This window comes from Cnephaeus nilssonii (assembly GCF_951640355.1).
Source record: "Cnephaeus nilssonii genome assembly, chromosome: 12".
Lineage (NCBI taxonomy): Eukaryota > Metazoa > Chordata > Mammalia > Chiroptera > Vespertilionidae > Cnephaeus > Cnephaeus nilssonii.
The window spans coordinates 54,141,263-54,285,441 of record NC_137083.1 but is presented as its reverse complement, the minus strand read 5'-3'; the positions used below and the strand labels follow the sequence as shown (position 1 = coordinate 54,285,441).

Sequence of the window (144,179 nt, the reverse complement as noted above, 5' to 3'; positions counted from 1 at the left end):
TTAAAGAAAATCAATTCAAGGGCTCAAAAACAAAAGCTCCTAGGGACAAATTAAACACCCTCATCCTGATTTAACTTTACTAAGCTCTTATTATCCTAAAGCTGGCTTTGCGTTAGACTAGCATGATGATTCTCAGGGTGGTCCTGCTCTCAGAATCACCTGAGGATCTCTTCAAACTAGGGGTCTCCAGGCCTCTCCATAGACTCTCTAAGGGGGTGGGACCCAGAAATGCACATGTTAACTCAGTCCCAGGGCCTTAGCTCTAAGACTCTCATGACAGATCCTTCCCCTGTGGCCCGAGCTTCTCAAAAAGGTGTTACTAGCTCTGTAACACCTGACAGCTGCTGTCCGGTGCTACCTCTGCGCTGTTAGCATCTGTTGTGTTCAACTCTCAGCTGCATTTTCCAAATCAAGCCCCTCCACCTGGCAGAAGCTGACCTTGACCCCGCTAACTATTCAGAGTTCTGTGCCACTCCTGGTCCACAGAGGTGGCTATCTTGCTTTTTTATCTTGAGACGGATGAGACTTTTTGGTGTTCTATGTTTGTACTTCACCTATCAACTTTATGCATTTAAAGTACAATTCATATTTAAAGTATTAACTCACATGTGCCATCTTATCCAACAACTGTGATTTCTGACCATCCCCACTTTAAGAGTTTTTATTGATTTTTAAAGAAAAAGAAAGAGAGGGGGAGAGAGAGACATCAACGTGAGAGCAAGACATCCATCAGCTGCCTCCTGCACACCTGCAACCCGGGCAGGTGCCTTGACCATGAATCGAACCAGCAACCTTTTATTGAATGGATGATGCCCAACCAACTGAGCCACACCAGCCAGAGACCATCCCCACTTTAAAACCAGACTGGTAACATGTTCTCTTCTACCCATATTAAAATCATCCTTTAAGTCAGACCAATTTTTTTTCTTATTTTTTTTTAATCCTCCGCCGAGGACATGTCTTTTATTGCTTTTAGAGAGAAAGAAAGGAAGAGGAAAACATGGATGAGAGAGACAAACATAGATCGGCTGCCTTCTGTTTACATCCCAACCAGAGATCTAACCACCTGGGTATGTGTCCTCACTGGGAATCGAACCCGTGACCCTTTGGTGCACAGGACAACACTTCAACTAACTGCAGCACACCGGCCAGGGCAGGTCAGACCAATTTCTAAATAGGGTTATAAAGGGTTCTTTTTTAATATATGAGTAGCAATTTTTAAATATATCTGCAGTCTAGGTCACCAGCAAGCTTTGACAAAGAACATGTTTGGCTGGTTCCCCCCATCTCTGACGCCACACCTTCTCCCCCCACGGCGCTCCCCCATCTCTCCCCATCATTTCCGAGCCTCTCCCCAGTCCCTGGGCTTTTATCTGCCTCTCATCTTCTCCCTTCCCTCAACTGGTTTCACATAAGAATATGAAACCAAATAACATTATATTCATTGTTACATCTACTGAGTGAGGTTTTTCTTCTTCTCTGCTTTTAAACACTGGTTATAATGTGTTCTTTAAATAAAGTGTGTGTTTTTTCCTTGCTGTATGTAAGCCTTGGTTGATTTCTCTAGAGGAATCAGTGGCCTCTAAGAGAAAAAGACTCTTGATTACTGACACTATTCAAATAAGGAACACAGGGCATCCTCAGTGAGAATGTTAAACCACTCTCTGTCATGATACAATTACTCCTTTTAGGGGCAGGGAGGAGAGTCTCTCACAGACCAAAGATATTCTAAAACAGAACTTGAACTTAAAAATAATAATAATAATAATAAAGGCCTTACAGCACCCCTCTAGGCAGGCCATCTAGAGGTCCCCATTCTCTGGAATTCCTGACCCCACCCACTATTTATAATGCCCCCTGTGTTCTGACAATGACCCCAAGTGCACCCCCCTCCCCCGCAGGTGGCACTGCCCAGCTGAGAACCAGTGACATGCACTGGCTCACGGGGTGGCGTGGGGAGAGCAACTGATGAGGACAGGTAACCAACTCCAGCCACGCCAGCAGCTCCCCTGCCTCCTGGTGCAGGAAAACCACAGCAATTCTTCGCTTGAATTTTATTTATCAATGTGTTCACACCAAACGGGATGAAAGAAATGTAAACCTGCCCCCTTCCACACCCATCTCACTGTTTTTAAGTCCATGAATATAGAATCACTGTTCGTTCCACTGAATTCCATTGTGGTCCCTATGTCCACCAATTTCTGAAAGACTAAATAGTAAATAAAATGAGCTACCGTGAAAAACAACAAAAAATCCTATTAACATCAATGGTCACTAATATTTATTGTCTGCCACGACACCCCAAGTTCTGTACTAACACTTTTCAGGCATAATGTCACTTCATTTCCCAACACCCCATGTTGCAAATGAGTACATGGAAGCTAGAGCTTAAGGAACCTGCAAAGACCATTGGTTAGTCAGACGTGGAACCGGGATCTGCACACAGTTTACGGGCCTCGAGCCCTGTGCACCGGACCCCACTCGTCTCCAAACGGACGGGGTCATACGCTCCATTAGTAAACCTTGAACCAGGTGATAGTGTGACCTACCCGACAAAAGTTAGAGGATAAAAAACGTTTAAATAACAAAATCCAATACCATGCCTGCTGATTCTAGCTGGAAGCTCGTGGTCCATAATTTAGACAATATATTTGCTGGGAAATAGATAAGGTGCTTAACCCTGAGTCCAACTTACAAGAAGTTGCAAATTTTCTTCAAGTCCTCACTATAGCAGCCTTGGAAGACACTTAAACAGGCCTCTACAGACGCCAACGAAAGAAGAGGCCCAGGAGTGAGCCTCACAAAATACAGAGCACGCAATCGGGAAAGGGGGGCTGCAGAGACCAAAGCAGTCGATGCCCAGCCCAGGAGAGTGGGCCTTCAGGCATTCCAAGAGAAACCCGAAATCCTCACTTGGACGTGAAATCTCGAAATATTTTTAATGTGGGCAATCCTTTTAACATAAATCTATCTACCTACCTACCTACCTACCTATCTGTCTGCAGGCCAACGAAACCAATTCTTCAGGCTCACGCTTGAAAGATGAGCACCGGGAAACCTTTGCCGACAGTAAGAGTTCCTCCGGTTACCCGACGATCGTGGGTGTTCCCTGGGATGAATGCGGAGGCCCGGGAGGCACCAGGACCTGGGACAGATTCCAGAACTGCCTACGAGACCCACGGGCGTGTCACACAGAGCGAGCAAACACATCGGAGCCAGCCCCCGGCAGGAATGGGGGCAGCGTGTGCGAGTTCACGAGAGCAATGAACAGAGCTGAAGTCAACGCACCGAGCCAAGCCACAGCCCTCCTAATTAATGCCACGTTTTCAAGACAAGGGCTGAGCCCATCTTGTTGCAAGATCTGCACAAACACAAGTTACCCAGCAACATAAGCTAGCAGTTGGTGGACTCCTCTGTGTTCAGATCTGTGTGTGACATCATTACACACCCTAATTTAACATTTCAGCTGGAAATCAGGATAAGGATGACCTCGGGGGGAGGGGCTTGGGAGTGGAAGGGGACACAGCGGGCTTCCGAAGGGGCCGGTAGCCCTGTTTACTGAGCTCAGTGGTGTTACACAGCTGTATGCGGTTTCTGCACATTCATCCGGCAAGGCACTTAAGAGTGCTTTTCTGTAGGTATACTGTACTTTAAGTTACCAGTAAAAGTGTAGGTAGATAGAGATATATAAAAATTCAAAAACTAAATTTCTATCGAACTTGCAAAACCCTTAAAACACGTCTACAAGATCCACCAAATGCTCACACTAGGCCGGTCACTTAGTTAAACCACTCAACTCAGCTGTCCAAAAAGGCAAGGCTGCCTACAACCTTCCTCCCAGCCTTCCTGGTCTCCAGGAAAAGAGACGATGCTCTGGGAGCTTGAACTGGTGTGAGGAGATGAATTCTTGAAAAGCTGAATGGAAACCACCTCTGGAATCTGAATTATAATTACATTTAACTCTACTTAAAGGGGACTGGACATTTAAGGGCTGCACAGCACAAGACTAATCACTCCACCTGATCGCCCAGCGGGGCTCCTCACCAACCCCCGTTGCATGGCTGAAGGCAGAGGGGACCAGCCACCAGCTCAGCGACCCCCTTCCTCATGCAGCCGCTCTACTCCTGCTCTCCCCTGGGACTGAACCTTCACCCTCTCTCTCATCAGATCATCCATCTCTCCCACTTTGCCGAAATTATCAGCACCATCTCACATGAGGTCCCCCATCACCCTCAGCTCAGCCCATCTCTGTGACCACAGTTCCGTCATTCCTTCACCCACAAGGTCAGGTGCACCTCTCCCCACCCCAACCCACCCCCACACACATCTTCCTCTCTGGGAATCCTGAATCCTGAATCCCAAACGTGGCATCAAGGAATGCAGACTTCCTGGACCTTGCCTCCTCCCACGTCTTCATCTCTCCCCTTCAAACACCAGAGACCTTCTCTCCTGTGATATTTCCTCCTCACCCCTGGGACTGCTTCTCTTTCCCTCCCCTCCCCTTCCCTTCCCGGGCCTTTCCTGGAGTGTGCAGTTGGCACCCCTTCTCCACAGTGCCTCTGTGGCAGGTGCACCCTCCCAGGCTGGCCCTGGGGACTGCTTATGGCCATCTCTGCAGTTCTGCGAACAGCTCCCAGATGAACAACTGCACTGGCTTGAGCTATAAACCCACATGTTCGATGATAACACCTGCTTTCTCCACACACACACACACACACACACACACACACACACAACTGACTTCCAGTAACTACAAATCTTAAGAAAGCACCTAAAACGTAACAAGTCACTGGGATCATTCAGGGACCGTCTGAGGTATTAATAAAAGGCCAACTGGGCAAATACCCCTGCGCCAGTGGAAAGCCGATACATCGTGATGAGCCAACTACAGGAGGAACGAACACGACATAGATGTCTGCACAATAGCCAGGACTTTAAAAGTGTTTCCTGAATCGATGTGGAAGAGTTACCTTTATAAATATTGCAGAACTCAACTACTTTGTTTTCATCAAACCGTCTGGCTCCAAGGCATAACTAATATGCATTAAAAGAACAGTGTCTGGAATCAGACGAACTGGGCTGGCGTCTCCACTAATGTCGGGTTAATCACTCCTGTCCTCAGTGTTTCCGTCTATAAAACAAGGACAAGAATACACGCCTCGCGGGGTCATTGGCTTAAATGAGATAATGCACGGAAAGGGCTAAGCTTGGCTGCACATCAGAGCACCTGGGGCGCTGTACAGACGACCCATGCCTGGCTGCCACTCCCAGAGTCTAACTTGACTTGTCTGGGGACAGCTGGCATTTTAAAATGTCCCAGGAGAGTCTAATGTGCACAAGGTCAAGAGCCACTGAACTAACACATGGCAAGCTTTCAAAAAATGCCAACTATTAGTGTAATGATTAATAAGATGGCCTAGAAAGGTAAGAATTCAGGGTTCTAGGTCTAAACAAGATTATACATAAAAGGAATCAAGCTCAGGCAAGTGAGCATTTTAATAATCAGGAAGCTTAAGTGGAAAATAAAAACAAACATGCTTTCTTGGTCCTGCTCTTCTCAGCTAGTCAAGTCGGAGAAATGTAGCTCCCAGGAATAAATGAAGGACTCCATAGGTCAAGCAATGTTCATGAAGGTCACGCACAGCTAAGCAAGAGGAACTGTAAATTGCTGGTGTGAATTCCCTGAGCCTGAAGCTCTAACCGGCTGCTATAATAATCACCTAATGGGCCACTTTTACAAAATATTTATACTCTAGTCTAAAAATGTATTTTCACTATGGGAATTCGTACATTAACTCCTGCTCTCATCACTTCTGTCACTTTGTGATAATCTTGAGATGTTTGGATCCTAAGGAAATGTTCTAGAAGGTTCCATGAAGTGAGGCCTTTAAAATAAGGATCACCCTTCCCACATGAAACACTGCCCCCTCCCCCCAAAAAACACACTACAACAACAAATAAGCTGGAAAATCTAGTGAAAAGCAAAAATATGAAAGCAACGTGAGTGAAATAAAATGAGGAAAGCCACCTTAGGAAAGAACACAGTGCTAAATTCAAAAGCAAAAATTATGGGAGTCACAGTCCCAAGATATTCGAGAATCTACAGGAATTTAATTCGGGATTTTCATAATATGAAATTTTAAGGCCATTTCCTGTAATGTTTATAAACGTTCTTATTTACCTTCCACATAACACAAATATGCACATAATGGCACAAAATAATCTGATCAAGCACTGATTTCGTATCTACTGTGATATATTCATTCAAAGACATTTTTTTCACAGTCTAAGACAGGCGTCCTCAAACTACGGCCCGCGGGCCACATGCAGGTGCTTTTGCCGTTTTGTTTTTTTACTTCAAAATAAGATATGTGCAGTGTGCATAGGAATTTGTTCATAGTTTGTTTTTTTTAACTATAGTCCGGCCCTCCAACGGTCTGAGGGACAGTGAACTGGCCCCCCGTTTAAAAAGTTTGAGGACCCCTGTTAAGATATCTGAAATTAGCATGCCCTTACAACCAAGGGTGTGCCGTGGGTTAAGGGGCAGCGTTTATTCTTCCTGTTTTTTTTCTCAGAGGGACAGAAAATAACGGGCCCATCACACTGTCAACGGCATCTTAGCTTCAATGAAGTAGGATATTAGTCATCAGCAGTAATATTACCATGTGAGATGCTTTATGCTGCCAAGGAGCTAGTACTCTAAATAGGGAGACAGGATGTATGCATAAAAACTTAGATTAACAATAATAAAAAATCAGCTCCTAATAAGAGCCAATGAATGTCATAGAAACTGCTGAAAGACTACGAAGCAGAGAGCATTCATGCAATTTAATTCAGTCACAGCAGTCATGGGGTATTGGAGCCATGATGCCCCAGAGGCTAATGGTGCCACAAAGAGCGACAGAAAAGACCCCCACACAGTACAGCCAGGACTCATGGTCACCACACACGGCCCTCCTCTGATGTATCCTCAGGTGGTTCTGCCACCTCTTCATTCAAACACTCCCGAGCTCCTACTACTATGTGCCAGGGACAGCACCAAATTTCTGGGATCTGGACACACTGTTCCTGATCCTGAGGTGCTCATAGTCTGGTAGTAAAAGCAATTAAAAACAAGTCACTGTAAGAGTTTCCATATGAGATGATAAGAAGTTCTGGAGCTAGACGGTGGTGATGGCTACACAACAATGTGAATGTACTTAATATCACTCAGCTGTACACTTAAAAATGGTTAGCCTTGGCCGGTTTGACTCGGTGGATAGAGCGTTGGCCTATAGATCAAAGGGCCCGGGGTTTGATTCCGATCAAGGGCATATATACCTTGGTTGCAGGCTCCTCCCCGGCCTGGGCCCTGGTCAGGGCTCGTGCAGGAGGCAACTAATCAATGTGTTTCTCTCACACTGATGTTTCTCTTTGTCTTTCCCTCTCTCTCCCACTCTCTCTAAAAATCAATGGAAAAAGTGTCCTTGGGTGAGGATTAAAAAAATAAATAAATACTTTATTTAAAAAACGGTTAAAGGGCAAATCTTGTGTCATGTATATTTACCACAATAATCAATCAATCGATCGATCAATCACTGTAATACATGATAGAAACAGTCAGAATAGAGATAATGAATACAACTGTGGCACAAAGGAGAGTCAAGGAAGAGCACTTAACAAAGGAAAGACAGCTGGGACTGGGTGATAACAGATGTGATGCCCAGAAAAGAGCCCTGTGTTCCTCCATCTTATCACCCCCAGGTCATATCATCAGTCCCCCAGGAAACAGCAGTGCTGACCTGTTCAGATACCTGGTGTGGCCAAGATGCCCAATGCCGAAGCCCTCTCTGACGGCTGGGCTCGGGATCTTTCAAGGTGCCTCGAGTACTGACCCCTTCGTGGGTGAACACCTGTTCAGAATGAGATTAAACAAAACATAACCAGACAACAACAGTGCCGGCTAGAAAACAACAGTCCTGCCAGGTTCTCTCTTTCTAGAGGATTGCTGACCCATACAAACTATAAATCCGTTTCTAAAAGCCCAGCACAGAGGACATATTTTGAAAAAGTTATTCTGGTTCACACACACAGGGTTCTTTTAAAGTCTATCCTTTTTGATCCAGCTATTCTCGTTCTATAAATGGATCCTAAAGGAAATATGCAGAAACTCAAAGATCTATGTACAAAGAAAGAATACCAATAAAGATGCCCAACAATTAAAGAATGGCTTGACCAATTCTGCTCTGCAACAGAATACTATGCATCCATCAAAAATATTATAGCATGGGAATGTTTGCAAGAAAATGAAAATTGCAGGGTGCAAAATTATACAGACAGCATGACCCCATTTTATGAGAAGTCGTCTATTATGCACTGAGTGGCCAGATTATTATGTGTTCAGAGATCATAATAATCTGTCCACTCAGTGTATATATGTATATACATTTTTAAAAGATCAGAAAGATGCTTATCAAATTGTTTACAAAATAGTCATTGTTAGATGGCAGAAATAAAAATGCTTATTTTCTTCTAAATGTGTTTCCATATTTTCCAACGTCTTTACAAATGAATATTATTTCTCCTCAGAGACAAATAAACCTTTCTTATCCCAAAAGAGAAGAAATCTACATGCAAGGGCCTCGGACATTGACAATACTGAGTTTTAAATGACAGCTAAGGTAGGGAGATACACATTTGAGGTTCAACCATACATAATTATGCACAATGGAGGTGACTGATTAAGACCTTCAAAAAAGAAGAGAGGATAAAAAAAAAAAAAGGAGTTCTGAGTTACAATTCAGGTAAGGGGCCATGAAAGATAAAAGGAATCCCAGCTTTATGAATCACGAGTTCAGGGTACTGAACTCAGTGAGTCATTCATTATATAGTCTGGTGCATTCATTCACTCATATAATCATTCATTCATTTACAGAATCATTCCTTCCTTCAATCATCCATTTAACGATTTAACAAATATTTATTGAAGGCCATGCATGGTGCCAGGTGGTGAGGATACAAAGTGGAATAACACACCATCCTGCCCTCAAGAAGTTTTCGATCTAATTAGAAACAATGACGGCACAGAATAGTTACACTATCCGAGAAATACAGATTTGTTTTTGCACTATGGCCAAAGTTCTAATGCACGATGTTTTTAAACAATCTTAATAGTATTATAAAAACCTGGTGTATATTAAATCTTTCCCTCTAACCAACCATCAAAATAAAAGACTTCCACAAATCATGACCACAGACAACTAGAAAAAGTACCATTTACCCATTCATTCACTCACTCATCTATTGGTACGAAACACTGTGTTGGGCGTTATGGAATGGGTGACTCTAACAGGGTACCCACCAGGGGGAAAAGGGAGTAGGGGTTTACCGTGGGGAGGCCCAAGTGCACAGGGCAAAGGGTCTTTATAATTTCCCATGAAAAGCCTGAAATTAGAACCCAGAATTTACAAATGGAGAAAGTGTAATTTCTGTGGGATCATTTTTTTTATCCTAATGTTGGTTATCAATTATTTTAACATAAAATAGGTCTTGAAAGTTTGGTTGCAAAATAAGATTTATTTAAGATGGGGAAGCTAGAAAGGGATTGTTGAGTGGCCCAACAACCCTATCAAAAAAAGTACAACAACCCTATCAGGTACAATTATTAACTCCATTTTACAGATGAGGAAACTGATGTACAAGGAGATGAAGTAGCTTTCCTCGGGTCACACAGCGAGTGAGAGGGAGAGCTCCAACTCCAGGGCATCCCTGCATGGGAAGAAGGGCACCTCTCCCACTGAGACAGTGAGGGGTGCCGGTGTGGGTGAGTGCAGCTCAGGAGTGGGAGGATGATGCTGCTGAAGAAGTTAACGCCCGATTGCCTCTCTTTTCTTCTTGATGGTGGTATGGTCAGGAGGTGGGAGGCAGTAGGAGCTACCCCATTGATAGCCGCAACAGAGGCAACATTCTGGTTGCTTCTCAGGAAACTTTTGAGCCAAGGATCTTAGGGAACTGGCAGCTTCTGCTTCATCCCTCTTGAAAGCCTGCAGCTAAATATGAAGTACACTCCCCCGAGGCCACTGTGTTTTAAGAACAAGGGAAGGAGGGTAAGTGGAAGAGCACCAAGAGACTAGACACATGAGTGAAACCCTCTTGGACCTTCCAGCCCAGTCCCCATGCCAACCACATGCAGCCAAGTGAGTGACATCACTCAGGGCTACATTGGGCAGAAGAATCTCCCATCTGAGCCCTGTCCAAACTCCTACACCACAGAGTCACAAGAAATAATATACCATTATTGTTTTTAAGTCACTCAATTTGGGGCTGATTTGTTGTTCTGCAATAGATGACTGAAACAATGCTCCTCTTCAGCACTAGAAGAATGCTCCATCCTGCATCCCGTCTTAAAACAACATCTCCCACACAGTTTTTCACTCCTGCACCTTCCACCGGTTTCTGCCTTTTTTGTATCACCACTGCAGTCCTCCATTACAGCACTTAGCACACTGTGGGACAGTGATTTATGTATAGGACTGTCTCTCCTATTGGACCGAGCTGTCTGAGAGCCACGACTGACTGTCATATTTATCTCAGTATCCCAACAGCTAGCATGGTGCTCAGCACATGGCAGTGAATGCTCACAAAATGTTAGGTGAATAATGCATGAATGAGTGGGACCTCCATACAACTGGTCTACCTGCAGGCAGGCATGCTGGCGCTGGAAAATCCAAGACAAAGAAGGAAGGAGAAACCATAGAATCCAGTAAGCAAAAGTTCCAGAACCAGACAAGATTCAAAAGGTGCAGGAAGGAGATAAAGGGAAAGGTCAGCATGGTGGAGTCACTGTTGAAACCCACTGAGAAGTCACTGTGGAAACCCACTGAGATTTGGGGGTTGTTTCCAAAGCACAACTAGCTTATCCTGACTGATAAAATACACATTCCATAGTGCATGTTCTCTCATGGGGAGCTGGACTTGGAAGGAAGAGAACTTGAAGGGTGTCAGTGAATAAAATCAATATAAACGGTGATGAAAAAACTAGAACAGTTTCAGGTCTAAGATTTCTGGAAATTATTTAGACGATACTCAAGGCGTTAATACACTGTGTTTTATGAAGAGCGAAAAGGCGCAAGGGGCATATAAAACAATGGAAGTAGGACAGCTTGGAGCACAGGTTGGGTTTTGAACAAGGTACGTATTTTAAGGCATCAACTTCCTCCCACCAAAATTTCCAAGTTAATGAGAAATTGATTTCAAACCAGTGGAATACACCAATTTATTAACAAAAAGGAGGTATTACAACCACATACTCCGCTGCCGGAAACAAACCACAAGAAAATAATATAGTCAAAACAAAGTAGAAGTATTATCAAAACCACAGGGATATGATCCAGGACATGCCAAGAGAGGAAACGCAGTAAGAAAACTTGGTATAAAGAAAAATATTATCCTCGTGCTGGAGGATATGGAATGTGGGTCCATAAGGTGAATTTTTAACTCCCTGAAATTTTTTATTTTAAAATTTTTAATTTTTCATCTACTGAAATAAAACAAAATGGCATCGTCACGCAATACTTTAGCTTTCAGCCCGGCCAGCGTGGCTTGGTGGTTGAGTGTCGACCGATGAACCAGTAGGTCACGGCTCAAGTCCCAGTCAGGGCACATGCCTGGGTTGCGGGCTGGATCCCCAATGTGGAGCGTGCAAGAGGCAGCTGATCAATGATTCTCTCTCATTATGTTGTTTTCTATCTCTCTCTGCCTCTCCCTTCCTCTCTGAAATCAATAAAAATATTTTTTTTAATATTTTAGCTTTCAAAAGCCTGCTTCTTTCATCTCTCTTAACCAGTATTTGATGAGCACCTTCTATGTGTCGGGTCCTGCATGTGCCTTCATAGCCAAGACTTCTGACATGGGCCGGGGGCTGGCCAGGGGCCACAGAGACTGCGGCTCTTTGTCCACAGGGTTCACTCAGCAAGCAAGCAAAGACTGTGAGTGAGCACTTCAATGTAGAGATCACAGAGTTGTTCTTTTTTTTTTTAATTTATTTTTTATTGGATTTATTGGGGTGACATTGGTTAATGAAAGTATGCAGGTTTCAGGTATACAATTCTACAATACATTATCTTTTTATTTAATTTGAGAGAGGGAGAGGAAGAGAGAAAGAGAGAGAGAAACATCGATGTTGTTGTTCTACTTATTTATGCATTCACTGGTTGATTCTTGTATGTGCCCTGACTGGGGATCAAACCCACAACCTTGGACCTGCAATCTTGGCATATGGGGACGACACTCTAACCAACTGAGCTACCAGGCCAAGGCCATAGGGTCATTCTTTAATATATATATATACTAGAAGCCCGGTGCACGAAATTCGTGCACGGCAGGGGGTTGTCCCTCAGCCCAGCCTGTACCCTCTCCAATCTGGGACTGCTGGAGGGATGTCCGACTGCCCGTTTAGGCCCGATCCCAGGATCGGGCCTAAACGGGCAGTCGGACATCCCTCTCACAATCCAGGACTGCTGGCTCCCAACTGCTTGCCTGCCTGCCTTCCTGATTGCCCCTAACCGCTTCTGCCTGCCAGCCTGATCACCCCCTAACCACTCTGCTGCCAGCCTGGTTGATGCTTAACTGCTCCCCTGCCAGCCTGTTTGCCCCCAACTTCCCTCCTCTGCCAGCCTGGTCACCCCTAACTGCCCTCTCCTGCAGGGTTGATCACCTCCAACTGCTCTCCATTGCAAGCCTGGTCCCTCTCAACTGCCCTCCCTTGCAGGCCTGGTCCCTCTCAATTGCCCTCCCTTGCAGGCCGGGTGCCTCCCAACTGCCCTCTCCTGCTGGCCATCTTATGGTGGCCATCTTGTGTCCACATGGGGGCAGCTATATTGTGTGTTGCAGTGATGATCAATCTGTATATTACTCTTTTATGAGATAGGATAGAGGCCTGGTGCACAGGTGGGGGCCAGCTGGTTTGCCCTGAAGGGGGTCACAGATAAGGGTGGGGGTTCCCTTGGGGTGTGGGGTGGCCTGAGCGAGGGGCCTGTGGTGGTTTGCAGGCCAGCCACGCCCCCTGGCAACCCAAGGGGAGGCCCTGGTATTTGGAATTTATTTTCCTTCTACAATTGAAACTTTGTAGCCTGGAGCGGAGCCAAGCCTGGGGCTCTGGCAGCCATTTCTGTGGCAGTTAATTCACCTTCTACAATTGAAACTTTGTAGCCTTAAGCAGGTGAGCCCAGCCAGGGTGTGCGGAAAGCTTTGCTTCCCCTGTTGCCGCCGGCAACCCTGGCCTGCTCTCTCAAGCTCCATTCTGCCGCCATTTGTTTGAATTTGTTTACCTTCTATAATTGAAACTTTGTAGCTTGAGTGGAGGCTTAGGCCTGCAACGGCTATGGAAAGCTTGGCTTCCTCTGTTACCTGGGAAACCTTGCTCACTGTGGCTGTAGCCATCTTGGATTGGGGTTAATTTGCATACTCACCCTGATTGGCTGGTGGGCGTGGCTTGGCTGGTGGGCGTGGCTTATGTAGCGGCGTGATGGTTAATTTGCATATTACCATTTTATTAGAGAGGATATATATATATGTGTGTGTGTGTGTGTGTGTGTGTGTGTGTGTGTGTTTATTAATTTTCAAACGAGAGAAATGGAGATAGAGAGATAGAAACATTGATAAGAGAGAAACATCAATTGGCTGCCTTCTGCACACCCCCTACTAGAGATCGAGACAGCAACCCAGGCATGTGCCTGACCGGGAATCAAACCAGTAACATCTTAGTTCATGGATTCACAATCAACCACTGAGCCACACCAGCGGGGCCACAGAGTCATTCTTCTTGTTGTTAATCCTCACCCGAGGACATTTTTCCATTGATTTTTAGAGAGAGTGGAAGGGAGAGGTAGAAACAGAGAGCAAGAAACATGGATGTGAGAGAGATACATCAATTGGTTGCCTCCCACACACACCCTGAACAGGGCCAGGAATGGAGCCTGCAACCGAGGTACAAGCCCTTGATCAGCACTGAACCCAGGATCCTTCAGTCCTCAGGCCAATGCTTATCCACTGAGCCAAACTAGCCAGGGCCGTAGAGTCATTCTTATACACGGACCCACAGCAAAGGAAACCCTGGCTGGGGGATGCACATCCCCAACCCCTAGGGTTACAAGGACTCCTACTAGTTGTGTGACCTTAAGCAAGTTAGTGAACCTCTCTAACCTTTATCTTCCTCATCTGTAAAATGGGGGTAATAACAGTGCTTACTTAGTAGAGTTGTTGTATGGATTAAACAAGATACACTGTGCCTAGCACGATATTTGGCACGTGACTAGCACTCTGTAATTGTTGGATAATTATTTCCAGGTCAGCCCTGAGATTTCTGGAGAGAACAGAGAAAGGAATGCAAAGATTACCCTGATGCCAATGAACAATCAAAGAAATGCAACTTTAAAGGAGGTATTTTTTTACCCAGGAGTTTGGCAAAGATAATAAAGATCGGTAACAGCCTGTATCATGGAGGGTAGAAGCAAATGGCACTAATTCATTACTAGAGAGAATGTCAATTGCTTCAGACTTTCTAGAGAGCAATTTGGCAATAAATATCAAAGTCAAATACATGAATGCTGCCTGGTCCAGCAATTCTATTTCTGGAATGTATCATGAGGAAATAATTAGAAAGGTGTGTAAAGATATATGTACAAAGATCCTCATAGCAGTGTTTTTACCACAGCAAAAGTTGAAAGCAATATAATTCTCCATCAGCAGGCAACTGGTCCAATAAAGCAGGGAACATCCACAGCATCGAATAAAACCATGAAGTGGCTATACTTCCTGGCAATGCAAAGATTCTATGATAAAGTGTGAAGTGAAAAAAAGCAAGTCAGCAAACATGTGGAGTATGAGGCCATTACTTTGCGTGTGTGTGTGTGTGTGTGTGTGTGTGTGCGCGCGCGTAGGGGGGAAAAGGTCTGAAAGGAGAAACACCAAAATGGCATAGTGCTGATCTCTGAGTGGTGGGATTTTCACTTTCTACACCATCTGAATTCATTTCATGTGCAATATATTTTACATTTCAAGCCTCATCACATCACTCCTCTGCTCTAAACCCTGCAACTGCTTCCCACCTTACCTGGAATAATGCCCAAGTCCTTCTGGGGGCCTCTGACACTCCACCCCCAGCACCCACTTCCTCTCACACCGCACTCCTGTTGCCCCCACTCCCCCACCCCCTCCCTCTCTGTCTTGGGCACACTGGTCCTTCCCCACACCCCAACACCAGGCACACTTCCGCCTCTACGCTGGCTACTTCATCTGCCGGGAACACTGTCCCCCCAAACCCTGCATGGCTTGTCCCTTTGCCTCCTTCAATTTTTAGATTAAACGTCACTGTTATGGGTTAAACCATGTCCCCCCAAAATCCCTAAATTGAAGTCCTAACCCCCAGTACCTCAGAATGTGACCTCGTTTGGAAACAGGATCAGTGCAGATGTAAGAAGTTTAGGTGAGGTCTCACTGGAGGAGAGTGGACCCCACTCCGTCTGACCTTATAAAAAGAGGAAAGGGCATGGCCCCTTCCCTAGCACCTTCAGAGGGAACATGGCCCCTTGACCTTGACCTGGATCTCCTAGCCTCCAGAACTACGCGACAATAAACTTCTCTTGTTGAAGCCATTCAGTGTGTGGCACTTTGTTATGGCAGCCCCAGCAAACTAATACAGTCACCTGGTCAATGAGTCCTCCCGCACCACCCCGATTAAACCTTCAGCTCCTCACTCCCCGATTAAACCTTTGTCTGTTCCATTGATTCACAGCACTCATCATCTAGAAACACATTATGTAATTAACTTCGTCACTGATGCATCCTGAGAGGCCGGGCACAGAGCAGGCATTGCCACCGAGTAAGCATTCAAGACAGATCTGCTGGGCAAATGAACAAACACAGAACAAAACAGATAAACTCTACCCTGGTGGAGGGAGGCAGAGGAGAAGCAAGCATATATAAAATGGCGATCGGTGCCGTGGAGAAAAAATAAAGCAGAGTCAGGAGCAAGGAATTGCGGAGGAGGTTGTTGTTTAGAAAACACGGGGAGGAAGGCCTCTCTGATTCTGTGAGATCTGAGCAGAACCTGAAGGAAGGGGCGCAGTAAACCATGTAGATACTATCTGAGATAAGAATGTCCTGGGCTCAGGGAACAGTGAGTACACATTATTGCAATGAACACATATCACTTTTATAATCAGGGGGGAAAAACCAGTAAAGCTATTGTTATCCTGAAAATACATAAAAATATTTAAAAGCCAAATTCTAAGGGCTAGGAAGAAGAATTTGATTTTTTAAATTCCTGCAACTGTATTAAGTAAGGCCCAGGTTGAAAATTCCAACCCCTTCCAAGAATGCCTTTCCTCCACCCTGTCCTCCATCCCATCCTCCATCAAATGACTGTCCAGGGAAAAAACACCTAACAACGCAAGGATGGGAGGGGGAGGGGGGAGGGGGGAGGGGGGAGGTCAGGTGAGAGGTGAAGCAGTCCTAAGGCAGAGAGACCTGGAGATCCTCGCTGGTGCCACAGAGCCAAGCAACTCTGTCTTAGCAAGCCGCCACCACCACTCCCACCCAGATGTGCCCTGTGCCCGTCGTCCTTCCGCCCCAGCCTGTCACAGGCCTCAGCCCAGCCTGTGTGCCTTGTGCTCCTGGCCTGTCCCCAGACCACTGTGGCCCCTGGCTCTGACTGATGTTCGCTCCTGCTAACCAACCAACTGCTACCCACTCAGCCTCACTTTAGGCTGTTGTTTTTCAATAATCGTGGTTTTTAAAAAACCCACATAGCCTGAATTTACCATATTAGCCATTTCTAAGTAGTATTAAGTATTTTCACATTGTTGTGCAACCAACTCTTCTCACCTTGCAAAACTGAAGCTCTGAACCCATTAAGCACTAGCTCCCATTCCCGCCTCCCCTCAGCCCCTGCAACCACCAGCCTACGTTCTGTCTCCAGGGCTCTGACGACTCTAGGCACCTCACATAAGGGGAACCACACAGCACGTGTCTTTCGGTGACTGGCTTACCTCACTCAGCATAATGCCATGGTGTAGCATGTGTCAAAATGCCCTTCTCTAAGAAGGAATAACACCATGGAGTGTACACAGCACATTTTGTGCATCCATGCACCCGTGGACAGACGCTTGAGTTGCTTCCACGCCCACCTCAGTGTTGACACCTGCTTGCATCAGCTATCTGCAGAGGCTCCTGAAATCCTTGGCCGTCACCCACCCTGCCTCCTGCTGAGACCAGAGCAGGGAAACCACGGGCTGGACCAAGGGCATCCAAGGGCGTTTAGGCTGCACATCCAGCCAGACACCAGCTCAGCTCAGAGCCGGCTGCTGCGGCTCCGTTTCCCAATCACCTTGAAATCTGGGCGGAATTTTCCTCCCCACCAATGAGGTAACAACCCCAAGTCTTTGAAATGCACCCAACCTCAATGAGACGCTGCCTCGTTTGGCCAGAGCTCCCCAACCCTTAGTGCGCATACAAATCGCGGGAAGAGGCTCTGAAAAGGAAGATTCTGGGGCGGGACCTGAGAGTCCACCTTTGCAACAAGCTCGGTGTGGCGCTGATGCTGCTGGTCCTCAGGCCTCGCCCACAGCAGCAAAGGCCTAGCGACTTCCCACCGGGTCACACCTGTCTCCTGGGCTTCACCCAAGTCCCCTGGAAGCTGGCTTCAGAAGGTGGTTTGTTTTGTATGCTTGAGGCTTCCCCTTTGAGAGCTTCCCAGCAGTGTTTTAAAGAGGCCTGCAGGCTGCCTGGCTCCACAGGGAATCCTAGCACCCAAAACAGTGGCGATGGGGGACCTTCCACAGGCCCAACCAGGGGACCAGGGAGCAAGGAGAGAAGCAAGGAGAGTTTCCAAGCGACTCCCCAGAGGTGAACAGCCTGCCAAACACCAGGAGGAAACTGACCTCCGGACCGCCTGCCTAGACACACCCATCCCAGCGGAGCCCAGGGCCACTGTCACCGGTTCGTTTGCGGCCCAGGGCTCGGGCCACCCAGGGCTGCTGGAGAGGCAAGCAGAGTCAGGCCTCCCAACTTCAGCCGGGCCTTGCCACTTCAGTCGCCTCTTCTCAATCTCCTCTGGAAACCAGCTGCATTTTCTCACGCTCCCAATTCCACCTCACACTCGCCCTCCTCTCAAAAGATGGTCTCATCCACCACTCTCCATGAAGTCACCTGCTCCTCCAAGCCTGTCTCCAGGTCTAGTCTCCTACTTCTCCTTCGGTCTTGCTCCTCTCTAAAAGGAATCCCTACCCAGCTGCTGTGGCTCAGTGGGTGACCGTCAACCTATGAACCAGAAGGTCACGGTTTGATTCCCGGTCAGGGTACATGCCCCGTTGCGGGCTCAATCCCCAGTATGGGGCGTGCAGGAGGCAGCCGATCAATGTTTCTCTCTCATCACTGATATTTCTCTCTCTCCCTCTCCCTTCCTCTCTGAAATCAATAAAAAGACCTTAAAAAAAAAAAAAAGAATCCCTGATACCATCCCCTCCAAATCCCTCAGAGAGGTCACCCCTGCCCTCACTGCTTCCCTCTCCAACAATATCTGTCTCTTCCAATATGCATCCCACCCCATATTGGTGGCCCCACTTACCACACCCCTTTTACCACCCCCTAACTCACTGCCTTCTTTCTTTTTTTTTTTTAATTATTGGCAACACACTGAGAAATATTCCTACTGATTCCACCACTGAATTACATTTTTATATACATCTGTATACATATAAATATCTGTAGATCTACATGTCAATCTCTATATATCTATCTGGTTAATTTTTATGAGTTATTCTCAGGTTAAACATATAGTAATCCAAATAGGTTTATATTTCCCTTTACTTAAATAATTCAAAGGAAAAAACTATTTCATTTTACTTCTCACATTTGACTAGCCCACAAGCTTAACTAAAAAGTTAAAGACCAACAGAAGAGGTATGTGTGTGAGAGGAAGAGATCTTTCTAATAAATTATCAAGCCATGTCCAGTGCTGGTTTGTGAGGTTGGGGAATGTTTAAGTGGACAGATATCATTTTAATTAGTGCTGTCGTGACACTAAGATACTTACAAAAAGTCTCTCCACTGTTATAATGTGTGGCCCAGAGTAACCCTGAATATTCACTGCCTTATTTCACTGCTGGAACGAACACTGCACCTCCCAAAGCACAAGCTGGCCCTGGGACAGAGGCTGCTCGGCCCCAGGAAATTACACCCTGGGTGATGTTTGCCTCTGCGGCTGGCCCTGGATCACAGGAGGGCAAAACTCAGCCCTCAAATCACATCCCTTCCCCTCTCTGTTGGTCCCTTTCAGCAACAACGTTTTGAATAGTCTGTACCCACTGTGGGCATTTTCTCACAAGCCCCTCCCTCAGAGCCCCACAAACCTAGGACCTGAGGGCACACACGGGCTGTGCGCTCACACTGGGAGCACCGAGAAAACCATGGGCTGCCAGCACAGGCGTTTAAGCAACAAGGAAGTGACGTGAGCAGATGTGTTTCTAGAAGGATCCTCCAGCTGAAGGTGGAGGATGAAGTGGGTGGAGCAAGAGCAGAAGTGGAGGCCGCGTCAGGAACTGGAGGAAAGATGGTGGGGGCTTGAATGAGGGCGGGGCCGTGGGGATGGGAGAGGAAAGTGGACAGAACAAAGAGGTATTTCTTCCCCTACATGAGAAGTCACTGGGACACTTCCTTTCATTCACTGAGGATTTGGAGTCCCACTCACAGTCCTTTCTACCTCACTCGTGGCAAATCCAACATCCACAGATTATTCACCCAAAGGCTTTCGCCCACATTTCACTACAGTGACTGACCCCCACAGCGACCCTGCCCTGGGTCGTTAACCAAGACCAAGCCCGGAGTTGATGCATTCTGAAACCTTAAATGCCAACACCGCCTCCAGCCCTGGCGCCACCTCACTGCTCCTCCACGGCTTCCGGCCCCTCCTCATCCAGCCCGGGTCCCACACTGCGGCATCCAGACCACGTCTTGCCAGATCCCTCTGCTCCCCTTGGCTCTTCACCACACCTGCCTGGGATTCCCAACCCTGACCCAGCCAGTGGCCTGCCTTTCCCTGGCCTCACCTGGAATGTCAGATGCTGCAGGACAAGATCACCTCGCAGGTGCACTGGCATCACGACAATTTCTCCCAGCGCCTTAGACTCCACTCCCCACCTTCCACCAGCTCCCTCCAATCCCTTCTCCCAATGCTCTCTCTCCCCAGTCCTGCTTGTGGTCAGCCCGCCTGCCCACATGAACGTCCGCCCTTTGGGTGAATTATCCTTCAATTACTTCTGCTCTTTCTTAAATTGCCAACCACTATATCTTTACTGATTCTTCCTTGAAGCCTATAAGCATGATCAAATCTATAACCTGTTTCTAAAACCTCCATCAACCCCATGCCACCTTAAGTGACAGGGGTAACAAAACCTCACCAGGCATGAGAATCACTTGAGGAGCTTATTGAACATTTTGAAACTACAAAACCTCCGCATCCCCTAATTCAGTGGTTGGCAAACTGCGGCTCGTGAGCCACATGCGGCTCGCGAGCCGTGGTTTGCCGCTCTGTTGACTGAGTTTGCCGACCACTGCCCTAATTCAGTAGATCTAGCTTGACCATGAGTGCAGGATTTTAACAAGAACCCCAGGTGAGCCCTAACCAGTTTTGGCTCAGTGGATAGAGCGTCAGCCTGTAGACTCAGGGGTCCCAGGTTCGATTCCGGTCAAGGGCACATACCTTGGTTGCGGGCACATCCCCAGCAGATGTGCAGGAGGCAGCTGATCGATGTTTCTCTCTCATCGATGTTTCTAACTCTCTATCCCTCTCCCTTCCTCTCTGTAAAAAATCAATAAAATATTTTTTTTTAAAAAGAAGAACCCCAGGTGATGCTGACGAGTGGCCCTCACACCATCCTCTGAGAAACAGTTCCATGCAGCAGCGCTGGACATGAGGTGACAACCACCTACATGAAAACTCTCCCCTCCCCTGGCTTTCATGACCCTGCTTTCTCAGGCCAGTGTCCTTTGTGGGCGCCTCCTTCTCTTCCCCTACCCTGAAGGTCACTTTCCTGGGCCTGTGTCCTTAGCCTTCTTCTCTTCCAACTACATGCACTCCCTCAGTAGGGTCTTCCAGGTCTATGACTTCAACTACCATCAGATGCATCCATTTAACACACTTTTTTTAAAGTGCTGGATCTGGGATGGAAGGAGGGAGGAAAGAGAGGTGCTGGTGATACTCAATACAATATACAACAGGCATGTGCACTGACCAACTGGAAGGGTTGCTATTCTAAAGCAGAGTCCTGAGGTTCCTGCTAGCTGAGCATTAACCCTTCAGTTGCTGGATCTTGGGAAGGTGGTGGTGGGGGGTGGGGGCATCCTAGGAGAAGAATCAGGAAAAGAATCCTGAGGGAAGGCATGTAAACCCAAGGAACTTAGGCAGATGGGGATACCATATAGCAGCTATTTACCAACTGGTATGGTAGTATTTCAGTATGTTAATGAATGAATGGGTTATGAATCGGGGCAGGTCTAGAAAACCATTTTGTTCTGCAGGATCTAACTGTCCCTAGCTCGCGCACGCACACGCACATGCACACGCACACGCACGCGCGCACACACACACACACACACACACACACACCACATGCCCACACACTCCTCTATCGCTCCCTCACTCTCTCACACATTCTCCTCCCCACCCCGCCACGCCCCCACCCCGCCACGCCCCCACCCCGCTGCCTTCTTGCAGGTCGCCATCTTCTCTCCCCCAAACCATTTTGTTCTGAAGTTGCCTGGTCAATAGGGCTGTTGTACACTATTCACGTAGATTCAGTAAACCCCAAAGGCAGGTGTATCTCAAGGTCCCTGAAGATCTGGACTGGCTCCAGAGTAGTCTGGGCTGACTCAGGCCCCAGCGAGCCAACACCACTCACTCCCAGAAGGTTGGAACGGGAGGCATTACCTCTTAGCCCAGTGCTTCTCAAACTTCAACAGAGAGAGAGAGAGAGAGAGGGAGGGAGGGAGGGAGAGAGAGAGAGACAGTGTGTGTGTGTGTGTGTGTGTGTGTGTGTGAGAGAGAGAGAGAGAGAGAGAGAGAGAGAGAGAGAGAGAGAGAGAATCACCTGAGGGCCTGATGAAATGCAGAGTCTGAAGGTCTGGAGTGGGGCCCGAGATTCTGCATTTCTAACAAGCTCCCAGATGGCGATGATGCTGCAGTATCACACTTTCAGTAGCAAGGTTAGATTTTCACCAACGAGGAGAAGCAATGCCTAAAGCTGCATGCCACAGCAGTAGCATACCTAGAGCATGACCAAGCAAGACTGGGGCGGTGGGGTGGGGTTGGGGGTAGGGGTGAGAGACAAAGAGGAAGATTGAGAGCAAAGCAGGTGTCCTGGGGGTGCGGCTGCAGGAGGGGAGAGAAGAGGAGTGTTTATGAGAAAGAAGGATCGAATGCAATGGTGAGTAACCTGCTTTCTGCAGGTCCCTGGACTAGATCATCTGTAGGACAGGGAGATGGCAACACTCACAAACATTCAACGGACCATTACTCCAGGGCAATTACAACCTATAACAAGCATATTCCAAGGGGGTCAGCACGTGGGCTTGAAATGGAAGAGCTGAAAGAGAACTCGGAGATCATCAGAGCGACCCATCTTACACTGATGAAGAAACCCGGGACAAGGTAGCTTGTCCACAGACACAAAGCCAGTTATCAGCCGATTAGCAGCAGAAAAGAGCATGCACAGGTTTGCCAGCTCACAGTTCAAGGTGCTTTCCAACAAATCCTGCCGCCTGGGTGTGTGAAGGAGAAATCCTGTCACCGAGCTGCAGATGAAAGGTGGGTGTCCACAGCTTGGCAACAAGTTAGATCAGTTAGAGGAGCAACTTCCTATCTGGGAAAATCAACCTAGTGCGAATATAATTACAGTAATTAGCTAGCTGCCTCTAGCACCCCGGGCACTGGGAGAAAACCTGTGGCTCCCAGGTCCCAGGAGACTCTGAACAACAGCCTGGCTGGCTTCTGTGTTCGGGATTAAGTGAGGTATTTCCTGACAAAGACTGCAAACAGCTGTTCCCAAGGGAACGGGCGTGAGAATTTAAAATGAAGTCCTCTATGTCCTTTGACTCGCAACCCAAAGAAAACCAAGCAAACTAGATACAACCAAAAAAAACTGTCTCAATGTCACGATCTTAAATCAACTGTTCTAACAGTAGAAAGACAATTGCAACATTTTCAGTGCCCGTACCCCCAACATGCTATGAAATTTTCAGTTACTGAATTTTATAGTATCTGGATCAGTAGTTCCAAAGTTTAAAGTGCCTTAAAATCAGCTGTGAACTTGTTAAAAATGAGATTCCCAGGCACTCCCACCAAAAATTCTGTGGGTCAAGGGTGAGTCCCAGAGATCTAAATTCTTCACAAGCAACCCCCCTCCCCCATCCTCATGTTGTTGATGCAGAAGGTGGAGGGATCACACTTTTGAAACATTTATCTTAGTTTTTATTTATAGGATACTAATCCACTCAAAAAGTAGCTATATTTACTGAGTGGCCAGATTATTATAATCTCTGAACGCATAATAATCTGGCCACTCAGTGTGTGTGTGTGTGTGTGTGTGTGTGTGTGTATTAGAGGCCCGGTGCATGAATTTGTGCATGGGTGGGGTCCGGCCAGCCTGGCCAGTGGGAGGGGACATGGGCAGTTGGCCTGCCTGCCTGCTGGTCGAACTCCTGGTTGAGGGGACAATTTGCATATTACCCTTTTATTATATAGGATATACACTGAGTGGCCAGATTATTATGCGTTCAGAGATCATAATAATCAGGCCACTCAGTGTATATAAAACCCTAATATGCAAATAGACGGAATGGCAGAAAAACTGAACAACCAATCGCTATGATGTGTGCTGACCACCAGGGGGCGCACGTGGAATATGGCAGGCATTGGCAGCAGGCAGCAGAGCACGGAACATAGTGGGCATCGGCCATGGCGGGATGGTGGAGCAAGTGAGCAGGGGCACCAGACCAAGGCAGGGCACTGGTCGCTGTCATCCAGGCGAGCCTCTGGTGGTTACTGAAAATTCTTTGCTCCCGTGTGCCACAGTCCCACCTGGCGCTTGTACCTGCTGCTGGCACCAGACCACCTCTCACACCCGCTGCCAGGGGCCAGGGCTGGTCCCAATCGCTTGGCGCCATCAGCGGGTACAAGCAACGGCTGCTGGCCCTGATCACCCCTGAGGGCTTCTCTACCTCCCCCTGCTCCTAAGGGGCAATCAGGGCAGCAGCTGCGGCTCGCAGCCCCAATCTCTCCGTGCGAGCGGGATCAGCACTGTCAGCCTGTGGGAGCGGCGGCGGTGGGACCCGGGCTGCTGGCAGACAGGGGACCTGGGGCCGCGGCAGCGGGAGGGGCCGGGCGGGGGCACAAGGATGGGCCAAGACCCACCCCTGTGCCCACCTCAGCCTCGGCCCCCAGTTCCTTTCAAGATGCACGAATTCGTGCACTGGGCCCCTAGTAACAAATATTCGCATCAAAATAGCTAATAAAATAGCACATCAAGTAAGGTAAAAATTTAACCTACCATAAGTATAAATGAAATGGAAAAAATACAAAAAGAAAAGCAAAATGGCCAATTTTGCTAAACAAAAGAATCAAAAACTTCTGAATTTCAAAATTATATAAAAAAATTTGTAAAACTCCATTAGAAGGGGAAACTGTTAACACACGGGACAAAAATGGTTGCTATCCACACATAGAAAGACTTAAAAATGTAATTCCAGCCCTGATGGGTTTGGCTCAGTGGACAGAGCTTCGGCCTGCGGACCAAAGGGTCCGGGGTTCAATTCCAGCCAAGGGCACAGGCCCAGGTTGTAGGCTCAATCCCTAGTAGGGGGCATGCATTCTTTCTAATCATTAATGTTTCTATCTTTCTCTCCCTTTCCCTTCCTCTCTGAAATCAATAAAATATATTTTAAAAATAAATAAATAAATATGTAATTCCACAACAACTAAATATGTAATTACATGTTTAAATATGTAATTCTCTGAGCAAAAACACAGAGAAAATTAATGGAATACAAGTACAAAATAAACAAAATATATTCAATTCATAAGTAATAAGAAATTAAAACAATGTATTATAAATTTATTTAACATGGATTTTTAAAATAATATTCAATCCTAGTGATGATGTGAATCAGGCTACCACATAAATTGCTAGGCTTTATTTCAGCATTGCAGCTTCATATAAAATTGTTCTTCATTCAACAGCCACTTACTGAGCACCTATAAGGCACTCACCACACTGACCAAAACATGCAAAGATCCAGCCTGGTGGGCCTTAGATTTATGTTACATCCTAATTTCCCTTCTAGAAATGTAGACTTACACACACACACACACACACACACACACACACACACAGAAATATAGACAACGCCTTACCACATAGCTATTCATCACAGCATTGTTTATAACAGCCAAAAACGGCTGGAAATAGTAAATGAATAATTAAGTAATTATTAGGATGGAAAATTGTGAATAATTCTTACGTCAATTATTAAGTGAAAAAAAGTAAATACATTGTGCATATAATTCAATTTTCTTTTTTTAATGTTAACAAAGAAAAGGCAAAACTATTTACAGTGTTATCTGTGGGTTGTAGGAGTGTGGGTACCTGTTTTCTATACCTTCCAGTAATTTCTAAATTGCAAAGTAATTTGCAAAGTTATCAGTTTCACAATAACTATTATTTTTAGAAAGACTTATCCCTGAATATGATGAAAAAATGTTCACGATTCTTTCCTTTTACGTTGTGGGTGTAGGTCTCCTAAAAGCACAATATTCAAAAGCAAGTCCAAAGTATTACAAATTGTTTCCACAACAGTGAAGAGTCAAGACCAAACGTATAAATGTTTAAACAAACCAAAAGGGCACGCTCAAAATGCTGAATGAAATGGAAATAGGCCAGAAATCGATAAAACATAGAAATTTAAATGGAGACTGAAATTAGGAGACCAACTGGAAGGTGGACTCCACTTAACGAAAGTTAACAAGGAAAGAGAAACCTCCTGGAGGAGGAGGTCGTTTTCAGAGCCACGGAAGGGGCTGGTGTCTCACCTAGGAAATCCAAATGAGGATTAAGACGCACCATTTCCTGACTAATACCACTTACTCTTCAGAAAGAGAACCGCCATGTCAGAGCTCAGCAAAGCCTCCTCCCTCCCCACTCTGATGGTGAAAATACAACACTCAGGACTCACAGCCAGAGGGTCCTCGTGGCACAGAGAGGAGACCAGGACCAAACAACTGAAATGCAATCTTGCCCGTGCACCGTCCGTGCCAGGGGTCTGCGCTTGCTTGTGCACAGCTTTGTGTTTCCAAGTGGATCCTTGAGGACAGCTGCTTCCTAGTCTATTGCCCAGTCTAGAAGCAGCTGCGCCAACCAGAGGAGGCCAATGCACAAATGAGTGGAAGGATGAAGTCTCTGCTCCCGTGACGTCCGCTCTAGAGTGGACGCAGAATTCATTTCATGTCTCCAGGTTGAACACAGGCACACCAAGGGGATACTGCAGCTTTGGTCGGTTTCAGACCACCATAATAAGGCAAGTCCTAATCTTTTTGCTGATGGAGGGTCTTGCCTTCAGTTTGTAAAAAGAAATATATACGCAACACCTGTGACGTGCAATAAAACGGGGGTCTGTATTTGTATTGTGGGTTGAGGGGAAACAGGAATGGACTTCTAAAGAAGAGGAAGTTATGGAGGGACAGAACAAACAGCTCCGCTATTGACATCAGACTTATCAGAGAATTACTTATGTTCTCCACATCTACGAAATATCCATTTGGCCACATGCGCCTGGGGAAGCTGTACGGAGGTGACCTGCATAGAGTTTGGAGTCAAACTAACCTAAAGGCCGGCAGCCTTAGTTTCCTCACCTGTAAAATGGGGACAGTGATGCCTACCCCACAAGGAGATGGGGTCTTGTGTATAAAATATAGCACCAGGCACACAGGCAGCGCTCAGTAAGTGGAAATTATTAGTCTGCCTATCCCGCAGCTGATGAATCCGTTAGTATGAGATGGGCTTTCTTTGTTGACTAAAGACAAGGGCAGTCTTCATGAACATCTCTTCTCCCAGAAAGCCCAGGGTCTCCTGTCCTCTCTGGGCACATGGACACACGGGGCGGAGCCTGCAGGGAGCAGAACTGAGACCTGAGGTGCTGCGTTAGGCAAGGTTGTTCGCACCCTGGGTCTACTGCTGGGAAGAGACCCATTGTGTCCCCCGGGCTCTGGTGTGACTTTCTGCGGCAGGGTTCCACCCAGCTGTGGGAAATCTTTGTGGAGACCTCACATGTGTACAAGTCTGCGGGTCAGGGCAGCAGGGTGACTGACAGGTGATGACTCTGCACCAAGTAGCCTGTGACCTTGAGCAAGTCACTTCTCATGTCAGTTTCCTCTTTCGTGAAAGGCGTGGTTCCATCCTCTGATCCCTGAAGTCTCTTCCTGGGCTTCTACGGGACCATCGCCTACACGGTGCTGCCTATGTTCCCACAGTGAGGTCCTAGGGACACCTTCCAATGTGTTCCGTTTCCTTTCAAAGCCACTCGGCGGTCTGTCGGCCATCCTCCCAGGAGAAGGGAGGATTTGGCTTTCTGTTCCTGCTCCATGCCCACCCAGGGCTGCTCATTCCACCTTTCCTTTTCTGCCCACTAAGGGGTCAAGTGTGCGTGCCCCGGGGACAACCACGGGCTCACAGCCCGTCAGCTCAGAGACGGTTCCCAGGCCATCCTGTGTGTATGCTCAGGGTGGACACATAAACATTTCGGAGGAGCAATATGAATTAAATCATTTCCTCAACAACAAAACCCGCCCACATGCTTCTCCATAAATCGTGCCTCTTAATTCCATGCTGACGAGCCGTCAGTAAACTGCATCTATTATAAAAACAACCCTGACTCCTTTCATGCCCTGACACTCGGAAATCACAATATTTCCACACTCTATTGTACTGATGCCTCTGCAGAAGTAAAAGCAATAGCTAGTTCCCTGGAAAGACCCGTGGCCAGGGCGCTTTCCAAGAGATATTCTTTGAACGTTCTTTGTGTCCTGGTGCACGGGGGGACATCACACCGCCAGAATCCCTGTATCTGGGGGACGCAGGGCTACTCGGAGTAATGCAACACCGTTTTAAAGCACACACACCCCCAGTGTCCCCCTTCAGCCTGACAATAAAGTACTCCCTAACATTTGATAGACCACCTTGACACAGCCATGCACGCATACAATTCCACTGCCTGGATTTTGCAGAGAAAATACAGGCACCTTCGGAGATGAAGAAGCCACCAGACCCGCCTCAGACTCGAGGATAACAGGATAGCTTTGCAGATCATTAGCAAGATTGGCCACAATCCGCTGGCTCTCTCCCTTTCTTTTCTCCGTGCCTTCGGTGGCTGGGCCCAAGAAGAATGGAAGAGAATCTCCAGAAAGGAGGGCGAGGGAGCGGTGGAGAAGAAAAGAGTCTGGGCGGGGAGAGCAGGATTTTGAAAACAGCAGCAATAAAGGCAGACAGGGTCGCGGCGGCGGCCCGAGGGTCCCCGCGGTGCTTACCTGGGGCGCACGAGGCCGGCCGGGCCAGCAGCAGCAGCCAGAGGCCGGGGAGCAGCAGCCCCGGGCGGCGGCGGCGGCGGGAGGAAGGCCCGTGGCCGCTCGGCCCCGGGACCAGCGCGACCCCGGCGCGGGTCTGCCCGTCCATGGCCGCGCCTCGCGTCGGCGCCGCGCCCCCGGCAGTGCCGACCGGCGCCCGACCCGGCCTCGCGGCTCGGCGCTCTCAGACCCGGGAGGTGGCCGCTGCGGCTGCGGCTGGGACGGGGCGCCGCGCACCGGCGCGGAGGGAGGCCGGCGAGGCGGGGGCGGGCCGGGGGCCGGAACCACGGACAGGGGCCGCCAGCCGCACGCCCGCCTCGCCGCTCCGCCCCCTTCGGAGCCTCGAGCCGCTGCCCGGCAACGCGCGGGCCCGGGCGCGGGGAGGCGAGCACCACCTCCCGGCCGGCCGGGCGCCTGCCTGCGGGCAGCCGGGCGGCAGGCGCGGGGCGCGAATGCGCGGGGCTGCGCGGCGCGGGGGACGGGTCCTTCCCCCCAGGACCCGCCTCCCGGGAGGGGGCGCGGGAGGACGCGGGAGGCCTGGGCCGGGCCGGCTCCCGCACCCCACACCCCACGCCGGTCCCGCCGCCGCCTGGTGGCCCCGCGCGTTCCGCCCCCGGGGGCGCCCGGAGAGAGGGAAGGAGGCCCGCCAGGAGGGGTCGGAGCCGGAAACCTGGCAGCCCAACGCGGCGGCCTCTCCCTCCTCCTCCGGGGCCCGGCTTCGCTCTGCTCGATGGTGGATGGTGTGCGGGGCAGCAGGTGTGAGCGGGGCGCCGGCGTTGGCAGGACAGCCTTCGGGGCTGCCGAGGGGACAAAGCGGAGCAGAGGTCGGGCTCGCTTTCCAGGAGCCCGACGGGCAGTGGAGGGGCTGAGAAAAGCGCGCAGCTCGACCCATCCTTTCTCGAGTCCAGGGGTTCTGCCTCCTGTCCCGACCGGGCAGCCCGCACAGCCTGCACGTAGTAGGCCTTCAGAAAGCTCCAGCTGAACCGAATTGAAGGGGAGCCGGAGAGAACCGCACTCCTCCAGGCCCTTTTAGGGAAAGCAGCGCTCGTGGGAGGTGGAGAGAATGTCAGAGGATTAGCGTTTGGGGGTTAGGGTTCCCCCAAGGAAATGAGGAAAGCGAAGAAGGGAGTTAGCGTTTGTCAGGTACCTGCTATGTGCCCGGCATCTAACTCGGAGGATGGTGGTTTAAAGGTCTTGCAACGTGGAATTGGCAGTTTTGAACCTTTGCGTCCTGTTGCAGTGCACTAGGCGGGTGCTAAAGGTGTGAGGTGGGCACACTACCTTACTTCCTGGGAAGCTAAGGTGGGCAGTAAAAATGTGAATCATCTACATTGAGCAAAGGATCCCGGTGGTGCTCCATTCCCGGTCCCCTAGGAGACCCATCCTTGCAGCTCACCCGTCTGGGCAGCAATAGCCCCTGCTCAGAGTAAGGCTGAGGCATTCTTCTGTCAGCACCTACTGTTCCTTTCAAGGAAGAGAAGTGAGAATAAAGGTTAAGGATAGCTTTTGTTGATGTTCCTAATGTGTACTTTATTATGCCTCGGCATCATAAACAGCTCCTGTTCTTAGCAACTGATCTCCTCCGACCCCCCACCATGAACAGACAGCTTTGCAGACCTTGCCTCCAGCTCATACACTCCAGGTGAGGAACTGTGTGGAGACACTGCCTGTCTCCGTATGTCTGCTCCCGGATATGATGGCCCCAGACCTGGGACCGCTTATTCACACTTTTCTTCATTCTCTAAACTCATTGTGAAAAAAAAACAAAAAAAAAAAACTGTATTTGACCACAAACCACTGCCTTGAGGTGATAAATTGTCTTGTCCTGTTACATTATTTAATCTTTTATGAAATTATGCTGTGCCTCTCCAACCAAATTAACGTAAAGCTTGAAGCTGGTGTCACCCTGCTTGGGATTGCCCAAAGCCCCGGTAAACCCTCATTATGCACTTGTTCATTTGAAACAGAGCTTCCACCTGCCCAGGAGAGAGGTGTCACCTTTCAGAGCTGGCCCCAGCCTCCAGTAAGCGTCCACCTACACTAGAACCCAGGGTGTCAGAAAAAGGACACCCCCCCCTCTTAATTCACAGGCAGCTCAAGGAAATACAATGTTTACCCAGCCATGAAGAAGGGATTGACATCAGTCAGAAATAAAAATCTCAACTTCAAGATAATAGAAATGACTCAAGGTCACCAATTTTCTAAGGAAAGTAAGATCCCTAGGGTCCCAGAGCCCCCAAGCTCTGAAAGCATAAAACTAAATATTCCTTCCGTGAGGATCTGGAGCATTTTGCCTCAGTGTTTAGCAAAATGTCTCCCATTGCTCTAACAGTTCAGCTGGTAAGTTTTGTGGCTCAAAAGTCCAAGACGGATTGAGTGGTACAAGGTAGGGTGTATGTGTGCATGTGTGTACTGTGTGTGCACATACATGCCCCTACATGTATACACATACCTACCTATTTTGTCTGATATGAGAATGGATTAATTTCAGGCCACAGGGCATTCATACTAGCGAACACTTCTGGGCATTTACTATGACTTGTTAGTTGGGAATGTGTGTGTGTGCAGTGGAGAGAGATATAAAAGAAGCCATTTTAGAGATTATCTCATCTAGTTCTCCTTTCATAAACTAGAGGCCCCATGCACGAAATTCATGCAAGGAGCTCGGCCCCCCCGCAATCGACACAGCAGCCACCTCTGCCTCAGCCCCCGCCAGCCACAGCTTCGTCTGGAAGGTCGTCCAGAAGGACATCCGGTCTAATTAGCATATTACGCTTTTATTATTATAAACAAGCCAAAGAGGTTAGCTTATTTATCTCAGGCTCAGCCCCCACCTTCCATTTTACAGTTAAACCACACACCCTCTAGGAGAGGGGGCTTACAGTCTGGTTTGGAGAGGAGAGGATCAATCCCCCTTAGACTAACACAAAACGAGCCCCAGCGTGCAGGGGCCCCACTCCAGGCCTCCTCCAACCACACCCTCCCCACAGGGCAAGGAGTCTGAGAGGCCAAGCGGACACCCCACCAGGAGCCCATAATCCCCTGCCCACTTGGCCCCAGGCTCCCTTTCAGGACCTGTGTGGCCTCTTTCTCCCAAAGGGTAGGCCAACAGCGGGTGTGTCTGGGGTGGCCAAGGGGCAGCTGTCTGCAGGGAAGTGGTGGAACTTGGACATGCACGTAGGGTGAGATCATGAAGCCTACAGGAGTGAGGCAAAGAATGAGGTGTGGGAGGAGAAGGTGAAACAAGCCCCATCTTCCTGTGACAACTTAGCTTCCATATTCCTGCTCAGAACGCCAAGAGTCTGAGAATTAATCTGATGATGGCTTGGTTATGCCTACCTTGCCTGCTGGGGGTTGTTATGAGGTATATATAAAGAAGCTAAATGTCCATCAAGTTCATTTATTAAACCCAAGGAGTATTTTCTGAACACTTACTATTTGCCAAGTACTGGCATGTGCATGGTGGATACAACAGCAAACAAAATAAAGGCCTTTCCTCACAGAGCTTACATGCTAGTGAGAAGAGACAGGCAACCCTATCTAATAAAAGAGTAATATGCAAATTAACCACCACTCCGCTACTCCCACAAGCCATGCCCATCAACCAATCAGGAGTGAGTGTGCAAATTAACCCAAGCAAGATGGCTGCGGCGACAGAGAGAGCAGGAGGGAGGCTTGGGTTTCCCTGGCGATGGAGGAAGCCAAGCTTTCCGCACACCCTGGCCAGCCCAGGCCTCCGCTTAAGGCTACAAAGTTTCAATTATAGAAGATAAATAAATTCCAACAGAAATGGCTGCCACCATGAAGCGAGCAGAAGGCTTGGCTCTGCTCCAGGCTACAAAGTTTCAATTGTAGAAGATAAATAAATCCCAGATACCAGGGCCTCCACTTGGGTTGCCGGGGGGCGTGGCTGGCCTGAAAACCACCACAGGCCCCTCGCCCAGGCCACCCCACGCCCCAAGGGAACCCCCACCCTGATCCGGGACACCCTTCAGGGCAAACCAGCTGGCCCCCACCCATGCACCAGGCCTCTATCCTATCTAATAAAAGAGTAATATGCAGATTGACCATCACTCCAACACACAAGATGGCTGCCTCCATGTGGTCAAAGATCCTGCCCCCATGTGGACACAAGATGGCCACCACAAGATGGCCAGCAGGGGAGGGCAGGTGGGAGGGACCAGGCCTTCAAGGAAGGGCAGTTGGGGGCGATCAAGCTGGTGGGATCGGGCCTAAACGGGCAGTCGGACATCCCTCGAGGGTTCCCAGATTGGAGAGGGTGCAGGCTGGGCTGAGGGACCACCACCCGCCCGGGCACGAATTTTGTGCACCGGGCCTCTAGTAAACAAATAAGTGACTATATTTGTCACTCTAACAAGGTGACACTGAGCCATAGGGATATCTGGGAAAGGGGGTTCCAGGCAGAGACAGCAACTGTACAAAATGAAGAAAAAGCTCTAGAACAAAGTAAACATTTTTAAAATATTTACTGAGCCCCTACTGAGTAATTGTCCCACAGAACAGGGTACTGAGTGATGAACAAGGTTAATTTTGCTACAGTTTTTCAAAGAACTGACAATCTTATTGAAAAAAAATAAGTTTAAAAATAACAGTTTTGCAAAGTAGACCATAATACATGTCAGAAGGAAGTTATAGAATGTCCAAAAAAGGGAGATATCCTACTTGATGGGGGAACCAGGAAAACTTCCTGGTGGAGTTGCAGGTGAGTTGGGCCTTATGGAGTCATTAAGGGATAAGAAGGATTTGGACAGCTAAGGAGGACAGGACGAGTATTCCAGGTTGAGGGCATCCCCTATGAACAAGGACACCAAGGGAGGTAGGCATGGGACTTATTTAGCTAGTGTACTGGACCAGAGGGAACAATGGTTCACAGCTCTGACTGCATAATAAAATCACCCAGACTCAAAAACTAACAAACAAACAAACAAAAAGAACCCCAGGCCATACCTCAGCCCAATTAAATCCAATTCTCTGCAGATGAGGCTTGGGCAACCAGGTCTTTAAAAAGCTCCCCAGGATTCTGATGTGCAGCCAGGAGCAAGAACCATGGAAAACAGTATGGAGCCTCTTCAAAAAATAAAAACTAGAACTACCATGTGATCCAGCAATCCCACTTCTGGGTATACATCCAAAGGAAATAACTATCATGGAGAGATATGTGCACCATCCCCCATGCTCATCGCAACATTATGCACAGTAGCCAAGACATAGAAATAACCTAAGTGTCCATCGATGGATGAATGGATAAAGAAATTGTGATATATACAAAATGGAATATTATTCACCTATGAAAAAAGGAAATCATGTCATTTTTTTACAATATGGATGGACCTTAAAGGCATTACATATGAAACCTAAAAACATCAAACTCAACCTGGCTGGTTTGCTAAAAGGTTAGAGCACTGGCCCGCAGACTGAAGGGTTGCGGGTTCAATTCCAGTCAAGGATGTACGTACCTTGGTTTCAGGCTTGATCCCTGGCCCCAGTTGGGGCGAGTGCAGGAGGCAACCAATCAATGTGTCTCTCTCACATCGATGTTTCTCTCTCTCTCTGTCTCTCCCTCTCCCTTCCACTCTTTCTAAAAATCAATGGAAAAAATATCCTCAGGTGAGGATTAACATAAAAAACATCAAACTCAAGGACACAGAGCAGAGTGGTGGTCTTCGGGGACTAAGGAGTGGGGGACATGGGAGGATGTTGGTAAAAGGGTACAAACTTCCAGTTCTAAGATGAATAAGTTCCGGGGATCTAAAGTATAGCATGGTGACTACCGTTAACAATACTGTATTATATTGCTATGAGGGTAGAGTTTTAATGTTCTCACGGTAACAACATCAAAATGGTAATTATATGAGGTGAAGGAGGTGTCAACCAACCTTACTGTGTCAAATATATACATGTATCAAATCATAACACTGGACACCTTAAGCTTACACAACGTTGTATGTCAATTACTTCATAATAAAGCTAGAAGGGTAAGAACCGTCAAGCTAGAAGTTGAGCCAACGTTTCTACTAAAAATGATAAGACAGTAGTAGACAGAGAGATAAGGTAAGCTGGAATAGAATAAAGACTCGAATATCTAACTAAAGGTCTGGACTTCATTTTGTAGGCAATGGAGTATATTAACAATTTTTTGAGATATTATTAGAACTAAGCACAAGAAGGATTACTCTATTAACAATATATAAGGTGATTTGGAGAGAAAAAAGACTGCAAGTAGAGAGACCAATTTGGACAGGATCTTAACAGTGCGTGCCTAAAGTAACATTTTTTACCATCAAACAGACAGAACTTTTTAAAAATTGATAATACCCATTTGTGCCAGAGTGTGGGGAAACAGGCATTTTTCTATTGTACTGGTAGAGGAATACATTGGTATAGCCATTTTAGAGGACAATTTGGCCTTATATTGAAATTTAAAATCAGCACACCATCTGGTGCAGAAAATTCCACTTCAAAATATATACATGTACATGCTTTTGCTTTTGCTTCTTTCTTTCCTCTTTTTTTTTTTTGTTTAAGTCAGGCTCAATTCAGGTAGGTAGATTCGTTCCCGTAATTCAATCAGATAAAATTTACTTTTTTAAAAGTGTACAGTTCAATGAGTTTTGATAAATGTGTGAAGTCCTGTAACCACCACCATATTCAAGATATAGAACTTTGATTTTTGCCCTAAAAAGTTCCCTTGTGCCAGCTTGCAGCCTAGCCCCTGCCCCTCCCCCAATCTTCGGCCACCACTGGTCTGATTTCTGTTTCTATAGCTTTGTCTTTCCTAGTTTCATATAAATGGAATCATACAGTACGTATCCCTTTGTGTCTGGTTTCTTTTAGCACAATGTCTTTGAGATTCACCCAAGTTGTTGCATGTATCAGTAACTTGTTCCTTCCTATTGCTAACTAGTATTCCATTGAATGGATATACCACAGTTTGTTTATCCACTGGGAAAAGAAATAGTGTGTGGAGAGAATTTGGAGAGTAAATATATGAAGAGAAATGTTCACTTTTATGGAGAGGAATATTCACTTTTTGCCCTATGTCAAGCATGTCAAACTCGCGGCCCACAACGAATATTTTTGTGACCCAGCCAATATAATGTTTTGATAAAAATTTTGTAACTTGCCCTGGCCGGTTTGGCTCAGTGGATAGAGCGTCAGCCTGCAGACTCAGGGGTCCCAGGTTCGATTCCGGTCAAGGGCATGTACCTTGGTTGCGGGCACATCCCCAGTAGGGAGTGTGCAGGAGGCAGCTTATCAATGTTTCTCTTTCATCGATGTTTCTAACTCTCTATCTCTCTCCCTTCCTCTCTGTAAAAAATCAATAAAATATATATTTTTTTAAAATTTCGTAACTTAATGTTTACCATATCCTGTTATACATAATTAATAATGAACTACAACGTTCGCTGACTGATTACTATCATTGTGTTGCATTCATTTCCCTTACGCGCCTTACATGCAGGCGCACTATTTCTCTCCACTAATACTAGCAGCGAATATTTTAGCAGCCAAATGCCATGTCATTAGTCTTGGACTGACTTGTTTGGTGTGCACAACAGGAACTATTTTGCTTTTGGAGAACAAGAAAAATAGGTTTCTTTGCGTTACGCTCATTAATTTGTGTAGTTATTCAGTGTCTGGTAAGTTAATGTTCTAGAAAAAATATTAATTTTTATTAAAATGTTCCATTATTTTATGTTAACGATTACTCATTTATTTCAGCCCTTTGTATTCAGCATGTCTCTATCAAAATAAACCTACGTTTCTATGAAAATTAAAGCTTTTGTTTTTTTTGCGGCCCACATAAATTTAAACCTTGTTTATTTGGCCCGTGTTGGCCTTTGAGTTTGACATGCTTGCCCTATATATTAATACATCTGATTATAATACTATTACATCTGATTAATACAACTGATATTATTTGAATTTTTAACACAAGAACATACAAACTTTATATTTAATTTTTTAAAAAAATAAAAACTGTGAAACCCTGGCTGATTTGGCTCAGTGGATAAAGCGTCAGCCTGTGGACTGCAGTATGCCCGGTTCAATTCAGGTCAAGGGCACATACCTCGGTTGCAGGCTCAATCGCTAGCCGGTCAGGGTGTGTGCAGGAGGCAACCAATCGATGTGTCTCTCTCACATCAATGTTTCTCTCTCTGTGTGTCTCCCCCTCCCTTCTACTCTCTCTAAAAAACCAATGGACACACACCTGGGTCCGGGTGAGGCCACGTGCCCTGGGGCCTGGGTGATGCTGGGTCCCAGGTCCGGGTGAGGCCGCGCGCCCCTGAGTCCAGGTGAAGCCGCGCCCCTGGGTCCGGGCGAGACCAAACCAGAGGGAGTCGGACCTGCATTACCACCATTTGTCCACCATCCAGAGCTGAAAAGTCAGTGCCGACATGTACTCATAAGGAACTGGTGGACATTGAAATTGGGTCTCAAAAGAACTGTTGGTCCAGAAAGAAACTCACTACAGACTGATTCATTTGCCTGTCAGCATAACTATTATTGCTCGTCTCACATTCGGTTCTTATAAGTATATTTCTAGTAACACATGATCTCACTCATCTATGGGAAATGATGAACAACATAGACTGATGAACAAGAACAGACCCAGAAACAAGGAGGCATCGATCGGACTGTCGGGCCTCAGAAGGAGGGTAGGGGAGGGGGGGGGGAGGGGGGAGAGATCAACCAAAGGACTGTGTGCATGCATACAAGCCTAACCAATGGTTAAGGACAACAGGGGGGTGGGGTGGGGGATGGGAATGGGAGGATGAGGACAAATATGTGACACCTTAATCAATAAAGAAATTTTAAAAAAATAAAAATAAATAAAAAATAAAAAACCAATGGACAAAATATCCTCAGATGAGGATTAACCAAAAATAATAATAATAAATAAAAATAAAAACTGTGGGGCCCTGGCCAGGTGGCTCAGTTGGGTGGAGCATCATTCCATACACCAAAAGGTTTCAGGTTTGATTCCTGGTCAGGACACATGCCTGGGTTTCAGGTTCAATCCCAATCAGGGTGTGGGCATATGGGAGGCAACCCATCAATGTTTCTCTCCCTCCCTTCCTCTTTCTCTAAAATCAATAAAAACATATCCTTGGGTGAGGAAGGAATGAATGAATGAATGAATGAATGAATACAAACAAACTGTGGGTTTAAAAATGGAAGAGACACATTCCAGATGTTAAATCAACTGGTGAAATATTAGTAGAGACAAGAATAAAAAGTGATTCAGAGGTTTTGAGGCCACATATGCAAGGCTAAAGGGAAGTCAGCTGGAGGAAAGAAGCATTTGGGTACTGAAGGCGTTGGCTGTGAGGAGATGGGCCAGCACAGGGAGCAATGTGAACGCAGCGGTGGGCGGTGGAGGTGAGGCTCAGGCTGGGGAGATGAGACAGGTCGGGCTAAAAATCCAGATCAGGAAATCATTTGCACAGAGTTATTAGCTGAAGCTGTGGGAGTGAATGACTGTGCCTGGGAAGAGAGGAGAGAAGGAGAAGGCGGCTGAGAACAGGCCCGTGAGAAAGGCCTTCATTTTGGAAAAGCTGAAGAGGAGTCGATAAAAGAGGCAGAGAAAGCTGAGGAGCACAAGCAAAACGTGATGTCCCCAAAGGCTCGGGAGGGAAGTCTCGGAAAGGACTGGGGGGGAATCTCTTTGGACTTGATATGTAGTCATTAGAAAGAGACTTTCTGTTGAAATGGGGGAGGTAGGGAGCGGCAAATAACATGAGAAAAAGAATGAGCTGATGGGGAAATAATGGAGGCTACAGAGAATGGTATCTGGCAAGGCTGAGATATGTTTTAGGATAGAAAGACTAAAAATCCCTGCAGACAGAAGAGAAGGTGTCTGAAGACAATGCAAGACTAAAATGCAAGGGAGGGATAATAGTTAGAATAAATACTCAGAGCTAAGAGGAGCTGGGATCCAGAGTAACGTGTCATTCTTTTGAAAAGCCAGAGCCAGCAACACAATGTCCAGTGCAAGGAGAGTGGCTTAATGACATTACATTACAGTCACAAGAGAGAATGTTATGCTTCTGTTACAGTAACTGGAAAAACACAGGGCGTGTTTGGGTTATAATGTTAAGTGGGGGATAAAAACTAAATATAAAATGGTTTATGAGCTGATATAAAACAATATGTCTGACTGGAAAGGAATTGTGCAACACTTAAAAATGTTGTATTAAGATAATGGGATTGTTACCGGAAGGGGGACCTGGCCCTGAAGGGGTCTGCCTCGAGCTGGCCGGTAGTGTGTGGGTTCTTGACTTGGTACAGGAAAAATTTCACAGCACGAGTCCAGGTGAATTTTAGAGAACGTTTGTTAAAGCTGGGGAGAACGAAACAAGCAGGTCAGGGCAAGTGAGCCTAGATGGTCTGCTTTGGCTCACTGAGAAGTCAGAGAAAAAGGGGCCTTGGAGACAGGTTCAGGGGGGTTTGCCTGAAAGAAACTGCTGCTGCCCATTGCTGCCCTGGTGCAAGTGTTGGAGGGAGGCCCCTTAGAGTTTAGGAGATACATGCCTGTGAGCAAAGAAGTGGGGGAGGTGCGTGCATGCATGCATGTTCTTGGGAGAGAGAGCATGCCCTGGGACCTTCATTTTGGAGGGGTTTTAAAAGCTGGGTGTTTAGGGAAGGTCTTAGGGGAGGATCAATAGAATATTCATCAGCTTTATGCTGGTGTACTAATGAAATTTATTCTCTTAACTTCATCTGTCCTTGGGTGTGGTTGGCAAATGGTACTAATTGGGTTTCTGTTATCCGTCTCCCTGAGTAGGGTGATGTAAGCTAGTTACCCTCTGGTTGGAGAGCAGAAGTGCTAGCCATTCACTCTTAAGTGTCCCTGGTTTAGGGAAGGTAGGATGCACCAGGTGGCTGCAAACTGATGCTTAACTCTCTGTCTCAGTTTCCCCATTCTGCTTGTCCTGGCTTACTAGTGTGGGTTTGGCAGTATTTATTCCCATACTAGCCTGTTTCAGGATTGTGAGCATTCTGTCCTTGACTGTTGTTGTTATATTTGTCTTTTCAATTAGAAAATGTCTAGAAGGCAATGCCTTCTTCCAAGAGAAGAAAGTCAGATGATGATGGGTCAAGATGGAGACGTTAGGTGGTCTCTACATGATTTCTCCCTCAGCACAGTTCAACAGCAGGATTTGGTCTGTAAATATGAAAATCCAAGAAAAGGAAACAAATCAGTCTGAGCAACAGGAGGTAAGGAGGTTTCACAGACTGCGTGAGGCTTAAGCGGGGTCTTGGACAATGGGAACAAGGGGTACATTTGTTAAAGGAAGGAAAAAGCAGTGCAGATGAGAGGGTATGCAGAGAAATGAAAGGTAGAAAGGCAAGTTAGAAAATTGAAAAGGCAAGAAGGTGGAAATGAACAGAATGTGCCCCTTGCCTAATATGAGGAAAAGCTACTTATAAGGAATTGGGGGACAACAGACCAAATAGGTAGGTTACGGCCAGATTGCAACAAGCAAAGAGTGTAGACCCGCCGTGGTCTAAACGAAATCAGTTTAACTCAATCCTAGGGAAGACCTCCTGCTTATCAAAGGGGAAGCCAGTGGCGAGAGAGACAGCCTCCACGTGCCATGACCGCAGATACGATGTTTAAAATCAAGATCCTTGTCTTGGATGGAATGGGCTGGAAATGTCTGTCCCTCTTACACAGAGTCGTAACAATACTGGCAAAGAAGAATGTTCTTAAGGCAGGTTCCAGGCCTCATCTCTCGGTCTGTTGTACTCTTCCTCACTCCTTTCCCCCAAACTCCGACCCCCAACGAACAAGTTGCCACAGATCAGCTGGCTCAACCCTCTGCCCACACTCTCCACGGTCAGTTCTCACTATAGCCCAAAGCCCCGGGCAGCGCTCCTGAGGCATGCCAAAAATCCACAGCAGAATCACGGCAACAGTTGGTGAAAGCTGTTTTTAGAATCTCCCTCATTCTTTGGCACTCGACTAACTCCCAACTCACATATGACTGTGTTCTGAAACTCATCCACTCTGGCTCACACTCAGAATGGGAATAATGATAGTCATCTAGCTCACCTTGCCATCGGTTTGGGTCAATTACATGCATAAACACAGCCAAGCCCACACGAACTACACAGCTTTCCTTGCTTCTCTAGAAAACTCCATGCTCACTCAGATTCCTGGGTGGACACCCTTCCTGGGAGAGCTCGCTGCTCTGGAGGCTCCTGTTGCTGTGGGCAGGGCATCGCTTCTCCGGGAAGCCTTCCCTGACCTCCCCGAGCTGAGTGTGTGGGCCCTTCCTTTGTGCCCCCATCAGTCCCTGTGGTATTTCTGTCGCTGCACTGACCACATGGAATAAAACTCCACGTGTCTGTAAGTTCTTCAGGGGCAGAGACCTCCTTGTTTTCATCTCTATTATTCTCCGGTGCCCAGCGCAGTATTTGGCAGGTTGTAGGGCTCAATTCATGCTTGTTGAATGAATGAATGGAAGTACAAGAACTAAGCTCTAAGCCAGTCTCTTCCCTCACTTCACTTCTCCCTGGTCCCCAATTAATAATTAACCTAATTAATTAATTAGGGGAGCATGAGTGTGTCCACATATATTTGGCACCAGAGCTGGAAGGGATGCAGCATCTACTTAACCATCCTTACGCTGACAGAGTAACTTTTTGTACTTCAAAGTATGTCAAGAAACGCTGGCACAGCCCGGACGGCTCAGGGGTTGAGCATCAACGCATGAACTAAGAGTTTTATTGCCCGTCAGGGCACATGCCTGGGGATTCGGGCTTGCTCCCCAGTAGGGGACTGCAGGAGGCAGCCAATCGATATCTCTATCTCTCTATTCCTCTCCCTTCCCCTCTCTCTAAAATAACTAAAAACATATTTTTAAAAAAGAAAGATAGGCTGGACTCCTCTGCTATACACTATGAAACACCAGCTGCAGATTGTACATTAAAAACATACATGACAGTAACTTGGCCTTGGACAGCACTTGGTATGCTATTGTAATTGGCACCACCAAATGTTTACTCAGTTCGGTGGCCGAAGGCTCTCACAGAAATAGAGGAAGAACACGGTCTCTGCCCTTTAGGAAAGGTCAATCTCCAAACAATAAAATAGGCTTATAAAATTGGAATTTTATAGGCTCTGGATGAAAGTCGGGAGAAGCTGGATGATAAAATTATCTGCCCACAAACAACTCTGGGTGGAACACCTGTTCTATAAATCCGTATTGTCCAGTGAAGTAGCCACGAGCCACAAATGGCTATGAGCACCCAAAGTGTGGCTCGTGTGACTGATGAGCTGAATTTTTAATGATATTTAATTTTACTTAAAGTTAAAAATCCACATGTGGCTAGTGGCCGCCTTATTGGACAGCACAGTCCTAGACCACACACACACACACAAAATCTAATGGCCACTACGTGGTAAACTAAGTATAGACACGGCCGACTTATACCACGCTATTCAGATCCCCTCATAAATCCTGATCATGGTCCATGAGAGGCCCTGCTATTTATGGCAAAAACAACTTTCTGAACCTGAGTGTCCTTATCTGTACCTGAGTTCCCCCACCATCCTCATCACTATGTCCCTGTAACCTTCTGAGAATCCACCTGAAATTCTAGGTTTGGGTGTGAGGGGTTGTCTGCCAGAGACTCAGTCCAGAATCAAACTCAGCAACCATCACCCATGACCACAGAAGTCTGAGGAAGTCCTATGTGCAAAAAGATTAGCTATAAGATTAATTTTTTAAAAAAAAGACATCTGCAGATCAAACATGTATAGTAAAAACACTACATAAAAACAAAACTTTGAATCCCCAATATCCTTTAAATAAAACCCATTGCTCAGCACGTCCTGCGAAGGTTCTCAGACTCCTGCAGGGAAGTTCGGCCATTGGGACCACCCTTCCAGGCGCAGCCTCTTCACCGGCTTCCCATGCCCTTTGCCTCACCCACCCTTCATCGGATGGGCCCCTCCTCACTCCAGCCTTCGCTGACTGCCCGGTCCCCATCTAGGTAAGTCATCATGTTAGTCTCTTCTTCCTTAGCACTTACTGTATATTTAATTTGGGGTTTGGTTTCATGTGTATGTTTGCCATGCGGACAGAGACCATTACTTCTTGTTTGAAGATGGGTATTTACACAGTGGTTAATTGCTTAGACTCTCAGGCCAATACTAAATATATTTTTGTCACAGCTCCACCACTTATTAGCCATGAGATATTAGCACCTATCTGAGCCTGAGAGTCCTCATCCATTACATGGAACAACAGTAATCGTCACTACCTCATGGCGTTTTACAAGGATTAAGTGAGTTGGTATACATAAAGCATGTAGAGAAGAGCCAGACTCCCAGCAAGCTCCATATTCATGTTAGCTATTGCTAGCCTTTGCCACTAAATGGTCAATGCCTGGTACAGTACCAGGTACATAGTAGGTTCTCAGTAAATACTTACTAAATAAACGAATGGTTGGATTTCCATCAGGTTACTATAGAAATGTTCTGACCTTTTTCTTTCCAACCACCTTTTTGCTATCTTAAAGCAATGACAATAATCTCTAAAAATATTCTAAATAATTATGATAGTAACTAGTTAATTAATTTATAATGTGATGTTGACGTTTGCTTTTAACAACACCAAGTTAATGAAGTATCTACCCGCTTCTAGCTCCTGAGAGTCTTTTAAATATTACACAATGCCTTCGCTGTGTCTAGTCTTCTGATATTCACTATTCGTTTTGTTGACTTGATGTAATCCATTCAGAAATCTCTTTGTGATCAGCTAGTCTGATGTTTGGAAATAAGTTCTACTCAGTCGTGGTGTGGTTGAGAACACTGGGTTTAGAGGAAGACAGACCTGACTTTGAATATTGTTTCACCTTTTTTAAAAAAATATATGTTTTTATTGATTTCAGAGAGGAAGGGTGAGGGAGAGAGAAATAGGAGTATCAATGATGAAAGAGAATCATTGATCGGCTGCCTCCTGCATGTCCCCCACTGGGAATCGAGCCTGCAACCCGGGCATGTGCCCTTGACCAGAATTGAACCCAGGTCCCTTCAGTCCACAGGCACTCCATCCACAGAGCCAAACCAGCTAGGGCTGTTTCACCTTTTAATAACCATGAAATTTTGGGCATGATTTCCTCACCTAAAAACGGAAATGTCAATACTTACTTCATAATGTTATATGAAAATAATTGAAGCAGGTAAGTTACTCAGCAGTGTGACTTGCAACTAATTGTGAACAATGATCATTACTATTGCTCAATTCTTTGCCAGAATTGTATTTAAGAATTTTGTAACAAATGAAATTGGCTTCCAATATAATTTTTAAAAGAATTTTCCTTTTTAGTGTTAAGACTAGCACCTATTTATTTCATGGATAATTTGGGATCATGTCTTATTTCTTATTTTCCTAAAAAGAACTTTACTTTCTTATTATGCATTGTAAGAAAAGCAAAATATCCAGAGAAGCCAAGTTATAAATATTAAAATTATCTGTAATCTCACCACCTCAAAAAAAGCACTGTTAACATTAGACCATATGCTCTTCTAGATACTTTAAATGCATAAATGCACACACTCTCATACACACACACACACACACACACACACACACACAATAATGGTAGAAAACTGGGATCTGAATATACACAAAATTTTTTGTTTCATTCAACAATGTATATAAACATCTTTTCAACTTAATAAAATATTTTCAAAACATCATTTTTAATAATGGCATTGTATTCCAAGATATTAACCTATCCAAAGTTGTTCAGCAAATTTCCTAACGTGGGACAGTTGGGTGGTTCCCAATATTTTACTATTTTAAGCAATGCTACGTCAAACATGGTGCTATATATGTTTATTAGCCCTTGGTCCATGCTTTACCTTTACCCGCCATGCTGTTTGCTCCAGGAAACTGACCTTTGCCAGAATCTATCATTGGCCTTCTACCCTCTCCGCTTCCTGTGGGTTGGCCAGTGGGGAAGGCACCAGCAAGAAATCTGATCATGGGAAAAGAAAGGGGCAAGAGTATTTATTCCCCCGGCTCCCTTCCTGAAGCACTACTAATTGGCTAAGTCCTTGAACATAAGACCTTACATGCATCTGGTAGGAGGTTCTCTCCTATGGCTACTCTCCCTGGGTTCTTGTAATAGCCACCCCCTTGTACCTTTATGCTTAGGATGACATGGTGTCCCCATCACAGCTAATTTAACGCTCTGCCATTCTTTGGTTTCCCTTAACCCTGCTCAGGCCTTTATAAGTAGTCCTTCATTAAATTCTCCACACTTACCCAGTCGGTGTGCCATCTGTTTCTTGTCGGGACCCTAACAAATATGAACAGCTTTGTAGGTCAATTCCTCTGCCCAACTTTTATTATCACACAATAAATTTCTGAAACTGGAATTATTCGGTCAAAGTGCATGCTTATTTTTTAGACCTTTTATAATAATGCCAACTTGTCTTCTACTGTATCCTTCCTCCAGCAGTACATGGGAATCAGCCTACAGGCCGCCTGTTCAAGTGGATATTACTTTTGAACTTCAGGCTCAGCTTATTTTTTTATTTCCAGTGCTAGGAAATGCTCTTCTATTACAACCCTGATTAAGCTGCTAGTCTAGTACTTCTTCAGAAATTCCTATTCTAAAAAACAATAAAGTCTTTGCCCTAACTGGTTTGGCTCAGTGGATAGAGCATCGGCCTGCAGACTGAAAGGTCCCAGGTTCGATTCTGGTCAAGGGCATGTACCTTGGTTGCGGGCATATCCCCAGTGGGGGGGGGGGGTGCAGGAGGCAGCTGATTGATGTTTCTCTCTCATTGATGTTTCTAACTCTCTCTCCCTCTCCCTTCCTCTCTGTAAAAAATCAATAAAATATATTAATAAAGAAATAAAAAATAAAAAACAATAAAGTCTTTCTAAAAATATAGTTCTACATATTTTTGTTTAACAAAAATTTTAACTCCTATACCTGAGGATATTTTTTCCCATTGATTTCTAGAGAGAGTGGAAGGGAGAAAGAAGGAGGGGAGAAAGAGATAGAAACATCAACATGAGAGAGACACATTGATTGGTTGCCTCCCATATGTACCCGTACTGGGAATGCCCTTGACCAGGAATTGAACCCGAGACACTTTGGTCTGCAGGTAGATGCTCTACCCACTGAGAGCAAAACCAACCAGGGCAGCTGAAGTCTTTTTAAAAGGAAGTGTTTATTGGCCCATTGCTAGCAAAAAGAAGACCGTCTTGGGGCATCAAGGCCAAACCACCAGCAGCAAGGCTAATAGGAAAGACAGACATGTCCTTAGTCCTGGAGATTTGCAAATGTTTTTGTACGTCAAGTAGGGGGTAGTATAAGCCAGTCTAAGGGGATTTCTATTAGCTATAGGCAAACGGGTGGGTGGGAGGAGGTGGAGTGAGGCTAGTCCTGGGACAGGTGCAGCAGAGTCAGTGAACAAGAAGTGGAGGCTCCTGGGGTTCAGTGGGTGCCTGGCTATCCTCTCCTTTTAGTTGATCTCAGAAATAGCCTCGTGGGAGTTAATTAGATCGTCTAGAAATAGCCACCTAGAAGTTAATTTCACAATTCCAATGCACACTAAGGAGTGTAAGCAGTTTTTTGTTTGTTTTTAAATATATTTTTATTGATTTCAGAGAGGGATAGGGAGATAGAAACATCAATGATGAGAGAGAATCATTGATCGGCTGCCTCCTGCACGCCCCCTACTGGGGATCGAGCCCGCAACCCGGGCATTTGCCCTTGACCAGAATCAAACCCAGGACCCTTCAGTCCACAGGCCGAAGCTCTATCAACTGAGCCAAACCAGCTAGGGCTGAGCAGTCTTTTATTGGTTGTGCACTGCAATTGTTAACTGAATAACCCCCTTTTTCCATTTCTTCCTTCCACCCTCTGGCCTGCTGTAATTTAGGACATCTCAGAATTTTCTTCTTGTCACTTTTAACAAACAGAATATATAAGAAAAAGCATATGTAAAAAGTATCTACCCATTCAGAAAAACAAACCCACAGGAAGGCTACAAAGAGCACTTATCACCGCTCACAGATCTACAGGTCACCTGGGCAGTTCTCTGGTCTTAGATGGGTTCACTCATGCATTGATGGTCAATTGCAGGGCCAGTAGGCAGCTCTGCTAATTTTGGCTGAGCTCTCACTTGTTTGGGGAACAGCAGGCTAGAGGCTGGGGCAACTGGACGCTCCTCCAGGTCATCTCATCCAGCAGCAGGCTAGTCTGGGCTTCTTCAGAGGGGGTTCCAAGAGAATGAATGGAAGTGTCCAAGGCCTCCGGAATCCTAGATGTGTAACCATCACTTCTTCTGCATTCTGTTCATCAGAACAAGTCCCATGGCCTGCCCAGATTCAAGGGATGGAGAAAGAAACTCCCTCCTGATGGGAGGAGCTACAAAGTCACATGGTAAAGGACATGGCTATAGGGAGGGACAGAGTATTGGGCCATTTTTACAACCAATCTACCATTCTAGTTGCCATATGCAGTGTTGGCACAGTGAGTGTTAAATATCATTATGATGAATGACCAGGCAACAAATCCAGAGCCAAGCGACCACCAGTATTTCACCAAGTACTGGATTTGGGTGGATGACTAATGCCAACTCCTGCCTGTGAAGGACGGAAAGTGTTTAAAATACTGTATTAACCATGTTTTTTAGTTTCTATACCTGAGATTTTGATATCTGGGGCCTTGCAGACTAGAGAGGGCTTGCCCCTCCCAGGGTTAGAGGATTCCTAAAACTCCTAGAGATAGAAAACAACTTCCTCTCCTCCCATCCCCATGCTCTCTCCTTTGCTTAGTATGCAAGCTAACTAATCCAGAGCCCATGTCCCCCCACCTCCTGCTTTGCTTGCTCTGTCAGTATTCTTCTGCCCCATCATCTCAGAGCTAAGCATCAGACAATTAGAGGCAACCCCTGCACCGTAGAGCCCCATGTCGTTATTTAAACTAACCAATCCTAAACCTGCTTAACCTACTCATCCATTCCAGTTTCTCTCTCTTCATCTCTTTCTCCTTCTCTCTCCTTTTCTCACCCCTGCCTGTGACTGGCCTTAGTGTTCTCTCTTCTGCCTCTGTGTGGTGTGATTGCCCCTCCTCTTGGGAACTGTGAGCAATATACTGTCTTTTCTCCTGATCTGTTGGCCTCGGCATACCTGAATGAAAACAAAATCTACATTTTAAAACAGACATTGCTTGCCGTGGATGTAGGAATTGTAGCATGGCTGTATGACCCATGGGCAGCGTCAAGACTGACAGGAAAAACCACTGACAGGAGTTAACCAGTACTCACTAGTTTGAATAAAAGTCAAAAGCCAAAGGTCAGGAATGAAGCCCAGGATCCAAAATCAGTGTTGACACCAGGAGACAGTAACATGGATTTAGTTGTCAGGCAGTTGAGTTTATTCTGGCTAGTAGCTTCCTTCTCACTTGAAACTTCTTAAAATTGAGCATAGAGACATCTGGTCAACATAGAGACAAAAAATGGGAAGGAGACTGGACTTGGGGTGGTAAGCACATGATACAATATACCAACGATTTTCAACCTTTTCCATCTCATGGCACACATAAACTAATTACTAAAATTCTGTAACACTCCAAAATATATACAGGTATAATTTTGATTCACTCACACCAGATGGCTATTGTTGTATTGGCTGCTGTCATTTTTTTATTTGATAATCTAAGAGACAAGACATCAGTGTCCCTAACTAAATAGTCAGGTATGGCATGTTTTAAACAGTCTTGTGGCAATATACAGATGATGTATTATAGAATTGTACACCTGAAACCTATATGATCTTATTAAGCAATGCACCCCAATAAATCCAGTTAAATAATAATAATGAATCATATCCAACTTAAGAGGAAGGAAGCCTTCATTTATGAGTATACTATTGTATCCTTCTAATAAACATTCTTATTCTTTGTGCTGGTTAAAAATCTATAATAATAAAAGCATAATATGCTAATTAGACCAGACAGCCAAACAACCTTCCGGACGACATTCCAGATGACCTTCGAGATGAAGCCAGTGCTGCGAGGGCCGTGCCCCTTGCACAAATTTCATGCATCGGGCCTCTAGTAAATATATAAATAAATATGTAATTGGGGGGAAAAACACAGAGCCAAAAAATGGAGTTGACAGGTGAGCAAAGTTGTGAGCAGGTAGTTTTTAGCCTACTGGGAGTGAGAATCAAAGAGAATCCAGAGGGTGGGGAGGATAAAGATGAGGAAGAAAGATGCTCAACCTCTCTATATAATAATGCATTATATATAGAGAGACGTCCATATATGTTAGTTTATATATGTCATATAAAACATACTACATATATTTATATGTGATATATACTTAGACATTCCTAACTCCCAAAATAATTTACATTGTGATTATTCAAATTACAGAAAAATTTATTCATGGTTCTACCAACAATGAACACCTCTAATGCACTTACATATTTGTTTATAGATCAATAGCAGCTTGATAGGGAGGCCACGGGGCAGAAAAAATAAAACTTAATATATTCAATACACACCAATCCTCCAAGATCAGGTAAAAATATAGACATTTCCGAATAGCAGAAAATGGACTTTGGTTGTCCTCATCTCCAACTTATAGTTTTGATGTATATAGTTATGGGAGGTGGAGAGGTAAGCTCTGACCTCTAAATGAGCCAAATACCCAGATGCTTATATGACAAATCCTGTTTTGTCTTCTCATTGCAGAAGATTGGGTAGCAGATACAAGCCTTTCATATGTCAAAGACACAGATTTTATAGGGAAAATGTAAATTTCTTCTCAGAGACAAAAAAAAGGAAACAGTGCCTACAAATTCATTGATATCTTAATTTGGCCTCCTCCCAGTCATGCCTATGGGAGGCCCCTGGAGTATAACCCACGCTGGTTGGAATCCATCCCCTTGTAAGGGTTGACCTAACTTAGTACAGACCTTAGAGCTGAAATAGCAGTCCTCGTGTTAGTTGACAGGTGGTGAGTACCTTCCCAATGGGAAAAGTATAAGGTTTTGTTATTCACCAACCCCCAAGTGGAATGAGTGGCAAGAGATGGACAGACCAACTGTCTTATCTAGAGAACTTGTAAAGGCAGAAGTACACCTCTGAAATTCAGCCACCATTTTCCTTCTTCCAGGGCCAGGTGGACCAGAATGAATCCATCAGGGACAAGGTGGTTAGGAAGTCCATGGAAGGGGGCACCTTCCTCCACAAACTGAATGGCAGTGGCTGGTGCACATGGAGGTTCGGGGCAGAGGGCGGATGAGAAAATTATCACAAAGCTGGTGACTATAGCAGGGATTAGGGGAAGGTACGGTGCACAGGTCTGTGATGAAGTCCTTTTGCTGTAAACCTTTGACATTCAGTGGTTACAGGTGAGGGTGTCTCAAGATCTTGGCCTGCCATCTGCCAGCTGTTGCTGCCCTATTGTCTTAGAAGCAAAATGAGGCCCAGAGGCATGGAGTGGCATCAACCATCAACCATATTATGGCTTTTTACAGGGCATGTCTGTTTCAGTGTGGATTGCCTGTGGTGATTTACAAGCAGCATCGATTGCCTCATTGGATGAATCATAAGCAATATCCATTCCCACAGAATGAGCTTTTCCTTCCCTGATAAAGGCACAGGGGCTCACACACACACCCTCCCATACTTTGCTGATTCAATCAGGGATTATAAATGCTACACAACGAATCAAGCTACCTCCTCAACCCAGCTTCACAAGAAGCCACTGTTGAAAAAAAGGGGCAGCATGAAGAGCACCTGTGGTAGGGTGACCAGTTGTCCTGCTGTGCCTGACATTGTTCAGGGAAACCCCTCAGTCCTGGGCAAACAGGGACAGTTGGTTCACCGCAGCCTAAGCCACACCCCAGCCTGAACGATTTAGCCACTCTGCCCCACAGCCAAGCCTTTCCTGAACCAGGTGCTCTGTGCTGGTCTGGGTCCCTCCAGCTGCTGGCCAGAACGAGAACTCTGCAGTAACTTGGTTTGCCTCCATTGTCAGCATGTTGTCAGTGTTTAGCACATCTCAGTTGAAGTCGTAAATGTATGCCAACATCAGAAATTCCATAGCATTCTTAAAGGGAAGTGCCCCCCACTCCCACAGCAGCACAAGGAAGACCAGCTGTCTGAGCTGCCTCCTGTGGGTGACTGTATTATATAGTTAACGATATTTACCGCGGCCTCCTGGAGGCGCATTATCACCTTTGCCCATTGACATTAGGCTTGGCCATGTGACCTGCCATACCTCTCCATGTAGGATTATATGTTCCAGCCCTGCTGTGCACAGGGTGGCCACATGACCCACGCAATGTGAGTAGAAAGACCCGGTAAGAGCCAGCTTGAGGTTTCTTCCTGCCAAGACACCAGCACTGGTCCAGATGGGGGCGACTCTGTCAAACTGGGTCCCAAAGTGAAAAGGACATGGAACGTAACAGAAACTAACCACGATGAGCACAAGTGAAAAGTAAATCTTAATTGCTGTCATGAGATTGAATGGTTGTTTGCTAATGTGGCCTAACCTAACCTATCTTAATGATACATCTATTTTTGTTGTTGTTGTTGATTTTTTAGAGAAAGAGGAAGACAGATAGAGACAGAAACATCTACGGGAGAGAAACATTGATTGGCTGCTTCCTGCATGCCTCCTACTGGGGGTCAAGCCTGCAACCCAAGCATGTGCCCTGACCAGGAATTGAACCAGCAACCTCTTGGTGCATGAGTCAATGATAAACCAACTGAGCCACACCAACCGGGCAATGATGATATCCTACATAATAATCCTATATAATAAAAGGGTAATATGTAAATTGACTGAACGGCAGAACAACCAGTTGTTATGATGCACATTGACCACCAGGGGCAGATGCTCAACACAGGAGCTGCCCCTGGTGGTCAGTGCGCTCCCACAGGGGGAGTGCTGCTTAGCCACAAGCCGGGCTGATGGCTGGGGAGCGCAGCAGCCTGCCTCCGTGGTAGTGCTAAGGATGTCCAACTGTGGCTTAGAAGGGGGAGCTGGCCTAAGCCGTCAATTGGACATCCCCCGAGGGCTCCTGGACTGCAAAAGGGCGCAGGCCGGGCTGAGGGGCCTCCCACCCCCCAGTGCACGAATGTCGTGCACCAGGCCTCTAGTATCTTTATATTATGCGTGAGCTCTGATTGGTGATGTATCTTTGACTTGGAGCGGTTTGGACACTCCCTGGATTCTACATGGAGAGTCCTGGAGGGGAAGAAGAGGATGGTGGGCTGTAATGCCAGGGTAATTGTGTGATGGGGATTCTATGCGCCTCCATCACCCAGGTAACTAACACAGAGCACTCTGCCCATGGAGCCAGCAGCCTCTGTCACTGTGCCTTGTGCTCCAGTGCAGGAACTACTCAGCCAGCTAGGTGAGAGGAATGGGGTTAAAGTGGGTGCAGGGACTTATGGCCGGAGACGCAGTGACCCAAAGAAACCAAGCTAGACACTGTTTCAGAAAGAAGTTTCAGATGTCAGGAACCCCAACACCTGGAGAGACCAGAGGGAGCAACATGAACATATGGGGTCGAGAGACCAAACAAGGAAAATGCTTTATGTTTTCTGGTGTGCTTTGATGGGCCTGGAGGAGAGTGTGACCCAAAGGAAGGTCTGCCTGAGGCATTGCCAAGTTTTCCTTGGCCCGAGGAGCCCCTCCGAAACTTGAAAGCAGATACGGTCAACTCAGGTTAGCAGACACTTCACTGAACCGAGGGCTCGCCATGCGTATTAGAGGGAGGCAATTTCACTTTCTGCATAAAACAAAAATTTACCTGGGAGATAAACACCTGAGAGTGAACACCTCTGAGGCACCATGAGAATAAAATTTTATCCTTGTAAGAGAATTGCATGGTCAGTTCACACACACACACACACACACACACACACACACACACACACACCCTGACCATGCAGATAATCTCAGTAAAGATAAAACATCAGAAACTGCACAGAACATCATCATGTTATTGCATAATAGATTAAAATAGAGCCTTTAACATGTAATTAAGTAGCAATTAGTACCAATGTACTTTTCTCAATACCTGCTCAGAAGAACTCATTAGAAACAAAAGGCACCCTGTCTCTTCCATCAGGACGGAAGTACCTACAACACATGCTGTTGGAGTGGCAATCCCCACACTGCTGAGAGTGTGAATGGTCCGGCCACTCTGGCAGACAATTTTGAAATGCTTTTTTGACTAAAATATTCGTATCTCTGGAACAGTATAGTCACATCTAAGAAAATGATCAGAAGCGCAGACAAAGATTTATGTACCAGAATGTAGCAAACAATAAATATCCGACAACAGGACTATGATTAAATAAATGATATATAAAAAAACCTAACAAAACCATCACGTATAAATATGAGTGCTTTCAATTATATAGGAAAACGGTTAGCAGATAATGTCAATCCAAAACAGCATAATATGAAATTGTGTATATGGTATACTCTCAATATTTAAGAATATGTACATGAAAAAAAATGACTGAAAAAGATATCTTAAAATACTAACAGTGATTGTCTCTACACAGTAGTATTATGGATGATAATTACTTAATTCTTAATACATTCCTGTATTCTCCAAAATTTCCATAATGATATATTATTATATTTTCAAAAAAAAAATCTTTTGTAAAAGTATTCCTAAATAATAATAAAGAGTAACTCAGTGATACAATAATACATTATTGTTAACATAATAATGAATGTGAGGTGATAAATGTGCTAACTAACCTCATTGTAGTCATCATTTTGCAAGTATACATGCATCAAATCATAGCCTTGCACACCTTAAACTTCCACATGTTATGTGTCCATTATTTCTCAAAAGAGCTGGGAAAAAATTAATGACATTACAAATCAGTTTACAAAAACTCAAAACAGCACTCAGAAAAAAAATTATACTTTGAGTATATAGCAATAAAAACAAAAAAATTACTATATACACATATGAAATGTAAATGAATTTTATTTATAAATGTATAGATGTACACACTTAAAATAAAAGTTACCAATTAGGGAGAAAATACATCAAAAGAATACAATGCCATAATCAAGTAGAGTTTACTCAGAATTTAAGGATGTTTTAATATAGTGAAAACCATTAATATAATATTGGGTGACTTAAATGATAAAAATACATGATTATATCAAAAGATACCAATTCCTACTAAAAGCTTCTAACAAACAATAGTTGTTAATTCCTTCAAGTAGATAATATTTGTTTAAAACTAACAAGTAACTTCATATTTAATGAAGAAAAATCAAAAAATATCTTTTTATCACAATTTTATTTAACACAAAATAGATACATAAGACAAATATTTTTGCAGCTATGATTTTAGAAAAACAAAACAGGCTTCTAATGTTCTTAGAACAAAGGCAATGCACTAAAAGACAAATATTTTCTTAAAGTGTTCATTTTAGACAATTCAAATTGAAGCATTAAAAAGATGTTTACCTTATGTAACACATTCCTTAGGGAGAAAAAGATTTTTTGAAAATTAAAAATATATATGTGGGAAGAAAAAAGAACAATGAAAACCAATATGCTGCTGATTCAATGGGCTCAAATGCAGAGTTTAACTCGTTATATGGCAAAAATATCTAAATACCAGTCAGAATTGCCAAGAAAAGTAAATAATGTTTTTGTTCAAAGCTAGGGAATAAAAGCACAAGGCACTGCAATACAAGGGAGTAAGTGCTATGCTGGAGAGCGGAGAACTCTCTTGGGGTCAGGAAAGGTTAACCCGGCATTTAAAGAATCTAATTTTACCAGGTTTTAAGGCAGGTGAAGGGAAGAAGGGTGACACCAAGAGGGAGGGAACTTACAAACGCAGAGTCACAGGATCAAACGGCCCGTTCCAAAAACCGCAAGTAGGTCAGCACACACAATATTGGCCTGCATTTTAAAAAACTGAATATTTAAAGATCAGAAAATCTGGCTTTCTGGCTTCTTTTGTCAAAATGGACAATCGGACAAACTGGACCAAGTTCTCACATGAAAACAAGAGGCAGTGGCCCCTTTTCGATGGGACAATTTGCCACAGCACTTCCTCTTTACCCCCTTTCTCTTACATCCAGCTCATTTCATCCATTAACTCACCTTTCTGGTCCCTGTAGCTGTCTGAGTTTATGACTCGTACCCTACGTGACGGGGACCAATAAAGGTAATGGCAGGAAAAAGCAATATGACTAGGACTGGATTTCAAAAGATCAACCAGGCAGCAGACGGGAAGGCAGAGGGAGAGAAGGGTGGTATGGAGATCAAAGAAATCCACAAAAGTCTATTAATTACATCAACAATTAAAATGGGGCAGCCACCACTGAAGGAGAGTAACCGAGCACCTCCCACAAAACACAAGACGTGACCTGAAAACCACTGAGTTCTGTAAGAGGTGATGAGGGTTTTAAACAAGGCAGTGTGTAGGGAATGTGAAGAAAGGCACGGACAAGGATAAACATTTGAGAGATTTTTGAGGGGAAAATATCTCCAACATTAGGTAACCAATTTGACACTGGGAACAAGGAGAAAAAAAGAGTATTTAGGGCACTCTGCAGGTTTGGGGCTTAAGTCATTAGATGGTGAAAACGCCAAAATTTAAAAAAAAAAAGGGGGGGGTTGGGGGGAAACAGCTTGGAGAAAACGTAACCCTTCAATTTAGGATATGTTGAATTTGTGGAGCCTAGAGATGTATAGCTTCACCTCATAAGGCCCAATAAATTGCCAAAGAAAACTTATCTCTGAGTCTAACTCTGTAACAACTGATTGTCAGGTACGATTACATAAAGTATTTCTACAGAATGATTACCAAAGAACTAAAATTAAAATGAAATATTATAGAATTGAATAAAATATTGCAACAAAGATTACAAAGGGTCAGTAACTTCATATATAAGCACATAATTATAAGATATATGAAAGAAACACAATAATATAAAAGTCTACCAAGTCTCTTAATGTAAAGGATATGCATTTATATACTACACTGTTTCCATTAAGAACTGAAGATGGTTTACAACAAAAACATACGTAGTACAATGATATAATGTAAGTAATGATAATAATAAAATGTAAAAATATTTTTTTAAAAATTAGCACCAGGAGAAATCAGAAAGGAAGAAGAAACAAGATATGCACGCTGTGAGGGCTTTCAGAAACACCATTGTTGACAACCAAACTGAAAAGAGTAACAAAAGTTGCATGACTTTTACTGTCCATTAGGAGAAACACAGCAATTTCTCCTTTTACAAAGGACATTTTTTTTAAACACTTCTCCCAATGCAAAAGACAGAATTTCACGACAAAAAACTTTCTAAATTAAATAAAGTTAGCCTTATGAAAAACTCACTACCTTGCCCCTATTTCTCAAATGTCATGCTATTGCAGGACAGTTAAGTATTTCTAAAAACACTCCACACAGACATTTGGGGCTATTATGACAGCAAACACAGGGAAGGGTTCCATAAAGTGCTTCTCTGTGGTAGCCTTGGATGGAAACAAAGAACCAAACATCTAGGCATCACTGGATGAAGACATCTGGGTGGGGGAAGAGAGGAGAGGGAGGGGGAAGTGAACATGAAGTGGGCGAGGTATACAGATCTCTGATGGTCCATCCTGATCCATAAAAGAATGAATACAATTTTGAGGAATGGATGAACTACACATCCTTCAAAGCACAGCAATTGGGCTTTGGACAAAGTTTCATAAGAGCAGACTAGAAGTGAGGTAGGAATCTCTGGCAAGCACCCAAAAGCTATATACTCTCTGGGTTGCCCGAGGATGCAACCACAAGAGATGAATATTATATGAGCACAGTATGGCTGACAGCCTTTCATAAAAATTAAGTAGCCTAACTAAAGGCCATCCCACATTGCCACAAAGGAGGTCATTACAGGCCCCCGTAATTAACAAAATGCACAAAATAAACACCTACAGAAAGCAGACACATAAAAATATTCACTTGCACATAAAGAAATGCAAATCAAAAGACAGTATCATTTTGCAACTATAAGCTAAGGAAAAGACTAACTTTAAAAATTCAATATTGTGTGGATTATAAGAAAAGAGTTATATTCAAAATTTGTTAGAAAGAATCAAAATTTCCCAGAGTAAGGGAAACAGTCAAGAAAACTATGATATACTAATGTATCTGTGCATAAAAATGATGAAGCATGATAAATGTGAACAAATATGAGAAGATGCTTATGAAGTTGACGTACTCAAACTGTATACATGGGCATACAGACAAACATGTGGCTGGGTCACAGAGCCAGTCAGCGAAACCTGCCGCTTTAAGAGCTCTGCCAGCCAGCCCGGGAAAGCTCTCAGGAACTGCAGGCAGAAGCTGCCATCCAGGGCTTGCCCAGCACGGACCCCATCTGCACTCGAGTTTACCCTCTCTTTGCCTGCTCAAGGTCCAACCTCATCCCCACCCTTATCCTCCAAATCTGACAATGTCTCCTTTTCCATCTTCTTTCACTCTCACGACACCCTGTGAGGTAGGTATTTTAAAGAAATAATTAAACGAATGAATAGCTACAAATCAAAGCTCAAAACGCAAGCTTTGTTTTCAGACCTTCCAATTGGACAAGCTGCTTCTTACTTCAGCGACGTCCTTCACGGTTTACCTGCACATGGCTTCTTGGCCGCCTGGGCAGGGGCAGAAGCCAGGGGGCGGGCTTCTGCGGCCCCAGGAACCGGTCTTCCTGGCTTCTCAAGGGCCTGTGAGTGCTCAGCAGAAGGAGCTGAATTATCTAAAAAGGAGAAGAGATGAGGTTTCCTAAGACACTCCTTTTACCATTTCTAAATTTCATTTTTTATTGGGAGCATTCGTCCAGCGAATCAGACCTCAGAAAAAAAAGTCTAGATTTGGAGAGTTTGTGTCTTCTGGATTTAAAATATATTAGCCCTAGCCAGTTTGACTCAGTGGAAAGAGCGTTGGCCTGTAGACTGAAGGGCACATGCCTGAGTTGTGGGCTCAATCCCCTGTGTGGGGTGTGCAGGAGGCAGCCGATCAATAATTCTCTCTCATCACTGATGATTCTCTCTCTCTTTCTCCCTTCCTCTTTGAAATCAATAAAAATATTTTTTAAATATATATATATATATATTAAACACACACAGAGCAAGCAGAAATAAGCTATTTCATAGTTAGGGGAGAGCCACGACACAAGAGCAGATGAAGAAAACGACAGGCCCTATACATAATAGAGAGTAGAAGGTCCCTCACCATTCAGGGTCCTCAGATAGCCTCCGGCATCGGTATATGCAAAGCCCTCCCCACCTTCTCACCACCTGCCTAGGAAGTCGGCCACTACCATCCCAACATAAGAAAAGTCCACAGTAAAAGCTTAGAGACTCTGATTTGATGATATGGTTTTCCCATCAACAATTCTCCTGAGTCTACCACCCAGTGAAACTGATCTTCAGCTACAGGCAAATCCAACAGAATAAGTAATCTGAATGCATTCCAATGAAAAGAAACACCAAATCATACTTTGTAGACCTTAAAAAGTGACAGACTAAGCGGCGAGATGGGAAGATGGTTATGATGTTGTACAGAGTGACAGTTTAAGATGCTAAACCAAAACATACTTTGACTGCAACTGGACTGACTAGTCTTCGTATAGTAACAAAACCGAAGGACTTGTGAGTAAATGGTAACAATTACTGTGCATCTGAATGAGGTCTTTTGCAATTTTTATCTTTATTCTATGATCCAAATTTTTCAGTAATATGCTTAAAATTTCCTAACAATTAAAAAAGAAAAAACTTTAATTCAATTTAATAAAAGAAAGCCATCCCTACATTATCCTTACCTTTCTAGTCACTGGCCCATCTCCCTCCTCTCTTTTCCTAATGAAGCTGTTAAGACTGGTCTATCTACTTCCTGACCCCCAACTTACCAAGGAGCTACACTGCTCAAACACTGGGCAGGTGCCATTAGCTGGCAGCCCTGAAAATAAACTCCATCCCTTCCCTTCTTTGGTTACAATCACAGTTCTGTATCATAAAACATTGACCGTCCTAAACTTTCCCTAGGACAGAGCTCTAAACACATGAAGTGCTTTCTCCCCAGACTCACTTTCAGATCAAAACTAGGTGCGAGGCCTGGCCGGCATGGCTCAGTGGTTGAGCATCGACCTATGAACCAGGAGGTCACCGTTTCAATTCTCCGTCAGGGCACATGCCCAGGTTGCAGGCTCGATTCCCCATGCAGAGCATGCAGGAGGCAGGTGACCAATGATTCTCTCATCATTGATGTTTCTATCTCTCTCCCTCTCCCTTCCTCTCTGAAATCAATAAAAATGTGTGTGTGTGTGTGTGTGTGTGTGTAAAAACTACATCAGTGATGGAGTTTTGTCTACCTCTGACATTCTCACCTTTATTTTCAAGCATCTTGTGCAGCTTCTCGTGCCTGTAGGTAGAGATTATCTGGAAATTAACGACACTGGAAACATTCAGTCCTTGGTCCTCCAGCAGCTTCAGGGATGCCGCGTGAATGAGTTGGTGGGACCGTTTGCATTTCTGAAGCCTGCACTCTCCCCTGACAAAGGACTTGCACACATGAAACTTGTTGCATTTGTCCTTGAGGATGCAGTAGCCATACTGGGCTTCACCTTTGTTGTAGCACAAACAGACCTGGGAGAGAAATGAGGCAACACTGAAAACATTGGTTTGCACTGTATCTTTTAAGCCAATAAATGACAATTTCTCTAACTGGCAACCTCTGGTCACCAATAGCTGTTAAAATCATTGGGTGGGCCCTAGCCGGTTTGGCTCAGTGGATAGAGCATGGGCCTGCGGACCGAAGGGTCCCAGGTTCCATTTAAGTCAAGGGCACGTTCCTCGTTTGCAGGCTTCTCCCCGCCCCAGACCCTGGTCAGGGCGTGTGTAGGAGGCAACCAATCGATGTGTTTCATTCATGTCGATGTTTCTGTCTTTCCCTCTCTCTGAAAATCAATGGAAAAAATACCCTCGGGTGAGGACTAAAAAAAAAAAAAAAAAATTGCACTTTTTATAAAATCATTGGGTGGAAGGTGGATGGGTAGTTACTCCCTCCCAGATCTCCCCAGCTGTTACTAACACACAGCTGCCTCTCTCTGACTTTGACCTTCTGTGGACCTACCTTCCTTTCCCAAAGTCTGCAGCCAATGAGTGAATTCTAAGCAGGTACAGGCTGGCCCTTTGCCTCCATTCTTCAGTGTAATTGCAGCTCGAGCCCCGCCATGAGTCTAGTCAAGGCCTGACTTTGCCTTGCGTGTAGCTTGTCCTTCCCTGTAACCTGCTTCCCTCTTTTTTTTTTTTATCTTACCACGTTTTGCAAGGAGCCCTACTTCAAGAAATCACACACACCTAAATCCCTATGTGTGGGGAAACCAACCTAGACAGGTAGTGTGAACAGATAATTTGTCAGCCAGACAAGGGCATTTTTTTAGGGAGCACTATTAATAATTACATTAGGGCAACGGATGTGAACTGGGTCTGTCCCAGGCGAACCAAGACCCTCCTGGTGGGGACCTTTATAATGATGGGTCAGGCTGTCAACTCTAAATACACGAATCGATCTTAAACTCACACACAAAAAAGATGATCAGGCATTGCGTCCCTCCTGGCGACATAGTTGGAATGTATCTGACTCATGACATAGCTAACCTGGCTTCGTCCATCTGAAGAAATGAGAAAGGAGATGGGCGCCAAGAAGAAACCTCCCGGCTCCTAGGGCTGACTCCAGTGCTGCCTGTGGGTACAAGCTGCAGCCTCTGCCATCTGAACCACAGGCTCAGCTTTGGGGCCTTCTTCCCTTCTAGACCCTGCAATCTCTTAGTTAAAATGGGACCACAATCACAAACTACCCCCTCTTTCCCAACACCCTCCCTTCTTCTCACCCCTCTTCTGGCAAGTTGTGAGTGTCTGTAATAGAATCACTGTGCCAGACTAGAAAACTCAACTTTTAATTGGTGGTCTCTTATAAAATTTTATTTTAGGGGTTCCAACTATTTTTTTAATATATATATATATATTATTTTATTTTATTTTTTTAATCCTCACCCGAGCATATTTTTTTCATTGATCTTTAGATAGAGAGTGAAAGGGCAGGAGAAGGGGGAGAGGGAGAGAAAGAAACATCAATGTGAGAGACCATCCACTGGTTGCCTCCCCCACGAGCCCAACCAGGACCAGGGCTCGAACCTGCAACTGAGGCACATGCCCTTGACCGGGAATTGAACCCAAGACCCTTCAGTCCAAGGGATGATGCTCTAACCACTGAATAAACTGACCAGGGCTTTTAATTTATATATTGATTTGAGAGAGAGAAACATTGACCTGCTATTCCATCCATTTATGCATTCATTGGTTGACTCTTGTATGTGCCCTGATGGGGGGATCAAACTCATAAATTTGGTGCATTGGGACAATGCTCCAATGAACTGAGCTACCCGGCCAGAGCTAGCAATCCAACTATTTTATTTTTGAAAAGTATTTGTGTCTAGCCCTGACCGGTTTGGCTCAGGGGCTAGAGCGTCGGCCTGCGGACTGGAGGGTCCTGGGTTCGATCCCAGTCAAGGGCATGTGCCCTGGTTTCGGGCACATCCCCAGTGGGGGTGTGCAGGAGGCAGCTGGTCGATGTTTCTCTCTCATCAATGTTTCTGGCTCTCTGTCCCTCTCCCTTCCTCTCTATAAAAAGTCAATAAAATATATATTTTTTAAAGTATTTGTGTCTGCCCCTGCGTCCGGGTGAGTCCGCGCCCCTGGGTCCGGGAGAGGCCACGTGCCCCCGGGTCCAGATGAGGCTGGATCCCGGGCCCGGGTGAGGCTGCGCGCCCCTGGGTCCGGGGGAGGCCGCGCCCCTGCGTCCGGGCGAGACCAAACCAGAGGGAGTCGGACCTGCATTACCACCATTTGTCCACCATCCAGAGCTGAAAAGTCAGTGCCGACATGTACACATAAGGAACTGGTGGACATTGAAATTGGGTCTCAAAAGAACTGTTGGTCCAGAAAGAAACTCACTACAGACTGATTCATTTGCCTGTCAGCATAACTATTATTGCTCGTCTCACATTCGGTTCTTATAAGTATATCTCTAGTGACACATGATTTCGCTCATCTAGGGGAAATGATGAACAACATAGACTGATGAACAAGAACAGACCCAGAAACAAGGAGGCATCGATCGGACTGTCGGGCCTCAGAGGGAGGGTAGGGGAGGGTGGGGGTAGGGGGGAGAGATCAACCAAAGGACTTGTGTGCATGCATACGAGCCTAACCAATGGTTAAGGACAACAGGGGGGTGGGGGCATCCGTGGGGAGGGGTGTGGGATGGGAATGGGGGGATGAGGACAAATATGTGACACCTTAATCAAAGAAATTTAAAAAAAAAAGTTGTCAGAACAAAAAATAAAGTATTTGTGTCTAGCTAAACAGATACAAACATACTAACTTCACCATTATAGCAGTTATAACGGGTACTTTTTAAGTATAAAACTGAGTCATGTTGCTTTGAAGCAATTAAAATTTATATCTAAGACCCACAAAAAAGTAAATGGGGGTAAATACTTGTAACAAATATGACCAGAAAATGAATTTTTATCATTAAAGACATCGTATAAATTAACAGGAAAAGACAAATGCCTCCATAAAAAAAAAAAAAGGCAAAAGCATAAACAGGCAATTCACAAAACAATGGCTTCATAGACAGACCTAAATTCAAATCTGCCATTTATTATGTGACCTAAGGCAAGTTAATCTATGAGACTCAGTTTCCTCACCTGTAAAATGGGGGCAAGTTATTAATGAACTAAGGTATATAAATTGCTTAGCATCTAGTAAACACTCAAAAAACCAGTAGCCTTTATAACTACTTTTATATCACAAGAGTCCATCACTCCCTGAGTACCAAAGTCCAGTAAAATCAGAGACTCCGGAAAGGTCACCTCCCCACCCCGGTACACCTGAGGCTGCCATGCTCTCCCCTGACCTTTTCCACAGGGCAGACAATGAGGGTGGCTCCTTGGTGACTCACCTCTGGTAAAAGGCAGGGGTCGTTCTGTAAAAGCAGAATCCGAAGCTGGGCCTCATTGAGGCCAAAAAGCCCGTGGTTTTTCAGCACTTGGATGTTGACAGGTGTGTGGATATCATGGGAAAGGGTACAGGTAGACCTAGAACACAAGGCTCTGGATCAGAGGCCTAGGTGCAGAGGCCAGTCTGTCCAATTCTTCGCCCAGGGTCCCTTTCCACTTGCATGTGAAGTCAATAAACAGGAACACCTTATTACCTAACAAGCTCTGGTAATAAGAAAGCTGGGTTGATGCAACTCCCCTCCCAGGGTCATCTTCATTTTAAATGAGGACCTTTAAAGCCAAGGGTATCCCTCACCCCCAGTCACCTGCCCTGACAGAGGGTGCCCACCTGTTCTGCAGGTGAGTGCACTTGTCTTCTCCACCCCAAACAGCCGCCCACCCCCACAAGCCACCAACGTTAAAAAGAAAGCCTGCCCCCACCCCACTCTGGGGAGCTTGAGTTAAACCAAGGGAGACTCCGACGGCCTCTCCGAAATCACCCACCCCTCCGTTTCCTGGGGGTCGGACCAGATGGGGCTTTCTAAACCCAGAGAGGAGAGACTAGCTTCCGTAAAACTTGGGGTTTGTGTGGGAGGAGGCAATCTCTGCATAAAGGGTCCAAGGCTCTGACGGGGATTCGCAAATGCTCCCCCAAAAGGAGCGCTGGAGAAAACGCTGAAGTCCCAATCCTGGCTTACCCGGTCCGGTTCCGGAGGGAGGACCCGCGATCGGGGACAAGAAGCGGCTAAAGAAATCCAAACCGCCCTGCGCGCCCGCCTCCTGCGGCGCCGCCTCCCCCGCGAGGCTTCCCTTCCGCCCTTTCCCAGGAGGTCGCCGACCCCCGGGCACACGACCCCCTTTTTCCTATCTCTTGGGTCCCGCTTCCAGCCTGAGGGTCCAGGCCCGCGCGCGGGGGTCGCGACGCCGCCTGCGTCCGGAAGGACGCCCGACCCACCCCCGGCCCCGGCCCCGGCCCCGCGCCCCGGCCCCCGCGCGCTCACCAGCAGTCGCGGTTCGGGCACTTGCCCTGCATGTGGCGGCGGCAGAAGTGCAGCTGGTCGCAGGCCTGGCACTCGCCGCGCTGGTAGCGGGCGCAGAGGCGCGCGGAGGACACGGCCACCACCCTCCAGGCCGAGGGGCCGCCGCCGCCGCCGCCGCCGCCCGCACCCGCCGCCACCTCGGCCTCCGCGTCCCAGGGGCCCTCCCTCGGCGCCACCTCCTGCAGCAGGAAGCGGTCGGGCCCGGCCTGGCGCAGCACGTCGCCGAGCCGGGCCTCCGAGAGCTCCACGTGGGCGCGCAGGTCCTGCAGGAACATGCGGCCCCCGTGCGCGCACAGCACCTTGGTGAGGAAGGAGCACACGGTGGGCTCCGCCATGGCCGCCCCCGGCTCCCTGCGCGGCCCCGCGCGGAAACCCGAGGCGGCCAGGCTCCTCCCAGTCAAGTCCACGACTTCAAACCAACATCCCGAGACCGTCTGGGAAGGGCGGGGGGCGGAGGCCGTGGGCCCGCGGTCCCCCCTGGAGGCGGACCAGGCAGGGACAGTGCTTTACCGAGCGCCTGCTCTGTGCCAGGCTCGGGTCAAGGTGAGTCCCAGCCTGAGGCCGGGGTGGGGTGGGGGTATTATTTGAGGGACTAGTAAGGGCTGCAAAGATGAAATACGTAATGTGAGTTCAACAAAAAATTTTAACTTCCACTGCTGAAGTGTTAAAAAGAAAGCGTTTATTATTAGCAAAATAAATAGATAAATAAATAAATAAAAATAAGGCCAGTCTTTGGGCATGGCGTCTAAACCACCAGCAGCACGCTAGGTAGGAAAGGCAACAAGTCCATCCGACTGGAGTTTTGCGAATGTTTTTTGTTTTGTTTTAATTGATTTTTTTATTTTTTTCATTTTTGAGAGAGGAAGGGGGAGAGAGACATCTAGATTTGTTGTTCCACTTATTTATGCATTCATTGGTTGATTCTTTTTTTTTATGCTTTTATTGATTTCAGAGAAGAGGAAGGGAGAGGGAGAGACAGAAACATCAATGATGAGACCATCATAGGTAGGCTGCCTCCTGCACCCCCGACGGGGGATGGAACCTGCAACCCCCGCATGTGCACTGACCGGAATCCATCGGCAACCTCCTGGTTCACGACCTGCAACCTTGGCGTCTGGGGCGGATGTTCTGACCAAATGAGCAACCTGGCCAGGGCTTGCAAGCCTTTTTATACATGAAGTGGTGGTGGGGGGGGGGGGGGGGGGAGAGAAAGGTATAAACTGGTCTGAAAGGATTTACATTAGCTATAGACAGAGGGATGGGAGAAGGTGAAACCGGCTAATTAATTGCAAGGAAGAAGTGTCTACTCGTGGGGAAGGAATGGTAGGCCCCACATTCAGCTGAGAAGGTGGCCGGAAACAGCCCAAAGGAAATCTATACGAAGAAAAGGCATTCAAGCAGAAGCAAAAAGGGGAGAAGAAACTTGAACTAAAAGTCAAGGCGGGGAAGGGCCCCCTGGCCACAGGTGGAATTAAGAAATCTGGCAAAAAGTGAGCTGTTCCCTGTGCCTGGGGCAATGATGATCCTTCATTCCATTCCTGTTTTAACACGTGGATTCTCTGTCAGAACACCTCTTGCCACCTATAGCTAGAATAAAGTGTTGTCTTGGAGCCTGTTGTACATTGAATAAACTTTTGTGATTTTTTTTTTTTAAGTGTCTGTTCCTGTGGGTTAACTGTGGGCAGCAGATTGGAAGTTCATGTGCAAATAAGCAGAGTCTCCCAGGGTTCTGCGGCATCTGACTATTGTCTCTTTGGGATAATCGGAGAAATAGACAACTAGAAATTAATCCTAAATTCCAACAGGTATGCAGGAATGTGAGCAGTCTTTTGTCAGAGCTGGCCCACAGCTGTTAACTGGCTCTCTCATGTTCTGTCATGTGGTAGGTGTGGGTAGCCTTAGGCCAGGCGTCCTCAAACTACGGCCCGCGGGCCACATGTGGGTGTTTTTGCCGTTTTGTTTTTTTACTTCAAAATAAGATATGTGCAGTGTGCATAGGAATTTGTTCATAGTTTTTTTTTAAACTATAGTCCGGCCCTCCAACGGTCTGAGGGACAGTGAACTGGCCCCGTTTAAAAAGTTTGAGGACCCCTGCCTTAGGCAGTCAGTAAGTGAGGAGGTAGCCACCAGCCAGCCACAAGGGGCTGTAGAGCACTTGAAATGTGACCAGTCTAAATTGAGATGTGATGTGTGAAACATACACGCTGGAATTCAAAGGTTTAGAATGAAAAGAATGCAAAATATCTCACTGATAACTGTTAATCGTGTTATATTGATATTTAAATAAAATGTTATTACAATTTCATCTGCTTTTTTAAAAATGTTTTTGTTGATCTTTAAAGAGAGGAAGTGAGAGATAGAAACATCATGAAAGAGAAACATCATCGATAGGCTGCCTCCTGCACACCCCCGCACTGGGGATCAAGCCCATAACCCAGGCATGTGCCCTGACCAGGAGTCAAACCAATGACCTCTTGGTTCGTGGGTTGATGCTCAACCACTGAGTCACACTGGCTGGGCTCCTCTGCTTCTTTACCTCTCTGATATAGCTATGAGAAAACTGTAAATTACCTATGTAGCTCACTTGATAGTTCTGTGGACAGCACGGGTCTAGACCTGTACACTAAGCAACCATCCTTTTTGCCAACACCGTGCTCTTTTATTGAGCCAACGGCTAATGCAGTGACCTAGTACAGTGGTCGGCAAACTCATTAGTCAACAGAGCCAAATATCAACAGGACAACGATTGAAATTTCTTTTGAGAGCCGAAAACCGACTTCTGCGCATGGGCCACGAAGTTTCAATTGCACTGTACGTGCGCGCCCGCATGTGGTATTTTGTGGCAGAGCCACACTCAAGGGGCCAAAGAGCCACATGTGGCTTGCAAGCCGCAGTTTGCCCACCACTGACCTAGTACAAAGATGAGTAAGACATAACCCAGGAACTCAACTAGCCTCATTGCTATTTTACTGGGTGGTTCTGAGGATTGAATGAGTTCATGTCATGTAAAGAAACTAGAGGAAGGCAAGTGGCCAGATGCCAGACCTCTCCATGCTACGAAGTTTGGACTTATATACTGAAGACTTTGGGAAGCCACTTCAGGAATTCGTTGGTGGGGGAGAGGGAGGTGACAAGATCCCTTACCTAGAATGCTTCCCCCCTCATCTAGAGATCTCCTTTTTGCCCTTCAACTCTGAGCTTGGCAGGTCTAGTCTTCTCTTCAGCAAGACCTTTTCTGACCTCCCAGTCTAAAGTAGTTCCCCAACCCAACCAGCGTGGCTCAGTGGTTGAGTGTCAACCTATGAACCAGGTCATAGTTCGATTCCCGGGCACATGCCTGGGTTGCAGGCTCAATCCCCAGTGTGGGTCGTGCAGGAGGCAGCTGATCAATGTTTCTCTCTCATCACTGATGTTTCTATCTCTCTCTCTCACTTCCGTCACATGAAAATTACCACTGATTTTTCATCTTGCTTATTTATGCATTTGTAGAATTCAAGTGTGTAAAAGCAGGAATTTATTTTGCTGTATCCCTAAACTTAAAACAGTGCCTGGCCATGCTGTAGGATAGGTGTTTTACAAATATCCCTGGCAGCAGTTAAGACTGGATTTCTAGAAAAGCAACACAAGGAATAATGGAAGAGAAACAGGATTTAAGTGATTATAATCTCAATTTTTATATTTAGTTTGCAATGGACAATCCAAGATCGATGCTCAGTAGGCTGTTGTATATTCAGATCAAGAGTTAAAGAAAGATGGAGGGGGAATATAGGTGAGCGACATCGAAGTATTAGGTATCCGAAGCTGTGAGAGTTGGTAAGATCACTCAGCAAAAATGAAGAGTGAAAAGCACAGGAGGGAGGTTAAACCTGGGGAATTGCAACATTAAACATGTCTGAAAACTTGAGAGCCTGCTATGCCAAAGGAAATAAACAACTAGGACAAATGACTAACTGGGAAAACTCAAACATCTGCTCATGTTTGGCTTGGTGGCATTTTCGTGCTCCGACAAGCAACAGGTTGCTATTTACATTGAGGTCCAAATCAAATGGCAATTTTGCCTTCACTTTCATCAAATCTACACTGCCACATAGGGATTTTCCTCTCTCTCCATCCACGCTTCGTGATGAAAGAATGAGAAGGGCTTTCAAAGGAAAATTCTGAAGACCATTTACATTTTTAACTTCTGTTCCTCAGCCTGGCCCTGGCCCTACCCTGACCACGGGAAGTCTTAGCAGCTTCCAGCCTCTCTCCCCCTCTGCTCCTCAACAAAAGATGTGCCCACAGGCTGCGGACTTCTCTACCACCACCACCACCCTGCCTTTCCCTGGCCATGTGCTGAAGGCTCCTTGGTCACTGAGTCCTGGAACGATAAAGCTGGAAGGGACACATCCTCTGTCCCTCATTGAATCAGTTGGTGTCTGCAGTCGGCCGTCTTGTGGAGATACCTAGAAATAAAGCAAATGAAGGCAGCAGAGCAAAATTCGCATTTACTTTTTATTAGTCTCAAATTGGGCTTACAGAAGAAAATACAATTCAACGATTGAAATACAAATACTTGAGCCAACGTCCACACAGTTTTACCGAGGTCTGAAGCAGCCAGCTAGTCACGGGGTGTAGCACAGTGAAAGGCAAGTTGGCTTGGCCCTCAAGGAGCTTACATGCTAATGCAGAAAGCAGACAACCTGGAGTTGGATAAATGCTAAAAAATGAACAAAGCAAGGCGCAAAGTATTTTAAAAACTGGGGATTTGGGAGGCAAGCATCCAATCTAATCTATAGGACTCCTTATGGAGGTAAACACACTAATCTCAAGATGCTAGATATTAACCGAGTCAGTGGTTCTCACCAGTGAAATTTTAGAAATTGATGGGTTTTGGTTTCATAATAACTGGGAATTATTATTGGCACTCAGTGGATGCAGCCAGGGATAACAGATGTCCTGTGGTATGTGGGTTAGCCCCACAAAACGAAGAATTATTCGGTATCTATACGACTTTCTAATGTCCGCTGGACATTTATATAGGACCTACAGGTCGCCTGAGAGAATATAAATGTTTTCCTCTTAGACAATCTGTAATTTGCCTTGTCCTATTATCCTTAAAGTAAGGTAATTTCGCTCTTTCCCTTACCATACAAAGATAAGGTATATGGTTTGTTATCACTTACCCTAATATTGGTCTTCACTCTAGTGTCACCCATACCTCTTATCTTTCATTTTCCTGTACTTCTTTATAGGAAGTAGCCTCTGATAGACTCCTAAATCCAAAGCTATTCACTTTAAGTAGGAATAAATATCTATTTCATGATGTCGTATAGCGTAGTCATGCCGGAGCATTTACATAGTGAAATTCAGAAAGGAAAGAAGAGGGAGAGATAGAAACATCAATGATGAGAATCATTGATCGGCTGCCTCCTACACGCCCCCTACTGGGGAATCGAGCCCACAACCCAGGCATGTGCCCTTGACCAGCATTGAACCCGGGACCCTTCAGTCTGCAGGCTGACGCACTATCCGCTGAGCAAAATTGGCTGGGCCCAGTTTATTTTTATTATAAATTTCTTTCCTCCTGTTTCTCCATTATAACAAAGTTAGGGCAGTAAACTGATTTTTCAAGAAATGCATATGTATAGGTTGATTGCATTATCTATGAATCATCTAAGGACAGCAAAGGGGATGTTACAAAACATCTGCTCTGAAAAAGGTGACTAGATCTGATAGGGTTTGTGGTTGTAACCATAATGGGATGGGGAGCGGGGGCGCTACTGGCATTTAGTATGTGAGAGCCAAGTATGCTAACATTTTGCAATACATTTGACAGTTCCTCACAGTAAGAAGTTATTCTGCACCCTATAGGAATTTCGAATGTCTTACTAGACATCCATGTATGACCTACAGCTCATCTGCAAAAATATATGTCCTCATTTTCTCCACTTTGAAAATCTGTAGATTTTCTTGCATAGCATCTTTATTTCAATTAAGGTGTTCTTATAGAAGTAAGTATCAGCATATGCAAGTAAGTTATTGTATCACTAGTTTTTATTCTAATGTCCACTTGTATCCCTGCTGTCTCATTTCCCCATACTTCTTCGTACAAAATAGCTCCTAATCTCCTACCTTCTTTTAAATTCAAATTATTCTAAGTAGATGTAAACATCTGAGTACTTAATTAGGTCTTCTAGTATAGTCCTATCCAAGTTATGTACTTTTAATTTCCCTTTTATATTAATACTACTTAATTTTAAATTTATTTCTAAAAATTGTATCTAGGTATAGAGTGTGTTACCACTAAATTGCATTTTGAGGACAATAATGTGGACGTTACAAAGTATTTGTCATTTAAAAAGAAGGCAGGGGTGCTAGTTGAGGACCAGTGAGCTATGTGAAAAATCCCAAAGGCCTGGAGGAGAGCCAGAGCGGCTTGTGTGGGAGAAAATAAATGATGGAGGGTAGGGAAGGGAGAGATCATGTGGGGCCATGATAATGATTTGGAACTTTATTCTAAAGGCATGATCAGATTTGTGTTTTGAAAGATGATTAAGTAAAAAAATTTAAAAATATGGCCATTCTTGCTGCCAAGTAAAGAACAACGTAGAAGGAGACCAAGGTATTTAAGAGGGAAAACAGAACTTGAGAACAGCGTAGATGCTCAGGGGAAGGTAGGGGAAGGGGGTCAAGGATAACTTGTGGATTGCTGTTTGAGCAGATGTGTGGATGGTGATACCACGTATTTTCATACAGAACCCCGGGGAGGAACTGGTTCATTTGAGGGAGGCAGAGCCAGAATTCCGTTTTGGACATGCTAAAGTAGAGACGCCTGTGAGATATCCCACTGGAGATGTCTAATGGGCAGCGGGACCGAGTCGTATAAGTTGGATCTCTGCAACATGAAGGCCAAGATCAGGAAGTGAAAACTCCAAAACGGAAACCACCATGAAAAAGGAGTAAGTAAACAAGAGCAACTATTTGTGGCAAGAAAATAACCCTACGCTAACAAAATCCTTTAAACGTTTGTTACTGGTGGACCCTGAAAGCCAAAGAATTGTAGCACGCTGGGCACTGATTAAAAATCTGACATATAAAATCTCAAATGCTAATTAATTTTTGTAACATGTCGGCAGGAAGGAACTAGAAGGGATATTCGGAGATTGGGATGGAATGTTTGAAAAGGAAAATTGAAAGGAAAAACCTGGCTCATAATAAGGAACTTGGTTCAGGCAGCTTAACTGCTCTAAAAACTGACTGCACTACAATTCCATACATTTCGTTACATTAAAAAAAAAAAAAAAAAAAAAAGCCTCTTGCAGGCGCAAAGCCTGTCTGAGGCATTATTCTATTAGTCCTGATTCTGTGCTCACCAGGAAACAAATTTTGTCTCCTTAGGGGGCCCATCCTTCAACAGGAGGGCCCTGCTCCTAACTCCTAGGTGAGCCTCATCTGCCATAGCGAACGACTATAGGAGCCCTCCAGTTTATCAGTCATGCTTGTGTGACTCTGGTTACTGCACCTCAGTACTCCCAACATACACACACCTCATGGAAGTCCGACCTGAGAAAAGCCTTCTCTGGAATCATACTGATTAGAACATAAGTGTCTACTTTGACATAATGATATCAAGAGCTCAAACGGGCCCTTAACTCGAGTTGGAACTTCTCTCTGAGCCACATTTGGCAACTCTTTTTTATGAATTCCAGCGTCAACCTGGATGGGGTCCCCTAAATAAACGCAGAGATAACGAAATGTATGCCCCAAATTAGTTTCACTGCAATGGTACAGAACTGCAGCTGTGTCTGTAATGGCATTTAGATTACCTTTACTCCCCCCCTCCTCCCCCCGCCCCCCACACATCCCTAAGCATTCCCTTCCCCCAACTTTTCACAATCTTTATGCAAGGCTGTATAATGTCTTATGGGCTTATTTCAATAGGCCTTTTTAGATTTCTCTCAAAGTTCCCAAATTAAGTTTTTTTTCAATTTAACCAAAACAAAACCATGCCATACAGTCAACTGTAAGAGTAGTTGGGAGAGAAAGTAGTTGCTGCAATCACAGAAGTATTCGAAATCGTTCTTTACGTCTAAGGCAGTGGTTCCCAAAGTTTACGACACACACCGCCGCCGGGCTCTCACCCGCAGAAACAGTGATTTTGTTGGAATGGGATGCCTTCTGGACATTGGGATTTTTGTTTGTTTGTTTGTTTCCAGATGATTCACATGTGCAGCAAAGTTTGGGAACCACTGACCTAAGGCATTTGATAAGTATGCGAGAAAATGTAAAAAAGTTTAACTGTTACGTGGGTCAATCCGGTTTTCTAATTGGATGGAATGGCTAGGGCATCCTCTATGATGGTGTACTCATCATTTCTAACTAACCACACAGGCTTTATCTGCTTCGGCATATTCAATCACATATTCTGGGTAAATCTGATTTTTCTGAAAGATGACAAAAATGGAAGGATTCAACCTTGAATCCACACAGCTGTCATACAGTAGAGGAGGGCTGGTGTAGCTCCTCTTTCCTTCAATAACATTTCCAATCAGGACTCGGGCAAAAAACATAACGATGTTTTTGTTTTTGGGATCAGACTGGCAGCTTTTATGGGCAGTAATGGCATCTTTTGTAAAGTAATTTCCTAGAAATAATAAGAAAAAAAAAGATTAAGAATTATTATAAAAGCAAGTAGGCCGTTTATAAGATTATTTACACATAATTAGATGACATGCATTGGCTAAGCTAGCCATTTTCAACCGGTATGCCGCGAGAATTTTTAAAACATTCAATACCCGACTATTTAGTCAGGGGCGCTGACCTTTCCCCCCTTAGATTGTTAAATAAAAAAACAACAGTAGCCAACACAGCCATAGCTGTCTGGTGTGGATGAATCAAAATTATACTTTTTTTTTTTTTTTTTTTTTGGTGTGCCAAAGATTTCTAGCAATTAGTTTATGTGCGCCATGACATGAAAAAGGTTGAAAAAAGTCACTGGACTAAGTATATGTCCACAATCAATACCTTACTGATACTTATAAGCTTTCCTTTGCATTTAAAAAATGTTTATTATACAAGTAAACTTGAATACACTGCATAATCCTACTGAAACAACAGAAACAGTTGCTAGTGTGCAGGGCTCACTGTGATGGTGAGAGCCACTGGGTGCAATGACCAAGTGGCGATATCACACGATGCAATTCATGCAGGGTGAGCTGATTTATAACTGATGAACCAAAGATCTTCCAGCAAAGGCCATTTAATATTGTAAGGGACAAAGGTCATTTACTACTGATAGTAAGGTTGTGAAAAATGTGACAGGAAGAGGTATAGAATGAGCAAGCCATTAACCCTGGCAGAGCTTTTCAAAGACAGTTGATTCCTCATCCTCAACTCTAAAACACACTCTGATAATCACTGAGGTTTCCATACTCAGCAGATCAACAAGTTCCTGACAAATAAAATTTTCCTATTTTTATTTTTATCATTGCCACATGCTTTTCTGCCCTTTTATATTATTATTTTTTTAAAATATTTTTATTGATTTCAAAGAGGAAGGGAGAAGGAGAGAGAGAGAGAGAGAAACATCAATGATGAGAGACAATCATCGATCAGCTGCCTCCTGCACTCTCCCCCACTGGGGATTGAGCCCGCAACCCACGCATGTGCCCTCGACGGGCATTGAACCCAGGACCCTTCAGTCCACAGGCCGACACTCTATCCACTGAGCCTAACCGGCTAGTGCCTTTTCTGCCCTTTTAAATGAAATGAGTATATATTGAAAAGTCTGATTTCTATGCAAAAAATAATAAGTAAAATGAATTTGTTGTATATATAGTAACAAATGTTTAATAGTTTTTTGCAAATGTTTATTATTTTTTGCTGTGTTTTTTTTTTGTAATTCAGATGTTTGAATGCATGAAATATTGCTTATCGTGAATAGGTAAGCTACTGGATATTCTGGGTAAATGATGTTCAACAATATTTAGAGTTAAAAATGACAGTCCGGCCCGGCCAGTGTGGTTCAGTGGTTGAGCATCAACCTATGAACCAGAAGGTCATGATTCGATTCCCAGTCAGGGCACATACCTGGGTTGCAGGCTCAATCCCCAGTGTGCAGGAGGCAGCCAATCAATGATTCGCATCATTGATGTTTCTATCTCTCTCCCTCTCCATCTCCCTTCTTCTCTGAAGTCAATAAAAAAGTATTGCCCTGGCCCGATTCCAGCCAGAGGCACATGCCCGGGTTGCAGGCTCGGTCCCCAGTGTGGGGCGTGCAGGAGGCAGCCAATCGGTGATTCTCTCTCATCACTGATGTTTCTATGTCCCTCTCCCTCTCCCTTTCCCTCTCTGAAATCAATAAAAATATATTTTAAAAAAAAGAAAGTATATATATATATGTGTGTGTGTGTGTGTGTGTGTGTGTGTGTGTATTTTTTCTTTTTAAATGATAGTCTGACTATACTGACCTACCATTTCCACTCCCACTCTCCTTCACAAACAGTTAACAGCTTGGTGGGAATTTTCTTACACCTGTTCCTAGGCATTTACATACAGATATGCACATTTAAGCTAATATGGTTTTGTTTTGTTTTTTCATAAATACAACCATACAATATGAACTGTTCTACAACCTTTTTTCTGCTTTAGTCCTAGAAATCTTGCTATGGCAGTACACCTAACTCCACCTCGTTCTTTTTCATGGCTGTATAGGATTCCACTATATGGACGTATAATTTAACATAACTATTCCTGTATTGATGAAATACATAGGCTGCTTTCACTTTTTTGCTATTATCAAAAGCACTTCTAAATAAGTGCTTCTAAAACATCCTGTAACAAATACCCACTGCATATTCTGGATCACACTATGCATCTCGCTACATCATAGTGGTCATACCTCATTTCTTAAGTGTCTGCAAAGAATTATTCCTCTTATGTCAATATTCTAAAACTTCTATTCAATTGAAGCTATTTTGGAAAGAAATCTTTCTACAGCATATACATTTCTGTGATTTAAAAAATAGAACAGACTCATTTTATCCCTTCTTTTACTGATACATCAGAAGTAGATGTAATTCTGACATATGGTGTTACAACATAGGGCAGTCCTCTGGAGTTACTAAGGTGGACAGAGCCATTTACTCCCGTACAAATGGCCACAGCATGAGAAAAAAATGTTGTGTTTGCATCTTGCAAATCATTTTTCCTCATTCCCCCACTTAAAAGCTGTTCACTTTCTTCTTGTCACCTGCCTCTAGCATCTCTTCACTGCCACACTCCAAACTTCCTGGGCTGAAAAAACACCACTGTTTCTGAAATAAGACTAAGTGGCTTCTGAGGAGCTCCCAAGGGTCCAGGCTGGGCTGGGCTGGGCTGGGCTGAGGGGACCCTCCCCCCCACCCCACCCCCCCACCCCCGCCGCCAGTGCACGAATTTCATGCACCAGGCCTCTAGTTCAAAATAAATACAAACAAAGCAAAAACACCTCCTAATTCTGTGTAACAAGAGACAAATTGAGCAGAAGACTCACTCGCTGATCTCACAAGAGAGGGAGGCGTGAGAAAAGACAAAGTTCCTTGAGAAACACCTTGCCTCTCTGTGAGAACTGCAGACCGCGTGCTAGCTGTACAGGGTGTTTTCTTGGCTGTCAACAAGTCTCCTCTTTCACCAAGTTAAAGGAAAAATGACAGCAAGGGAGTAACTCTATCAAGCCATTAACATCTGTTTCAGAGGGTCTCAGCACCCTTCTATTTATAAAAGAGGAGATACAGACTGAGCACCCACGTATGTCACAATCAGAGCCATAATGGGAAGGCATATATACTGTATTTCCATTTTCTTTTTATATATATATATATATATATATATATATATATATATATATATATATATTTATTAATTTCAGAGAGGGAAAGGGAAAGATAGAAACATCAATAATGAGAGAGAATCACTGATTGGCTTCGTCCTTCACGCCCCCCAGTGGGGATCGAGCCCACAACCTGGGCAAGTGCCCTGACCGGGAATCGAACCGTGACCTTCTGGTTCATAGGTTGATTTTAGAAGGAAATACAGAGCCATGCTGCCAGGGCTCTGTATTTCCTTCTAAAATCAATATCGGAGTTCTGACATAGACTTTGAGAAACTGATGGCCTTAAACTTCACATATGTTATATCTCACTCAAGATGGTTACCCACTTTCTGCATTTAAATTTAATAAACATATGAAATTCTCATCAAGTCATTCTCAAAGTTAAACCATTCATTAGCTTCCGATGCTCTTAGGGTCAAGTCTAAAATCTGCCGTGTGGCCATACTTTCCATCACGTGTCCCTTACTCTACATGCTGACTTGCTCTAGGGGGCAGATGAACCCCTATCTGCCTTTCCTTGGGAACGCTCTCCAGCTGGGTTAGGTGTCCACAGGACCTCTTCTTTTCTTCCACAGCAGCTGCACATGCCATCGTTTTATTAATTATGTGAAATAATTGGGGAGGGGAGGGCATGTCTAACTTGTTTACCACTGTGTCCCCAACATCTAGCATATAGCAGGTACTCAAAAATATTTGTTGACTGCCCAGGAGGGTGTGGTTCAGTTGCTTGAGCATCACCCCATGCACCGAAAGGTTGCTGGTTTGATTCCTAGTCAGGGCATATGCCCAGCTTGCAGGCTCAAATCCCAGTCGGGGGCGTGCGGGAGGCAGCCGACCGATGTTTCTCTCTCACATAGATGTTTCTCTCTCTCTCCCTCTCCCTTCATGTCTCTCTAAATCAAAAAAGACATTAAAAAATCAATTTAAAATATTTGTTGACGGACTAATTGGCTTCTTGCTTTTTTGAGGTGTGCGTGTATGATTTTAATCTTAGCTGTATGAACTGAGCCCACTTTGAACCTTGATAAACTATTACATGTTCCTTGAAGACGAGAGACTTTGCTTTTTTGTTGGTTTTGTTTCTAAGAACTGCATGAAGGAGGTTAGGAGCAAACAGAAAGAGCTGAAACGACTTCATGTGAGGACAGGCCTGTGTGACTTCAGTCCCCAGGTGACCCAGCATGGCCTGAGACGGAGAGGCCTCCGCTCCCATCTTTTATTAGCACCTCTTCGTGGCAATGGAGGCTACTTCATGTGGCTTCTATGGGATGAACAAGGTCAGAAAGAGCCACAGCCAGAACTGAGTAATAATGGTGGACAATGTAGCCAACAGGTGGTGTAGCTTGCAATTGTGTATGAGATCAAAGAGTCTCAGAGAATTAAGGTGTTTCAGGAAAAAGGGAAGTTTTCTCTTCCGAAAACGGAAGACAGGAGCAGGACTAAGGTGCGGCAATCAGTTCCCAAGTCAACTTACCCCTCTAATTTGGGCACTTAAGGCAGGTGAGCTTATTTTCTCTCCAGGACTACGAAACTTTCGACTTTCTGGTTAATACAAAATAATCGCACAACCTCGTAACAGAAGCAATGCACAGCCCGCGTTGTGACCTACGAGCCAGGCTTCTCTATTCCAGCACAAACCTTTTCCATAGGTGGCTTCAGGAGTCCCGTGCAAGATCCAGTCAAAATTATTCGCACAGATAGAATTTACGTGAGCGCGGTCTGTGGCACAAAACAGGTTTGTTTCGTGGACCTTCATCTCCATTTTTTTCCTAAAACAGGAAATGTGAAACTTAATTCTGAGAACATTCCTCTCCCACACCGGTTAACAACCTTAATGCCAACTAGAGTCTAATTGCCTTAACATTTCATTAGCGTTCGGAATGGAGCTACTTACATTAAGAAAACAGCTTTAGAAAACAAAGTGGGTGAAAACTTTTAAATGACAGACACGTGAAATCATTGGATTACAAAACTAACGCTGAAAGAGAGAAGCACCAGTGTACACAATGAAAACTAGAGATCGAAGGAACTGCTGACTGCTAAAAGAAACCAGTGACTACACATCTTCAAGGACAGGCCTCAACTCAGCCCTTTAAACTCTTTGTGAAGAAACTTGGTCACATGGCCACCAACCTTTGAAAGGAATCCCAGAGCCGTGGATTCTTGAGCTTCTTGATCTTTTCAATCTTGACGTGTTTCATCGTCGATCTAAAATACCCACTTACTCTGGCATATTCCGAGCAATAGCTATTGATCTCTGACAACTGAAAAAAAATTTTACATGTAAAAATGTGAAACAGGACACATTTAAAGCATGCTGTGGCCACATATGTGGCCCCCTGTGCCATTGAGTATCCTTGCCAGGCCTCTGACAGCAGGTGGGATAAGCTGGTTTAGGTTGCCCTGTCTGGCAGTTTATTCCAGCGATGAACTAACTAGTTGGCACTGTTCAGGCTGACATGGCTAACGAAGCATTATGCCTAGAGGCAAAGGGAGACCCCCAAGGTGCCTGCGTTAGTCCAGTGACCTGGCGAGTTCAGGGCCATCGAGGGTGTCCTTGCAGCCCGAGCAAAGCAGCCCGGACCCCGAGCTTGAGCATGATGCGCAGGCTCAACGACCGACCGAGGAAGTCGTGCCCCAGCCGCACCCGGTGACGTGCTGAGGCACAGTTTGTGTGTCTCCCCTTGAAACCAGCTTTTGAACGCCAACTAATGGACAAGTCACTTTCACTCTCTGAGTTCCAGTTTTCTCGCCCATAAAGTAAGGTACTGGCATCTATCTCACAGGGTGGTCAGAGGGTCTGCCCCAGGGAGATCCTGTGTGGCAGGACTCTGGAGACAAGGCTCCCGGTACAGGGCAGTCGTCCCTGGGAAAGTGACATGATCACCATGGAGCCACCCACCTTTCAATCTTGACCCCAGAGTTTTACAGAAGCGATTCGTTCTTTCATTCAAACAAATACACACATTTGTAGCCAAGTGCTTTCCCCCACCTTCGCACAGCCACCCACTGAGAAGTAAAAACCAAGTACCTCATATCCATTCAGTGGTGAGGAGGGAGGCTCCTGCTGAGGAAGAAATATCGAGATACCAGGCTCTGGCAGGGTCTGTGCCGGCTGATGGCTACGAAGAAGAGAGAGGAAGAATTCACTTGCCCCCTGTCCCATGGGCCCAAGTACTTTCTGTCCTTAACTTCCAGCCACTAAGCAAAGATTTCTCAGATAATCTTCTCCTTGTATTTTTATTTGGACTACATCCCTGCATATTTCTGATACAGATGTACCAGCAATCATGCTTTTTGAAAAATGCAGAAATTATTCCAACTTTGGTAAATTAATTAAATGCTATTTTCCCATTCACTTAAAGTGTAAAAAAGCATTGATTCTCTTGGTTTTATATTTTTTGCCAAAAGCCAGCATTGTATTCCAAAAGAGGCAAGTCATTTCATAAAGTAAGAAACTAAAACTTAATTCCACCATTATTAAGAAACTAAAACACTCATGCTAATTTTTAACCACTTAAAAGTCTAGACTATTAAAAAACAAGCAAACCATTTTCCAGTTCATATATGATTCAAGGCCAAAATACTGAATTTTAAAAGGAAGCAAAACAGAAATTGAAAAATTACTCATAAATATCCAACCAAGTGACATTTTGTCTTTTACTGAAGGGGGAGGCCGGGGGAGAAGCAGCTTCTTAAAGGGCTAAAACGAACATAAGAGACGGCACTCCTGGAAGGATTTCAAATCAGGACACAATGGTAGGAGGCACCACCTCAACTTTAGTCGGCACTTAGGTCGTCTTAAATGCAAAGCACGTGGGACGGGGAAGGAAGAACACACACACACACACACACACACTCAACTTTTCACGTCCTCCTCGCTGGTTTGACAGTTAACTGCTTTTCTCTTTCAAATTCCTCCTCTCATTGCTGTTCCCTTTCCAACTCTTCTTTCTGCCTCTTCTGCTGCAGTTTAAGTGCTCTTTTTCTCTTTTTTTAAACTTTGATGTCTTTTTGTGAAGCACCAGCATTTCCTTCCTTATATTTACCAACTTGGCATGATAGTGTTTGGCTTCAGTGAACAAAGCATTAATATCCCAACAAAGAGTAACATTCTTTAAATTTTGAAATCTCTCTTGTTCTCGTGTGTCAAATAATACACCTTGGTTCTGTGTGAGTCCCTGGAGGGCTTGCTCTGATCTCTGCAGATCCAGCAGGAAGCGAGAAAGCAATCCTTCTGCCAGTTGCTCCACAGCGTTGTCTTCTACAGTCAGGTCCTCTATTAACCCTTCATCTGGAGAAGGGTCACTTAAACCCGGCTCCGCTCCCGGGCCCCCAGACTGTTGGGTGGCCCCACCAGGACCCTGTCCAACCTCCGCAGCCCAGGGACACTCATGAATCAGCACTGATTCTTTTATATATATATATATTTTATTGATTTCAGAGAGGAAGAGAGAGAGGGAGAGGGAGATAGAAACATCAATGATGAGAGAGAATCATAGACCGGCTGCCTCCTACACGCCCCCAACTGGGACTCAAGCCCGCAACCCGGGCATGTGCCCTTGACCAGAATTGAACCCGGGTCCCTTCAGTCATCAGACCGACGCTCTATCCACTGAGCCAAACCAGCTAGGGCTCTTTTTTATAGTTCTGCTCAACTTTCTAAAGTCCTAATTTGTTAGCATTAAGTAAATGTGTCCTCCAGCTTCTTTGTCAAATGATAAACATGTAAGGATATTAAAGGTACAGGGCAAAGAATCCGGCTGCCTATGAACTGTATTTTAGGGTAACCATGCATGAGAAAAAGTCTTCTTTATAGACAAATCACAGCTATTAATTACAGAAGAACTGAGAGAATTAGAAAAACACCATTTTGTAGCCCCTCAGGAAATAACAGATCTAAACAAAGACCTTCAATAGCTACTAAAACCATAAAGTAGGAGATCAGATAAAGAATGTTATAATGGAGGGACCAGATTGAAATGACGAACCCACACTCCCATCTTCATCACTTAAGAGAGGGCAATCAGACATTATGGACCTCTTCATAATACGTGACAATAAGTAGAAAGCACCACTTATAAAATACTAGAGGCCTGGTGCATTAATTCGTACACGGTTGGGGTCCAGCTGGCTGGGGGGAGGGGCTGCGGGTGGTTGGCCAGCCAGCCCCGCCCCCTGGTTGAACTCCCGATTGAACTCAGTCAAGGGGACAATTTGCGTATTAGCCTTTTATTATATAAGATTCTTGACCAAAAAGGGAACCTGGCCTAGCCAGTGTGGCTCAGTGATTAAGAGTTGACCCATGCACCAGAGGTTGCTGGGTCGATTCCCGGTCAGGACACATGCCCAGTTTGCCGGCTTGAACCCCATTAGGGGATGTGCAGGAGGCAGCCAATCAATGATTCTCTCTTATCATTGATGTTTCTATCTCTCTTTCCCTCTCTCATCCTCTGAAATCAATAAAGATATATTTAAAAAAAAAACACTAAAAAAAAATGTTTTTAAGGGGACCTGAATCTAATCAGTCCTCTAAATCTAACCATTAATTCACAGAATTACACACAACCCCATGAGGATACAATTCACTATATTTTGAATTTGGAAGATTCTCTACAACAAATCACCTGGTTTCTTAAAAAAAAAAAAAAAAAAAAAAAAAAAGTGGCCTTGGACAGGTGGCTCAGTTGGTTGGAGCATCGTCCTGTAGACCAAAAAGGTTGCAGATTCGATCCCCGGGTAAGGTTTAACAGAAAGGTCGAGGAGGAGACACTGTAGTAGATTAATATAGGCTTAAGAGACAAATCTAGAAAAGGATATTTTCATATGATGTTTGTTTTGTTGTTGTTTTTTTGTTTGTTTGTTTGGTTTTTATTAATCCTCACCCAAGGGTATTTTTTCCATTGATTTTTAGAGAGAGTGGAAAGGAGGGGGAGAGGCAGAGAGGAAAACATTGATATAAGAGAGAGACATCAATTGGTTGCCTCCCATACTTGCCCTGACCAGGGCCAGGGATTAAGCTTGCAATCTAGGTATGTCACTAATCATTGGAATCCAACCTGGAACCCTTCAGTCCTTGGGCTGATGCTCTATCCTCTGAGCCAAATCAGCTAGGGCATTCATACCATGTTTTGATACAAATTGGAATATATCAACTCATTTTTTAGACAATGGGGAAAAATAGAACATGAACTAGATCAGGCGTCCTCAAACTACGGCCCGCGGGCCACATGCGGGTGTTTTTGCCGTTTTGTTTTTTTACTTCAAAATAAGATATGTGCAGTGTGCATAGGAATTTGTTCATAGTTTTTTTTAAACTATAGTCCGGCCCTCCAACGGTCTGAGGGACAGTGAACTGGCCCCCTGTTTAAAAAGTTTGAGGACCCCTGAACTAGATAGATATTAGATAATATTAAGGACTCATTGTCAATTTTGCTAGGTGGGTTAATGGCATTATGTAATGTTTTTAAAACAGACACACCTGAAGTATTTACAGTGAAATGATAGGATGTGTGAAATTTACATGATATTTCAACAAAAGAAAAACTGAGATGATGGTGGAGATAGATGAAACAAGAATGATAAAATATTGACACTCATTGAAGTTGGGTTTCTCCATATACCCCCCAATAACACATTGGAATATATTGTACAATTTTCTCTACTTTAACTTTGAAATTTTTCATAATGAAAAAAATTGAAATCTTCCCATTTGTAACAGCACGGACCTAGAGGGTATTATGAAACTGAAATAAGTCAGTCAGTGAAAGACAAATACCATATGATTTCACTTATATGTGGAATCTAAAGAACAAAATAAATAGACAAACAAAATTGAAACAGACTCATAGTAGACACAGAGAGCAGACGGATGGTTGCCAGAAGGGAGGAGGGTTGGGGGGCTGGATGATAAAGGTGAAGGGATAGATACGTACAGATTGGGCCAAGCCAGTGTGGCTCAGTGGTTGAGCATTGATCTATGAACCATGAGGTCACAGTTTGATTCTCGGTCAGGGCACATGCCCGGGTTGCAGGCTCGATCCCCAGTGTGGGGTGTGCAGGAGGCAGCTGATCAAAGATTCTCTCTCATCATTGATGTTTCTATCTTTCTCTCCCTCTCCCTTCCTCTCTGAAATCAATAATAAGTACAGATTGGTAGTTATGAAATAGTCACTAGGGATGTAAAGTACAGCATAGAGAACATAGTCAATATTGTAATAACTGTGTATGGTGCCAGGTGGGGACTGGAAATATCAAGGGGAAGACTTTGTAAAGTATAGGATTATCTAACCACTATGCTGTACACCTGAAACTAACACAAAATAATATTAAGTGTAAACTGTAATTGAAAAATAAAATTTTAAGTCATTTCAGAAAAAAAAAAAAAGAAATTCAGAGAAAATTAGGCAGTAGTGGCAGAAAGTAAAGCTAAAGGAATATGAAGACTGAAATTCTGAGGTTAAAATGGTCTGGCACTAGCCAGAGAAAAGTATTTGGAAATCCGATGTGGTTCCGTTTACTGGGCTTCATCCCATACACCAAAAGGCTACAGGTTCAATTCCCGGTCAGGGCACGTGCCCGGGTTGCAGGCTCAGTCCCTGGTAGGGGAAGTGCAGGAGGCAGCTGATTAATGTTCTGCTCTCACATCGATGTTTCTTTCTCTGTCCCTCTCTCTTCCTCTCTCTCTAAAAATCAATAAGAAAACTTAAAAAAAAAGAGTCAGGACTGTTAACCTGGTCACAAGTACAGGTATAGGCAAGGACCTGTGAGCCAGGCTGCTCAGGTTCTACAGCAGAATTGGAACCGACTCCCACTCCGGAGGCCCTGACAGAGCTCAGTTCTCCCCATCCTTGAACTCTTGTAAAATGTTTTCCTTATGACACCATGTTTATTCTTTAACTAATTCCCTCTCTCACGAAATATCTTAATTCCTACCACCAAAAGAACCTAATTAGAACACTCTGATTTTGCACCCACCTTGAAATCTGTTATTTTGTTTGTTTGTTTTGTCTTGTTTTAAATATATTTTTATTGATTTCAGAGAGGAAGGGAGAGGGAGAGAAGAGATAGAAATATCAATGATGAGAGAGAATCGCCAATTGGCTGCCTCCCACACACCCCCTACTGGAGACTGAGCCAGCAACCCAGGTATGTGCCCTGACCGGGAATTTAACTGAGACCTCATGGTTCATGGGTTGACGCTCAACCACTGAGGACACCAGCCAGGCTTGAAATCTGTTTTACATAATCACACATCACTCTGAAAAAAAAAAAATCCAACTCCAAAAATGTTCATGGATAATGTAGATTTTACTGAGTTTCATGAGCACACAGAGAAGGGTTACATTGAATCCCCCACAGCAAAATTTCCTTTAAAAATCCCCTTTGTCAGACAACTTTTTCTTTCTCCAAATCCCCTTGCTCAGCTCCCTCAACCCTTTTTTCTTTCCATTTCTTCCACGGCCTCCCACCTTTATAAATTCTCTCAGCAAAACTAAGGAGACACACAAGAACCCACAGCAAACAACACTCAGCACTTTCGATCCTTTTCTAGGCACACCCCAGTAACCCAGCCATTCCCAACTACAGAAGCAGAGCCCCAGGGTAGTGAAGAGATTTGCCCAAAGTCCCCTATAAGTTAGAGATAGATTTCCTACACTAGTCTTCTTCCCATCACACGGCGCAGCTTCAAAACACCTCACTCACAGGCAACGCAAAAGGGAGCTGCAATGGAATGCAAGCAGGAACGTCAAGACCACAGGCTCCAGCCCCAGACGGTGTGGCTCAGTGGTTGAGCATCGATCCATGAACCAAGAGGTCACCAGTTCGATTCCCAGTCGTGTCTATCTCTCTATCCCTCTCCCTTCCTCTCTCTCCCTCTAAAACCAATAAAAACATATCTTAAAAAAAGAAGAAAACAGGCTCCAAATGCGAGTGGGTCGATGGGATCAGTGCGTGACCGCCTCAAACATCTGCCAGCAAGCACTGCCTCACAACACTTACTCTGGCCCACTTTTCATCTGCGCCACTTCCCGGGCAGACACAAATGTTGGTCTTCTGACGACATCCTTTTGGGTCTTGGAAATTATGTTTGTCTGCATCATCCCTTTATACAGAAAAAAAGAAAACCAATAAGAATTAAGGGTTAATCCTAGAAAATGATTTATTGTTACTTTTCAGAGGCTAGTAAAACAGCAAATATTCATGTCTGACCAGTATATGTATAAAAAAGAGAAAAGCCTTTTGGATGGAAATTGCTCATAATAAAAACTTGTAAACTTCACTGCCCTTTTTATAAGACCCAGAAAACAAAGAGGTGAATAGCTTTTAGCAATGAATCTAATCTTAGCAATAAATCAAAGTCAGGTGGTAAAGAAGAGAGCTAGGGTAGCCAGATAACAAGACATCATCCATGTAAGCTGCCCTAAACCTGGCATTAATGATGCTATATCATTACACAACATAATTATATATTTTGAAGGTTTTTTTCTACATCAAGTGTGAAATGTCATTTTCAATTCATGCATGTTGTAGACCTAGATCCAAGCTTTAACCAGAGTGATTGCGTTGAAGAGGAAATCCTTGTATATTGCTACGATGATTTTCTTTTCTTATAAACATGCACTGCCCATGTGATACAGCAATCCCACTCCTTGGAATTTACCCAAGAGAAATGACATCCTGTATCTACACAAAGACTTGCAGTTGAATGTTCCCAGTAGCCACCCAAATACCCATCAAGAGGTGAATGGATAAACACACCATGATAGATCTTGACAATGGAATACTACTCAGCAATGAAAAGGGAAGAACTACTATACCTGCAACAATATAGCTAAATCTGAAAGACATTATTGTGAGTGAAAGAAGCCAGCTGTAGACAGAGCACACACTAAAAGATTCTCTTGATAGGAAGTTTCAGAATAGATCAAACAAATCGATAGTGTCAGAAAGCAAAGCAGTTGGAGGCAGGGGAAGACTCATGGCAAAAAGGCATGAGGTAACTTTTTGGATTGTTGAGACAGTTCTCTATCTTTTTTTAAAAATATATATATTTTATTGATTTTCACAGAGAGAAAGGGAGAGGGGAAGAGAGCTAGAAACATCGATGAGAGAGAAACACCGATCAGCTGCCTCCCACACACCTCCCACTGGGAATGTGCCGCCGCAACCAAGGTACATGCCCTTGACCAGAATCGAACCTGGGACCCCTCAGTCCACAGGCCGACGCTCTATGCACTGAGCCAAACCGGTCAGGGCGACAGTTCTCTATCTTGATGAGGATAGAAGTTGCATGCATTTGTCAACATTCATCCAATGGCAGACTCAAAATGCATGCATTTCATTGTGGCAATTATGACTCAGTATAGTTGATGTAAAATGAAACAAACATACAGAACAACAAAAAGAGCAAACAGGGCAAATCAGATCATGTCACAACCTTCTCCTGATTTCCAGCTCATAAAACATCCAAGTTTCTATGCCCGCTCTCGTCTCTTACAGACCTTCTTGCTGTTCTTTGAAACCTCAGGCTTGTCTACGGCGTACAGCTTAAGTGCTAGTCTTCCCTCTCCTGGTGGGCTGCACCCTCCCTTTCAAAGTTTCCTCCTCCCATAAAAGCAGGCGCATCCCAACACTCCCCCATTCTCTCGCTGCTTCACCACACTGCTTCTTTTCCCCGTGGCCGTGAGCACTTTCTGAAAATGCACAGTTTGCCCACATCTACAACAGTGCCTGGCACGCAGCTGACGCTCCAATATCCGATTAATGAATGAGAGAATGTAAGAATAAGAAATAAGAGAAAAGGAGTCCGGACCCAGTAAATTGCTCTGAACTGCTTTCTCTGAAGCAAGTGAACAAAATTACTGATCATATTGCTCCAGACAACTTTTACAAACTCTAAATGATAGACTACCAACCAAGGGGGGGAAATGTTTAAGCCATTTTTCATTTCATCATCCAACAGAAGAGATTTTTATTTATCTCTATTGCCTTCTAGTCTTGGTCCCATTACATACATTGCTGCACTAGCATGCACATTACATTTTAAAAAATCTTTTCCATTTTTTGCACTACTATTTTTAATACTTTAAACAATAAAAATAAATAAAAATCTTTTCCATTTTAGATTCTTTAACATACAAATAGAAAAGTGCAGAAACAGAAATTGGGGGTCCTGCCTTTTTCATTTAACAATACCAGATTTTGCTTTTACTACAGTTTTCATAATCAGAATTTTAACAAGTACCCATTACTCCACTAATATGTAATGCCCCAATTTGTTCAGCCACTTCTTGTTTTAGTTCTTTAGATAAGGCTGCAATAAAGATCTTCTTGCCTATAGCTTTATCTTTTTCTTCCAATGACTTATTTCCTTAGAAAAATTCCTGAGTGCTCACTTCAGTAGCACACATACAAAAATTGGAACAATACAGAAAAGATTAGCATGGCCCTGTGCAAGGATGACACAGAAATTCGTGAAGTGCTTCATATTAAAAAAAAAAGAGCCCAGCCGGTGTGGTTCAGTGGTGGTTGAGCATCGACCCATGAATCAGAAGGTCACGGTTTGATTCCCAGTCAGGGCACATGCCAGGATGTGGGCTCAATCCCCATGGGGGGGGGGGGGGGCGTGCAGGAGGCAGCCAATGATTCTCTCTCCTCATTGATGTTTCTATCTCTCTCTCCCTCTCTCTCTAAAAATCAATAGAAATATTTAAAAATAAAGAAAGAAATATTCCTGCCCTAACCGGTTTGGCTCAATGGATAGAGCGTCAGCCTGTGGACTGAAGGGTCCCAGGTTCGATTCTGGTCAAGGGCATGTACCTTGGTTGCGGGCACATCCCCTTGTAGGAGGCAGCTGAATCGATGTTTCTCTCTCATTTATATTTCTAACTCTCTATCCCTCTCCCTCTCCATTCCTCTCTGTAAAAAATCAATAAAATATATTTTTAAAAAGAAAGAAAAGAAAGAAATATTCCTGAGAAGATGAAAAACCAAGCACATTTTACTATTACTTAATATGTATTGCCAGGTTGTTTTTCAAAAATGTTGGTATAATAGGTCCTTCAAAGCTACACTATTAATTAGTACAGAGTCCAAATCTCAGGTACCACCGGGGCATTTTGAGGACTTGAGCAAGTCTCCTCTACCTCTTTCAGAGCACCTGCAGGGCAGGCCCTGAAGGACCGAGCATGTGACCATCCGCAGGGAGTGTCCCGAGGGTGCAGCTGATGGGCCCGCACGTTCACAGGGAGGGCAGCGCGGCCCTGATTTCTTACTAAAAACACAGACAGAGGGGTAGAAGCCGACCAGAAGACCTTGCCACGGTGGCTCAGATAAGCACAGCAGAAGGCAGCTCTTTAGAAAACGTGATGGATGAAACCAAACAGTGACCTAGAGGATGAGGCCTGAGAGGATCAGCAAGGTTCTACGACCCTAAAGACACCCACAGGCCCAGGTCTCCACTGTCGTCATCAGCCCCTGAAAATTATGCCTCAGCTGGGAAGCAGCATGCCCAGAATCTGAAACTTAGAATGGTGAAGCTGGAAGTAACCCCCAGAAACCACTTAGCCCAATGCCCCCCATTGGACAGATGAGAGAACTGAGGCCTAGAGAGGCCAGGGGCTGTTCCCGGGGTTACATAGCTACTGTATGTCAGAGCCAAGACTAGAGCATGGGTCTTCTGACGGCCCCTGGCTTCCACGCCCCCCCCCACACTGCTGGTCTTGTGAAAAGAACCCTGAACCCACATCCTCTCGGCTCCCACCCTGCAGGTCCACTCGTGCCCATTCCAGCGACGGGCACCACTGCCAAACGCAGACTCTTACCTTGGAAACTCAGCTCGAAGTTCTCAGAACCCGCTTGAAACGGCACAATGCCCCTCGGAGTGCAGAGGAAGACAGACTCCAGGTATGAGGAATCGATGCTCGAAATTTGCTGATTGTCTCCCTAATTAAAAAAAAAAAAATTAAAGACTTCATGGTAGGCTTTTAAGTAATCTCTACCACTGTATCTTCCGTAATTTTATTTTAGCCCTGGGATTTAAAGAGGGGTTGTCTTGCCTCCCAGACCAGATCATAAAGGCTCCCCTTTTATGGTTTTCTCCATCCCAGGACCGGGAGAGAACAGTCTACCCTGTAGGAACTACACTTGGTGGAGGCCGTAAAAATATAGCTCTTTGCAATAATCTTTTTTTAAGTATATTTTTATATTTAAAAATATAAAAGAGGAAGGAAGAGGGAGAGAGAGAGTGAAACATCAACGATGAGAGAGAATCATTGATCGGCTGCCTCCTGCACGCCCCACACAGGGGAATGAGCCTGCAAACCCAGGCATGTGCCCTTGACCGGAATTGAACCTGGGACCCTTCAGTCCGCAGGCCAAAACTCTATCTACTGGGCCAAACCCACTAGGGCTGCAATCATCTTTTTACACCTTCCAAGTGTACCAAGCAACTCAGACCCAACGTACGGACATCGTGTCTGCCTGCTAACAGACCCCAGCACGCTAGCATGAAGGAGACCCTGGTGGCTCCGTTAGCCCATCACACGAGAAAGCAGGTAAAGCTCCGGTGGGTGCACTGCTGTCCAAACGTAAGTGACCCACCGCTCCTGCTCTGTATTTGCTCACCTGAACCCGAGGAAGCAAATACAATGGACTAAGTCTCTAGTTAGTCCACAACACTGGAATTTACCACTGACAGAGACTATAATGAAAGGGACTAGAAATACCCCTGAAATATAAAGACATACTCTCAGGCCTCAAGACATTTATGAAGGGCCTGAAATCAGAATGGTGGGTAAAGGGAAGCATGTCGGCTCTAGCAAGGAGGCAGGCCAGGCCACCGTTCCACTGTCCCCATCTATGGCAGGGGTGGCAGCCTGTTGGGAGCCGCCCATTGCCTTCACTGGCAGAGAGGTGTGGACAAGGAACCCGGAAGGCTGGTCAACCTTGAGGCTCTGGCAAGGGTCAGAGCCAAGCACCCACTGTCCGGTGGAGACCCACGGAGCTGAAGCAACTTCCACCTTTTAGTCTAATGTAAATCCTTGCTGCTGGGCTATCATCCAGCTATTTCTGGAATTGCCTGCCTAAGGGCTATGGGTGTACCCCAGACCTGAATAAAAAGGATGGCAAGGCCAGAGCAAAGCTGAGTCCTCTCTTGGGCTTCCGACTGGCCCCCGATTCCCAAATTAATATTTTCTTGTCTAGTCTCTTTCATTTGCGTGTGGCCTCCTCCAGAGCCCGAACCCTGAACCTGAACCCTGAACCACGCGGGACGTGGGAGGGCACGCTCACAGCAGCCCACCGGCAGACTCCGCCTGTAAGCCCCTATTAGCAGATATTGTACTCTTCACTTCTGACTGGTTCTTTCTTATGGTTTTTATGTCCTGTTTAATGCTTACTATCTCTTTCAGGTTCTCACTGAGATCACCCATTCTTCCCACCTTTAATCTCTGGAAACCTGATGTCATTAAAAGGCAAATATTCCCCAACGCTTTTCCCTTAGCTTACTGAAAACTTCACTTATTTGACATAAGAACCATTGAGACCTATAGTTCATTTTAACCAAAGCTAATTAACTTGACTTTGTAATTTCCATTTCCACAGGCACCTCACAGAGTCACTTTTAAGAAACTGCACTTTGCCCTACCGGTCGTGGCTCAGTGGATCGTGTCGGCCTGCGGACTGAAGGGTCCCAGGTTCGATTCTGGTCAAGGGCATATGCCCAGATTGTGGGTTAGATTCCCCAGTAGGGGTCGTGCAGGAGGCAGCCGATCAATGATTCTCTCTCATCACTGATGTTTCTCTCTCTCCCTTCCTCTCTGAAATCAATAAAAATATATATTTTTTAAAAAGAAACTGCACGTTGACATCATCCTTGGCTTGATCATCAGAACCTGTACAAAGCTCAATGTCAAAGGAGATTTCACCCCAAGGTGCTCAAGGCCAGCGCAGCAGAGAGGGGACAAAGGAAGGGGTCAAGACACCAAGCTCTGAGCCCCTACCCTACTCCCCAGGGCCGCTCTGTTACTCCTGTGCTCCCTGGGGTTCCGGGAAAGGTTGTTGATAACCTGTGCCAGAGGCTAGGACAGCTGGGAAGCCCTGGGCTGTGGAGAACCTCTGGCCACGGCACTCCCGGTCCCTTCTACCCGGCCCCAGGCAGATGCTTTCCTCAGGCCCCTTTAACAGCGAAAGCGGTGCTTCCCCTGAGGAACCGGTGTGCTCTCCCCAAACAGACACAGGATCCTGTGGCAGCTTGTCTCTCGGTTTGCTTTGGCAGCCAGACAGCTCCGGGCCAGATTCACGCTCATCCACTTCTCACTGTGTCGAACCTTACGCGGGTGTTCCTGTGCCCGTTTCGTCTTTGGCTTTAACTTAATCTCATGCTTTTTTTTTTTTTAATCTCTTTCTCATCACTCTGTTTTCATTGGCTGCTTCAGTATGCTCCCTCTCTCTCTTTCTCTAAAAATATATTTATTGATTTCCGAGAGGAAAGGAGAGGGAGAGAGAGAGATAGAAACATCGATGATGAGAGAGAATCATTGATCGGCTGCCTTCTGCACACCCCACCCTGGGGATCGAACCCATAACCCCGGCATGTGCCCTGACTGGGATTCGAACCATGACCTCCTGGTTCATAGGTCGATGCTCAACCACTGAGCTACGTCAGCCGGGCTGGGCTCTCTTTCTCTCTTTTTAATCCTATGAATCAAAAAGAGGAAGGGACACTAGTGTGGAGAGCGGCTACAGTGTTTGGACAGGTTCAAGCCTCGGACTAATGAGAGGGCACAGTCCTCTCGTGGCCACGTGCAAGTCCCAGCTTGGAGGGCAGAGCCCTCCCAGCACAATTATAGCCAACAGCTGTAGTTGTGAGCTTCAACCCATGGTCCGGACACGTGGCCCCACGTGCCTAAGTGATATAGGCTGCGAGTAAACAAAGCTTGATCAGGTGCATGTAATTGCGTAGGATCGAAACCCACGAGAAAGTTATAAACATCTTGACCACGCCCTTACTTTGCCTCGTGGCATCGGCTATAAAATACAGACACGGCTTGTAGTCCATGTAGCTATCTCTCCATCAGAGAGGCAGTGTCCCACCGAGACCCAGGTTGCATTCTCTCGTCTGTCTTTTCTCAATCCTTCACCGCCCCCTCTCAGGGTCGCTGAACCTGGCTGAGCTGGCGTGGCACATAAGGCGCCCTGGGGCTGAGTATGCCATGGCCGTGCCGGCTCGCCACACACTAGAGAGAAGCTCTGCTTATCTAAATGTGTACCCCAATTAGCATGTCCCTGTGTGGGTGCGCCCCAAATGCTCCAGGTCCAGCTTTTCAAGTTCGTCTGAATTCAGACTGGGAGCCCTAGAGACCCTGTGTGTCAGCCTGCTGATTCTCCACTGTCCCTGTTTTCTGGCTGGTAGCCGTGATCTGTACAGCTATGACTAATACATAGAAAGCTATCTCAAGGTCCCACCCCAGTCCCTGATAGTGGGGATAGAGGGGCATGCAGCGGACTCACGTCTCAAGCGATTTCTTAAAAATAATATATGTCTTTGTTTATAATTGCAATCACAGTCCATGCCTGCGAAAACAATGCCAATACAGTTGGGTATACTGTAAAAAGCACCACTTCCTCCACATCCACTCTCCATGGGTGACCATGAAGGCGTCAAACATGTTAGTAATGGTTTCCCCCTGGAGTTGGCAAGTTTAAAACCACGCGCCTCCAGGGGAGGAACGGAACTCACCTTCTCCCCATACGGAACCCATCTGTGAGATCCACTCTTCCAATACCAAACCCATTTTGTGGTGAAGACAGAATTATCCGGCAGCGTGACAGACGAAGGTGTGGAGAGACGTCGGATGGGATTAAAACCACAAGTCATTTTCTGGAAATTGATTTTTAAATTTCCGAAAGGAATGCTGATAGGGGGGGAAAGTTTAAAGTTAATCAAAATGCTTCACTGACCTCTGTTTTCTACAATCCGGTCTTCCCTAACAAAAGCACAGAATTGTTATTTTAGAGCTGAAAGGGATCTTCAGCTAAAACACAGAGAGGTAATGTCACTTGCCTACCCCACATATTCAATAGTATCACAAAATCCATTCTTTCCTCAAAAACTATCCCAAATAAGACTGTGCCCACACACAAAAAAAACTGGTTCAGGGTTAGAAAGTGAGTTAGAAACTCAGGTCAGTTTTTTCAATTGTTTATCAAAACACCTTTTCGAGAAGCCAGCAAGGTCAACGTTATTTTCATAAAATATTAAGACATTACGTGCCTTTTTCACTTACGTATTCTCACAGGTGTACAGTAGAGTTTTCAAGAGGCCACATCATGTGTGATTTCAAAATAGATTTCCAAAAATATAAAACAATGTCATTCTTCTCAATGAATTTTTGTTTTGGAAAACGCTTATTTTTAGTTATACATATCTACAGGTATAGTTATGTGCATATAACTGTATAATTATATAAATATAGTTATATAAAATGTTATTTATATTAAAATGTAATGATTTTAACTTTTAAATGAATCAATAATTTGTCTGTTTTAATTTTTACTATGATAAAATGGATAGCTATAATACATATAATCAGAAGCTCTTTGGGATCCTCAAAACATTGTAAGTCTGTAGAGGGTTGGGTCCTGAGACCAAAATGCTTGAGAATTATTGCTCCAAGAAGCACCTCCTTGATCAGTGGTTGTCAACCAGGAATGATTTTGTCCCCAGGGGGACATTTGGCAATGTCTATAGACATTTTGGTTATCACAATTGACATCTAGTGGTTAAAGGCCAGCAATGCAGCTATACCAACCCCCTTCAAAAAAAATAATAATAATAATTACTATTATTATTATTATTATTATTATTATTATTATTTTCTGGCCAAAAAGTAAATAGTGCTAAGGTTAAGAAACCCTACTTCAAATTTATCTGGGGAGGGGGGCAAAATTCACCTACAAACAAGAAAATAGCTGATTCCACCCCCTAGTGGCCAAATGCAGCAACAGAATCTCCACCAAAAATTCACTAAACTTGCAGATGATGAAATGAGATTTTTTTCCCCCCAAAGAATTTTCTTATTAAACTAGGATGCATCTTATAAATATGTTCATATGTGGTATCACCTAATTCAGCCCTGACAGAATCAGAGATATCAGGGTATAAGAGAAAGAAAACAGCAAACAAAAAGGAAGTTATAAAATGCTAACATTTACAACAAAATTCTGCACTGGAACTATATGAAATTGCTCAAATCATATTCTAAAACTGTGAAATTAAACCAAAGGCTCTTTTGAGGTAATCATTTAGTACTTTTTGTAGTTCTTTCATAAGCTGACAGAAATATAAACCGGCCTTTGCATGGTGTTTATTTGCATGACACAATGACAAATATTAACTAAACTAATAACCGTGTCACTGTTTACTTTGCGTGAGTCAGCAAATATTCTCAGAATCCCTGGGATTATCCAGGCTCTGCGTGACTTCAAATCCACCCTTTTTTTTCCCCATTAACTCAGTAGGCGTTGGCTGTTTGTATCTAAAACTTGAACGGGATTCTGAAGGAAAATTGTGTCTTCTTCTCATAAGCCTAACACTATGCTTTCCTTTGATGATATTGTGAATCTCACAAGCCAGAGTCCAGCCACCAACTTACCTGCAGATTTGGGGGTCACAATAGGCCTTCTCAATATTCTCCATGGGCTGGAGGTCCACCCAGGTGTTTTCATTCATCACCTGCCACCGGTAGGGCAGGTGGAAGTGAACCTTGTTGCACCCTTCTACAAAGACAGAGAGGAGGGCTGAGTGGGACTGTAACCAATTCAACTAAGGCCTCTGCCGACGTTCCCATCAAGGCCTGCCTTTCCCACGCAGCCAGGACCGCAGGCAGGCACATGCTGTCTGTCGTCACCTCTGCGCATGCTGGCTGCTGCCTGCACTGCCCCATCACCGTATTTCCAGGTTCCTTTATCACCCACGGAGACTCATCAGAAAACAACTATTCTCCACTCCCCAAAAAGTCCCTTTACCCACATGAAGATCCGAGGTCATTCTAAATGTACAGTTTACCCTTTGTATATCTCTCTCTCCCTCTACCTTCCTTTCTGAAATCAATAAAAATATCTTTAAAATCTGTTATATGTATTTTTATGACAAAAAGAAAAATTTAAGGTAAAGACTTTAGATTTAGAGAGCACAGGGCAGAATCCTCAAGCAAACAAAATCAGACATGATGTCCAAGCCTGGGACAGAGGTAGGAAGGGGAGGAAGAGATATAAAAGTGAGAGGACAGGAATTTGTCCCAAGCACAGTCCCATGGGAATAATTTCTATAGGATGCCTGGTGGGAGGGGACAGTGCCCAGGTGTGGCTCTTCAGCTGGAATGACCAACAGATGACTGGGCCTGTGGAGCACAGGTGGCTTAATATGCATGGCCACAAGAGGGACAATCAATATATATAAAAGGCTAATATGCAAAGTGTCCCCTCAGGAGTTCGACTGGGAGACCAGGAGTTTGATTGTTCACTATGATGTGCATTGACCACCAGGGGGCGGCGCGGAATGAAGGAAGGCCCCAGCCACCAGCCGGCAGCTGGGGAAGGAAGGCCCGGGCTGGCAGCCAGAAGGCCCTGATCAGCACTGATCGCCGGCCAGGCGTAGGGACCCTACCCATGTACAAATTTTGTGCACCAGGCCTCTAGTGCTAAATAATGACAGGAAATGAACTTTGAAAAGGGTGTCTGTTAGAATTCCTTTGTTTTTTGAACTTGTTGTTTGTTTGCTTGTTTTTAGTACATGAAAAGATGGGTTCCTGATTGAGCATAATATTTCACCTAGAACTGAATTGTGAAAGAAGAAAGTGTAATAGCATGCATTGGTGACGAACACAGGCAGGCTGGGCAGTTTAGGGTCAAAACCCAACCTGGCTACTTGTATATATAAAGTCATAACATCTGCATGTCTCCAGGTTCCCCATCTATAAAATGGGTTAGCAACAGAACCTATTTCTAGGGTTGGTGTAAAGTTTAAAGAAGATGTATGTAATGTTCTTAGCCTTGTGCCTCACACGTAGTAAATGCTTAGCAAATGTTAGCCATACCACTATTAATAGTTTCCACTTCTAGAAAGACCTTAAGTTACTCACTATATTGACAACCCTTATACAGATGGCCAAGACAAATTTCCTTTGAACCAGGATCATCCACGGTATTTGCGACGTCAGATGCAGAATCTGTAAAACAAAAGAGGATGCATATATGCTGATCTTAATTTTAAACCAAAAATCAAAGCACCTGATCTCACAAGGGGAGAGAATATCCTTGTTATGTGTTGCTCATAATAAGCCCTCCATGAAAACAAGTGTGAATATTAGGGTAACATGACAGTGATGTCGACTTCTTAAACCATGGTCAAACTATTCCTGTTCTCAATATATGTAGCAGTTTATTCCGTACTCTTCTACTGGTAGGTCCTTCCATCTTCTAAGTCAGTCTCCTTACCAGTACCACCCCTTAACTCAAACCCCTCTAAAACTCGATGCCTTTTAACCTTTTGCACTCGGATGTCGAGTGTGACTCGACACGGTTAGCATTAGAATAAAGGAATCGAGAAAAAAGCAAGCGAGTGCAAAGGGTTAATAACTGCTGGGGAACATCCTAAGCGAAACTGCCAGCCACAGCGCTCTGCTGCAGACATGACGTGGGGCCCCTTTTTGTCCTTCAGTGACTTACTCAGCGCATAGCCGGGTGTCCTCCTGGCAAGCTCACTGGCAGAGGTGACAGGCATTTGAGCAGAGTTCCGACCCTGGGCCTCAGAGGCTGTAGCTCTATTGTTTGAGGAAGGTGTCGAAGGTGATACCTTGGGCACATTGCTCACTAATGTGTGGGCAGTGGTCTCCCCCAGTGTGCGCAGGGCCTGGGGTCTCAGATTCTGACTTGTAGAACGTAACATATCTTTATCTGCTCTGGCTCTGACCGCAGATGTTAAGTCGAAATCAGGGACATCTGTAGCTTCAAATGTAACTTTAGTAGAGCCATTTGGTGTCAAAGGTGGTACCTTGGGCAGAGTGCTCACTGATGTGAAGGCAGTGGTCTCCCCCAGTGTGCGCAGGGCCTGGGGTCTCAGATTCTGACTTGTAGAGCGTAACATATCTTTATCTGCTCTGGCTCTGACTGCTGATGTTAAGTCGAAATCAGGGACATCAGAAGATTCAAATGTAACTTTAGTAGAGCCGTTTGTTGTGTTGTGGACAGATTTACTAGCACAAAATACCTGCTCTCTGTGTTTACTGTCATCTACAACGATAGGGTGAGTGGCTCTGATTTCCTGATTCCTAGGTAATGAATTTTCCCTCTGTCGACTGGTTGTGGTTTTGTAATTTAAAGATCTCGTGGACGGGGTATCTGTGGCCATTCCATCCGAATTATTATTAGAAAGTGGGAAACGCTGGACTTCTGGATTCCCACTTCTGCCCTCGATATTCATATGGCCCGGGGACAGCATGCCCACACCTTTTCTGGTGGTCACGGTTTCAGATGTTTGCAGAGAACCAAGAGGAGAGTAGGAGGCAGCCTGACTCGGAAAAAACGAACTCTCTCTACTGGTGTCTTGGTCATTCGGCCAGGATGTGGGCACCTTCCGGTTGAAAGCTGGTGGTAAATCAGAAGTGAGGTGATGGCTGGTGGTACTGCCATAGAAGAGGCCCTCTGGACTGCCATTCTCTGAAAACCTTCGGGTTCCTCCCACTGGCCCGCTTCCTCCCAGATTGGTGGCCTTGGGTGAGGCTGAGGAAGGCTGAGGGCCATCTTGACTTCCCAAATGCTTGAACTTGCAGGTGAGATCCTCTACAGGCACATCATCCTGGGGAGACCTGCGGCCGATCTGGTCTGCACCGGGTGTGCCGGGTGTCTCGGTTGAAGCTGGGGCAGATGGAAGGAATTCCTGACTGCCGTGAAAGAATCGGTCTCTACTCTTGCTTCTGCCTCTAGATGCTGGGTCCCGGTTATGTGAAGGACCTAGGAAAAGACAAAAACAATGAAAAGTAGCGTTAAAATGATTTGAGTTCTTTTTAAAAATATATATATATGTTTTTATTGATTTTAGAGAGAGAGGAAGAGAGGGAGAGAGGGATAGAGAGATAGAAATACCAATGAGAGAGACATTGATCAGCTGCCTCCTATGTGCCCCCACTGGGGATTGAGCCCGAAATCTGGGCATGTGCCCTGACCAGGAATGGAACCAATCACCTCATGGTTCATGTTCAACATTCAACCATTGAGCCTTAGCAACCGGGCAACATGATTGAGTTCTGACCACTATTCCTCTCAGCCTTTCCAGGTTTGCTATCCATGTTCTATCAAATTACTTATCCTGATGTGGTGTGTAAAAAGCCTGAGAAGGGCATTTATGGTGATGAAGGCATCCTGCCATTCCATTACACAGCAGAAAACACCAGGCCACCAATGAGAAGGGTCAGGCTGACCCTGGCTCTGTTCAGCTTCTCTCCTGGGACTCAGATGTAGCTCCCAAGCCCCCAAACGCTTAGGTGGGGCTATCCACTATGGATATGGTGAATGGAGAGACAGATTAGTGCAAATTAGGCAGGATTTTCCAAAAATCATCTAGATTTTGCTCATATTGTGATGTTCTAACTAACAAGTTAAGAATTCACAAAACTTAAACCAAAAAAATGAAATGACAGTGTAAAGGTCTAAATTCACTTAAAACTAGAAAGTTTCCTGAAGTTCTTCAACTTGCTCCCTCCCAACCCACCCAATGCCCAAACTTAAGTGAGCAATATCAAAAAGAACTGGTGTCTCTACAACCTTGAGTCACACCCCTGGGAAGCAGATAGGAGGAAGTGTGTGACACACATGTGTTTGTGAGTGTATGTGAAGTGTGTGCATGTGGTATGCATGTGTGGTGTGTGCAGTGTGCATGAGTGTCTATGTGTGTGGTGTGTGAGTTGTGCTATCGTGTGTGGGAAAGGTCCTTTCTCTTCCAAACCAGAGGGCAGCAGGAACATAGTAAAAGCAAACATCCGCCTCCTGTCAACAAAGTAGTTAATTAATAGATTAACTAGAAGTGATAATAAAGATCTCTCTCGCATACAGTAAATTCATATTGGCATAGATACAGAGAACACACTGGTGATTGCCAGAGGGCAGGGGGTTGGGGGTAAAAAGGTGAAGGGACTGAGAAGTACAGATTGGTCGTTACAAAATAGTCAAGGGGATGTGAAGTACAGCACAGGGAATACAGTCAATAACATTATAATAACTATGTATGATGCCAGGTGGGTACTAGAAATATTGGGGGGAATACTTTGTAAAGGATATGACTGTCTAACCACATGCTGTACACTTGAAACGAATACAAAATAATATTTTTAAAATAAATAAATAGCCCTGGCCAGCGTGTCTCAGTTGGTTGAACACTGTCCTGTGCACCGAGAGGTCAGATTCAATTCCCAGTCAAGGCACATGCCTGGGTTGAGGGCTCAATTCCCAGTGGGAAACATGCAGGAAGCAGCAGATTGATATTTCTCTCTCACCAATGTTTCTCTCTCTCTCTCTCTCTCTCTCTCTCTCTCTCTCTCTCTCTCTCTCTCCCCTCCCCCCTCACTAAAATGAACAAAAACATATTTTTTTTTAAAAGAAAAAGTAAATAAATAAATTCATACTGGAAAACAACACCAAAAACCAGCTCTCCGGATGTTCCCCTGTTGAGAGAGCACCATGGTGCGGGAGAGAAAACATCAGATGTAGAATCAGAACACGAGTTCTGCCACTGTCCAGTGGTGTGCGGCCTTGGAAACATTTCTTTTATTTATTCATAGTATTACCCTTCACTCTCCGAAAACTGATTTAAGGCTGCTTGCAATAAAAGTCACTTAAAATTTCCAAGACTCAGTTTCCTCATCCATTAAGTGAGGCTAACAACACTCCTGCCTTTCTTCACTATTTTGCTGTGAGGATCAAGTCCTTTCCTTGTAAACTATAAAGCATTTCTCAAATTTAAGGAAGTTTAATTGTTTATTACCTCTCACAGAATCTTAGAATTGGCGGGGGGGGGGGGGGGGAGGCCAATGGGGGAAAAGGAGACATATATAATACTTTAATCAATAATTTAAAAAAAAAGAATCTTAGAATTATGTATTCTATTTGCTTCACAAAATTTGCCTCTTCAACATCCACCTCATAAAGACATTAAAAATTGGCAAGTGTTCCTACCATTAAACAATATAAAAAATGCTGAAGAAATAGTACTGCTCACTTTACACCCATTAGGATGACTATTATTAAAAAAATAAAATAAAAAACACAGAAAATTACAAGTGCTGGCAAGGAGATGGAGATATTAGAACCCTTGCGCATTGCTGGTGGGATGTAAAATAATGCAGTTACTGAGGAAAATGGTCTGGAAGTTCCTCAAAAAATTAAAGAGAGTTACCATGTGATCCAGCAATTCCACTTCTGAGTATACACACAAAAGCGCTGACAGCAGGGTCTCTAAGAGATATTTGTATACCCATGTTCAAAACAGCATTACAACATTCACAGTTGCCAAAAGGTAGAAGCAACCCAAATATCCATGATGAGTGGGTAAACAACATGTGGGGTTTACATACAATAGAATGTTATTCAGCTTTAAGAAGGAAGGACATTCTCACACAGGCTACAGCTAAAGGAACTTTGAGGACATTATGCAAAGTGAAATCAGGCAGTCACAAAAAGACAGATACTGTGTGATTCCACTCACATGAGTTACCTAGCATAGTCAAATTCAAAGAAACAGAAACCAGATGGTGGTTAACAGGAACTGAGAGGAGGAGGAAAGGGGGAGTGATTATAAGAGTTTGGTTTTGTAAGATGAAAAGAGTTCTGGAGACTGGTTGCACAACAATGTGAATGTACTTAATGCCACTGAACACTTAGAAATTATCAAGATGGTAAATTTTACATTAAGTGTATTTTTACACAATTATTGTTGTTGTTCATCAGTACCCTAGGATATTTTTTCCGTTTATTTTTAGAGAGTATGGGAGGGAGGGATGAGAGAGAGAGAGAAACATCAATGCGAGAAAGACACATCGATTGGTTTCCTTATGCATGTGCCCCCGACCAGGGCTGGGGATCAAGCCTGCAACCCAGGAACATGCCAATGACAGGAACTAAACCCAATATCCTTTGGTACATGGACAAATGCTCTAACCACTTAGCCCACCGACCAAGGCATAATATATACATAATTTTTTTAAGAAAGGAAATTCTGCCGAGACCGGTTTGGCTCAGTGGATAGAGTGTCGGCCTGCGGACTCAAGGGTCCCAGGTTCGATTCCAGTCAAGGGCATGTACCTTGGTTGCGGGCACATCCCCAGTAGGGGGTGTGCAAGAGGCAGCTGATCGATGTTTCTCTCTCATCGATGTTTCTAACTCTCTATCCCTCTCTCTTCCTCTCTGTAAAAAATCAATAAAATATATTTTTAAAAAAACCACAAAAAAAAAAGAAAGGAAATTCTGACATGGATTGGATGAACCTTGAAGACATGCTAAGTGAAATAAGCCAGTCACAAAAAGACAAATGCCGTGTGATTCCACTTCTATGATGTCCCTGGAGTAATCAATTTCATAGAGAAAGAAAGGAAAATGGTTCCCAGGGGCTGTGGAAATAGGGCAATTGCTTAATGGGCTCAGAATTTGTTTGGGAAGATGAAAAAGTTTTGGAGATGGATGATGGTAATTCTTGCACAACAATGTGAATGTACTTAATGCCACTGAGCTTTATTAAAATGGTTAAAACAGTCAATTGTATCTTCTACTTTACTGCAATTTTAAAAATAACAAACACATTTTTTAAAGAAACAGTACTGAGAACAATAAAATAAATTACATGTATTAATGCTAAATAAATTTCCTATGGTAATTGTATTGTGGTTTATGTAAGAGAATGGCCTTGCCTTGAGTAGGTACATGCTCATATATTTAGGTGTGGAGTCTCCTGATGACAGCATACCTCAAATGTTTTAAACACAAAAATGTTATAAGTGTGGACATATATATATATGGACAGAGATAGAGAGAAAGCGATAAAACAATTGTGACAAAATGTAAACAACTGGTTAATCTAAAAAAAAAAAACTTATATTTTTTTATTTTAAAAAAAGTTTTATCAAGTAGCTTTTAGAAAAATGATAAACATTTTTAAAAACTTGATTGGTTTTTAATTATTGTATCATTTTCCATACAAACAACTGTAAGTCTACTTTTGCCCACCCCTGTGATTATGTAAGAATTGTGTATGAATGTGGACAAGGTCTCAAAGGGAAAATGAAGAGGGTTTTACGTGGTGAGGTAGAGTGATTGTAGGTGGTTTTTCTTTCCTTGTGATTTCTCTTTATTCCATTAAAAAGTAGAGTATATCCCTGTCCGATGTGGCTCAGTCCGTTGAGCGTCATCCCATGCACCATGAAGGTTGTGGGCTCAATCCCCAGGAGGAGGCAGCCAATCAATGTTAGATTCTCACATAGATGTTTCTCTCTTTCTCTCTCTCTAACAATCAATAAACACACACACACACATATATATAAACATATATATATATATATATATATATATATATATATATATATATATATTTAAAAGTAGACAGTAGAAAGGGTTCACCTCTCAACCCGGTCCTTCTCGGGTTGTGCTTGCTATTGCAGATGTCCTGGATGTTCTGCACCACTTCCCGGCTCAGTCCGTGCTCCCTCATCATCACCAGCACCTTTCTGTCCATTAGGTTATGAGACCGGAGGCAGTTGGCAAAACCACAGTTCCCTCGGGTGAAGTGTTCACAGATGTGGAGTCTTTCGCACGGTGGCTGCTGGCCACAAATCTTTTTTCGGCCTTCTCCCTTATAATGTTTGCATATCTACAGAGGAGAGAATGAGAGTCAGCGACCAAAGTCCTTCCTGTGTCTCCTACACCTTCATTAAGGAAAGTCTGAGTATACAGAAATTTCAAAAGCAGGCAGAGATATACCAAAGGGGGAAAGGCATGCGTATGCCACAGTCTTTAATGACGTATATTCAATTGCTCATCACTTTGGGGCAGAAGGAACCTGCGGGCTCATTAAAAGAAACAGGAATTTGATAATCCTGTGGAAGAATCAGAGTAAAATGGTGAGCTACAGATAGGACCAAACAGGACCCAAGGTGAGCCCTGCATTATGAGGGCACCTCAAGAGGAAGGCCCACCTGTAGATATCAATTCGCACCTGCAACTGTTGAAAATGCAGAATCAAGTCTCTACTAGACAGAATGTGGCCAAGCTTCTCAAGAGATCAACCAAAGAAGATAATTTTGTGTGTCTATGTGAGTAGATATATCTAGCTCCACAGAGATGTCGTTCCTACTGAAAGGAGGGCAGAAGAAACATTATTATGCCTGAGGCCAGGCTATCTGATGCAGGACTGGAGGATGCTAGTTTAAAAGTCTGCAGATACCCAACTGGCGTGGCTCAGTGGTCGAGCGTCAACCTATGAACCAGGAGGTCACAGTTCCATTCCCAGTCAGGGCACATGCCCAGGTTGTGGGCTCGGATCATCAGTGTAGAGTGTGCAGGAGGCAGCTAATCAATAATTCTCTCTCATCATTGATATTTATCTCTCTCTCTCTCTCTCCCCCTTCCTCTCTGAAATCAATAAAAATATATTTTTTTAAAAAGTCTGCAGACCCAAAACCACCTCCCTTGAATTACTTACTCCCAACCTGTTTCCTTTGCTGTACAATATATTTGCTCTGTCTACCTGTAACACATTGTTGAGCAGATTCAACAAAATATGGAAATATGTTGGGCAAAATATAATCTTCCTGCTGATGCTGGCACACACTAACACTAGAGAGCCAGTGTCTGAGAGGATCCATCAAAAAACGAACAATTAGCAAGTCCACAAATAATACTTGGAGGCTGTAAGTGGCCTTGTTCTCCACCTTTTTCGTTTGGTCCTGCTGACGCTGTCCGGCTCTCATCAGCCTCCGGCCCGCTCTCGCCTTGAGACCGAGCACCATGCCTTCAATTAAATAGCAAAGTTGTGATGGAGAGATATTTGAAGTTGATGTTGAAATTGCCAAACAATCTGTGACTATCAAGACCATGTTAGAAGAGTTGGGAATGGATGATGAAGGCGATGATGACCCAGTTCCTCTACCAAATGTTAATGCGACAATATTAAAAAGGTCATTCAGTGGTGCACCCACACAAGGATGACCCTCCTTCCTCCTCCTGAGGAGGATGAGAACAAAGAAAAGCGAACAGATGATATTCCTGTTTGGGACCAAGAATTTCTCAAAGTTGACCAAGGAACACTATTTGAACTAATTCTGGCTGCAAACTATTTAGACATCAAAGGTTTGCTTGATGTTACATGCAAGACTGTTGCCAATATGATCAAGGGAAAAACCCCTGAAGAGATTCGCAAGACCTTCAATATAAAAAATGACTTTACTGAAGAAGAGGAAGCCCAGGTACGCAAAGAGAACCAGTGGTGTGAAGAGAAGTGAAAAGTTGTGCCTGACACTGTAACACTGTAAGGATTGCTCAAATTACTAGTTGCACTGCTCTGTTTATAATCCTATCTAATAAAAGAGTAATATGCAAATTGACCATCACTCCAACAAACACTATGGCTACCCCCATGTGGACACAAGATGGCCACCACAAGATGACCAGCAGGGGAGGGCAGTTGGGAGGGACCAGGCCTGCAAGGGAGGGCAGTTGTGGACGATCAGGCCAGCAGGGGAGGGCAGTTGGGAGGGACCAGGCCTGCAAGGGAGGGCAGTTGGGGGCAATCAAGCCCACAGGGGAGAGCAGTTAGGGGTGACCAGGCCAGTAGAGGAGGGAAGTTGGGGGCGACCGGGCCTGCAGGAAAGGGCAGTTGGGGGGGACCCAGGCCTGCAGGGGAGGGCAGTTGGGGGGGCAGGCCTCGAGGGGAGCGCAGTTAGGGGTGACCAGGCCTGCAGGGGAGGCCAGTTAGGGGCAATCAGGCTGGCAGGGGAGCAGTTAGGCATCAATCAGGCTGGCAGGGGAGTGGTTAGGGGGTGATCAGGCTGGCAGGCAGAAGCGGTTAGGGGCAGTCAGGAAGGCAGGCATGCGAGCGAATGGGAGCCAGCAGTCCTGGATTGTGAGAGGGCAGTCAGACATCCCTCGTGGGGTCCCAGATTGGAGAGGGTGCAGTCTGGGCTGAGGGACACACACTCCAGTGCACGAATTTCATGCACTGGGCCTCTAGTTGTTAATATTAGTCAAACAGTAGACAAATGCAGCAGCAAATCAATTGTATTAGCAGAATATTGTCTTCACTGCATGTGTAGTTGGGGTACAGATTCCAAACCTATGGCTGAGTTTCTTCCAGTATGATCAAAAGTATCTTCTTTCTTTGCTCTGAATAAAACTGAATTGTGGGTTCTCTATAGAAAGTGGCATTATGGGCTTTCCCTCTTTTTGCAAAGCGATTTCTGCCTAGTTTATTGTCTAGTTAACTTCAGTTTAGTGACTTTTTAAAAGTTGGCATTGTAAATAAAACAACTTGCAAAAGTTTTCTGAAATAGAATTAACAATGTATTATCTTTATTCATGAGTTGGAAGCTGGAATAGGCTACCTGAGGTAAATGTTCTGAGTGGGATTATTAGGATGTCTTCCAGCTTCCTGGAGTCAAGGAATACCACTGGTATTGATTAGCCCAGTGGTCGGCAAACTTATTGGTCAACAGAGCAAAATATCAACAGTACAACGATTGAAATTTCTTTTTGAGAGCCAAATTTTTTAAACTTAAACTTCTTCTAACGCCACTTCTTCAAAATAGACTCACCCAGGCCGTGGTATTTTGTGGAAGAGCCACACTCAAGGGGCCAAAGAGCCGCATGTGGCTCGCGAGCCGCTGTTTGCCGACCACGGGATTAGCCCATATTTAGCAGGGCTTTCTTAATTGAATCTGAGGACTTGTTTTTGCATTTTTTAATCCTATGTTGATTAGAGACTCAGTTACTACTCAGTTTGTGGTTTTGGGGGAAATATAACTATGCAGTTGTTAGCTTTTCAATTAAAAAAGACAACCCATAATCAGTGATCCCATCTGGGCAAAACTATTTACACTACTTGCATGTAAACAACTTGCATGTAAAAAAACAACAACAAAATTTAACCTTTAACATTAAAATGTGTGGCAAAACCCAGAAAGCATCCAGCATGAATGCAAGATACTTTCAATAAAAAGTAAGTTACATAAAAAAATAAAAAACTTGGACATTCCTATTACCACGCTGATGTCTAAGCAAGACTGGTCCTGGCCCGAAGTAGTCAGAACAAACGAAAGCATTTCTTCCTTGAATGAGCACATTTCAATTCACAGGTTTATATGCCAGGAAGCCAGGTTTGTCTGATGATGCTTTTTGGATCTCACAGGTCAAGGCAAAGGGAAAAAGTAGGGAGCTTTTGAGTTTTTTAGAGCAGAGAGTGTGTTGTGTCCACCGCTGCCTCCAAGATTTCACTCGGTGCCTAACACCTGCTGGCACTTTTACGTGTAGTTGAACAAGTGCAAAATAGACAACAAATGAAGTGACACCCGGAAGAATTAAATGCCTTGTCCAGGATCACACAGGGAATCAGTGGCAGGGTCAGGCAGGACTCGAGACATGGAAGGACCCTCCTTTACCAACGGTCTTGAAACAAGCTGCATCGGGCTGACCCCCTCCTGCTGAAGCTCTACGAAAACATTTTGCTCAACCTCCCCAAGTTAAAACACTCCTTGAGAGATTTTTCTTGCCCAGCATTTTCAAAGAGACATTTATGCTATCAGTGGTGCTCTCATCGATGTAACACTAAAGGAACCAGCCCCTCCGACTTCTATAGTTAAGGAAACACTGCAGTCTCACAGAATGATCTTAACCCTGGCAGGTGGTAAATGGCAATTTCATTACTAGTGAAAAATAAACTTCGGGCATGAACCTTCCTACCCCACCACTAATCATAGGTACTGAATTCTTAAAAGGGAGCCTCGGAGGCCACTGCCCCCTTCTTTGGACACTCTGTGGGATGAAAGGATGACAAGAGCATCCCCGAAGAGAATCCTCAGTGCTTTGTTCATGAGCTCTGCTGGGATCCCTCAACCGCACCTTCTGGTAGGGTCTTAATTGCTAACTTCTTCCCTAGAGAAGCAAGAGTGGCCACTCCCCTTATTCTCCAGGGACTTGAAACAAGAAGTCCTTGGTGATTTTGGAGAACTGAAGCAGAGATCAGACCTTGATGAGTGACCTTTCCAAACCTCCAAGTTTAACACTAGACGAAGGGTGCACCACAGGTCAACATTCTCATCATTACAAGTCTTCATCTCATCGTTCCTTTACACGGAAGGGAAAGGAGAAGATGCTTGTTTGTCAATAGGACCTTTAATGAGGTTGGTGTGTAAGGCATTTTCCCCATGCTGGTAGTGATGGGGGACTGGGCTGGCACGTAGGCTAAGGGCCAAGACAAGATTTCTAAACCATGGGCTCCTGGAAACAGAGATGAATTCAAGAACCTAGATGAAAGAATGCACAGGGTGGGGAGAGGAAATGGGATGTGTTTTCCTCCCCTCTTCCCCTTCCTCAAACACATTTTTAGAGTGCCTTGCATTCCTGTTTCTTCTGAGCTCAGTGGTCAGCTCAAAAACATCCCTTATGTCATAAGTATGTTAAGTCCTCAGGGACACACGTTGGGCTTAGTCACAAAGTATTTGACCCTCCAGAGATCCCTAACAGCTATCATATATAAAGGCACATCTGAATCTCAACCTTGATAATCTTGTCTCCATACCGTCCCCCAACTCCACTTGAGTCTTCCACTATGTTTCTCTGCCTCTCTTTTCGTGTGAAGCTAACTTCTCTACTCAAGGATTTTTCTTAGATCAGATACCATTCTTTAAACAGCATCCTCTACCCGCCAATTTTTTATTCACCCTCCATGTAATACTCCATCTGATTTTACTTTCTGAAATAAGAAACAAACCTTTGTACTAAAAAATATTATTCCTAAAAATAATAATATAATAAATAAAATAATAAACAGCATCCTCTGATTTTCAAGTGAATATTCCTGTATGGATGAGAATGTTAATTATCTGCTATTGTCCCTATCTTTCTTCTAGCAATAGAAGCTCCCAAGTTTTAGCTGGACACATGGTTACCCAGCGAGAAACTACATTTCCTGGCCTCCCTTACAGTTAAGTGTGACCATGTGATTAGCTCTGACTAATGAGACGGGAGCAGATATGCTGAATACAATGTCTAGGTCGAATCTTTTGAAAAGGAAACTGTTTGCTTTCCACTTGGTTCCATTTACTAACTATTGCACTACCTGCATTCCTACATCTACGCAAGACCAAAAGTTGGCAAACTTTTTCTGTAATGGACCAGAGAGTAAACATTTTAGGCTTTATAGGCTATTCAGTTTCTGTTGCAACTACTCAAATCACCCTTGTAGCAAGAACACAGCAGCATCCTGGCTGGTGTGGCTCAATGGTTGAGTGTTGACCCATGAACCAAGAAGTCACGGGATCAATTCCTGGTCAGGGCATATGTCTGGGTTTCAGGCTTGATCCCCAATAGAAGGTGTGCAGGAGGCAGCTGATCAATATTTCTCTCTCATCGATGTTTCTAACTCTCTATCCCTCTCCCTTCCTCTCTCTCTCTAAAACCAATAAAAACGTAATTTTTTTTTAAACAGCAGCAACAGACAATATGTAAATGAATGGCTGTGACTGTTCCAATAAAACTTTATTTAAAAAAACAGATGGCAGGCCAGTTTAGGCCCATGGTCTACAATTGGATGACCTCTGATCTGGACCATCAAGTGATAGTGAAATAAAATTATATCTTACTAGAGGCCAGGTGCACAAAATTCGTGCATGGGTAGGGTCCCTAGGCCTGGCCAGTGATCAGGGCCGATCTGTGGGGCAACTGGCGGGGTGATCAGGGGCCCCCACGGGTACCCACCTTTGGCTGGCCTGGGGCCTGGGGCCTGCAGGCTGGCGGCAGCTCCTGCATAGAGCATCTGCCCCCTGGTGGTCAGTGCGTGTCATAGCGACCGGTCGTTCCACCGGTTGGTCCGTTGTTTGATCGATTTGCATATTAGGCTTTTATTATATAGGATGTGGATCACTACATTTTGGAGTATCCTTATTTCAACAGCTTAGCCTGTCCCCTCAACCAATATACACTGTCATTTTCCAAAACCTTCATTCAAAGCCCACCTCGCCAGGAGGCCATCATGATATAAAGCATCAATTAGTGCCCTAGCTGGTTTGGCTCAGTGAATAGAGTGTTGGCCTGTGGACTGAAAGGTCCCAGGTTCGATTCCGGCCAAGGGCACATGCCCGGATTGCGGGCTCAACCCCAGTAGGGGGCGTGCAAGGAGACAGCCGATCAATGATTCTCATCACTGATGTTTCTCTCTCTCCTTCTCCCTTCCTCTCTGAAATCAATAAAAAATATTTTTTAAAAAAGCAAAAATAAATAAAGCATTCAATTAGTCCTACTACTGCATTCTCAGTTTACACTTGCTCACACAAGGCTCCCTAGCAGCCTAGCAGAGGAGACATTCCAGACTCCAATTCTTCTAAAACTTCAAGCAGGAAGTAAATTGCTGGAATCTCTTAGGTCATTCAACAAAAGCCATCGGTTGGTGTTGCCCTGTGAGAGCCCTGGTGCTGAGTTTCTTCCTGGTCTTACTCAATCACGTCCATGAAACAACACTGCCAATTATATATTCTTCCTGCTTTTTAAACCAAGGAATCATAATTTACCTCAGGCAGAAAAAAAGGGTCACTTTGGACGAGAAGCACTGCTAATTCTTCTTTGTTCAGTCCAGAGATCTGATGGCGTTTCAGGACTCTAAAGTTCTCTTCTGAGAGAACATCGTGAGAATATTTGCACAAATGTCTGAAAAAAAAAAAAAAGACAATTGTCAGTATTTCCAATTCACAGAAAATTTAAAAAATCAGCCAGGGAACTTTCAGTCATTGGAAATCAAGACCCATATCCTTTGATAACTAATACAGGTTGGTCCTGCTTAAAAAAAATGCACTTTAAAAATATAAATTGATGGCCCAGCCGAAATGGCTCAGTTGGTTGGAGCATCCTCCATGCACCGAATAATTCCCGGTCAGGGTATATGCCTGGATTTCTGGTTCAACCCCCAGTCTGGGCACATTTGGAGGGCAGCCAACGAATGTTTCTCCCTCATCGATGTTTCTATTTCTCTCTATTGAAAGGGTTAAAGAGAATAAAACGGGGCAAAGAAAAACTTATTGTGCTTAGCAGATATCTTGCAGAAAGCTTGCAGCCTTGAGCACGGCATAGCTCAGATAACCAGAAGACACCTGGCATGGGAGGAACCAAGGACGGACCAGACCCTTACATCAGCAGAGCGGCTTGCAGCCAGCAAGGAGTAATAAAAACCTATCTCTCCCTGCTCTCTTTGCTGATGCTTTTCTCAGTCTCAGCCCCCTTATATCCAGGTGTCGGGAATAAAATCTCTTTTGATACATTACGGTCTCATGTCATAGGTGCGCGACCCTGGCCCACTCCAAACCTTTCATCTATCTCCCTTTCTCTCTCAAATCAATTTTTAAAAACATATTTAAAAAAAAACTGAAACCAATTTATTAGAAATGGTTGCTCATCGAGAGACAAAGAATAACGAGGATAACACATTTATGGACTGACTATAGAGTCAGTGAGAAAATAGAATTCCATTTATCAAAGATTTTAATTACACAAAAGTGTCCATTGCTTTATTTCTTCTTCATTTTATATATCAGTGTATACCTGTATAATTTGTGACTATAAAGGAATGTAACAAGCTCTTAATGGTAGCATTCAAACAAGTCTACAGAAAGAGATAAAAACCCCTTCACTTTAAGTCTTTGATGATGTAGGTCAACACTATCCCGAATATGTCATATTTCTATGACAATGAGATTGTTCTCTCATCCAAGCTTTCCAAGATATAAGCCCTACATGGCTACTGCGCATTTAAAATAGAGCTAGTGAAACTTAGGAACTGCATTTTCTATTTACTTTATTGTAATTAATTTAAATTTGAATAGCCACATATAATGAGTGACCACCATACTAAGTGGCAAAGATTTAGATCTTGGCTATTCAAAGTGTGGTAGGAGAACCAGTAGTACCTGGGAGCTTGTCAGAAATTTAGAATCTCAGGCCCTGCCCTAGTCCTACTGAATCAAAATCCATCTTCCAACAATATCTCCAAATGATGAAATCACACTTAAGTCCAAGATGCACTGATTTAGATCACTGAGAAGTCCTGATAGCACTGATAGTTTCATCAGACAAACAGAATTTGACAGTTAGCAATGTCCACATAACAAACTCATTCCACTTTTTAATCTACATATGCTACCTAACTTATCACCAAAGTTCTCCGATTTATGCTTTTAATAGTTATTAATATGATGGGATATTGCCCTGGCTGGGTTGCTCAGTTGGTTTGAGTGTCATTCTGATATGCCAAGGTTTCAGGTTCGATCCCCTGTCAGGGCACATAAAAGAAGCAACCAGCCCTAGCCTGTTTGGCTCAGTGGATAGAGCGTCGGCCTGTGGACTAAAGGGTCCCAGGTTCGATTCCGGCCAAGGGCACATGCCTGGATTGCGGACTCGATCCCCAATGGGGGGCATGCAGGAGGCAAGCCGATCAATGATTTTCTCTCATCATTGATGTTTCTATCTCTCTCTCCCTCTTCCTTCCTCTCTGAAATCAATAAAGAAAATTTTTTTTTTTAAAAGAAGCAACCAATGAATGTATAAATTAGTGGAATGACAAATTGCTGTTTTGGTCTCTCTCAAAATCAATCAATAAAAAAATATATATGATGGGATGTTCTATTTTCTAGTTTGCACAACCATTATCAAATTATCAGGTGGTTAGGTTATGGCCAGATTTTCACTATATAAATAGTGTGACTACAATTACCTTTATTCATGCCGGAAACCGGATCATTGTCACTAATAGAGAAATGTGAAAAGGGAATCTGGAAGGCTGGTCAACCTTAATTGCTCCAAATGGAATGGTCGGAGCTAATCACTCATTGTTTAGTTGAGACATTGGTAGTTAAAGCAGCCTCCACCTGTTAGTCATATGTAAATTCTTGCTGATTGGGTATTATTCGCATTTCCTGCCTAAAGGATATGGGTGTATCTCAGAACCTTAATAAAAGGGATGGCAAGGCCAGAGCAGTGGTAGTCCTCTCTTGGGCTCCCGCCTGGCCCCCAATATTCCCAAATTAATACTTTTCTAGTCTCTTTCATTTGTGTGCGGCCTTCTCCAGAACCCAAACCCTGAACCGGAACCCTGAACCACGCGGGACGGAAAAGGGGTTCCCACAATACAAATAACCTCTCTTGGGTGAGGCCACGCGCCCTGGGTACGGGAGAAGCTAGATCCCGGGTCTGGGTGAGGCCGTGTGCCCCTGGATCCGGGTGAGTCTGGGTCCCGGGCCCGGGTGAGGCCGCACACACCTAGGTCCGGGTGAGGCCACGCGCCCCTGGGTCCGGGTGAAGCTAGATCCCGGGTCCGGGTGAGGCCATGTGCCCCTGGATCCGGGTGAGGCCACGCACCCCGGGGTCTGGGAGAGGCCACGCGCCCCTGGGTCCGGGTGAGGCCATGCGCCCCTGGGTCCGGGTGAAGCTGGATCCCGGGTCCAGGTGAGGCCATGTCCCCTTGGATCCGGGTGAGGCTAGGTCCCGGGTCCGGGGGAAGCCGCACGCACCTGGGTCCGGATGAAGCTGTGCCCCTGGGTCCGGCCGAGACCCAACCAGAGGGAATCGAACCTGCATTACCACCATTTGTCCACCATCCAGAGCTGAGGGGTCAGTGCCGACATGTACACATAAGGAACTGATGGACATTGATATTGGGTCTCAAAAGAACTGTTGGTCCAGAAAGAAACTCACTACAGACTGATTCATTTGCCTGTCAGCATAACTATTATTGCTCATCTCACATTCAGTTCATATAAGTATATCTCTAGTGACACATGATCTCGCTCATCTAGGGGAAATGATGAACATAGACTGATGAACAAGAACAGAACCAGAAACAAGGAGGCATCGATCGGACTATCGGGCCTCAGAGGGAGGATAGGGGAGGGTTGGGGGAGGGGGGAGAGATCAACCAAAGGACTTGTGTGCATGCATATGAGCCTAACCAATGGTTAAGTTCAACAGGGGGTTGGGGCATCCGTGGGGAGGGGTGTGGGATGGGAATGGGGGGATGAGGACAAATATGTGACACCTTAATCAATAAAGAAATTAAAAAAAAAAAAAAAATAACCTCTCTTTCTGTCTGTTATTTTCCTGGGATTTATTCCTTTGGGAGTATTCCCCAAAGGACACAATTATTTTCTTCGCAGCTTGTGTTTCATTTTGATCTACTGCTATCCAGAAAACATACCAATAGGTGAGTGTGATTATTTCCCCACAAGCACATTAACATTGAGTTTTACTATTTTGCTATTTCAAATAGGTATGAAATAGACTTATATTTTTAATTTGCACTTAACAAATATCTCCATTTATTTGCCTTGTTCTATTTTCCTTATTGAGAATTAAAATCTTTCTTTTAATAGTTTTCCTTCGTTTCCCAAGTATTAAACATTTATCTGTTGCCACTATTTTTTTAGTTCATTATTACTAGTAAACAGAAATGCAAATGACTTTGGCAAAACGATCTTGCTGAAATTGATCATTTGTTTTTAAATGTAAACATCTAAGGTAAAAGTTATTCTCTAAGAATTAATCTTTGAAAGTCACTCATTCTCATGCTGCGGCCTGTGTGTAAGGCCTTTCTGAAATTCTCTGGAATTGCCTTCAGATCTAGCGGTGGAGCCTCGTGAGAAAAATCACAGAATCAGTAACTGTCAGCCACCTTCAAACCCTGCAGCCCTGCCACGCACCTTACCAATCGAGAAGTCAAGGGCAGCTAGCCAGGCTCTGGCACGGCCTCTATCCCAGCCATTTTCTCAGGCGGCCCTCTCCACTTTCTCACCAGGTGGCCCTGGCTTTTAGCCATTTCTGGCACTTCTAGATAAGGCTGACCTCAGCTCTCTGCTTGCTTTAGGTTCTGTGGTTTCCGATAACTGCTCCCCAGCAACCCTCACCACCCAGAGCCCTCAGCAGCTGGGCGAAGACTCCACCTTATCGCTCCCTCGAGCCCCATGGGAGGGGGTGATCTGAAGAGAATCTACAGCAGGAAGGGCCCAGCCTCCAGCCCAAAACAGAAAGCCCCTCCATCATAGCTGTATGATGTGTGTGAGCCTCATTACCTCAGAGGGCATCTCACTCCACTGGCCTTGCCATTAATGATCCTCTTGACATGGAGCTTAAAATAACCTCATTGAAACACCCCACCACTAGCTAGACAGGTTCTGCCCTCTGCCTGGGAGATAAGTAACAAGTGTTTATCAGAGGGAATTAAGAATCTTTCCCTTTAGCTCCAATCCAGACATCCTGAACACAGAGCCAAGACTATGGCACCTCTCCTGCCACCTAAGTAGGGTCACAGAAGAGGACCCAGCCCTCTCCAGGTCCCAGAGAGATGCAGCGTTGGTCACAACTAGGTGTCCGTCACGTCCTAACGGAGGAGTGGGACACTTCCAAGGTCCCTGAAGTCAGTATTTCCTCTAAACACTACAGGCAGCCAGGCAGCCTAATGGGGACTCCTCTGCCTGGAAGCCTGCGTTCCAGGCTTTTCCAAGCCCAGCCAGGACACTCCTGCCTGAGGAAGAGCCCACCCAACACATGCTGCACTGGCTGGGTCCTCGACGCTGCCCGTCTGAGGGCCAGTTCCACCTCTCATGTCCCTTCTCCATCCTCAGGGAAACGGCTCGCTCCTCTAGATTCCAGGATACTTACTCACCTTGAACCCAGCCTCAGTCTGCACCATCTGTGTCTAGCCTTGGTTTCTGACCTGCAGCCCCCATTCCCCGGCTCCCTCGGAGACCCTGATCAGTGTTCCCACCTTCCCTAGACTTCTCTTTGCTCTAATTGCAGCATATTGATCAGCCACGGGATGGGGGTGGGATTGTGCTCACCTATTTGGGGGTAAGACCGGAAGTACAGAAACTAACATTTATTACATATTCACTGAGTGACAGGAACTTGGTGTCTGTCATTTAGTTTACTCGTCACGATAATCCTAAGGTAACAGTTTACTTTTTACTTTGGGAAACCGAGGCTGGGTAAAATGAGAATTCCAAGTGATAGATCCTCCCTTCCCCCAACTGGTGGGCGGAGTATGACGTCACCTGCGCCGGCCAGGACATCCCCGAGACACTGAACCACCAATCAGCGAGTGCCGAGCGCCCCTGGGCCCACCCCTTCCGGTTCCGCACTGGGCCCAACCCCTTCCTGTTCCTCCCCTCAAAAGACGTCTGCACGTGTGGCTGTCTCTCCCAGTCTGCGAGGCAGCCCGGCTGAGGTCCTCCTTCTCCTCCTCCCCCTCCTCTAATCCTGGTCTTTCTACCCTCCTCCTCCGTAATGATCTCGCTCCTTGGTGCGGAATAAACTTCCCCTTTAACATGTCTTGGTCTCCGACGCCCGTTTCCTGCGCCTCGAACCTTACACAAAGATGACTCAAATACCCAGATCTCAAAACACAAACAAAAACCTAATCTGGACAAACAAAAACAGACAAAAACTTTTCCAAATCATAAAGGAAAAAAGAAAAAAAACACATTCTGGATTACTTAAGCCACTGTACTAAATGGAAACTTGAGAGCAGAGTCCAAGGAGAGAGGATGCGTATAAACCAGTGATGGCGAACCTATGACACACGTGTCAGCACTGACACGCGTAGCCATTTCTGATGACACGCGGCCGCTGAGGCGGCCGCATGCCGAGGATGAAACATTTGCGAAATAATGTTTTTTCCTCAAAGTGACACACTACCCGAGTTATGCTCAGTTTTTTGGCGAAGTTTGACACACCAAGCTCAAAAGGTTGCCCATCACTGGTATAAACCATAGAGAGGGTGTAGCAGGTAGATGCCTCCGTGTTCAGGTTTAAGGTGGCATAAGCTTCCTTTCCATTTTCTTCTGACCATTTTGTCCCCACTCCAGGTCCCTCACCTTGGCTAGTAGGCTTAAGCCAAGAAACAGTGTGAAACACTCCCATGGCTTCTTGGGGTTCTCTAAGGCAGTGGTTCTCTAAGAGAGGTCCCTGAGCGGGCATCACCTGGGAAGCTGTCAGAAATGCAAATTCTCAGACCCCATCCCAGACCTACTGCATGAGTCTCAAACTTTTACCCACATCAGAACCATCTAGGGGCTTTGTAAGAACACAGATTGTTGGGCCCCACCTCCAGAGTTTCTGATCAGTAGGTCTGGGGGACGGGGCTGGGAATTTGCATTTTTAACAAGCTACCAAGTGGTGCTGAGGCTGCTGGTCCAATTAAGTACTAGGTTCAAGATTACCTTTGAAAGGGTTAAAGAGAATAACACGGGGCAGAGAAAAACTTATTGTGCTTAGCAGATACCTTGCAGGAAGCTTGCAGCCTTGAGCGTGCATAGGTCAGATAAACCAGAAGACACCTGGGGTGGGAGGAACATCAGCCAGCCCAACCGCTTGCAGCCAGCAATAGCTGATAAAAGTCTCCCCGCTTCTTACACGCTCCGCTGACTCAGTTGTCGGACTCAGCCCGTCTGCACCCAGACGCCTGAAATAAAAACTTTTTGACACACTATAGCCTCATGTCGTAGGTGCGCGACCCCGGCCCACTCTGAACCTTTCAACCTTCTCCAACAGAGGACAATGGGGTCCCCCAAAAGGTCGGTTTGCAGCCATAGGACTCCCCACCTCCTTAGCACAGTCAAGAGCTCCCTTACACACCATGATGAACTGCCCAGGGAAAAACAATTGTTTGCAGATAAACTTCAAGCAGCAGGCGGTGGGATAAAAGATAGCCTTTAAAAACGGCACAGGTGGCCTTGAAAGAGGCGGAATTGTTTCTGTCAGGAATCTCAGGCCAAAGGCTTAAACACAAATGACCTCACTTTGCTCTTCCAGCCACAAAACAAAATGTTCTTTTAACCCTGGCAAATACATCCTCCCCCACCTTCGGAGTGGTGTCATCCCTGGACGGAAAAAGGCGCCACTTACTAAACCTGAGGAGCTCAGGGGAGGCCTACACGCAGCCTTACAAACTCAGAGACCAGGAATAGCCACATAGGATAGTCTGAAATTGTAACTTTTTAACTAAAGCCGTTCATGGCGGTAGTCACGTCCTAGGCCAGTATTTTCCCCTAACAAAGGTCAATGTTTACCTTAACTTGAGTCTGCGGTCTTTTTTTTTTATTTTGTCTTTTTTTTTTTTTTTTTTTTGCATTTACCATAACATTTCTTTAGAATATCAAAGTAATTTCCCTTCCCCCACCACTCTAAGCACAATCACACCAGAGCAAAGACCACAAATCTTCACATTATTATGTTGTTTACTGTTACCTATCCTGCACCCACCTCGGTAAAAAAAAATGTACCTATTCCTTTTACTTTTTATCCAATTCCAGAGGTTTTCCCGCTCTGCCTTCTCCCGCCTTCCCAATCTCTCACCAGTGGATTTCCTGCAACCCCCTTGCACTTCCTCCTTTGACTGCAATGTCGAAAGTAAGATGCAAAACTGCCATTTTGCAGAGCATTTTCTCAATCCGTTGAGATTTTGCTTCCCTTGTCGTCAGTTTGGCTCAACTAAACTCATACAGGTTTTCTACAGGTTTGAGCGTTTCTTAGGTTGCCAGGAGGTTTGGAAATACCTCAACCTGGGCCACACCCTCAGAGACCGATTTAGCCTGACGGGAAGTGGGGCCCGGGCTGAGGACCGGGGCTGCACCGGTCCGATTATTAGACTGCGGGTTAGGTTCCTGACCTGGTCGGCCACCTACGAGCTGTTCCACTTCACACGTCGGTAAACACAGCAGCAGCTCTGGGCTGCACAGCTGTGCCAACGGGGGAAAGATAATAACCAAGCGAGAGTCTAGTGTTTTTAACAGTAATTTGTATCAAAATACTCCTTCCCGTCTCTCCCTCACCCCCCTCGGCTTCTCAACACCTGGTGGGGGGTTGGTAAAAACAAAGAGGTGCTTAATTTGTACAGAAAGCAGGAAATAGCTCACCATAATATAAGCCAGGTGAAAAGGGATGGGTGAAAGATAAAATCTTAGAGAACACTGGTCTAAAGAATAATATGTTATCAATGAAGCAAACCCTAGTCCTGACCCGGTGGCTCAGTTGGTTAGAGCATCGTCTAGGTCAGCGGTCGGCAAACCGCGGCTCACGAGCCACATGCGGCTCTTTGGCCCCTTGAGTGTGGCTCTTCCACAAAATACCACGGCCTGGGCGAATCTATTTTGAAGAAGTGGCGTTAGAAGAAGTTTAAATTTAAAAAATTTGGCTCTCAAAAGACATTTCAATCGTACTGTTGATATTTGGCTCTGTTGACTAATGAGTTTGCCGACCACTGCTCTAGGTAAGCTGCTGCGGAGTGTCTCCTCCGCCGGGGCACATACCAGAATCAACCAGTGAGGGCATAAGTAAGTGGAACAACAAATCTGTGTGTGTCTCCCTCTCTCTCTCTCCCTTCCTCTCTCTAAAAGTCAGTATACATGTGCTCAGGTGAGGATTTTTACAAAGTCCCAATACCCATGTCAGACATTAAATCAGAATGTCTAGGGGGTAGGAGTCGGGCATCAGTATTTTTTTAAAGATTTTGCAAGTGATTCCAATGAGCAGCAAAGTTTGGGTGCTATCCGTATCAGGATGGAGAAAAAGTGTAGGGAGTGGCAAGAGTAGAGTAGGAGGTGGTGGCAGTGCCAAAATCTTGATTAGATGAAGCAGGTCAGACAAGGCTCCTCTCCTCGCACACGCCCCTTCTCCCCCTGCCAAGCTTCCAACATGGATTCCCCTGGGGAGTTAAGAATATTAAAATAAACTAGAGAGAAATATTAACTTGCTCAACCGTATCTGAGGATTTCTTTAGCGAGAAAGGAAGGGGCAGAAGCTTCAGAACAGTGTACTGTCTGCGACGCAAAGTATGTGCTCAGGAAATATTCTTGATGGGGTGACTGGAATGTCCCCGTTTCCTGTATCTCCTGTAATCCTACCACATAGAAGCAAGGAAAAGGTCACCTGACCTCGGAGAAAACAGTACAGTCTTCACTTCTTCATCTCTAGTCCCTCTGCACTAAAGAACCCGTTTCTCTTTTACGCCCGCCCCTCCCCCCCGCAAGCAGAGAAGCCACACATAAAACCTGCCTTCTCGCTCTACCAGGAAGTGATCCTCACATCCTGTTTCTGAAAGTGTGGTCCCTGAGCCTCTGCAAAGGAATCCTGAGTGATGTTAAAAACGCAGATTCAGATTCCGGGCCCGAACCAACTCCTTCTGAACCAGAAGTTCTGATGTATGACTTGGGGATCTGCATTTAAATAAGCTCCCCCCACACCCTCCCATCCCCCACCAGGTGATCCAGATATACAGCAATGCTCCAGAAGTACTGCTCCAAGGCTGGGGGCCACCCAAGATTGATCCATCAGCGGTGAGGGGAGGGGGGAAGTGTTGCAACTCTCATTTATTTTCTAAAAGAGTAAAAGAATTATTGGCTGGGTTGAGGGGGGGAGGTAATTAACTGGTTAATTTAGAAGGGGCACAAAGGAGCCTTTAGGACTGAAAGAAATATTCTTTATCCTGACCGTGGTGGTTATATGGGTGTATATCCCTTTGTCAAGGCTCTTTAACGGTACCTTTAAGTGGTACATGTAAATCATACCTCACTAAGGTTGATTTTCAAGTTTCATTAAAAGGTAAAAATGTATCGAATGTTTAATATACAAATTAAGAGTTATGCCTGCTGAAGTGGCTCAGTTGGTTGAGCATTGTCCTGTGCACCAAAATGTTCAATCTCAGGTAGGGACACCAATGTTTCTCTCTCATATACATGTCTCTCTCTCTCTATCTATCTATCTATCTATCTTGGCATGTCCTCAGGGTGAGGATTAAAAAAAAAAAGACATATACATTACATTACATTATTAAATAAACTAGAGGCCCAGTGCATGATTGAATCATGCACGTGTAGAATCCCCTACACGCTTTCGCTTTCGATCACGGGGGAGCTGGGTGCCTGTCCACTGGTGCACCAGGCCTTTCAGAAGCCTCCGGCGCGGCGGAGGCTTCTGAAAGGCCTGGTGCCTGAGTGGACAGGCACCCAGCTCCCACGCTTTTGCTTTTGATCGCTGGTGCACCAGGCCTTTCAGAAACCTCCAGCGCGGCGGAGGCTTCTGAAAGGCCTGGTGCCTGAGTGGACAGGCACCCAGCTCCCACTCTTTTGCTTTCGATCGCGGGGGAGCTGGGTGCCTGTCTGCTGGTGCACCAGGCCTTTCAGAAGCCTCTGCCCTGCCGGAGGCTTCTGAAAGGCCTGGTGCCTGAGCGGACAGGCACCCAGCTCCCCCGCTTTTGAAGGTCCGCGGCGGGACGTGGGCTCGCTGCCCCAGAGGCCCCTTCTGTGCCACAGCACAGCCATGGCGCAGACACTGAGCTCGAGCCGCCGCTGGCGACGCGAGCTCAGCATCCCGCCAGCCCAATCGGCCACCCCAAGTCCTGCCCGCCCCCCGCGCCTCCTGGCCAATCGCGGGCATAGCGAAGGTACGGTCAATTTGCATATTTGTCTATTATTAGGTAGGATACCGTATTTTCCGGCGTATAAGACGACTAGGCGTATAGAAGATTTTCCTGGGTTAAAAAGTCGTCTTATACGCCGGAAAATACGGTATATACATAATAGGAGTACACGATCAAAATTTCCTCTACTGACAGGGGCAAGGAATCAGAACTGTTCAGGAACTACTTCTCTCTAGATGACGTCTCTGAACCCGATGCTCTTGAGTTGGTCTGAAATACATTGAGTCTCTTTCTCAGTAGGGAAGTGTTAAAAGGTCATAAAATAGGTCTCTACTCTCTCCTTCCAATCCGAGTTCAGCTCCCCTGCTCCAACTTGGTTAAACTGATTTCTCACTGGGCCTGATATCCTAGGTCCTTCTGGATTCATTTGCTGCTTTCCCACCCCATCTCGGGGCCCTCCTAGTTCCAAAGTAGCCTACAGGTAAAGGTCACCACAGATGCCTGTTTGGAAGTAAATGTGGTCAGAAACAGTAAGCATATTAGAACCCTTTTATAGAAGGGAAACAAATCTATACTTATTTTAAATATTTAATTTTGCCATCTCTATCTTCTGTTTAAAAGTAGAAAATATTGGGGGAGTGGGGATAAAAGAGTTTGCATGCATATAAGTATAACCAATGGACACAGACAATGGGGGGGCGGTGAAGGCCGGGGGGGCGGGGGCAGGCTGGGAGAGGACAATGAGGGGAAAAGGGGACATATGTAATACTTTAAACCAGGCGTCCTCAACCTACGGCCCGTGGGCCACATGCGGGTGTTTTTGCCATTTTGTTTTTTTACTTCAAAATAAGATATGTGCAGTGTGCATAGGAATTTGTTCCTAGTTTTTTTTTAAACTATAGTCTGGCCCTCCAACGGTCTGAGGGACAGTGAACTGGCCCCCTGTTTAAAAAGTTTGAGGACCCCTGCTTTAAACAATAAAGAATTTTTTAAGTAGAAAATATTGTTATCAAATGCCTATCACTATTTTGGATTTTATCATGATTCAGTATCACTTATAAGGTAATGGTTTATTTTTTTTTAATATATTTTATTGATTCTTACAGAGAGGAAGGGAGAGGGATAGAGAGTTAGAAAGGTCGATGAGAAACATCGATCAGCCGCCTCCTACACACCCCCTACTGGGGATGTGCCGGCAACCAAGGTACATGCCCTTGACCGGAATCAAACCTGGGACCCTTCAGTCCCCAGGCCGACGCTCTATCCACTGAGCCAAACCAGCTAGGGCAGGTCATGGTTTCTTAATGTCTATAGAAAGCTGAAGAAAATGATCGTCAAATTGGATCAAATTAAAATAAACTCAAAGAGAATCTATAAAGAGAAAAATTTCCAAATGAGCACTCACCCTCCTGGGAGCAAGACCGTGCCTTTCGCTTTCCCTTTCCTTTCCACGCCCCCTCCCTCCCCCTACCTCTCCCAGGCAGGTTACCATTAGCTTCCTCACTCCCAAGCTCCAAGATCCCTTCCTTTACCTCCATAACTTGCTTCCTAAATCCATTTCTTTCTTCTTTTATAAATGTGTTTTTATTGATTTTTTTAGAGAGAGAAGGGAGAGGGATAGAGAGATGGAAAGATCTGCTTCCTCCTACACACCCCCTACTGGGGACCCAGCCTGACACCTGGGCATGTGCCCTGACAGAGAATGGAACTGGTTGGATGGGTCTACGCTCATGGGTCATGGGTCAACGCTCAACCACTGAGCCACATTGGCCTGGCCTAAGCCCATTGCTTGTAGAAACTACTTCTTCTACCTCTGTGATTTAACAAATAAATGTTCTCTTACCAAAAACATAAAAAATAGAAGAGAGCTTCCAAATGATTCTTACAGGGTACACACCTCTGTGCCTTGATGTCGCAGAAAATAGCACGTCCCGAAGCCATCGGCCTAACAACATGACTACAGGGACAGAGCACAATTAGCAACAGAAGGAACTTCCAGGAAGACACCTCCTGGGTAAATACACCCACACCAATGACATGTAAAAGGCAAACCTACTAGTAAGTGAAAGAAGCCAGACACAATGCAACCGATCTTGTATGATTCCCTTTAGAGGAAACATCCAGAATAGGCAAATCTGCAAAGACAGCAGGTCAGAGGTGCCATGGGCTGGGGAGAGGAAGAGGAGTGGAGGAATGGTAGCAATCATCTCAGGTAGAAACTGCAGTTTAACTTTAACTTTAACCCTGCTGTTTTGGCTTCTGTACGTATTTGCTTGCTAAAACAATAGAAAAGTTATTTTGATTTTCTGAACGTATGTATGCTATCCCAATCGATTGAATACTCCATTGTTGGTGGTTTGAATATCCCATTGATTGTGATCTCACTGGTTATCGAAGCACATTCTTCTGTACCTGGAGACCAGGACAGCGCAATTACCCTAAATTGCCTCAGTGGCTCCAGATAATGTGTTTCCGTTGATTCAGTGGTTGATTCAGTGATCCAAAGACCCAAAACTATAATTAATCTTTACAGATAACTAACTTGCTCAATTTCGCTTCTGTAACTGCTTTGTGCAAACCAGGTCCCTCATTCCAAACCCAAAGATGTAATCAATAACTTTGTGATATTCTGCCTATATAAGCCTGATGTAGCCAGCATTTCGGGGTTGCTAGATTTGGAGTGCTTTTGCCCCCTCATAACCACCGGCTTTTGAATAAATGACTCCATAATTTGACTTTTTGATTGAGGCGTCCTTTGTGAGATTCAGGGTTACACTACAACAGAGTGACTGCTGATGGGTATGGCTTCTTTTAGGGAGATGAAAATGTTCTGGAACTAAACAGTAGTGAGGGTTGCACAACATCATGAGTATGCTTATTGCCACTGAACTATATACAGTTTGCAGTGATAAGAAATAAAATAAATAATAATAAAGTCTATTACAGACAAAGAACTAAAATGACAAAAAAAAAAAAAAGCTATTACTAAGAAGTAGACATCAAGTAAGACAAGCAATGTGACTTAAAAGAGCTACAAGCCAGAATATATAAAGAATTAAAACCAGACCTTGCAGGTTTGGCTCAGTAGATAGAGCGTCGGCCTGCGGGCTGAAGGGTCCTGGGTTCGATTCCAGTCAAGGGCACATGCCCAGTAGGAGGTGTGCAGGAGGCAGCCAATCAATGATTCTCTCTCATCACTGATGTTTCTCTCTCCCGCTCCCTTTCTCTCTGAAACCAATAAAAATATATTTTTAAAATAATAATTAAAGCCACAATGAGGTACATTTCACATTCTTGGTATTAGAACAAATTTTAAAAGGCTGATGATATCAATTGGCAAGGAAATGAAGCAAGGGACCCTCATATTCTTCTGCAAGGATAAAACTTGGTATACAGCCCTGGCCAGTGTGGCTCAGTCAGATGGGCATTCTCTTGTGCACCGAAGGGTCGTGGGCTCCATTCTGGTTGCAGGTTCTATCCCTGCTTGGGGCGTGTGCAACCAATCAATCCATGTTTCTCTCACATTGATGTCTCTCTCTGTCTCTCCCTCTCCCTTCCTCTCTCTAAAATCAATGGAAACAGCCAGGCCAGTGTGGGTCAGTGGTTGAGTGTCAATTCATGCACCAAGAGGTTGCCGGTTGGATTCCCGGTCAGGGCACATGCCCGGGTTGTGGGCTCAATCCCCTGTGGGGGCTGTATGTGTCTCTCCCTCTCCCCTTCTGTCCCTCTAAAAATCAATAAAAAAATTTTTTTAAAAAGACTAATTTTGGGTCTTCACTACTAGATACCTAGGGAACTCTTGCATATGTGCACAAGGAAAGATATATCAAAATGTCCAACACATACCAATTGTTATAGCAAAAAATTGAAAACATTAATAATTTGAAAAAATTAATAATATGAAAATTGATATGCAAATTGTGTACATTCATACAAAAGAAAGCTATACATCTGAATGAACTAGAGCAGTCACTCTCCTAAAATCTGTGGGACTGGGGCTAAATAAAGTAGAGGTCCATGCACCAAGTGTCTAAATACTTAACACTAATTAATCAAGCTAAGAAATGGTTCAAGAAGACATGTTCTATCTTCCTATCTTGACAAACATCTATATATATAAAAGCCTAAGCAACAGTTCGACCATTCAACCAGTAGCTATGGCGCACACTGACCACTAGAGGGTAGATGTTCAACGCACAGGCATGGACACAAGGAACAGACTGATGAATCTCTGGGGGAAGTGGGGAGGGCAGGAGGAGATTAATCAAAGATCTTAGATGCATACGAGAGGCCCGGTGCACAGATTCATGCACCCGTGGGGTTCCTCGGCCTGGCCTGCAGGGATTGGGCCAAAATCAACAGTCCGACATCCCCCGAGGGGTCCTGGATTGCGAGAGGGTGCAGGCCAGGCCGAGGGACCCCACCAGTGCACGAATCCGTGCACCAGCCCTCTAATACTTTTATAATGACTTGGAAGGCCAAGTTGGAATTTAGAATTCTCAGACGTCAGAGTTCTATAGTAATAAATAACAGAATGAAGAAAGTTCAGCCAGGCTCCTAGCTCCAGCCCACTGCTTCTCTTCCCAACTCAGGCTCTGTGCCACACTGCTCATGCCATCATGCAGAGGCAATGGACATGCCAGCCAAATTCCTTCCACGTGTATGAAGACCTGGGGAAGAAGCCCACACAAGCTCCAGAAATAGGCTTGGGAATTCCAGGGTCCCAGGAACTAGAGCATGGTCGAGAAGGCAATGAGGCATTCCTTGGCCTCCTGGACTCCTCAAAAAGTAAGGACACAACTGGAGGAGGGCTGGAACTAGGGCCTGTTGAGCAGAGGGGGCAGGGCAGAAGTCCATCTTGCCCAGTTCTCAAGGTGGTACCAAAATAGGGCTCTGTATATTAGGAGTGAGTCTCGGAAACATCATGCTGCACAAACAAGAGAAATCAAAGCAAAAATTTATACATCTAGTATTGATGACATTTATAGGCTTGAAAACAGGCAAAATAATCCTAAATATTGCTTAGAAATACACACATATGTAGAAAAATAATAAATGAGAAAAATAAACACCAAATGCACCACAGTGGTGATGGGATTGTAAATTGGTACAGCCATTGTGGAAAACAGCATGGAGGTTCCTCAAATAATTAAAACAAGAAATACCAGCCCTGGCCAATGTGTCTCAGTGGTTAGGGTGCCAGCCCACACACCAGAGGGTCTTGGTGGGTTTGATTCCCGGTCAAGGGCCCGTACCCGAGTTGCGGGTTCTATCCCTGGCTCCAATCAGGGCTCATGCAGGAAGAAACCAATCAATGGAGCCCTCTCACATGGAAGTCTCTCTCTCTCTCTCTCTCTCTCTCTCTCTCTCTCTCTCTCTCTCTCCCCCCCCCCCCTCTTCTAGGTATATATTTAAGGAAATGAAATCACTATCTCAAAGAGATATCTGCATTCCCATGCTCATTGCAACATTATTCACAGTAGCCAAGACATGGAAACAACCTAAGTGTCCATGGACAGACGAGAGGATAAAGAAAATGTGGCATATATGTATACAATGGAATATTATGCAGCCATAAAAGAAGTAAATCCTGCCATTTGTGACAACACATATGAACCTAAAAGACATTATGCTAAGTGAAATAAGCCAGTTACAGAAAGACAAATACTGCATTCATCTCACTTAAACATGGAATCAAAAAAAAAACCGCCAAATTCATTTAAGAAGAGAGTAGAATTGTCAGGAATGTGGGGAGGGATGTTGGTCAAAGAGCACAAACTTTCAGTTATAACTAAGTTCTAGAGATCTAAGGTACACCATGGTGACCATAGTTAATAAAAATGTATACTAGTACTAAAATTTGCTGAGAGAATTGATCTTAAGTGTATACTTTTGGCAGTATGGTTTGTTGTAGCCAAAAACTAGAAATATCCCAAGTGCTCATTATTGGAAGAACAGGTACTGAATTGTGATATAAATCATATGATGAAATACTACACAGCTGTTATAATTAATGAACTATCCTGGCTGGTGTGGTTCAGTGGCTGAGCATTGACCCATAAACTAGGAGGCCAGGGTTCAATTGCAGATCAGGGCATATGCCCAGGTTGCAGGCTCGATCCTCCCATGGGAATCAATAAAAATATTTTTTTTAAAAGATAAGCAAAAATGAAAGATGCAAACATTTATTTTAGAAGTTGAGTTATAAGCTTGTTATACTGTATACTAGAGGCCTAATGCATGAAGATTCGTGCAAGAATGGGTCTTCCTTCCCCTGGCTGCCGGCACCGCCTTCGCTCTGGCTGGAGCTGCCTTTCCTCCCACGCTGCCCAGAGGGCCCGGAGCGGCTGGGGTGGTGCGGAATGCCTGCATTGTCGCCATGGTGACAATGCAAGCATCCTGCCCCCAGCTGCTGGGTGCCTGCATATGCAAATTAACCTGTCATCTTTGTTGGGGTAAATTTGCATACTCACTCCTGATTGGCTGGTGGGTGTCACGAAGGTACAGTCAATTAGCATGTTACTTTTATTAGGTAGATTCTTTTATATAATACTAGGAGCCCAGCGGGCAAAATCACATGGCGCCGCCCACCCACCTGCAGCCTTGCCTTGACATCTGAACCTGTCCACGCATAGCTCCAGCACGCCTGGCCCAGCCCCCAAACCCTCTGGCCTTCTCTGGCCGCTTAAGCCCCACCCTCAATCCCTCAAGTCGCCTAGGGCTGGTCCCCGCTTCCACCCCACCTCCAGAGCAATGCCCCAGCTAATATGCTAATGACCTGATCATTACCCATTTCAGCATATCAACCATTAGCATATTAGCTCTTTATTAGTATAGGTAACTTTTGTTACATTAATATACTCAAAATATATATACTCTGGTGCTTGTTATATTATTCTTTGCACTTTTTGTTCTTTTGGGTGGTTGTGGGTTTTTTGTAGGGGTTTTTTTCAGTTTATGAAGCAGTCAACTAACCCTCTCTCCACCTACCAATGTTCACCCAAAGTTCACCACAGGGGGAGAAAGCCATACAAACAGGAAAGAGCACAGAGGAAACAGCCACATTAGCAGAAACCACAAAGCTAGTTGAAGATACACAGCAGCCTGCTTTAAACAGAAATCATGCTTGCAAAAAAATAACTGGAATCAATGAAAGATCACACTTCACACAGCTATTTGACTACACAAGCAGCTAGTTAAGAAGTTATGCAGATCTAGGCTCAACACCAACTCTGCCAGTTATCTGCTACGTGAACTTCAGTAAATTTCTAAACAGCTCTAGGCCTGAATTTCCTTACATTAAGTGGGGCTTACAATATCTACCTCAAAAATCATGGTAAGGACTAACCTGGATACCATCTCTAAAGTACTTATGAGAGTGCTTGGTACATAGTTATTTGCCCAATGAATTCTAGTTTTGGTTTGTGTGTCAGAACTAGGATTAGAACTCCACCAATGGGCATATAATTCAGCAAAGCAAACAGCAATATCCAAACTGATGCACCAAAACAAATAATTACCCAACAATAAAGCAAGCCCTGTTGCTGATTAAAATGTATGGCTAAAAGCGATGTAAGAGAAAAGGTGAACTACAGAATAGGAGAGATCCCATTCATGTGTAACAGCCCTACAGAAGGAGTTTTATAAATCCAGCAAAATGCACTGTCCTCAAACAGAACGGTTTACCAAACCGAATGGTAATCTCAGTGTGGATACCAATTGGTCAAAAGATCCCATTATCCAGTGATCAAAGAATAAAGTCCTCAGATTCCCACACTTCAAGTTTTAGAAGATAAGGTTTTATAAGTTGCTAAGATAGGGAGAACATTTTTAAAACATACTTGGGAGAAAAACATATTTTTAGGCTCCAAGGCAAAAAAATAAAAATAAAAATTCTCCCAAGGGTCCTTATTATAAAGACACAATGTACATTGATGGATTAAAAATTTGTAATTTTCAAATTCAAAAGTGATGTAGGGGAGGGGTGAGGGATGGGAATGGGGGGATGAGGTCAAATATGTGATACCTTAATTAATAAAGAAATTTTTTTAAAAAGTGATGTAAAAGAAATAAAAGTTAATAAAAATTACAAGACAAATAAATGTAAGAAATAAGAATGTATCACTTCACTGAAAAAAAAAAAAGTAACTTTAATGAATTCCCCACAGGATCCATCCAAACTTTCATTAACCAAAGTATCCCTATCTTACACATACATTAAAATACAGAAAAGTAAAGGTTAACAACCTAATTTATGACCTTAAGATGTTGTGATGTCTTAAACCAGGCAAAAAATAAAGTTCAAAATACTAAAGTTTCTCAAATTCATAAAACTAGTTTCTAAACTAATACTTCTAAATATTTTGTTTATGTAACATATCCACAATAGTTGTCTGATGTGAATGAATCAAAATTATACCTTTTTTTGTCAGATCAGCACAAAATTTTTGGTGTGCCAAAGAATTTTAGTAATTAGTTTGTGTGTCATGAGATAAAGAAGATTGAAAATCACAGCTTTAGATAGTATTTATGAAGCAAATGAACTCTTTTTGGTTTAAAATAACACATTGAAGTTAGGGATGGATATAGGGAGGAAGGAATAAATGAAATTGTCTATAATTTTAAAACTGTTGAAGCAAAATGATGTGTACATGGGGTTCATCATTCTCTTTTCACTACTTTAATATAGTTTTTAAAAATCTATAGTAAAAAATCAAAAGAAGCATAGTATTTAAAACTTAATTAGGTTTTAAAGCCAACACAAGTTGGTGAAAAACAATTTCACATCAGAGATAACAAAGCCTTTCTACTCTACTGTTATTCAGTATATTACTAGAATGTTCCTTCCTTTCCTTTGTATCTCCCTCTCTTCAGTCCTTCCTTCCTTCCTAATTTCATCCTCGCTGTAACTTAGTTCTCTCCCTCTGTACACACAACTTCCTAAAAGTTAAAAATACCTGCAAATTGGTGCCTCACAACATATTCAATAAATATTTTTTAAACAACAAGGCACCTTTTCAAACACTTTTTAAATTTTTTTAGTTTTACCCTAAACACATACGAAAATATTTCTAAATATTATATCAAATACCTCATCCGTTTAAAACATGTCTTTTATATATTTTACTACACATATTATGGGAGGTGAGTAATCGAAAGTTTTTCTCAAAAGTTTGATGACCACCATTTTGGACAGTAGGATGTCACTTAAAGTTTTTAAGGAGGGCAAAGTGTGAAAAGTACTATATAAGAAAAATAATCGGGCAGTACTACCTAGGGACAGAAAAGATGGGGAGAAAGACAGTCATAATTCAACAAGGCATTCATGCAGAAGTGAGATGGACAGGAGGACCAGGCAGGCAGGGGATGGGAGGCTTCAATAAAGGGACTTGGTGATGAAGGTGTTGGGAAGGATGAAAAGGGGGCTGGGGGAGTGTCGGGTACCCTGCCCTGGGGAAAGGAAGGAGAGATGGACTTATATTCCGGTACAGATGCTGCTCAGACCCAGGGAGACGGAGAGCCTAGATTGGGCTGGAAGGCCGGGGCGGCCTGGGAGGCCGAGGGACACGTGGGGGCCATGCTGGTGGATGTGACAGCTGAACCCAGACGAGTGAGCTCTCTTAGGGAGAGACGGGAGACAGGCCACAAAGCGTAACCCAAACCTTGGGGCGCGCCTTGAGGCAATCAAGAACAAGTGGGAACACAGAAAGAGCTGCTGGGAGGTGAGCCACACTCGTTCAAAGTGGCCCCAAGAGCGGGCGGTCCATGGCTCGGCCACGAGGAGGGGCCCCCAGGAAGGAGCGCTGGGAGACAACACATCATCGGTAACCTTGAATGGGACCACTCTGGTCGGATGGCGCGCATCAGGTGCCAGAAAAGGGACAACGAGGGGAATGGAGACGGACCCAGGTGCGCAGCGCGGTGGGGGTGCTGGGAGCGCGCCTGGGGCCAGAGGTAGCAGAGGGGTAAAGACTCAGGCTCCGGAGAGTGGGGGCTCTCCTTCTTTCCCAAACCTGCCTTCATATTCTCTAGGCCGTGGCGGGTCCCAAAGTGCCGTATTCTAAGGGGGCAGGGAGTTTAAGGGCAGTCTTCCCCAGGCAATTTCGCGTTAGCCACATTCGAGGAAAAGTCTGCAGGCGCTGGCGGAAGAGCTCTTTGCAGAGAAGTGAGGGGCTGGAGGAAAAGGCTGTAGGGTGCGAGGTGCCCCGAGGGCTCACCCCTGGCGGACAGCAGCCCCGACCGTCCTCCCAGCCCGGGAGCCGCGGGAGCCGCCCATTCCCTGGCGGCGCACTCACCGATCCGTCTGCGTATAGTGGCACCGGCCCAGCAGGTTGAGCTTGCAGAGGTGCAGGTTCCCGCAATCTACCTGGCAGACCTTGCGACGGCAGACCCGAGCTGCGGTGGTGGCCACCACGGACCGGGTAACCCCGGCCCGGCCGCCCGTCTCCAACACCACGAAGCGGCTGGGCCCCGCCGCCTCCAGCACCTCGCAGAGCTGCGCTTCGGAGAGCGCGATCTCGTCGAGCAGCGCGTCCAGGGCCATGCGGCCCCCGTGGGCGCACAGGATTTTGGTGATGAAGCTGCACACCTCCGGGTCCGCCATGGCGCAGCTCGGCGCTGGACTGGCCGCGGCGCGCGACTCCGCTCGCTCCGGGAGGAATCGAAACTTACGGAGCCCGGGGGCGGGCGCGGGCGGCGCTCGGGCGGGGCGCGGGGTTCGCGAGCGCGCGCTCTCCGCCGCCGTTAGCGGAGCCCAGCGGTTTCGGTTTCCCACTCGGCTCCGGGGCCAGAGGGCAGGTCCACCGACCCCGACCCCGGAGTCCGATTTAAAGTCAACCGCGACGGCAAACCGAGTGGAAAGGCGGCCTCCTGCGCGGGCGGGTCTGCGGCTCCCGCTGGGTTCTAGGTTGGCGAGCGCGAGGTTCCCCAGCTGCGCGGGGCGAGGCTCCTTCGGAAAGAAGTAGAACCGAAGTGATCCGGAGGCGCTGGTGCGCTTGTTTATAAGCCCGCCGAGGCGCCGCGTGCGTCGCGTTTGGAGGCGCCTGGAGACGTCCTCTCCCCACCCCACCCTTCCAGGAAAGAACACACCTCGTAAGCGCCAACTCCGGGCTGGGAGCCCGGCCTCCCGTAGTCAATCTTCTCAGCAACTCCGCGAGGGGAATGTTAGTATCTCCGCTCTGTGTTTGAGGAAGAACCCTGAGCCATCAAGCTGCAGCCCGATGCTCGACCCACAGGCCCCAGCTCGTGGGCCGCCTGGCCGGGACCGATGTGCACTTTCTCCCACACCACCACCGCACGCTCCTAAAATCGGCGGCTCTGGCTCTCCCTCTCCTTTGCCACCTCTGAGCTTTGGAAAGGGTCTCTTTCTGACCTTTCTCGTCCTGCCTCTAATCGCTGACCGCGGTGCCCCAGGCATTGTCTAATTCCCTCCGGCCAGCAGTCAGTCACAAGGGCCTGTTGAGACACATTCCCAGGATCTCAGAAAGGTTTCTCTCTTTGGACATTTGGACAAGACCTTTCCCCCTGTGGGGAGCCCACTTGGACCTCCAGAGTTGGTATAAAGATTATTGAAAACATTTGAACTACAAAAGATGCATATACGAAATTTTATCTGGAATTCTCTCCATCTGACTAAAGCAGAGCCTCCTGAAAATACAGCTACCATGAACTCTACGAAAGGAGTTGACTGCTAATTAAGTTGCCTGGTGGAGACAGACTGCCCTTTCTATTAGCATCAAATAGCCCCGTAGAACCTTCTATACTCTCCCACTGAAGCCCTAAACTCCCCTCCCCCTTTTGTTAAATTGAGAGACATAATCTTCTGGCTATTCCAGGACTTTTCAATTACGGGGCGCTCCCCACCCCTATCCATGTGTTAATAAATCTTGTCTTTTCTCCTGTTCACCTGTTGTCAGTTAATTTGCAGGCCCCCAGCACTGGACCCAAGTTGGGAGTGGAGAGAAAGTGTGTGTGTGTCTCCCCCCAACCCCCGCCCCCCAACACTCCAAGTGAAATAAATGGGTCACTGACCAGATCAGAAATAAACCTTTTTTTAGGACGATAGAATTCAGTTGTTAAATTGGAAATTCTACAAAATGATCAATGTGAATTCTCCTCAGTTTAGGAATTTGTAGTAGATGAACTACATCTCTCGGGAATAGAGGACTTGGGTATGAACACCAGCCAAACATGGGGCCCACACAGGATCATTTGACTTGTTGTTCCCTCTGGCTACTCCGTAGTTGCCTTTGATCCACTTAGCCTTACTGTGGTCTGACAGGTTCCCAGGAAAGGGCTTTTATTGTCAAACCAATTAAATTCAACAAAGTATATTGTATGTAGGTAGCCCTTACATTACTCACTCTGAATGTGCGGAAGTTTAAGAAATAGTCCCTGCTCTGAAGGAGCTTCTGTTTGGGAAGACATGAAAAAAATACCTCTGTGTGTTAATTGCAGTTTCACCATCTCCCAGAAATATAGTCTTAATTGACCAGTCTAGAATTTGGAAAAATCTGTTATGTGGGCCTTCTCCATCTTTCCCGCAACGCCCAGGAAGAAGAGGCAATCTCCTTGATAAAAACCCTTGCCCTTTCCTCTCCCGCAAAATGGTGATATCTTGGCCTGAAAATAATCATTTCATTTGCTAATAACTCACCGGCCACACCCTTCTGCCTATAAAAACCTTCCATTTTGGCATCACTGATAAAGGTTTAATCTCCAACATCTACAGGCAGCTTATACAACTTAATAAAAGGAAGATAAATGATCCAATAAAAAAATGGGCAACAGACCTAAATAGAATCTTTTCAAAAGAAGACAGAAGGAAGGCCAAGAGACACATGAAAACATGCTCAACGTCACTAATTATCCGAGAGATGCAAATCAAAACAACAATGCGGTACCATCTCACACCTGTCAGAATGGCTATCATCAACAAATCAACAAACGACAAGTGTTGGCGAGGATGCGGAGAAAAAGGAACCCTCGTGCACTGCTGGTGGGATTGCAGACTGGTGCAGCCACTGTGGAGAACAGTATGGAGTTTCCTCAAAAAACTGAAAATGGAACTCCCATTTGACCCAGTAATCCCACTCCTGGGAATATATCCGAAGAAACTAGAAACACCAATTAGAAAGGATATATGCACCCCTATGTTCATAGCAGCACAATTCACCATAGCTAAGATTTGGAAACAGCCTAGGTGCCCGTCAGCAGATGACTGGATCAGAAAACTGTGGTACATCTACACAATGGAATACTATGCTGCCATAAAAAAGAAGGAATTCTCATCATTTGCAGCAACCTGGGAGGAATTGGAGAACATTATGTTAAGTGAAATAAGTCAGTCAATGAAAGAAAAATACCACATGATCTCACTCATTTATGGATAATAAAGAACATTATAATCTTGAACAAAAAGATAGATACAGAGACAGTAAAGCATCAAACAGACTGTCAAATTACAAGGGGAAGGTTAGGGAGAGGTGGGGGAGATAAGAGATTAATCAAAGGACTTGTATGCATGCATATAAGCATAACCAATGGATGCAAAACTCTGGGGGGTGGGGGCATATATGGGAGGGGGGTGTGGGGAGGGCAATGGTAAGATATGTACACATATAATACCTTAATAAAAAAATTGAAAAAATAAAAATAAAATAAAAAAACCTTCCATTTTGTAAATAACACCTTGGAGGCCCTTCTAGTTGCTAGATAGGATCCTGCCAGATTCATGAATTGCTTAATAAAGCCAATTAGATATTCAATTTTACTTGGTTGAATTTTGTTTATTATCAGGTTAAATGCTGTAATGAGCATATAAGACACTTGAGAAGGGAGAGTACATTTTGGCTAGAGAGGCAGGGAATAAAGATATAAAATCCCCCTCAATTTGAAGCCATGAAAAATGATTCAAGGATTGTGGGAAGGGGAAAGGCAGCCGTTTGGGGAAATTTTGAAATTTGTGCTGTCACAGGTTGGGTTCTCCGAGAAGCCGACAGATGCGGAGTTAGGAGTGTAACACCAGGAAAAGCGCAGGGAAGAAGCTGGATTGGTTCACGGGAGCTGTCAGACTGGCTTGCAGACTTCGTAAGTCCTCCAGCCTGGCTGGGAGCAGGAGCCCAACCTTGGCCCACTGCCTTGCTTGCTCATGGGGGAGGAGTCCCTGGAGAAGTACGTGACTCTAGTCCAGACACTGAAGCAGATCCTGAAGGAGCTTCAGCTGGAGGCTATCACCTAAAACACACTCCCTGATTTGGGCAACAATTCCTAGCTCAAGGGGGACCTGAGTGACATACTATTGTGCCTGCTATAGTCCACCCTTTGCAGCACCAGTATCTACTTCTCCATCTGTATTCGGGGAATACCTTCTCCCCGGCTCTGATGGGCAGCTCTTCCTGAAGGGAAACTCAGCAGAGGAAAGCTAATGGAATTTACTGTAGCCCCTGTCACAGCAACTGGTTGCAAGGCCATGACAGGGCCTCATGATATACCTCCACCGAGATCCATTCTAATTCCCCTCACCCTCAGCTATCACCTCAGCAGCTCTCAGTAGCTTACCTGGTGGGTACCCCAAATCCTCATTTCTAAGTGGTCTAAGCACCTTCTCAGACTAGGGTTGCTGCTCTTGTCTATTCACAGTCACAGTTGGGCAAATAGGTCACTGGAGCCCACACTGTCCCCACTAATAGTGGCCCTACCTCCTCCAGGTCCATTATATCTGATAAGGTGGCAGTTCCTTGTCCTACCTGTTAGTCTCTGACCATTAGGAGGCCAAAGTGCCTGGTTGCAGCCATAATGTGTTACCCAATTGAATCTTTGCTCTTACCCCAGGCAAGAATGTACCCCTTTTGGGGATCAAAACCCCTAACTCCTCAAAGCCCAGAATTGTGGTGATAGGGAAGCCCACTGGATCACTGGAATGAAGCTAGCTGGGGCCATTCATGCTTCCACCCCTTGTTTCCAAACCCATGTGCTTTCTCTGTTGGGGACACAGCACCATATTCAGTTGTCTGATTAAAGGCATATATGATGATGGCCTGGAGGAATGTCAGCGTTGCACTGTATTACCTCCATGCTGGAGCTTCAGCTGCAACCTTAACTGGCCATTCCAATACTTACCTATCCAATAGCTTCTGGGTGGTGAGGTGTGTGACAGGAACAGTAGATCCCAAGTTCCTGAGCCCACGCCCCTACATCCTGTGCCATAGAGAAGGTCCTCTGGTCAGATGCCGTGTTATATGGGACTAGAAGCCCGGTGCACGAAATTCGTGCACGGCGGGGGGTTGTCCCTCAGCCCAACCTGTATCCTCTCCAATCTGGGACTCCTGGAGGGATGTCCGACTGCCCGTTTAGGCCTGATCATGGTGGGATCGGGCCTAAACGGGCAGTCGGACATCCCTCTCACAATCCAGGACTGCTGGCTCCCAACTGCTTGCCTGCCTGCCTTCCTGATTGCCCCTAACCGCTTCTGCCTGCCATCCTGATCACCCCCTAACCACTCTGCTGCCAGCCTGGTTGATGCTTAACTGCTCCCCTGCCAGCCTGTTTGCCCCCAACTTCCCTCCTCTGCCAGCCTGGTCACCCCTAACTGCCCTCTCCTGCAGGGTTGATCACCTCCAACTGCCCTCCCTTGCAAGCCTGGTCCCTCTCAACTGCCCTCCCTTGCAGGCCTGGTCCCTCACAACTGCCCTCCCTTGCAGGCTGGGTGCCTCCCAATTGCCCTCTCCTGCTGGCCATCTTGTAGTGGCCATCTTGTGTCCACATGGGGGCAGGATCTTTGACCACATGGGGGCAGCTATATTCTGTGTTGCAGTGATGATCAATCTGTATATTACTCTTTTATTAGATAGGATAGAGGCCTGGTGCACGGGTGGGGGCCAGCTGGTTTGCCCTGAAGGGTGTCACAGATAAGGGTGGGGGTTCCCTTGGGGTGTGGGGCGGCCTGAGCGAGGGGCCTGTGGTGGTTTGCAGGCCGGCCACGCCTCCTGGCAACCCAAGGGGAGGCCCTGGTATCTGGAATTTATTTTCCTTCTACAATTGAAACTTTGTAGCCTGGGGCGGCAGCCATTTCTGGGGGGGCAGCCATTTCTGGGGCAGTTAATTCACCTTCTACAATTGAAACTTTGTAGCCTTAAGCGGGTGAGCCCGGCCAGGGTGTGCAGAAAGCTTTGCTTCCCCGCCGGCAAGCCTGGCCTGCTCTCTCAAGCTCCATTCTGCCGCCATTTGTTTGAATTTGTTTACCTTCTATAATTGAAACTGTGTAGCTTGAGTGGAGGCTTAGGCCTGCAACGACTATGGAAAGCTTGGCTTGCTCTGTTACCTGGGAAACCTTGCTCTCTGTGGCTGTAGCCATCTTGGATTGGGGTTAATTTGCATACTCGCCCTGATTGGCTGGTGGGCGTGGCTTGGCTGGTGGGTGTGGCTTATGTAGCGGAGTGATGGTTAATTTGCATATTACCATTTTATTAGAGAGGATTCCATGCCTGTGGACCAGGTGATCTTCAAGCCCCCAGAGAGTGGTGCTAGTGAGGCCATGCAGGCAGGAAAGGCAACCCCATATCTGGAATCAGTGTCTATTCCTATGAGAGTGAACTGCTGGCCCTACCAGGAAAAAGAAGGCCCAATATAGTCAAATGGTCACCAAGTAGCCTATTGGCCTCCTTAAGGAATATAAAAGTTTAGCATGGGTCTTTATTACTAGCAGGTTGGCCATTCAGAGGTGGCAGTAGCTATATTCATTTGTGTCAATGACAGTCAATGCGGTTAGGTTTTTGCATCACCTCCATCTCTGCCACCATGTCCTCTTTGTTTAAGTCCCATCATGCAGCAGTTGGGGGAGAGGGGACTCTGACAAAGACTTGCTGTATTAACTGGCCAAATTATTTGTCAAAGCTGTCACATCTTTTGTAAGAGATACTTACTACGGGCCTTAACATGCGATACAAACAACTTCCCACTTTGTGTCCACTCCTATAGTCCTCTATCCCAGACCTTCTGGTCTCTGGTTTTATAATCTTTTTCTTTCAGGACCCCCATCCACAGCCAGGCCACTCATCACTGACCATAGGTCCACAAATGTTCTAACTTGGGGCTATTCTCCATCTATGCAAAGTGGATGACATCTATACAGGTTCACTTCCCAAAGCCCCACCCCTTGGGGAGATTTTCCCTCACCACTCTTTCCCATGCCCTTCCCTGCACGAGTGAGAGACTGTAATATAGCCGCCTGCCGGAAACTGATCATTGTCACTAATAGATGTAACAGGGAAGGCTGGTCAACCTTAATGGCTCTGAAAGGTCGGAGCTAATCACTCATTGTTTAGTTGAGACCAGTGATGGCGAACCTATGACACATGTGTCAGCACTGACACGCGTAGCTATTTCTGATGACACGCGGCTGCTCAGGCATGCCGAGGATGAAACATTTGCTGCTCCTGAGGATGAAACATTTGCGAAATAATGTTTTTTTCCTCAAAGTGACACACTACCCGAGTTATGCTCAGTTTTTTGGCGAAGTTTGACACACCAAGCTCAAAAGGTTGCCCATCACTGCCCTAATCCCTGCATTTCTTCATCATTATATTTTTAAGAATGGCACTAGCAGGTGCCCTCCTCCCCAACCCAGGATGCAATGATATTTTGTGGCTACTATATTGGCCTGGGGGCAGGGGGCAGGGGGCATGGTGCAGTTTCAGATGCTCCCACTTGGCCTTCCCTACTGTGATAGATCTTACTCTGCAGATGAGAGCCATCACAGTCGGGAAGGATCACAAGGATGCAATATGAGGGTTAGCCCAACTTCCAAATCCCAACTGTACATTTGGGGATTAGGAGAATGATAACCAGTGGGTCCAGGGAGGCTGGACCTTAGGACTCCAGTTTTTCTCATTCTAACCAGGGGCATGAAGAGGCTTCAGGTCTCGGGGTACTTGTTGACCTCTGACCTTGTGCCCAACAGTCATCAAAAGGTCCCAGTGTTCTGTCATCCAAGTAAATATTCTAGGTCTCTGTGGAGAAGGACTGGAGAAACCATGATAGTTCATTTTTGCCATAGTACTGTAGGTCCTTCTCCCTGGGAACCTGGCCACCTTTCAGTCACTGGGTTCTGCTTCTGAACACTGATTCAGGCATGGAAACCAGGCAAGGAGTTGTGACCTTTCATTGGGTGGCCATCTTCCTCATTCTCCTGCTTACTCATTCTCATTCTTTTCAGATTATACAGGTGAAGCAGTACTTTTTTCCTCCTAGGAAAACTCTGTTCTATTCACAATTTCTTTTTAAATTATTTTTTTAAAAATATATTTTATTGATTTTTTACAGAGAGGAAGGGAGATACATAGATAGTTCGAAACATTGATGAGAGAGAAACATCGATCAGCAGCCTCCTGCACACTCCCTACTGGGGATGTGCCTGCAACCAAGGTACATGCCCTTGACCGGAATCGAACCTGGGACCCTTCAGTCCGCAGGCTGACGCTCTATCCACTGAGCCAAACCGGTTAGGGCCTATTCACAATTTCTGAAGCTCTCTTCTGATCAGATCCCCTGGCTGCCACTCTGACTCTGATGTTATGAACCCCTGGCTTCTGCAGTGAAGGGCCATGCCTGGTGTCTATTGCATCAGTATCCTATCAGCCCCATGGCTATCAGTGAGCCAAGTTCCAAGACAACCCCTCCTCCCCTCAGTTATGTCCTATGGTATTTATTAGCACTTTGATCAGAGAAATCCAAAGTTCACTACAGTGGAGGGATTCTGAATGGCCTCAGCTTGTCATACTGGATGAGGTTTGCCCAAACGACAGACCTAAAGCTGCATCAGCAAAGGTGCTAAGGACCCTTTTCTTCTAGCTGGGGCCTATGGGTGAGATACTGATATACACAGTGAAAAGAAGAGTCAGATATTTCCTCCTCATCAGGAAAACGGTACCATTCCATGATGTGCTCTATGGTATAGGCATCAGGGAGCAAAGCAGGAACTGAGGCCTTCAGCCTCTCCAACTGAGGATCTTGCATTTGGACATCACGTGTGGGACTCTCAGTGATGACAGAGTCCCGTGCCAGATTTGAAGGGCCTACGGGCTGAGGTGGTAGGGAGCTCTGGGAATCTGAAACTAGAGATAGCTGCTGCTGCTGCTGCTTCCTCGATCTGACTCGTCGGTTCCTGAACCAAATTGGGACCAGCTGGATTCTGTGGTATCAAGTTCATGCTGGAATCATCCATGTGGTTAAAAAGGTCTGGCTGGGGGTTCTCTGGGGCCATTCTGTTCATCAGAAGTATTGACATCTGGGATGGAAGGCTGTGATCAACTTTGTCTTGCTGTAGCTGTATTCACTCGTGTAGACAAAAGAGCAGGTCTGGGGAGCCCCAGGGGCCCCTCTGTTCACATGGGCACCAGAGGGCTGCCTTGGTAGGTGTGTCCTGAATCCCCTGGGCCTGCCCGTTTTCAAGCCCGCTAGAGGAGGCTTCTGAAAATGCAGTTTCTGTAGTGTGAACTTCTTAATGAAGCTGGTGCCCTGTCGCCACTGCGTTCCTGATACCCTTGATGAATGTGACTCCTCTAAGCCATCCTGGGGAGCCTAACCCTCTGGTGGGTCTTCTTGTCTTAACATCATATATCTATTCCAGCATTCCCACTTTTCTAAGTCTCTTAATCCTTCCTCCTACAGTCTGCCCCAGAAATTTAAGCATTTCAACCTCACTCTTCACAGGCCATCAACTTTCCAGGCTTCTAGAAGCTACCTGGCAGTAATTTTGCACCATCCCCTGATCCTTGCCAGGATGCTAAAGCTTGTATCCTGCAAGAGTGCTCCTATGTCAATAAAGTCTCCTGTGTACAGGCTTAGATTCCGGTGTCCTTGATAGAGGAGTTTTTTCAGAATGGTAAGGTTGGAAATCAAAATGGATCACTCATTTTATTTTTTATATTTTTATTGGTTTCAGAGAGGAAAGGAGAGGGAGAGAGAGATAGAAATATCAATGATGAGAGAGAATCACTGATGGGCTGCCTCCTGCACGCCCCCCACTGGGGACCGAGCCTGCAACCTGGGCAGGTGCCCTGACCGGGAATCAAACCCATGACCTCCTGGTTCATAGGTCAACATTCAACCACTGAACCAAGCCAGTCAGGCTGAATCACTCATTGTAGAAGATTGAGCCCAGCTGGCATGACTCAGTGGTTGAGCGTCAACCTACGAATCAGGAGGTTTCGGGTTCAATTCCCGGTCAGGGCACATGCCCAGGTTGCAGGCTCGGTCCCCAGTGGGGGGCGTGCAGGAGGCAGCCCATCAGTGATTCTCTCTCATCATTGATGTTTCTATCTCTCTCTCCCTCTCTGAAATCAATAAAAATATTTTTTTTTAGAAGATTGACAAGGAGGCAGAGGAGAGAAGAGAAAAGGAGAGGAATTATTCAGGTAGCTAGAGGGAGATTTGTTTGTTTGCTTGCTTGTGTATTACTGTTTTAATGGAAGATCTGGGAATATGTGAACATTTCAAAGAGGTGCAAAGCTGGGGGAAGTGCAAAGCTGTAGTTTCTAGGGCACGTCTGTGTGGTATCAGGCCACGTGAGTCTGTTGAACCAGCACCAATCAAAAAGGGAAGCAAAACTTACACACGGCAGCGATGAGTCAGCTATGGCAAGTCATAGAAATTAGAAGTACATAAACACCAGAGGGTTGAGTCAGATGTAATGTCCAAAGTCCATGTAAACAGGTGTTCTCCGGGAGATAGTGGAGTCAAGGGAGGTAGTAGTCAGCCAGACAGAGCAGAGCAGAGATAGGGAGCAGACGAGGGGTTTCCCTGGATTGAACCTGCCTAGCAGTTAGGGTCCTTCAGAAGAGCTGAACTGGGAAAGGAGGGAGCTGTAGGTGTAGTGAAGGGGTTAACTTTATAGTGAGAAGGGTTGTTTCCCTCTTTGAGGATAAATTTATAGACTTTGCTTTCATGGTGCTAAAATGAGGGACTTCAGGCTGCAAACCTTCTCCTAACACTTGTCTGAAAGCAGAGGCGACAAGCAAGTAGTTATCTCGAGGTGGGGCTGACTTTGTGCTGAGAAGGCCTGATACCATACTCAGCTAACCAACCCCCAACACTTCTCACATCCTGGTATTTGCACCCTTGTGTAGTCCCCTCCCGCACTGAGTATGACTGGTCTGTGTAATCAATAGGATATTACCGAAGCAACAGTATGAGTTCCAAGACTAACTCATAGAAAACATTGTGACTTTCATCTTGTTCACTCTCTCATCACTGGCTCTGGAGAAGTGGTTATGTTGTGTGGACATTCAACCAGCCCGATGGAGAGGTCCCTGTGGCAGGGAACAAAGACCTCCTGCCAACAGCCAACACTAATTTGCCTGGCATGTGGGTGAGCCATTTGGAATGGGATCCTTTATCTCTAGCCAAGACGTCAGGTGACTACAGTCCCAGCTTGACTTCAACCTCAGGAGAGACTCTGAGCCAGAACCACCCAGCTGAGCTGCTCAGCAGAAACTATGGGAGGCCCTGGCTAATGTCGCTCAGTGGTCAGAAGGTTGGCCCACGCACTGCAGGGTCACGGCTTCAATTCCCAGCCAAGGACATGTGGGAGGCAACCAATTGATGTTTCTCTCCTCCCCCCCGGCCCCCCTTTCTCCCTTCCTTCCACTCTCTCAAAAAAAAATCAGTGGAAAAAATATCCTCAAGTGAGGATTAACAAAAGAAAAAAATTTTAAACTATGGGAGATAAAAATGTTGATTGCTTTAATCAAGTTTTGTGGTAAATTGTTATGCAGCAATGGATAATTAATACAATGTGCCCAAACACACAAAATAACAAAGTTCCCAAACACAAAGTAACGTGGACTGGACTGTTTACGGAAATTGGGTGAGTAACCAGGTCCAGAGGAGGACTGGAAGAATGGATTAAGGGAAAAGAGCAGATGAGAGGGAGTGGGAATTACAACAGTGGGAATTACCAGACTGTGTGTGGCTGGAGAGTGAACACAGGGAATGGAAGGTTAAGGCTTAAGGCAGAACTGGGCTTGGCAGGCGAGGAGAGGCCCAGCAGCAGGCGGCATCTGGGTAGGCTTTCATGGCCTGGGCTTCTTCCTTGAGGACTATTCCACCTGGTACCGAATAGGATTGAGACTGGGCCCTGAACCAAGGCACTGGGTCAGATGCTGACAAGATCACCTGAGCATTTACTATGTTGAATGGACTCAAAAGGAGTCGGGAGGCTTTGGCTAGAAATAAATGACAAAGATTTATTTAAAGGTCTTAGAGTTTGCAAACTGGAATACAGCCAGGCAAAGGAGAAAGGAAAGCTGAGGGTTCTTATATTTTAAAAGTACCTTCTTGAGAAGACTCAGTCCTGCATTCTTAGCCTGTGGATCGGTCTAAGATGGTAATCTTCAGATGCATGGTGGACTGGACAATGGAAGAATTCCTTCGTGAGGTCACTCAGACATTCATCTGAGGGTCAGATGTATGTCTAGGCATTGATGCACAATGATCTGATGTGCATCCAGGCATTAACGAAGGGCTGGAAAGGTCAGAAGTTTAAGTTCCTAGAATCAGTTAAAATAAGAATGGAATCATTTTCTCATGCCTCAGCCTTCTTAATTTAGCAGCTTGACCAGAATGACTCCATTTTATTTCTTTACTCTATTCCGTAACTATTATGTTAAATGCTTAATAATGTGAAGACTTAAACGAAATGTGGCATATCCATACAATGGGATATTGTTCAGCCATAAAAATAAATGAGGTATTGGTACATGCTACAACATGGATGAGACTTGAAAACATGCTAAGTGAAAGAAGCCAAACATATATTGTCACATATTATATGATTTCATTTATTGGTAATGTCCAGAATAGGCAAATTCATAGAGACAGAAAATAGATTAATGGTTGCCAGGGGCTTGTGGGAATGGGGAGTTACCACTAATGAGTATAAGTTTCTTTTGGGAGTGATGAAATGTTTTAAAATTATAAAATGGTGATGGACAATCTTGTGAATATGCTAAAAACCACTATAGTGTACACTTTAAAATTGTAAATTTTATGGCATGCAAATTAAACCTCATTAAAAATTTAACTGAAGCATATATAGCACTGACAATGTGCTCAGCACCATTCTAAACTCTTTCTGTATAGAATTCATTTAACTTTTTAAAAAATACCTTTATTAATTTTTAGAGGGAGAGAAAGAGAGAGGGAGAAAGAGAAACATCAATGAGAGCAGAACATCAATCAGCTACTTCCTGCACATATTGAGCCTGCACCCCGGGCTTGTGGGAATGGGGAGTTACCACTAATGGACGAAGCCCAACCAAGCCACATTTGGCCAGGGCTAATTTATTTAACTTTTTTTAAAAAGTTTATTAGAAAATTAATTGTAAGGCTAAAAGCAAGACACCCATGAAAAGCACACAAGGTGTCAAAACAAGCCAGAGGAAAATCATTTGGGCAAAAAATAAAATAGGATCCCAAGTCAAATTTATAGAAAATATTCCTTTATTAACTTTTGGTCGAGAATATGTTTGTATATTTTCAGAAAACAACTCCGAGACCTTGTGGATTCCAGCAACAGAGAGGAGTCTACAGGACTACTCCAGCCATGAAGACAGAAGAGAAGCAGTCCAGAGACGGAAGATGCTGATGTGGCCTTTCCATACTAGCAGGTAGCAGCTGTGCATCACTGCAGGTTGCCCAGGACCAAACCAGAGAGAGTCAGACCTGCATTACCACCATTTGTCCACCATCCAGAACTGTAATGTCAGTGCTAACTTGTACACATAAGGAACTGTTGGACA

General features: G+C 45.1%; 3 protein-coding genes and 2 pseudogenes across 8 annotated transcripts in view; 1 reads left to right on the top strand and 4 right to left on the bottom strand.

Annotated features, from left to right (window-relative positions):
• Window positions 1-28,918, bottom strand: part of KIAA1549 — a 156,754-nt gene extending 127,836 nt beyond the window's left edge. For all 3 annotated transcript variants that reach the window (XR_013814296.1, XM_079786199.1, XM_079786200.1), the window contains exon 1: window positions 28,610-28,918. Coding sequence is in view for 2 of the 3 variants with exons in the window: in XM_079786199.1 (XP_079642325.1) it covers window positions 28,610-28,754 (145 nt within the window). In the remaining variant the exon portion in view is untranslated. The remainder of the gene's footprint in view (window positions 1-28,609) is intronic.
• Window positions 28,919-53,597: 24,679 nt separating this feature from the next.
• Window positions 53,598-64,263, bottom strand: ZC3HAV1L (ZC3HAV1 like). The gene is made up of 4 exons (XM_079785912.1): window positions 63,779-64,263; window positions 62,741-62,876; window positions 59,100-59,358; window positions 53,598-57,470 (listed from the first exon to the last, which is right to left on the bottom strand). The coding sequence occupies exons 1-4, from the start codon at window positions 64,150-64,152 to the stop codon at window positions 57,334-57,336; spliced, it is 906 nt and encodes a 301-aa protein (XP_079642038.1). The 5' UTR covers window positions 64,153-64,263; the 3' UTR covers window positions 53,598-57,333.
• Window positions 64,264-68,101: 3,838 nt separating this feature from the next.
• On the bottom strand, window positions 68,102-132,206 carry ZC3HAV1 (zinc finger CCCH-type containing, antiviral 1). Of its 2 annotated transcripts, none has more exons than XM_079786813.1 (13): window positions 130,677-132,206; window positions 109,496-109,631; window positions 102,339-102,588; window positions 96,405-97,688; window positions 95,819-95,905; window positions 94,331-94,451; window positions 92,416-92,590; window positions 88,499-88,619; window positions 84,675-84,777; window positions 78,703-78,793; window positions 77,805-77,935; window positions 77,310-77,440; window positions 68,102-72,443 (listed from the first exon to the last, which is right to left on the bottom strand). In XM_079786813.1, the coding sequence occupies exons 1-13, from the start codon at window positions 130,982-130,984 to the stop codon at window positions 72,175-72,177; spliced, it is 3,207 nt and encodes a 1,068-aa protein (XP_079642939.1). In that variant the 5' UTR covers window positions 130,985-132,206; the 3' UTR covers window positions 68,102-72,174. The 2 variants fall into 2 exon arrangements, with proteins under 2 accessions (XP_079642939.1, XP_079642938.1); XM_079786812.1 differs by having other exon boundaries at window positions 94,331-94,454; window positions 130,677-132,203.
• Window positions 78,804-82,997, bottom strand: LOC307108658 (biogenesis of lysosome-related organelles complex 1 subunit 6-like; annotated as a pseudogene). The gene has a single exon. The product of its transcript is annotated as a biogenesis of lysosome-related organelles complex 1 subunit 6-like (transcript).
• Window positions 103,725-107,361, top strand: LOC307108659 (S-phase kinase-associated protein 1-like; annotated as a pseudogene). The gene has a single exon. The product of its transcript is annotated as an S-phase kinase-associated protein 1-like (transcript).
• Window positions 132,207-144,179: the final 11,973 nt, after the last annotated feature.

Coding starts and splice junctions, on each gene's coding strand:
- ZC3HAV1L (XM_079785912.1), bottom strand. CDS start 64,152: ATGGCGGAGCCCACCGTGTGCTCCTTCCTCACCAAGGTGCTGTGCGCG. Junction 62,877..63,778: donor TGCCCGAACCGCGACTGCTG/GTGAGCGCGCGG, acceptor CTTGTGTTCTAG/GTCTACCTGTACCCTTTCCC. Junction 57,471..59,099: donor CAAGATGCTTGAAAATAAAG/GTGAGAATGTCA, acceptor TCTCCTTTTTAG/ATAATTCAGCTCCTTCTGCT.
- ZC3HAV1 (XM_079786812.1), bottom strand. CDS start 130,984: ATGGCGGACCCGGAGGTGTGCAGCTTCATCACCAAAATCCTGTGCGCC. Junction 84,778..88,498: donor CTTCGAGCTGAGTTTCCAAG/GTAAGAGTCTGC, acceptor TTCTGTATAAAG/GGATGATGCAGACAAACATA. Junction 72,444..77,309: donor TGAAGCCACCTATGGAAAAG/GTTTGTGCTGGA, acceptor TATTATTTCTAG/GAAATTACTTTACAAAAGAT.